This window comes from Rhinolophus sinicus, chromosome 11 (assembly GCF_057876585.1).
Source record: "Rhinolophus sinicus isolate RSI-liver-muscle chromosome 11, RSI-T2T, whole genome shotgun sequence".
NCBI classification, from domain to species: Eukaryota; Metazoa; Chordata; class Mammalia; order Chiroptera; family Rhinolophidae; genus Rhinolophus; species Rhinolophus sinicus.
The window spans coordinates 15,479,013-15,603,467 of record NC_142511.1 but is presented as its reverse complement, the minus strand read 5'-3'; the positions used below and the strand labels follow the sequence as shown (position 1 = coordinate 15,603,467).

Here is a 124,455-nt window from a genome sequence, read left to right as displayed (position 1 = left end):
GCAGGTAACCAACTAAGAAGGCTTTCCTGCCTCAAGCAAAACTTTGACCTGAATTTCTATTATGAACACAAGTAAAAAAAAGAAAACAACCTGACTCATCAAATTAGTCAACCACCAACTTATCGTATAACCTTTCTTGTGATTAATATACCTTATAAACTTACTATGAGGTGTAAAAATTACCTTAGTTTTTCCAGCAGTAATTACAGGTGATTAGATGACACAACCTATCCAGAATAGTACCAATAGCTATCTTTTGAGACTTACCATGTGGCATGGTGCTGAGAGATTTACATACAAGTAGATTATTTCACTTAATCCTCAAAACAACCCTAGGGTGAAGAGGTTAATTTGCCCATCTCACAGCTGGTAAGTGGTGGGGCTAGGATTTTCTTTGGCTTGATACCTACATCTCTTCACCACACGACCTTTTGATTATTAGATGACGTAGGAATGTAGATGACAGGGAACACACTTCTCAGTTGCCGTGGTCAACAGGTCACCTCTATACATCCTGAATATATCTTCTGTCATGTCTGACATTCATGAAATAATACATTTCTGTTGGTTATTATAGAATCAGATGCAACTCTGAAAAGTGTTGATTACCTGTTTTATAAATAGGCCAGGGTTCCTGTCGTCTGGTTCTAGGATCTCAAAAGCCAATTCTCCTGGAAGGGAAAGTGTAAGGGGTAATTTTATACCCTTTATCTCTCAGGTGTCTGGCTCACGGATACCAGTGAAGAGAGAAAAACTAGATTCCTTCAGCTGCTCCTCTTTCTCCAACTTCCAAGGGCAAAGAAGACAGGAAAAAAACACCTTGTTTCCCCGAAAACAAGACCTAGCCGGACAATCAGTTCTAATGCATCTTTTGGAGCAAAAATTAATATAAGACCGGGTCTTATATAAGACTGGGTATTATATTATATTACATCATATTACATTATATTATATTATAGACCAGTCTTATTTTACCATGCTTATATTAATTTTTGCTCCAAAAGACGCATTAGAGCTGATTATCAGCTAGATCTTATTTTCGGGAAACACTGCAGTTTTTCTCAGTTCCTTTGTGGGTCATTTGCGCTTCACCTCATCCACGGAGCTCTTGGGTGGGGCAGAAAGGGAAATCATTATTCTCCAACTTTTCCTCTCCCTTCCTTCCTGATGATTTTCACCAGTTAGCTGGGAAAGTATAATTTGACAAGTTTCCACTATTTGGGGACCCTTTGATCTATCACTCACAAATTCTACCTAGATTTACTGAAAATTTGCTATGCGCTGGGCATTGAACTAGGCATTAGGATGCCACGCTCTCTTTTGTTTTCAGTGGTTACACAGAGAACTGGATTCCTATGAAGTCAAGCAGGCCCCAGAAGCTGTGGAAATCTGCATCTACTCTCAGTATCAGGAGTTTTAGGGTTGTGAGTGTGAAGAGGCTGAAGACAGCACTCCCCTGGGGAGAGAGCGGCAGGAAGCGAACCATCATAAGATATTCATCCAGGGGTTTGCTGGCTTAAGAAGTGAGGATGGGATACAAGGGAGCCACACAATTTGCCATCTATTTATTTTGTGAGGTACTGAAAGTAATGAGTACTATTTCTGAAACCATAACTCAGAGGCTCAGTATTTATGATTTCCCTTCTCCACGTGCCAAACAGGCCTCACTTAAACACACTGGGATCTGAATTCATGTAATAGATGTAGGGAGACCATCAATCTCAGCTTCTGTGAGACTGTCACAGTTTTTGCACTGAAAGTCCCATGTCCTGGCAAGCCCCTTACTCCTAGACAGTGGTCATACTGGTCATCCTAATTGCTCCTTGAAATTCAACGTGTTAAGCCTATGCAACCTTGACATGTAAGGTTATATTTTGTTTAGAATCAGCTGAGACAGTTTTAAAATGTTACATTCTCAGGTCTTTCCTCAATGTCCTATACCCTAAAATAACAACAAAAGAGCCTTTATCCATTTAAAAATATTCCAGAACTATTCTCACCAATTTAGGGCATAAAGGATTTAATTGTTTCTCAAATTTGGGCTTAAAATAGAGTGACTATACAATTTAGCTGCCAAGTTAAAATATTTTTTAGAATAAAATAAAGGGCTAAATTATTAAAACTTTATAGTTTTTAACACATTTATTGACTAAAAATTTTTTTTGAATTTTATTGGGGAATATTGGGGAACAGTGTGTTTCTCCAGGGCCCATCAGCTCCAAGTCGTTGTCCTTCAATCTAGTTGTGGAGGGCGCAGCTCAGCTCCAAGTCCAGTCGTTGTTTTCAATCTTTAGCTGCAGGGAGCACAGCCCACCATCCCATGAGGGAAGTTGTACTGACAACCTTGTTGTTGAGAGGTCCTGCTCTAACCAACTGAGCAATCCAGCCGCCCCTCAGGAAGCTCAGCGGCAGCTCCTTGCCTTCAATCTACTTGTAGAGGGCGCAGCTTTGCTGGCCCATGTGGGAATCGAACCAGCAACCCTGTTGTTCAGAGCTCACGCTCTAACCAACTGAGCCATCCAGCCAGCCGCCCCCTACTAACACATTTTTTATGTTGTTGAAGCTATAACATAGTTCCATTAAAAACTATTTTCAAAAGTAGAATTCTTTAAAATATATATATATTTATGTATATTAAAGCAAAACTTAGAAACATATTTATATAAACTGAATATTAAAAATAATATAAGCAGAATAATTCTTGTTGGTATATAGGTACATACTTTATTCAGTTTTTTAGCTTTATCATTTGCTAATACTGTTACTGAGATATTTCTAAAGACTGTGTTGTTTCAATATGGTTTTATTTTATATATATGTGTGTGTGTGTGTGTGTGTATATATATATATATATTTTTTTTTTTTTTTTTTAATAAATTTGCCACATTTTTTTTCATTTGACTCTTCTCTGTAACCCACAATATTTCCAACTGAGAAAGTACTCTTCAGGTGGTGAGGTTTATAGTAAGCTCAGAACAAATCCAGCTAAATTGAGATTCTCAATTCTGTTCTTTTTATTTTGAAATGTGTAAATACTTCAGCTGAGGTATTTTCACAGATGCCTTATGTTTGCCTCCATTCAGAGTAGATTTTCTTAAACAAATACATTTACAAGACAAAACTTGTCAGGGAGTTGTCTCTATTTATATTTCTTTAAAATATTTTGTATAATTTAGACGCTTCAAAATTGTTAGCTTTCGCAATTTCATTCCATTCGGGGACAGAATATACATTTATGAAATAAAAAGAAGAAGCCCTAGCAAAATATTATTCCACAAGTCTTGATATTCCAAGGCACAATTATATTATTTCAAAATTAAATTAATTAAGCTCTCAGTGTTTAACATATTCAATTTTTTTCTTTTTATAGGACAAATTTCAATATCTCCCTGTTTCTAATTTTTTTCTTTCTTTTTTTCTTTAAGGGGATTCAATGTTTATTGAAATGAAGTGAAATGAATGAACTTGAGGGTAAGCTACACATTTGACCTTTTAATTCCTGATCTTAATTGTGACTACAGTGCTAAAAGTTTCTGTACAATCTTTTTTTATTACTGTTTTTTTGAATAAATTTAAAAAAATTTTCAATTGTAGTTGACATACAATATTATATTAGTTTCAGGGGTACAACACAGTGATTACACATTTATATAACTTACAAAGTGATCACCCTGTTAAATCTGGTACACATCTGACACCATACATAGTTATTATAATATTATTGGCTATATTCCTTATGCTATACTTTACACCCCCGACTATTTTGCAACTACCAATTTATACTTCTTAATCCCTCCCCCTTTTTCACCCACCCTCCCCAAACCCCTCCCATCAGACAACCATCAAAATGTTCTCTGCATCTATGAGTTTATTTCTGTTTTGTTTGTTCATTTTGTTCTTTAAATTCTACATATAAGTGAAATCGTATGACATTTGTCTTTCTCTGCCTGACTTACTCCACTCAGCACAATACTCTAGGTCTATCCATGTTGTTGCAGATGGCAAGATTTCATTCTGTTTTATGGCTGAGTAATATTCCATTGCATATATGTACCACCTCTTCTTTATCCATTCATCCACTGATGGACACCCACGTTGCCTCCATATCCTGGCTATTGTTCATGCTGTAATGAACATATGGATGCACATGTCCCTTTGAAGTAGTGTTTTGGGTTTCTTCAGATAAATACCCAGAAGTGGGACTACTGGGTCCTTCTTTGTCTCTTGTTGTAGCTTTCATTTTAAAGTCTACTTTGTCTGGTATACCCCAGCTTTTTATTTTGTTTCCATTTTCACGAAATATCTTTTTCCATTTCTTTACTTTCTGTGTGTGTGTGTCTTTCGATCTGAAGTGAATCTCTTGTAGGCCCCAATTTTGTTTTAATAACTACAATTCTCTAAAAATTTCATAGAACATTTCTGCTCTGTAGATTTTTTTATTTAGCAAGAAATTTATTGACAGAAAAGGAGTATATGCAGAATTTGTTTTCATATGATTCTCACAAAACAAATAATTTTACCTTCAATGTTAAACATTTTAACTGAATTTATATAGCATTCACAATAAGGTCAGATAAACTTTTTTAATTTTGATTTTATGAAAAAAATTGATTATTGGAATTAATTTTTAATTTGAAGCATCTGTTGATACATAAAAAAGGAGTCATTTAGCTGTCTGTAGAGTTCTGTTAATTAAACCAAATACATTAATAGCTATTGCTTCATATTTCATACTTGTCTAAAATAATGTCTAAGGTTTAAAGTAAATTCTGGGGCCTCTATAGTATATTTATAACTTGCAGTTTCCATTACTACCGGGCCCATGGTGAATGGAAAATGTTGGCAAACATTTTATATACATTCTATACTCATCACAAACTTTACTGAGAAATGAAAATTGTGTAGTTAATTTTTCTGTAAACATGCATTTTTGTTTTATTGTTTTGTTTCTTGAGCTCATTGCTGCTAAGAGGGTTCATTGTACAATCTTTAAAAATATTAAACTAATAAATAATAATAAACAAACAATAAATAGTTGTAGATTTATATTATCTAGAATATGACAAAACCATTTTAGCAAGATTGTTTACACCACACTCTAAAGCTCTATGCAGGCATGCTTAACCCTCACTTCCCACGTATATTTCACATTCACCAAATTTCTAATTTCCCACTTTTCAGTGATCCCATGGGCTGGCCCACTGGCGGACTAATGGCTTCATCATCTTGCAGGCTCCACTCTGGACTAAGACGCAAGTGACTCATACACCAGATGGCCACTTGGGGTAGCAACAACAAACACTTCTCCCTCGCCTGGGACTAGGAGTTAGTTGTCTCAAGCCACCTAAACGCAATCAGTTTATCAGCCAGCATCCTCTATGCTATCCTTAAAGTGGAGGGGTTAGTTTCCTGTGTCAAGAAAGGTTTTGAAAATGTAAGAGGGGTTATCACTGATAGTTCAGATTTAACCACTTGTTACATGTTGACCTCTGCTTACTCTATATGTATCTGACACAGTACTGGGGAAGACCATGGTAGAATGTGGCAGTACAAAGTGATGTACCGAACCCATGTTGGCTTATTTTAATACAACTATTGATAATAATATTCTGTTAAAAGCAACAACAACAACAACAACAACTCTGGAACACATGTTAAAACAGACATGCCAGGACAATATATTCACCTTATCTATTGACCACAGGGTGATTCATAAAGGTATTTCTGTACTCCACCCCAAAGCTTTAAATCAGAACTATGTATAGCCTCAAAATTTGCATTTTAGAAAAGCTTTCCTTAATATTCTTTGGGACACTAAAGTTTTATTCCTAGCTTAGAGAATTCCTTCATCGTTTATTCCAAGGTGTCACAAACACCTGATCATAGAGGTTGGGAGAATCATGCACTTTATTTCATGGCTAACCTAACTAACACCTGCATGCAACTATATTGAACTTAAATTTATTCATGTCATAATAAATACTATCACCTCCTTGAGCAAACTTGTCATGCAAGTTGGGAGATTTATTTGTGGCTATATCATTGGGTTTTGGAAACCTGCCTCTGTACTAGCCACTTTCTTTGAGAACCAGGTTTTCAAACAGGAATAGAAAATATAATGAACGTTGATTGTAATACTTTAGAAGAAATAAGCACTAGATAAGCATTTTTTTTCAGAAAATGGTACTGAAAGTTTAAAACTATACAAACTATTTTACTTCATTCATAAAAATCACTATTGCAAGGGTCATTAGAATGTGTTTTGAATTTCCGTAAGGTAATTGATCCCAGAATGATGAGGTTTTATCTGATTAAACTGCTTTCCTTATTTGCATGTTTTTGGCCCGTAACTTGTGTGAATTTTTAGAACTATCTTAATCTCACTGACCTCAGCTACAAAGCGAGGATTGTAATCTAGTGGATATCTAATGTTCACTCTGTTTTCCCAAATTCATCTTTTATATCTTTTTGGAATGTTTGGGATTTCTTATTATGTACATATGTTATTATTATTTCACTATTTTGTTAATAAGAAAGATTATATAAGCATTAGGATATTGACCATTATACAGAATTGTACATCTGATCTATGTAACTTTACTAACAATTGTCACCCCAATAAACTTTAATTACAAAAAAAAGATAATGACCGTTATTTTTTCTGTTATTTTCCTCTATTATAAACAAACAAATGTTATTTTAAAGAGAGTAAACAAGGACACTGAGGGAAGGGACAGAGGGAGCTAGAAAAGAGAAGTCAGTGAGTCAGGGTAGGTACTGTAGGAGAGTAGTTAATTTTAAAGATTTTCCAAGGCATAGGGAATCACCTAGTGGTGGGAATAGAAAAAGCTTTTTAAAAGTTTAAGATCTTTTTTCTTGTGCTTTAGTGCATACCACTGAGTAGTGTCCACATCGTTTGAATTAATTTATTCAAAACATACCAAGATGTTGAATATTTATTTTCTTGTAATCAATTTTATTTAAATCATACTATAATATGTTATGTAATATTTACAGCTTTCTTTCCTAGAGACATTAAAAAAAAAATCCCTTAATATCAAGCTTTGACATTTTTGTCCCAAAGAATGTGTTAAATTCATGGTTCTGTAGTCAAAAGAAGCCCAGATATGCACAAAACAAGCATGAAAGCATGACCCTGATCTACTAGAAACCTCTCGTCTAAAACCACCAGCACAAGGCATTATGGTTACACTTCTAATTTCACAAATGAGGTAGCTGAGGTTTCACCTACATAACAGAAGTTTTTCAACATTTGGGAAACCAAGATGGATTTTTCACTTGCCCAAAATAATAAATCATATGTGTATGACACCTCCTGTTTAGTTTGGGTTCTCCCCAAAGCAGAGACTGAGATAAAGATTTGGGGAAGTTTATTTGGGTGATGATTCCAGGAAGCAAAGTGGGGAGCAGGGAGAATGAGACAGGGAAGGAGGAAAAGCCAGTAGAAGGGTGCCATTTCACAATTGTTGCAGTAGGTGCCAGTGGTTTGATTCTTCCAGGATATCTCAGAATTGCTCATGTGAAAGATGCAACACTAGGAGGTATTCATTTATCTCCTAGTTCCTGACCCATTCATTGAGGATTGCCCCGGAAGCTATAACTGCCCCCACATTTCCTGGTTGTTCTGCGTACTGGCTTCGCAGCCTCCTTCAGCTTTGCAGAAGCTGACCCACAGCTTGTACTTGAGGTGGAAAGAGTCAGAGCCCACACAGAACAGTCTACCTATGACAGCTGTGGCTGCTATCAAGGTGGACCACGGGAACGTCATAAAAGTACTTGCTATAGACCACACTTTAGCCTGCTTAGATCCACTTGTCCCTGTATTAAGTTCACTCTGTCATTGTACCTTCAACGTGGTGGCCACAATCTCTAAAAAAGACTGTACAGAAATTAGTGGAATAAGAATCCCTATTACAACTGGTCCTGAGGCCAGGACTCATACTCATTAACTCTCTGCTCTACCACCCATTCTGGATTTCCCCATCCTTGGCCAGCATCAACTGGTCTAATTTCTTTGCCTGGTGCTGGAACCAAAGAGCACTGATTCACAGGCAGAAAGTAGAGATGGTGTATGAACAGTACAGAGAAAGCAGACTGGCTTAGTGAGAGAATGGATTTAAAACAAGAAGGGCAGAGAGTTGAAAATGGACTCTCAGAAGACATCTACGTTTGGTTGAATGGGATTCACCCCCTTCAGCCCCTAAAACAAAACAAAACACAAAACTGGGAAAAATAGAGGGAACCATAAAATTGAAATCACAGAAATATCACAGAAGTTGCTAGAACAGTCTCCATCACATGTTTCCCTTGTTCAAGAAGTGAATGTATTTCTTTATTGTTTATTATAGAAGAATGTAGCACAGGCTTGACTATACAATAATCATTCAATAGATATCTGCTGAATGAATGAATGAATGAATGAATGAATGAATGAGTGAATGAACTAGTAAATGTAAACTTCTCATTCAAACCTTGAAAATCCTCTATTACATGTCTTTCTAGTTATGCTCTCCTTAGGCATCTAATAAATAGTGGAATAATTACCTGGGGAAGCAATGGAACTATAATTGGTATTGGAGTCAGAATTTGGTTCAAATCCCAGAATGACCAGACACTAAACTGATCAAGGCAGTGTCCAATAAAAGTTCTTCTCTCTTACCTGCTCCCTCCTCTTTTTCCTTGGGGAGTCAAGTATAGTAGAAAACGAGGCTTTTCTCCAGATGGTAGTTTGACCTCTCAAGATGGTCTTACATTTAAATTACTATGTGCGAAGTATAGGTAGTTACTAGAAATGTGAGGGTGAATTAAAACAGATTTTACTCTGCAGGTATTTTTGAGTCTGATGGGGTAGCCAGACATAGATCCAAATACAATGTATAAGCATTATGTTTCTAGGAAATAATTATTTCTAAGGGGTGGATGAGAATAGGGAGGTTTTAGAAGAAAGTTGAATTAGGTACCGAAGGAGCAGAATTTCAGTGAAAGGTAGGGGCCATCTAATGAAAGGCAGAGAGAGGTTTATGTTAAGTTTGGAATCTAGCCAGGAGGACAACAGCATCAGATATATAGTATTAACTTGCTTTTGCCTTTAGAAGCTTCTTTTTAGTTGAATAGGGAAATAAACGTACGTAAATACACACAAAACAGTGGGCTTCATAAAAGGGAGAGATTACATCCAGTGTGGTTAACAATGTCCTGCCGTGGGACCTCAGCTAACAAGTGTTCCTAAATCACTCTTTAGAAAATGATCAGCAGAGGACAGTAGTTAAGAGATCCTTCATGTTTTAGGTTTAATTTCACCTTCCATAGCTTCTATGTGCCGCAGTTAACTTTTAAATAAATTAGAAGTCTTACCCGAAAAGATTTTTAAGAATGACACTGGATGAAGAATGCATAGCCAGCACAGCACCCAGTATCTACGCCCTAACCCACATGTTTAATAAATAGGTAGAAATGTATGTGCCGTATTAAGAGTTTTCAGCAGAGAGCACTCTCCCGCGGGCTCTGGGTGATAGACCACACCCTCCCAGTCCGCCGCCCTATTTCTAGGCTTTTGCGGAAATAGCGGTTCAAAACTTCCCCCAGCCTTAGCAAAAGCACGTGGTCTCCGCCTCCTCCCAACAACAAAAAAGCTCTGTGACTCCGGCGCCGGCACTGCAGGTAGTGAGGGCTTGATTTTTAAATCCATCCGAAACGGCCAATCAAAGGCGGCAGTCCGAGTGCGCGGAAGCGGATTGGCCCATCGCTGCTTACAGTGACCAATAGGCTTGGAGGCGAGTTCCGTCGGCACCGGAAGCGGGCGAATCAGAAACGGGTGGCGGCCGCGGGCAGTTTGAATTGGAACCTGGGCTCCAAGCCGCGGGGGCTGCACCGGAACCCGACTCTCTAAGGGGTTTTTTTCCCTTCCCGGCTGGCGAGGTGAGCATCCTGCCCGGGTCGGGGATCCGGCAGCGGGTGTGGGGGAACCGCTGGCCCTTCTGCCGAAGGATAGTGGGCGGAGGGGCTTGTGGGATCGCCCTACCCGGTCCTGAAGGTGTCGCGAACCGCCCCCGCCCACCTGACCCGACGGGAGAATCTGGTCCCAGTAAAGTTGTTCTCGCACTCGTGTCCGGAGACCCTGCTAAATCGCGAACTCGCACCTTGGGGGGGATCAGTTTCCAACCCTGTAAGGTAAAATAATTGGAGATCAGGTGTTTCCTAGCAGCTTTCCAGGTCCAGGAACCAGTGGCTCCTGTTTGCAATGTGGACATCGGTCCTTCGTTGCATGGAGGAGATGCAAGCTTGGGATTTTGGTCTGGGCGGCGGGTTGGTGTGCCTCTTAGTGGCGAGAGCATTTCTCTCTTGCCTTTCACTGGGAAGCGTCTGTGCGCCTTGCTTTGCTGTGTTATGAGGACCCAGAAATAAATGATCTGAGCCCTGTCCTAGCCTGGTGTAGAGGAGCAGGGCAGAGTTTTCATTAACTGGCTCAGGGACGACTGTAGGTGGGGACCCGGGTTTCTTGGTGAGATGGGGGATTATAATAAAGAGAAAGAGTGAAAACCGGCCTGCAGTGCTGGGGGTGGTTGACCAACACTAGAGCTTCCTGCGGGATTTTACTGGGTTGGGGGATTTGGGCCTGAAGAGTGTCCTTCCCGTGTTTGAGACAGAAACTTAGGGCATTTTCTGTAAAGGACCATAGTCCTGCAAATCCTACTTGCAGGAACCGTGACTTCCAGGGCTTTTCTTCACCATCTCCCCCACCCTCTTTCCATGCTTTGCCCCTTATACCTGACTTTTGGTTTACATTTTTTTTTTTTTTTTGTCCTTTTGCCCCAGTAGCTCCATACAGATTCTTTATGGTTGATGCCTTAATCAGTTAAAGTCTGCTCTCATCAAAATTAGCTTTGTCTGACAATTGCTTTAACCACTTATTTATAGCTGTGTCTTAGCCTGGAATGGAAACTTGCCAGTCTTCTATTTCTCTCTTTCTCAATTGCTCCCTTTTTTTTTTTTTTTTTTAAATAAATAAATTTGGTTAGCTATGAAGTCAATGTAATGATTTCAGTGACTGGCAGGATTGTTGATGTCAGTTATAGTTGTGTGCCTCTGGGGTACTGTATTCCCTACCCTGAATGAGTAAGCTAGATTGGAATGGATGCAACGGCCTGTTGGGACAATGTAAATTGTCCTTTTGTTGGTGGAAAGGCTTGAGACTCGCTTCAATAGTTTTTGGGCAAATAGGAGGAAGTTTAAGATGCTGTATTCAAAGAATTGACATCTGGAAACAGAAATTAAGCTAGCAGAAAAAACACAGCTTTCCAAAGCTTGACATCTAAGTTATGTTTTCTAAGATCTTTGCTTCTGTCTCTTAATTTTTGAAAATCTTTCTATCACTCTGAGTACTTTCATCAACTATTTATTAGTTTTGATAAAAAGTTTCATTGATAAATTCAATTGAAACAACACTGAAATGGTTGTGGGCTTCATTTAGTAAAAAGTGGTTTCTCACCTTGTTGCCAGAATAACTGGAAAATGAACGCTTTTTCTTTTACTTAAGTGCTGAAAGCTAATGAATAAAGAACAATTGCCATGCTTTTTGTCCCAGCCGATTTAAATTTCCTAAGATGTGGCAGAGACAGAGGTAGGCCACTTTCCTCTTGGTACCATAGGCTGAAATGTAGATATGAAAAAGTGTTTTTAAGGACTAATATGATAGCTAACACATATAGAAAGCTGATCAGGAGATATCCTTCTAAGGCTTTTGGAAGGTGCCACCACTATTACCCCCATTTTGCAAATGAGGAAACCAAGGCACAGAGCAGTTAAACAACATGCCCAAGGTCACACATCTTATAGGTAGCTGAGCTGGGGTTTGAATCACTGAGGCTATCCACCTGTTTCTGGTCAAGGTCTGTCCGGAGCATGACTTTGCCACATTTTGTAGTGATTCTAGTACTAATATGGCATTCACCTTTGGTTCATTCATGCATTAAGGCAGTGGGGTACCTGTGCCATGAGAGACTGTGACCAGGAGATATGACCAGATTATGGATCTCCCCAGGGAAGGCTTCCCAGAGGAAGAGGGACAAAGAGCCTCTGGGAATTAACTATATGAAGAGGGGAAAGGGACATTTGCAAAATAACCTGCCATGCATTTTATTTGTTTATAGGACCTATTTTACCAAAAACTTTATGGCAAAATATCCATGTTTCGTATAATGAAAAACTGAGCAGTAGAAAGCTGGTAGCCATATAAGTAGGAAGTCAAAAATGAGAAATAAGAAAAATACAAAGCGGGACCCCAAACAAGCATAGGATATGGTTCACAATAGAGTTATTGGTAATCACCTTTCAGAGGATGGAGAAGATAGATGATATACTTGGTTATCTTCTGAAATGTGAAGTTTTCAAACTTGATTCTTAGGGGTGGTTCTGGAGACTCGCTTTAAGTTTCCTTTTACTCTACAGTATAGTAAAACCAATGGTCTGTTATTCTTTTCAGTTTATTTACAAATGTTTGACTCATAAAGAAAGGAGAGCAAAATGAGCTGGGCTTTGGAAGAATGGAAAGAAGGCCTGCCTACAAGAGCTCTTCAGAAAATTCAAGAGCTCGAAGGACAGCTCGACAAACTGAAGAAAGAAAGGCAGCAGAGGCAGTTTCAGCTTGAAAGTCTGGAGGCTGCACTGCAGAAGCAAAAACAGAAGGTACCATGGAAATGCTGGTATTTCAATAAAACAGTTCAGTAACACTGTTCACTCATTCTTTGGATTGTTTCATTTTAAATGTAGAGAAAAATGATTTTGCTATCTTTGGGTGGGAATGAGCCCCTCCTTTTTTGAGTCATTTTAATTACCTCATTTTCTCCATCCTCTTTCCTCATTTCTGCTTACCTGCTGATGTTTACAGCTGCTGAGTTCCATTTTAACTTCCGTGAATTGGGAATTGCTTTCACATTCCATACCAACAGGGGCTCTGGGGGACAGTATTACAACACTTTGCGGTCCAATTTGCGGCTCTCATTTTCTGGGAGTGGGCTTTTCACCTTGATATTCCCAGACCATGTCTCCTCAGGACTAGTAAATGAAAACTTAAACAGTACTTCTTTCTTACCTTTGCATTAACTAACAGAGTAGTGATACAGTCACTGCTTCTAAAATGGTTTTGCTAGTGGGAGTATTTTCCAGTTTCTGACAATAAATGGCTTTAGTAGTCAAATTTGATAATGAATTGCTAAGGGAGATTTATAGGGCTTATTTTATTTTTCAAATTCTGAAACGTATATCAAAACCTCTTTTTCTAGGATGGGTACATGTGGCCCTGATCAAAAATAAAATAACACATGACTTTGTAGAACTTTTCTCTCTACAGGGTTTAAAGTGAGGTCATCTTAAATATCTGCATTCCTCAAGCATGGATAGCTGGATTATTACAGCCATGTCAGAAAATTGATTGTCAGTGTTAAACTCAGATTTACAAATAATACTTAGTAAATTAACAAAGTAAGGGACCTCTTTCCTTTCGAACACTCCCCATTAGGTTGAGAATGAAAAAACTGAGGGTACAAACCTGAAAAGGGAGAACCAAAGCTTGATGGAAATATGTGAAAATCTGGAGAAGGCTAAGCAGAAGATTTCTCATGAACTTCAAGTCAAGGAGTCTCAAGTGAATTTCCAGGAAGGACAACTGAATTCAAGCAAAAAACAAATAGAAAAACTGGAACAGGAACTTAAAAGGTAATTTTTTTTAATGGTATTTATACGATGTCTTTGTATGTATTCAGATGCATTTATTTTTTCCTTTAATGCTGTAATTATTATACATTGTGATTATATAAATGGGGTGCCAAAAATGTATACAAGTAGACACTTTGGTCAATGTTGCTCAAGCAGTAGTTCTCTATAATCAGAAGTGTCTGGACGCTGATGGTAACCACTTTGAGCACCTCTTATAATTGCAGAAGTCAAACGTGACTTCATTTTTTGTTAATTGGTATATATTGAATATTACAATTTTAATACAGTTTTCCTTTCTTAAAATATGTATACTTTTTTTGGCACCCTCTGTATGTATATTTTTTCCAGTGGAATAAACAATCTGAGGGAAATTATTTTCTTGTATAATTCAGTCCTGTCACTGCATGGTTCAGTACAATATAAATTGATGAAATGGTTGTTCACTTATTTATTCATCCAGTTTATGTTTATTAAGCTGCTTCATGTGCCAGACATTGTGTTACCAGGTTATACAATAATAGATAATTCCAAAGCTATCCCCAGTGGTTACTGGAAAGATGGAGGGAAGTTAAAGCATGGCTTATACAGGTGGCTTATGGATTCTCTGAGTGGAAACTCTGTTGTAGAGAGAGAGAGAGAACTAGAGAATTACAAAAGGACTGAGGAACCCTGAGGGCCCAGTGGAAGTTGGAGACTAGGAATTTATAATGGGATCAATCTACAGAGTTGGATGTGTTTTTTTGTTTTTTGTTTTTCCCTTTGCTTTTGGGATGTAAATGCTGAGACAGTGAACAGGATTGACTTAGGGTTGTTTTGGGCTGGAGTAATGGATAGAAGACAGTGGAATGCATGAGGATATTGGGAAGAGAGTGGGTAAAGTCCTGCGCCATGGAATCTAAGCTGGAAAGGGAGGGAAGCGAAGTCAGGAAGAGGTTCCTCCTGAGATCCCCATCTGAGAGGGACCTTAATCATTACATAGTCAATCTGCCAGTTTCAGTACCATATTGAAGCAATGAAAAGGTGCTTATTGCTATTTTTCCATTAAAAGAAAAAAATCCCCCAAAATACTAGAGGCATTATCAAATTTAGTGGGACCCAAACACTGCTAGATTATGAATGGTATCTTGTTTTAATAGTGGCATTTTGTCAAAATAACAAGGAGTCATAAAGGCTCAAAGCAAAAAGGACTTGAGCAATCGCTCCATTGTTGAGTCTGCAAATGCACATCCAGAAATTTAAAACAAAATTATTTTGAAGTAACTGTAGACTTACAGAAACCATTGTTAACATCTTATACAACTCAAGTACAATGACCAAACCAGATTCAATACTATTAACTACTGACTTTATTAGAATTTCACTAGTTTTTCCAGTAACAGCTTTTTTCTGTTCCAGGATCTGACCCAGAATTCCACTTGCCTTTAGTTGATGCTTTCTTAGTTTCAACTCTTTTTCTAATTTTGTTTCCTGTTCACGTAAGAAGGTGGCTATCCGGTGCATGTTAGAATGATAAATAAACTTCTATCTCGTTGAGTTTTTTGTTTTCTTGTTCATTGTCTGCCATCCCAAACTCTGTAGAACAGGAATCTTTTCTGTCTTGTTCATCACTGTCCTTACGACCTGGCAGTTGTAGGTCCTTAGATATTTATTGAATGAATGAAAGGTAGGTTGTTCATTTTGGAAAACAGGTGCTAGGGAAATAGGAAGCTCACCTCAGTATGCTGGAGTAATTATTTTTTTGGAAAGCACATTTTGGCTGCTGGTTTTAGAAATACTGGTTTTAGTAATTTAGACAGAAATGTTTGTATTTTTTAACATTTAAGGAAAAGATACTTTGTATATGTTTGTGTATTTCATTGTGAAATGCCCGTTGGTAGCACGACTTGCTGATATACAGTGTTCAGGGTTGTACATGACACATAGCGACTGTTAAATGTTAGCATTATTATTATCCATTGTTACTAGTTATCATCATCATCATCATCATCGTGGAGTTAGGAAACCCCCATAGCACATTAAGTTTAAAAATATTCTTATTATCTATGATGTGGGTACAGATGTTTATCTAAGTTTATAAACTATATATGAATAAATTTTAGACCATAACATCTATTAGGAGTATGATTTTCTATAGTATAGAAACTATTTAGAGTATAAAAACTATGGACTACAAAAACTGGTGAGTATAGTTGGTAAAATTCTCTCTCCATCAGCGGCCACAGATTAGGTTTCAGAAACGTCTCAAACAAGTGAGGTTGAACCGTTTGAAATGTTGGTCAAAAACTGTTGAGTATGGGCAATCTCGTATAGTTAAACCTAATAGAAAACAGCTTAATTTAGTGCTTTTCTTGGTGGTAGAAGTTTGTATTTTTCTCCCTAGGAAAAAGAAGAAAAGAAAGTTACAAAAATAATAGGGTGTACTTTTATTTAATATTGAAAATAGTGAACTTTTATTTATTTTTTTTAAATGAAAGACTAGGGAAGAGAAAGTCAGAGGTGAATTTGAGAAGGAAAAGAAACACCAATTTTGCAAGGTTCAAAATTCATCTCTAGTATCACCATTCTTGTTACACGTTTGGTAGTCTGAACTTGCACTATACATATATGGCAGCCACTGACTACATGTGACTATTGAACACTTGAAATGTGGCTAGTGCGAATTGAGATGTGGTGTAAGTACACAGTGCACACCACATTCTGAAGATTTCGTACTAAAAAGTAAAGTATTTTAATAACACTGTATTGATTCCAAGTTGAAATGGCAGTATTTTGAAAACAGAGTTATTGCTCACCAGTTAAAACGATAGTATTTTAAAAACATTGAGTTAAATAAAACATTAAGATGAAATTCACTTATTTCGTGTTCCTTTTTTTCCTGTTAATGGAACATTTCTCTTGGACAGTGCTGTTACCTCCTTGATTGTGATATTTTGATTTGCCGAGTAGTCATTTTCAGCTCATACATTGCTTCTTTCTTCCCAGAGTGAATTTGCGGCTGCGGGGAGCTAGAGCACTAAGGCGCTTTTTCACTTCTTTCTTTGAGGAAAGAGAATGATGCACTTCATTACCATTCTAAGAGGGTGTTCATTTTATTTCTTGGGTTAAGCTAAAATCGGAGACATTAGAGACTTGTAAGAATTGAATCCTCTGTTAACTTTGGTTGTTTGATTCTGAAAGGTGTTCAGAGCTTAAATGGTAGGGATATTCTGTGCACATACACAATATACAGCTTACTTTCCCCATTTCCTTGTAACTATCTCCAGCTATCTATTTTCTAGATGCATTATGTTAACTTGATGTTCATATCTGTGTTTTAAAAATGTCATAAAATACATGGTATGTATATTCAAGTCTATGCTTTTGTCACGACTTAATATCTTAAGTGATGACGTCCACGTCTGTGATTTGAGCCCACGCTGCAGGGACACCAGCTTCTTCTTATGTTTCTGAAGTTCTGGGTTCTTTTATATCCCTGTGTCTTTCTTTGGCTTAGAATACAACATTTGCTTGGAATATATTATCCCCAACTTCCCCTCCTCATCTCTGTACTATAGTGAGTATGTCAGCTCTTCGTTATAACCTTTATTCTAACTGTAATTATTGGTTTATATGTGTTTCCCTAACTAGACTGAGTTCCTTTGAAGACTGGATTGAGTTTATGTCACATAAGTTAGTTCTTATTAAATGTCTGTTGGGTGAATGAAGTGTTAAGAATTCTTAGAAGGTGGGTTTTCTGTAAGCTTGTTCCTGTCTGGGAACGCGTGGCGTTTGGTGTTCTGTAGCTTTTGTTCTCATTTGGCATCATCCTCTTGGGTCCTTTTCTAACAGGTGTAAATCTGAACTTGAAAGAAGCCAACAAGCTGCCCAGTCTGCAGATGTGTCTCTGAATCCATGCAGTACACCACAAAAAATTTTTACAACTCCGCTAACGCCAAGTCAATATTACAGTGGTAAGGATATTTTCTGTTCGTGTGAATAGCTCTTTTACTGAGATTTTAATTCTCCCAAAGGGATTATCAATTTGAATGCAACTCCTAATTTGGGCATTAAGAAAAAAATGCAACTACTGTTTATATACATTTGTGTATCTATTGAACTGTGTTGTACCATTAGGTTCAGCCTTTAAAACTCTTCTCTATTTTTCTGTGATACGTTTCAGAATATTCAAAACACCTGTGTTTCCATGTGTGTTGAAGCTTGAATAATTTGATCAATATCTGTTACTCTAATAAGTGTTCTCTCCTGTGTACTAAGATAATCATTTCTAGACTGTTGTCATGGTTATTAATCTGTGAATTCCTTCATTAAATTAATGATTGAAATAAAACTATCTCCTTGTCTGTGTTTAGGTTCCAAATATGAAGATCTAAAAGAAAAATATAATAAAGAAGTTGAAGAACGAAAAAGATTAGAGGCAGAGGTGAAAGCCTTGCAAGCAAAAGTAAGTTAATTATAGGCCTTTTCACGGAATATGCAGGTGAAGAAGTATAATGCTTTGATATACGATAAAACAAAGTTAGAGAAAAATCTGCTTTACATAGAGATGGCACATTTTTCTTACACTGATAAAATCAAGTTCCTGGTCATTGGTTATGATATTTCTTAATTTAAAAATAGAGAAAAAGTGAATAAAGTGGAGTGGGGAGATTATTTTATCCCTAAATGTTACATGTTCACCAACTTCCATGGACACTAGCAATATAATTATTTCCCTGTTAAGAGCTAATGATAAGAAACATGTTTGGAGAGGGTTGGACCAGTCAGTCCTGCCTTTGTCACATGGAGGAAATTGTTTAGTTCTTCTGATGGACTGTGGTGATTGCTACCAGGGATCTGGGGTTTGAGAATCCTTATTTATGAAATGTGTATTTCAGAGGAGAATGTCATCAACATAATCTCCCCAATTCTTTTGAATAAGTTGCTGACAAGAGTTTTAAGCTCCATTTTGACATGGGTAAATAAGCAGAGAGAGGCAGGTGAAAAAATTTGCTTTGTCAACAAAATACAGGGTTTTAGAAACCCCTGTTTCTAGTTTAGCAACTGACCCTGGTATCTACAGAATTTTCCTTTACCGTTTCTTCTCACAGGATGTTATTTGCTTATGAAAAAAATCCAGTTTGGCACTTCATATTGTATTTCCAATAAACATAAGAACTTGAAGAGATGGCAAAATTCAGCCAACAGTTTAAGGCTGAATTTGTAAGTAGATACCATAAATATTGAAGATCAAAAGTATCTATTAGAGATTTAACAATTTTGATTCTTTTTGTGCCTTTAACCTTTGTTTCGAGGTCACAGAATTTTGATGTATAGCAAACACATTGCTTATCAAGGTGAATAAAAATTAAACAGTAATTCTCTGGTTTGTCCTAGAAATATGTGTTTCGTTATCCAGTTCAGTCATTCCTGCCCCCGACCTTGATTCCCAGAGTTATTTTGTAGAGGAATGTGAGTCTCTATAAACATTAAGCCTCTCCCTGTGGCAAGAAACGCACTTGCTATAAAAATATAATGCAGCTTCAACAGCCATGTCTTTGTCAGAATGGAGGCAGAAAAAGAACAAAAGAAGAACTCAAAGCAGTAGAACATCCACAAATGTATATTATATAACATGAAATACCTTACATGACATTTTTGGGGGGAGTGGTATGGTGGCAAGTGAGATTTTTGAAATAATTTTTTAGGTTAATACACAATTTTGATTCTCTTTGGGCAAAGCCACAGGGAGAGATGACCCAGGGTAGGTCCAGGAAAATAAAATTTTAGACCTCAAAATGGCAGTGCATACTCAGCGCATGTTTAATGGAGTATTTGAGGGATACAGAATAAATACAAAAACTGAACCCATTTAAGATAAGTTGAGTCTCAGTGGTACTGGCTTAACCCTTTAGTGCCGAAGTCTGACCACTAGAAAATCTCTCTGGGTATGTTGGGACTCACTGGTTCCCCTGACTGGATGAAGGTTCTTTCTAGGTACACAGTGGAAGCATTAACTTCTTGGCATGGCTTTATGTTCTATTTGAAAATAAGTAGTCTTGAATATTGTGACTTCTAGAAGGGTCTAAAGAGTGCCTGTCTTTCCAGAAAGCGAGCCAGGCTTTTCCCCAAAACACCATGAATCACCGGGACATTGCCCGACACCAGGCCTCATCGTCTGTGTTCTCATGGCAACAGGAAAAGACCCCAAGTCGTCTTTCATCCAGTGCTCTACAAACTCCGAGTAGGAGGGAGTTTACTGCGTCTCACTTTTCTGGGGACCAAGAAGCGACACCAAGCAGGTCAACTTTGCAAGCAGGGAAAAGAGATGCTAATGGTAGCTTCTGTGATAATTCTAGCAGTTCTCCTCTTTTGGATCAATTAAAAGCCCAGAATCAAGGTAATTTCTTGAGTTCAAGTTTATGTTTTCCCGAGAGAATTTCAGAGGTGATTGCCGACATTTTTAATCCTAGAAAGTGCTTATATGTTTTGTTAAACACGTCAGTGGTCAACGTTCCATTCTGGTGATGTGAACTTCTGTCTTTTTGATCATGAGAAAAGATACCACAATTTTGGAGTGTACCTTTATTTGTACTAAAAAGCTGGTGCCCTGAAGCCTTCCAAAGTAGGCTTTGACTTGTCCTTCCAGAAGCAGGGCCAGTAAGTTGGTTACAGTTGACAAACCCCCACCTTCTTTGTCTCCTCTTGTGCCCCTTGGAAAAAGCCTGTGTTCTGGCCAGTTTTGGCCAGAGGTGTGGCCTGTGTGTCTGTCTGCACAACAGCTTTGCTCTGCATTGCCAGGTTGTCCATATGGGAGCAAACCTGTAACCTTGGCCGCTGTACTACGCTGCAGCTGACAGCCAAGTGTACCAGGTGGTGTTTTGGAATCTAGTCTGCAGATTGCGATAATTTCCAGTGCTATGATATATTGAAAATCACTGTCAGTGTTCACTGGTGAGAGCTGTCACACTGCCAATGCCATTGGAACCAATATTGTGTGTATGTGGGGGGAAAAATGAAAAAAAATTATTGTTAATTTTGGCAGTATAAGAGGCTCCTACTGTCGTGATCTTTACTGGAGGTAAGGCTACCCGAGAATAGGGGAGGGTGAATTTTTCACTGCTTATCACTTATTTACATTGATATGGGCACAAAACAAACATTAGTCTGCCAGTGTATAAAACCAAGTGGTAATTTAAATAAGGGTGTTATATGTGATGCACTTTTTGCAGCCCTGATCAGATAATAGTCACAATTTTAGGAAAGCATTTTTTTCCACCAAGTTTCTCTGTGATAATAGGATTTGTTTCTCCTGCTTTCTATAGGATATTTGAATACAAACAATAATAGAGACTAAACATTGAAATTAAATTCAATTAAAGTAGCTTCTGTATTTAATGTTAATTGACATATTTGGCTCACCAAAGATTTTGGAGCAGAGTTACATAAATGATATATTCTGAATTTAGTTGTAAAATTTTTTGTGAAAAATATGTATTAATTGAAGTGTGGGTTTTGTTTGTGATTTAAGAGCTAAGGAACAAGATGAATGAGTTGGAACTACGTCTGCAAGGACAAGAAAAAGAAATGAAAGGCCAAGTGAATAAATGTCAAGAATTACAGCTCCAACTGGAGAAAGTGAAAGTGGAATTAAATGAAAAGGAGAAAGTTTTGAATAAAAGTAGGGATGAGCTTGTGAGAATGACAGCACAGCATGACCAGGCATCAACCAAGGTACTTGACTTTCATGAGTTATTGAAAAATCTCCAGTTTTAATCGTGCAATTCTTTGGGAAGAGTACTGTATACTTTAATTTATGAAGTAAATGTTTGTAATGAACCTTATTAACATATGCTAGGCCGTATTGATGCAGTTGAACTGGTAAGTTCTTTTCTAGTTGGGTAGATTGGGTCAATTCTGGACTGCACGTTTTTCCTGCCAAGTGACTTGAGCAAGTCACTGATCTCTTACATTTCAGAGGGTAGTGAAGAATAAAGATTATGTGTATATGGCACCTGGTACAGTCCCTGACACATAGAATAGGCACTTAAAGTAATGGAGCTTTAAAAGAGGGTTAGGAGTTGTGATAGAATGTAATTGATCTACTCGTGGGATCCAGTATGTGTACTTCTGACTTTTAATCCTAAGGCTTCAATTAAGGCCAAGCTTCTCAGCCTGTTGTTTGAGGTTTTTTATTTGGGGATGGGGAGGGTGTTGCTATTTCTTTGGCCTCAACCTACCTCTCTGGTATTTTCTTTTTTCTATTCATTCATGCATTCATTCATTCACTTATTCATTTGACAAATATATATTCACGATCTATTATATGTCGGGATCTAGACGTGGGGATGGAGCAGTGAGGGATGAGGAGTGTAACATAGATACATAAATCACGTAGATAGTATGATACATGGGGATAAGTGTGGGGAAACATGAATTGCCTTCTAGGACCATCTGTGTTTGTTCGATGTTTCCTGAACCTAATCTTTATGTGGGCCCAGCGTTTTGCCCCCATTTGCCTTTCGCTTGTCACACCTCTTCTTGGAATACTGTTAACATGTTCCTCATCCTGTGAGCTACTTCCCTCATCTCTTAATGCAGTGAGATCTTTTCTCCTGGCGTCCCCTTAAGACCCTTTTATTGTCGCTATTTGTGTTCCCTGTGGTTCCCACACTTGGCTAATTGTCAGAATCACTGAGAACCTTGCAAAGTTAATCCTGTTAGACTTAAGGAATTAACTTTTAATAAACTCTTTAGATATTTCTAAGGCAGTAAGATAAAAAACACTGTAGTATGTAGACCTATATCTCCTATTAACTTCCTGGGGGCAGGTTCTTTTCTTTTCTTGTTAAAAAATCTTTTTAAGACAACTGTAAATTCATATATAGTTATACAAAACAATACCTTTAATATGGTGGATTACAGTGATTGTTTTTAATTATTTGAATGAGCTTTGTATCCTTGGAATAAACCCTGCTTGGCCACGTGTATAATTCTTTTTCTATATTTCTGAATTTTATTTGCTAATAATTTGTTAAGGAGTTTTGTGTCTACTCATGAGGGAAATTGGTCAGCTATTTTTCTTTTTCTTGTACCGTCTTTGATATTTGTATCAGAGGTACTTTTTAAAATGAATTGGAAAGCGTTCTTGCCTCTTCAATTTTTGAAGAGATTGTGTAGAATTGGTGTTACCCCTTTATACATTTGGTAGAATGTATAAATCCATGAAACCATCTGGACCTGGAGATTTTTTTGAGGGCATGTTTTAAAATTGCAAGTTTATTAAAATTATTTCCTATGAGATGAGTTAGGTGTAGTTTTAGAGGAAATGGTCCATTTCATCTAAAGTGTCAAATTTGTGTGTATAGTTTTTTTTGTAGTATTTCATTATTCTTTTGAACTGTGTAGGTCAGGTGATATTCCCTGTTTGTTTCTGATGTTTGTGTCTAATCTTTTTTTCTTTTTTCCAGTTTTGCTAGAGATTTGTCAGTTTTGTTGATCTTTTATTGATCTTTTCAATGAATCAGCTCTTTCATTCATTGGTTTTATTTATTATTTTTCTGTGTTCAATTTCATTGAATTTTGCTTTTCATTTCCTGCTTGCTTTGGCTTTATTGTGCTCTTCTTTTTCTAAGTTGTTGAGATGGGGAGCTTAGATTATTGATTTGAGACTTTTCTTCTTTTCTGATGTAGGCATTAAAGGCTATAGGTTTCCCTCTCAGTACTGTTCTACAAATTTTGATATATTGTATTTTAATTTTTATTCAGTTCAATATATTTTTTAAAATTTTCCTTGAGAGTTCCTCTTTGACCCATGGATTATTTAGAAATACCTTGTGTAGTTTACAAGTGTTTGGAGATTTTCCTCTTTCTGTTACTGACTTTTAGTTTGACTCCATTGTGTTTGGAGAACATACTCTATGGTTTCAATTCTTTTAAATTTGTTTGGGTCTGTTTCATAGCCTAGGACATGGTCTATCTTGATGTATGTTTCATGGGCTTGAAAAATAAGTGTATTCTGTTGTTGAGTGGAGAGTTCTAAAAGTGTCATTAGCTCCTGTTGGTTGATGGTGTTGTTGAATTCTTCATAAATACAAATTTATGTTTATAGAGTTTGTAGTATTTCATTATTCTTTTGAAGTCTGTAGGTCAGGTGATATTCCCTGTTTGTTTCTGATATTTGTGTCTTCCTGATTTCCTGTCCAGTTGTTCTATCGTTAAGAGACGGAAGTTGAAAGTCGCATAATTGTTACTTGTCTGCTTCTCACTTCAGGTTTATCAGTTTTTGCTTTAGATATTTTGTAGTTGTTGTTCAGTTCATAGACATTTAGGATTGCAATGTCTTCTTGGTGGATTGACCCTTATCATATGATATCTCTCAGTGTCCCTGCTAATATTCATTATTCTGAAGTCTACTTTACCTGATTAATGTTTGCATGATGTATTTTTTTCTGTCTTTTTACTTTCAGGTTATCTATATTATTATATTTAAAATGAGTTTCACGTGGATAACAGATAGTTGGATATATTTTTTAATTCACTCTTTCAGTTTTCCAGATCTGTCCTTTAACTTGCATATTTAAACCATTTACTTTTAGTGTAATCATTGATAGGTCCTGGCTTCAGTTTGCCATCTTAATTTTTGTTTTCTATTTCTTTTTTTTTCATTTCTCTGTTTTCTTTTTCTCCTGCCTTCCTGTGTGTTGCATGAACATTTTTTAGAATTCCATTTTGATTTATCTATAGCTTTTTTGAGTGTATTTCTTTGTAGAATTTTTATAATTATTCTACATATTACATTATATGTACACACAATTTATCACAGTTTGTTGGTGTTGTCATTTTACCAGCTGTAATGAATTACAGAAAATTTATGTCCTTGCATCTTTTTATCCTCCCCCATTTATAATATAATTTTAAGTGGTTTCTCTACATACGTTTAGAACCACATCAGACAGTGTTCTAATTTTTGCTTCAAACATCAAAACATAATTAAGAAAACTGAAGAGGAGAAGGAAATACTAATATTTTTGCTTACCTTCCCCTTTCTTCCTGATTCTTTCCAGGTTTCCTTCTTTCATCATTTCCTTTTGGTTTAGAGAAAGGAAGTTTCCTTTAACCATTCTTTTAGTGTTGGTCTACTAGCCACAAATTCTTAGTATTTTTTTTCTCTGAGAATATCTTGATTTCTTCTTCATTCCTGGAAGATACTTCCTCAGGGTATAAGGATTCTGGGTTGACAGTTCTTTTCTTTCAGCAGCGTTATGTTTTTCCCTTGGTTCCTGAAGTCCCAGCCAATCAGTCTTTTCTCCTTTCAGAGCTTTCTTATGTCTGTTTAACATTCAGGGTTTTTAATTATTCTTGATTGGAGGAATAGGGAAATGTACATCTCTTCTGTCTTCCTGGAAGTGGTAGTCAAGGTTTATTTTAGATATTCTCATAGTGCAGTGGTTTGCACAGAGAGATTCTTGTTACATATTGACTAGCTGTATGAAGGTGCAGTGGAGGGAGGGTCAATGGGACCGTATAGTTACTCTCTTCATGCCGTCTGAGTTAGTAAACTGGTTTTCTAAGTTAAAAAGACTTGGATTTGAGCCTTGGCTCTACCACATCCCATTTATGTTGCTTTTGAAGCTATTTAACTTCTGAGCCTCAGTTGCCCAATCAATAAAATTGTGTTAATGCCCGTGTCATTGGACCATTGTAAAGACTGAGATAATTTCTGTAACAGATTTAGCATAGTGCCTTGGCATATGGTGAACTTATAATAATATTAGTTATTATTACATCAAGTTCCATGTCAGTTCAGCTTTGTTGCATTTCTATCAGGCCTTCCTATCCTTTCACATTTTGCTTTGTTGGTTTTGGTGTGACAAGATCACTGAATCCCTGTTCTATCTGACATATGTGATGAGGTCTCTTCTTAGTAGATCATGAATTAAAATATTTGACTAGAGCCGTTCTGAGAACACAGCTCTGGCTTTCTTTGTATTGGCTCCAGGTTCCTAAGACTCATTTGTTCATTGTTTTCTGGTTTCCGTGTTTCCAGTGAGCTACCAATCCACCTCACTGGAAATTCAGCCTACCTTTCTCTGTCATGCCTCTAAGGGCAGTATGACTTTGTCAATATGTTGCTGGAATCAGATTATGTGTTGTTTATGCTGTTCCCTGAGCTCCCATTAGAATTACCTATTAAATAAAATGGACTAATTTTACCAAAATCAATACCGTATTCTTTAGTGAACACATGCTGTGCCTGGTATGATTCTTTTCCAAGTATTTGGAAACTATATCGGATACAAAGCAGCTGAGCTCATGTAGAAACAGAGCATTAGGGCTGGCAGCAAACCTGGAGTTCAACACCCACATTTTACAGATGAAAAACTCAGGCCCAGAGTGCTGAGTGCCGTGGTCATGTGCTGCCTATTTTCAAGGACTTGAGCACTGGACACTATTTTAGAATCTTATGGAACATTCATGACACCTAGTGGTCAGCTACTCGTACATGGGTTGTGCATCATCAATATCAGAATGTCATTAAAAATTTTAAATAAAATCTAAATACCCCCCAAAGCTCTTTTTTACCTTACCGTTTCTAGTAAGAAAAAATTTGTTGATGCGGAGACCCTTTAATGGAATGTGTTGCAGTTTGAAGGAGGGCCAGCAGAGGGCGCCAAGTGTACATTCATCTACCCTACCATACGTGGGTTTTTCCCCTGAGAATTGTCAACCATCAAAATTTTGGGTGATCATTTTGGCAGTGGTTTTTATCTGAGTTGTTTACTGCTGTATCCTAATTGCCTAGCACAGTGCTTGACATATAGTAGGCCCTCGATAAATATTTATTGAATTCATATGTATTATTATTATAAATAATGTGTAATACTTTTCCTTGGGGATTTAAAAATTCAAGAACAATACAGATAATGACAAAGGTGTCTTGTTCAAGGCAGTGGATAATTTGAACCACTGGCTCAATATTTTACTTTTTGAGGTTGGTATTTTTAAAGGCGTGATATTTACAAAATCATTTAGTCATTAATGACCAGTTTTGCTTTCTTCATTTTTGGTTCGTTAATTGGTATCTGATTGGTCTTCTGGCAAAGTATTACATAGTGTTTTCTTTTTCTCCCAATTCTCTGTTAGATTTCTAATAGTTTTAAATAAAACTATAATGGGTCTCAGAAACATACATTAGTAGAGAGATTTGCTAAATTGGGGCACATTTCTTTTGAACCAGGGAGTTCTCCACCCATGTGATGTGTCTTATTCTTCCTTAGAACTTCAAAGTTGTTTTGTAGGACAGATTAGTTAGGGATGGGAACACAGTGGGGAAGTTAGAACGATGGGTTTTAACGCTTGAAGACTTAAGACCACTTTGTTCCAATTTAATTTTAGAAGAGTATCCTAAATGTTGATGTAGCTCATAGTTAAAAAAATATTTTAAGGATAATTGACTATATGAAAAAGCGAAAGAATGTACTTTGTGTCGCCTATGGCAGCTTGGTTAAAAACCAGTTATGATTTTCTCTGGAGTGCTGTGAACCTCCAGAAATTTAAAATGGCAGAGTGAGTGCATTGTGGAAAGAAGCATTTTAATATTCACAATTTTCCACAAAATCTATTATGCTTGAAACAGACTACCATACAAGAGTAATGGGAACCTTCTGGTGGTTTGCAGCCTTTAACTCAGTACATAGGTGAGCATTGCTGCGTTTTAATCTCATATCCGTGCAACAAACTGCTACATGAATCTTTATTCAGATGTACTGATTGCTTTTTTCATAGTGCAAATTATGACGTATTTATTTAAATAGTCTAATGCTTTACATCCTTGCTAATATTTCCCTAACGTAAATTTTATGTATGCTAAAATAATTATGGTAGTTTTGGTATATGGCTTATGGTTTTACACCCCATTTTTCTAATGAAAAAATAAAACTGTCAAAACACAATGGTGAACTTGAACCAGAACTTGGGACTAATTTTTCTAAAATTCAAAATATTGCTTCTTTCTGTGAATAATTTTGTTTTGTATCGCACATTTTTATTTGTTGTTAGTGTACTGCATTGGAACAAAAACTGAAAAAATTAACTGAAGATTTGAGTTGCCAGCGACAAAATGCAGAAAGTGCCAGATGTTCTCTGGAACAAAAAATCAAGGAAAAAGAAAAGGAGTTTCAAGAGGTAAGATGAATAGATTCATGGGGAGTTTGTCCGGAAGGCTCTTGGGGGCATTTCATAGTTTCATCATTCTAAAAGAAGAGCTGTTGATCATTATTTGGGATATTCTACCAGAGGGGAAACACATTGTTAAGAAGAGGTCACTGTATTTTTCCATCACACTTTCCATCTTCTCCGTTTTTGATCGGAGAAGGAATTTAGTAGTCAGAATGTTCTTTTTTATCCATGTTTTCTGATTTGTTTGAGATTCGATACTGAGTAGGAGAGGATCACATTTCTTTTTTTCTTTCTGTTGTGAAGGCAACTGTATTGACTCTCTGGCTGTTTTTTAAGCCCGTGGGTTGGCAAATCCATGAGAACAGTAGTTGGTGTGATGGTGAAGATGTTGGCAGACAAGTTAGGGCTGAGGATGCCCTCCCGTAGGTATAGCTGCCAGTGTCTGGTGAGTTAGCCTGAAAGTGTGTCACACGGGCTGAGGATCTCTAGTCTTCCAGTAAGAGCGACTACAAATGTTAATCAGGTTCCCTAATGCAGTTATCAGAGTTCATTGGTGGCATGTGCTTTCTATCGTTCTCAATGTAAGTGGTATATGGTGTTTGGAATGGTAAGCCCCATTTTTGAGTGTTTGATTTCTCAGCCGAAGTGTGATAGTGGCAGCTCAGCTCTACTCTCTTTTGTCCCTGGAGAAGTCAAAACAGAAATGATTGATGTTAGAGTGGGGGTGAGGCGGAGACAGGCCCACCTCCGTGTGGTCAACGGGCGGACTCCTTCCCCTAGCCCTCTGAGACGTGGGTTTGGTTACCGGGACCACTGCTAAGGCGGATTCGTTAAGAGCATGGTCCACTTGGCTCCGTGTTGTTTCCTGCACTGTCGCTATAGCATTTCCTTTAGGATCATTGCAGCTCACGCTGGAATCGGCCTGTTCACCACCGACAGTCTGATGTGTGTGTCTTGCTTTTTTAGGAGGTGTCTCGTCAGCAGCGCTCCTTCCAAACACTGGACCAAGAGTGCACTCAGATGAAAGCCAAACTCACGCAGGAGTTACAGCAAGCCAAGAACACGCACAATATCCTCCAGGCGGACCTGGATAAAGTAGGGTGCTAACTTCTCTCCCTTAGTAACCCCTTCTTTCCTTAGACATGTTATTTCCCCACCACAGATGACATGGGATACTTTTAAGGAAAACATGCTCTATCCTCCCTTCCCTTACTTATCAAAGAAGAGAGCAAGCTGAACTTGCCTGGGTCTGGGTTCTCTGATTTAGAGAAAGAGCAGAGTGAATGAGGTCCCAGAGCTGAATGACTGGAGGTCTCTGATTTTCAGGTGGTTCTTGGTCATGTCAGCGAATGGGATCCCAAGTAATTTATGCCCCCAATTGTCAAAGCACTGGAAATTATCATCTGTTTACTTAGTTAACATCTCTTCAAAAATGATCTCATTCTGTTTCATGGCTTCACACACTGTCCATATACTGATGACCTCTGCGTTTACATCTGCAGCCTGGACGTCCGTTCTGAACTTGAGACTCATGGGTGTGTACCTGATACTTGCCCTCACATGTGTGACAGGCCTCTCACACATAATGTGTTAACAACGGAGCTCTGGCTTCTTTCAAACTTGCTCCTCCTTCAGTCTTTCTCATCCCAGTAAATAACAGTTCTGTTCTTCCCATGTCTCAGGCCAAAACCTCTGTGTCCTCGTCATCTCTTCTTGTTCTCTCACACCTCAAGGTTATCCATTAAAACTCCACCAACTCTATCTTTATTTCACACACATGCGCCTGTGTGTGTATCTGTGTATGTGTGCATATGTATATTGGTGCACGTGTGTGTTTGTGTGTGTGCCTTATACATATAGTATATTTAAACCTGTTTGTGTTAAAACACATCTCTATAGAATAAATGTTTAACGATAAATTATTATCAGGTATGCTCACTTACAAGCATAATCTATGTCGGGGAGAATGTCAGCCATCCCAGAAATGCTTCTTGTGCCACATGCCTCCCTAAGGACACACCTGACTTTTACGTCTATCTGTATTTTACATTGAATGCCTGCTTTCACCATCCCTGCTGCTGTATCTGACCTAAGATGACCTCATCTCCCACTGGGGTTACTATTTTAGCCTCCTCACCCGCCTCCCTGTTCTGCACGTCTTCTTCCTCAGTCTGTTTTCAACCAGCGGCCGGTGTGAGTCTTTTAATGTCTAAGTCAGATCTCCTCACTCCTCTGCCTGAAACTCTCTCCATCTCTCAGTGAGAGGGTCACAACCAAAGTCGATGGCTTTGACTCTTTTACTCCATGATTATTTTTTTTATTACAGAAGAGTACCTGATTATTTAAAAAGCAAAGCACAGAAAACTGAAACTTGGCCTTGTTTTCTCTTTGTAGGTCACATCAGTAAAGCACCAGCTAGAAAAAAATTTGGAAGAGTTGAAGCAAGCGTTCTGCAGAACCGAACGCGCATTACAGGCGAGTCAGACCAAGGAAAGTGAGCTGAGGAGAAGCAGTGAGGTACGTGAGGAGCAGAGCTGAGAAATTATCAACTTCTGCTCAGGATGAAGTTGGAGGGTCAGAGAGAATTCCTACACCGTTTTTCAGCAGCTTATCACGACCATATACACCCTGTTTCCCCGAAAATAAGACCTAGCTGGACATTCAGCTCTAATGCGTCTTTTGGAGCAAAAATTAACATAAGACCTGGTCTTAAATTACAGTGAAATAAGACCCAGTCTTAAATTATAGTAAAATAAGACCCAGTCTCATATTATATTACATTGTATTATATTATATTATATCCAATCTTATATCATAGTAAAAGAAGACCGGGTCTTATATTAATTTTTGCTCCAAAAGATGCATTAGACCTGATTGTCTGGCTAGGTCTTATTTTCAGGGAAACACGGTAGTTTTTTATTTGCCAGAAGTATTACAGAATATTTTGTATGTAACCTATGACATAGGACACAGTGCTTTTTTTTTTTTAACTTTCTATTCCAATATAATTAGTACTGTGCAAGAAGGGAAGGAAACAAGGGATTTTCTAGAAACAAAATTGGTGACGAGGTATATAATGTAAATCCCTTTCCCGAAGGTTGGTTTTTGAGTCATCAAATACTAAAATCCTTGTGGAAAGTCATAGATTTAAATAAACAAAAGTCATGACAGATGAAGGGTTTCTAGATTTCCACTTGTTATAAAAACATCAAGTAATTGTAAATCACGTCACTCTGGCTTCAACACTAGCCTTAGCGTTGAGTGTCTACAAGGATGGTTGACGGTGTCTTTGTAGATTTATGTTTTTGATGCAAAAGCGTGGACAAGGTGCCCCCAGTGGGGTGGATACAAGGGTAAACCTCATGTTGCTTCTTGCTAGGATTTTATCCATATTTCCTTTAATTTGGCTTCTCTCTGGAGTTTTGTTGTGTCCTGGAGTTTATTTTTAGAGGGACTAATTAAGAACCATGTAGGGATGCGTAGTAATAGACTGAAATAATTTGAAAAGAGCCATAAATCAGCACTGTAATTTTACGCAGAAGCACAGCAGACTGGTAGATGTTTCTGCTCCATCAAATGTCACAGGAAAGACCATTTCCTACTTATTCTTTGATTATTTTGCAGTCACTTTTGTAGACTGTAAAGATGTTGAATTCTCTCTAAAGAACAGTTATGTACGTAGGGAAAGTCTAAATGTATTTATCCCCCCAGCTTTGAAGAATGTTGCATGATTGTAAAATCAGAACATCTGTCAGTAGCAAAGAAGTAACTGTTAACACAGCTCCCCCCAGAGGGCTAATGCTGCTGGAAATAGGAGGCCACAGCTCCCGCAACCCAAGTGGAAGAGAACTTCTCATCAGATGATGGTTTCATCAGCGAACGTTTTCAAATGAAAGTGTTTTGTTTCAGCAAAACAAATGTTTGCCTTTTGGCCAGTGGGGACCAACCAACAGATGCTTCTGCTGACATTTCCACAGGCAGACTGGCACCGAGCTCTTCCCTCTGTGAGCTTCCCTTTCAGCCAGGAACTCTCCCGCGACTCCACTCGCTGCCTGGTGGAAGCATTTTGTAAAAGCAATCGCCTGGTTAAGAGGGTTCAAACACTTTGAAAACTGTCTGCTTGGCCAAGGCACAGTAGTGGGCTGGACGTTGTCTTGCAGGTGTTTCTGAAGACGTGTCCACTCCCCACAGGGTCTGGCATGTCAGCTGTGGAGCTGTCCACGGAGCAGTCTCACCTGTACGGTGTTAAATGCCTACCCTGTTGCCCTTATATTTCATTGATTTCTGTGTCCAATGAGGGCAGTAGTGTAGACGTGCCCAGCACAGGGCCAGGGAGTTTGTTTAGTATTTGTCTTAATGTGTGTGTACGTGTTTCTTCTTTTGAGGACGATAGCTGGCTCTTGCATTTTGAATTGGGGTTAGGATCAGAAAAGTGATATACCCAGTTAGGGTGGTGGTGTAATTTAATGGTACAGTGTTGGTGGCTTTAGAATGAGCGAGATCTGAAATTGTGTCGCTCTTCTCCCACCTACCTGCTGTGTGACCTTGGGACCGTGACTTGCCCTTTCTGAGTCTGACGTTCCTCATCTGCATATGGGGACTAATAATACATTTTCCTTTCCAAAGCTCCATTAATGATTAAATCAAATATTGTATGTGAAGTGCTTAGACCACGGCCCAGCACAGAAGGGCTCAGTAAATTATTACAGCCCACCTGCTCGTTGCCTCGGTTTTCACATCTGTTATGACCTGTCTGCTGTCACCCATAGGCACAGAGAGTGATGAGAAGGGGACAGTGCATTTGAGATTTTTCACATTTAAAATTGTGCCGGTTCTATTCTATTACTCTGGGTATCTTTCTGTATCTAATTATAAGTAAGTACAAACAAGCTTAGCACGCTGATAGGTTTTGGATGCCGAAATAATGTGACAGTTGTACTGAAATTTTCCCTGATCGTGTTTAGGAAACTAACATGCGGCTCACAATGAGAAATGATCAGTTGTGGAAACGTGATTTAATGGGCCAGTCAAGGGTAAAGTTAACGTTTAGTATCAAAGTGAATGGAGGTTTTAGATAAAGTGCTTGTCCAACCTCCAGTGCCAGCCCCGTAGCTTTGGGGTTAGGCCATAATATTCCATCATTTGACAGCCAAGATGAGGGAACACTCGCCTGGGGACCTTCCCGAGCATGGGGTCCTCTGAGGAGTGTGGTCTGGCAGGCAAGAATAATGAGGTGGGAGATGGATCCTTTGTAGCCATCCCTTCCTTGTTCACGATATAGACTGCCTCAGCAGGGGACATGTTAAGCTTCGTTCGTGGCTGGGATCACGAAATACCACACAGTAACTGAAAGTTGTTTTGTCTGGCCCCAGGAAATGATGCCCCCTTGCTGCTCCTAAACCAAAGTTGATCTGGGTGGAAGAGCTTGCTAAGCTCCAATTCTGGCTTGTGGCTATGGGGATTTTGGTTGTGTTTTTCCAGACTCGTGCCCAATTTTGCAAATCACGTGCGGATGTAAGAGATGCATAGGAGAATATATCCTTGCGTGCTTAACTCGTTGTTGATAATGAGCTACCCAATCAAGTCTTAAGTGGCTGCAGCCTCGCAGCGAACTAAGTGCTGATGCGGGGCAGCCTACAGCCTCGTTTTCAGATGTTCATTTTCTAAATTCTGGCCTTTTAAAATTCTTGGGTTGGTCATAGATGTAGCATTAGAAGCCTGCTGGGTCCAAGGATTGGCTGAGCTTTTCTTCGTTAGAAACAAACATTTATGGAGCTAATGCCAGAGTAGAGAAAGACGTGTTAATCTTTCCATTTCACTTACTATTCATTTAAACGTCTCCATTTATGGACAGAGGCGGATGGAGATCAACAGACACATAAACATAAGTTGCCCCCCCTCCCTCTCAGGGGTGCACCCAGCTTTGCCCATGGTGTCTTCTCAGCTTTCTTGTCATGCCTCCAGATGTAGATGCCATTTGGTTTGATAGATTTTTTTTTTTTTAGGGTAAGAAAATCTTTTATAAGTTGCAAAGTAAGAATGCTAAGTCAACCCCGGAGGTGAAATTCCAGTTCCTCTCTTACGGTGACCTCATCAGCTGACAGCAGTGATCAGGTCTGGCTGCTGTTATATTTTTGGAAGACATACTAAAAACGTCCATTCCTCTTACGAAAGTGCTTTGAGGTATTTTTCCTTGCACATCTGTGACCTGGTGATTATCGTGAACTAAAGAGCAAACAAGCGATTACAGTGCGAAGCTTCCTGATGGTGGTGTTAGGTCTGTAACGTTGTTGCATCTTCATGATCCTTCTCTGCAGAACTGAACACTGACTGGTGTGCACGTCGGCCTCTCAGCCCTGAGATCAGGTGGAGCGGCCCCTTCACTGAGCTTGTGGCAGGGAGGCAGGCTTAGGACAAAGGAGACAGGAGTAGAGCTACTACTTGTTCAGATGATGAAAGGAACATATATACATGAACACAGCAGCTGCCAGCAAGTTTTCAAGTATTTTCCACTCGCCAGATTCTCCCTCTTCTTGAATTTGGCTTTGCTACCTCGGTACCCATCTGCTGGTAGTAACCAGACTGATAATTGAAGGCAGCCTTCCAGCACAGCCCTGCCAGGGCCATCTGTTTAATAACGGTGCAGTAGGGTTTTGGAGGATGGCTCTTAATTGTTTCTTTAAGATTCAAAAATGTCCCGGACTTCTCAGGGTGGTTTTAAAAAAGTCAGCCTTATGAATTCACCCCCTGCACCGCCCCCCCCCAAGGATGTGAGGTACTTTTTTGTCTCAGTTTGTAATGATTTGTGTCAATTCCTTGTGGTCCAGAAGGTGGCATATAATACAGGCTGAGGTACTTATAAACATCATTGAAGGTTGAAAAACAGGTTGAGGAAATAGAGGATTTATGATATTTATTGTGTGGTTAATCAGCACGGGGGTGTTTATTTGGCATGCAAATATTAATTGGTTTTAAGATTCAGAAAAACATACGTGTCTCCCTACATGATACAATGGGACTGCATATGTGTCTCTGTTACGTGATTTGCACTTCGATGCATGGATACTTCATTTAATCAGGTGCCCAAAGAACCTGTTTTTCCCTGCGAAAGCTCAGATTCCCCCATCTAGAATGAATTCTTCCTTCTGTGCTCCAGCCTTCCCACAGCGCACTCACCCTCTCTTTAGTACTTAGTACGTCCTGCTACGTATCACATCTGCCCCCACCAGGTGAGGGGAGAGGGGGTCCCTGCCCCAAGGGCAAAGACTCTGTCTTACTTATATCCACATCTTTTATAATGCCCATTCCAGCATCTTGCCCATTGTAGATTTTCTTGATAACCATTTATTGAAGGTAAGTTTACCCATAAAGATATCCCCATAACAGTGAACCTTAAGATAGTTTTAGGGTGAAAAGTAAAAATTTGTCACGTGAATTTCTTTGGTTCCTTAGCATATCTTTGCAAAGATCTATTAGATCCTTCAGGAACTTGGAGCTTGTGTAAATCGGATTTTCCTTATGAGCTAACTCTTTAACAAGCTTAGGGACAACCAGAAAGTTCAAAGAAACATATTTCTTGAAGGGAAAAGATTATCATCAGATTTGGGTTTTGTGCTTTTGTTGTAACTTCTATTCATAAAATCATTTGGCTTAAGTAAGAATGTGTAATTTCCTTAAGGACTCAAAGGGAAAGCGTGATTCCTCCCCGCTGTAACATACACAGAACAGTTCCTCTAGGGACCCTTACCAAGGCAGAAGCCATCATTTGCTAGAGCCTTTGTTTTGATTATAACCAAGTAAATGTGTGCTTTAGGAAATGAAGAATGAAAACAGCTGCCTGAAAACTCAGACAGAGCAAAGTGCCAGAGAAGTCTGCCACCTGCAGGAGGAACTGAAGAAGACCAAGCAGTGTCTGAGTCAGAGCCAGAATCTGGCAGAAGAAATGAGGGGTACGTGAACTTAGCGTTTTAGAGCTACTTCTCGAACTCATGTTCCCAGGAGGGAGGATGGATGGCATTAGAAACTTGTTTGAAGTTTTCCATGTATTCTCCCAGAAAGATGTCCGCAGTCGATGTGGAGAAAGTTTTCCCTCCTTTGTAGTTTCCAGAGTGAGAGTTGGACATTTGTTTTTTATTGGAACACATTGAGTCCCCAGATGCCTGGTTTTCAGCACTTTGAAACCAGAAGGGTAAATATTTTCCACAATTTAGTAAATTGTCAGTGCTGTCTCTCGCCCCAGAGCGCTATTCTGTATGTCTCCAGTGTGTTAGTTACATCCCGACAGCTCAGCTCCTCACTCGTTACAATCCCCCTATAATGGAAAACCCCTATATTAAATGCATGTTGTCCCAGCCCTTAATGATAATGACCATTGTTTTTTGATGACTTACTTGACTGAATGATTTTATTTCTTTATGTTAAAGCCAAAGAATTATGCTATACACACCAAATGAATCCATTGTTTCACGTTTATTTGTGTACACGATATGTCTTTTACTTAAAGTTAGTTTCTCACCTGGGGTATTTGCACATCTAGGCTTGCTCTTAACCTGACCTGTGGATTGTGCGTCACACTTCTCTGTGACTGTTTTCTTTTTTAAATTCCAATCTCCCCCAGATAGCTTTCAGTTTGTCCACAGCAGCAGGTAGAGATGTCAATCTTTATTGAAAGAAAACCACAGGACAAGGAAGGATTCAGGCGTTTTTCAGTGTTGGTCCACAATGCCATTGTTGGAAGTCCTCATAAGCAGAGGTGATTGATTGTCCTTGTGGGCTACTGAGAGCCATCACTCAGTAAGTAGACTAAGCTTAGTGGGTTAAAAATAGGAGTGGTTTTCTACTTGCTGTAATATTTGCATTTAGAATACATGCTGCCTTCATCATCTACTAGTAGGTTCTCGACTTTTATTCTTCCTCAATACATGTGAGGAAGCCTTCCCATCACTGGTGAATGAAACCATTGAGGTTATTCTCAACTAGATGGGACCAGTGGGTAGAGGTGAGTTATTGGGCAGAACACAAGGTGGTAATAGAGTTTGAAAAAGCTTCCAGATGATTCTCACATTCGTAGGTACCACCCTTACTGTGAGGGGCTGGGATGAGGGTGATATTGTTCCTCAATTATACTCATATATAAACCTCAGGAGTTCCTGATATAGGATCTCTTATTGTTTTGTCCTTAAGCTCAGTCTTATGGGTTTTTGGCTAAAATGGTTCTGGGAAATCAGAATTCCTTTTCTGGGAAATCAGAATTATTTCCATTTCAGTACTGCTTTTGTCACAGTTTTCTCTCTTTGAATAAGTATTTCAAAAGAGATGAAAAATATAGGCAGACCTCAGCATATTGTGAGTTCACTTCCAGACCACCGCAGTAGAGTAAGTTATCGCAATAAAGTGAGTTGTAATCTTTTTGCTGGTGGAAGCGTTTTGCCTTCAGTTTGTAAAACCCACAACATATACATATACATAAACACATACAAAGAAAAAGAAGAAAAGAAAGTTTCAAGTGTTTAGGAAAATACTCCTTTGGTATTTTATACAACAACATTTTATTAAGCTGCGTTGAAAGAAGATGAACAAATATGTTACCATCCCTAAAAGGACCCTATTCCTTATTGTCTTTATATAAGCTTAGATAATTGTCAGGAATTGTAGGAATATTGGGCAATAATGTCAGTTTTTACAGGGCTTGAGAAGCTGTTTATTTGGATTTTTTTTTCCCTGAGTTGAGAATTCTCATAGAATAAATCTTTAAAACATTGACAGTGTTTTTTTAGTTCTGTTTTGTTTTTTTACTTTTAATAGCTAAGAATACCTTCCAGGAAACCATGTTAAGAGATCTTCAAGAAAAAATAAATCAGCAAGAGAATTCCTTGACTTTACAGAAACTGAAGCTTGCCATAGCAGATCTGGAAAAGCAACGAGATTGTTCTCAAGACCTTTTGAAGAAAAGGGAACATCACATTGAACAACTGAGCGAAAAGTTAAGCAAAACACAGAGAGAGTCTGAAGCTTTATTGAGTGCTTTGGAGTTACAAAAGAAAGAATATGAAGATTTGAAAGAAGAGAAAACTCTGTTTGCTCATTGGAAAAGTGAAAACGAACCACTTTTAAAGCAGATGGAATCAGAAAAGGAAAGCTTGCAGAGTAAGATCAGTCACCTGGAAACTTGTCTTAAGACAGAACAAATAAAAAGCAGCGAGTACACCGAGCGAATAAGAACACTAGAGATGGAAAGGGAAAACCTAAATGTTGAGATGAGAAACCTTCACAACGTGATTGACAGCAGGACCGTGGAGGTAGAGACACAGAAACAAGCTTATGTAGAACTACAGCAGAAAGCTGAGTTCTCAGATCAGAAACATAAGAAGGAAATAGAAAATACGGGTTTAAGAATTTCTGAGCTTACTGAACAAGTTGAAGATCTAGGACAGAAGCTTCAATTACTGTCAAGTGAAATAACGGACAAAGACCAACGTTACCAAGTCTTGCACGCTGAATATAAGAGCTTCAAGGATCTGCTAAAATCCAGTGATTCTTTGGTGACAAATGAGGCTCTGCACAGAAGTCTTTTGGCTTTTGAGCAGCAGTCCGCAATGAATAATTCCTTTGCAAATACAATTGTAGGGCAAGGAAGCCTGCCTTCAGAAAGGAGCAAGTGCCATGGAGAAGTGGACCAAAGTCCAAAAAAATCAGCCATCTTGCAAAACAGAGTCGTTTCTCTTGAATTTTCATTAGCGTCTCAAAAGCAGATGAACTCAGATCTGCAAAAGCAGTGTGAAGAGTTGGTGCAAATCAGAGGAGAAATAGAAGAAAATCTTGTCAAAGCAGAACAGGTGCATCAAAGTTTTGTGGCTGAAACAAGCCAACGCCTTAGTAAGTTACAGGAAGACACTTCCGTTCATCGGAATGTCGTTGCTGAAACTTTGGTTGCCCTGGAGAACAAGGAAAGAGAGCTGCAACTTTTGAATGAAAAATTAGAAACTGAGCAAGCAGAGATTCAAGAATTTAAAAAGAGCAACCATTTACTTCAGGAATCTCTAAAGGAGCTACAGCTTTTGTCTGAAACTCTGAGCTTAGAGAAAAAAGAAATGAGTTCTATCCTTTCTCTAAATAAAAAGGAAATTGAAGAGCTGACCCGAGAGAATGGGACTCTCAAGGAAATTAACGCAACCTTAAATCAAGAAAAGATGGACTTAATCCAAAAAACTGAGAGTTTTTCAGAGTGTATAGTTGAAAAGGAGGAAAGTATTTCAGATTTATCTAATCAGTACAAGCAAGAAAAACGTATTTTACTACAAAGATGTGAAGAAACAGGAAAGGCATTTGAAGATCTTAGTGAAAAATATAAAACAGTGCAAGCAAAGAGCTCTAAATTAGAATGCTTGCTAAATGAATGCACGAGTGTTTGTGAAAATAGAACAAATGAATTGGAACAGCTAAAGGAAACATTTGCAAAGGAACGCCAAGAATTTGTAACAAAATTAGCTTTAGCTGAAGAAAGAAACCAGAATCTAACACAAGAATTGGGGGCACTGCAGCAAGATTTGAGATCTGAGATTACAGATATTCAGACCAATTGCAAGAGTGAGGCTGATGGCTTAAAGCAAGAAATTGTGAATTTAAAGGAAGAACACAGCAAGATGCTAAAGGAAGTTAATGCCTTATTACAAGAAAATGAGCACCTGATGCAGTTAACGAAGACAAAACATGAGCATCAAAATGTAGAATTGGAACTGGTCAGTGACGCTGTGAAAGAAAGAGAGAATGAGATAAATAAATGTCATGGTCAACTTCCGATGGCGCTTGAAGATAATGATACTTCTCTAGACGGTTATAATGCACAGTTGAAACAATTAGAAGCTAAAATAAGAAAAATGGAATTAAAGCTTCAGGAAAGTGAGGAGGAGAAGGCGTGCCTGCAGCAGGAGTTACAGACAATTAGAAGAGAATTAGAAACTAGACACGTTCAGGGACATACCCAGTCACAAGAAATTAGTGCCCTTAAAGACTGTGAAGTAGATGCAGAAGAAAAATATATTTCAGTGCTTCATGAGCTGTCAACAAGTCAAAATGACAATGCGCAGCTACAATGCTCCCTGCAAACGGCGATGAGCAAGCTGAACGAGCTAGAGAAAATGTGTGAAATGCTGCAGGTCGAGAAGATTGAACTAGTGTCTGAGCTGAATGATTCAAGATCAGAACGTATCACCGAAACTAGTAAAATGGCAGAAGATGTAGAGAGACTAGTCAATGAAGTTAAAATATTAAATGATGAAAATGGTCTTTGTCAAGCCGAGTTAGTGGAAGAAATGCCGGAAGGTGAGCTGGGTGAGCAACAAAAGGAAAAGAAGTCTGAGCCCTTAAATCCTGTGGACGACAGTCATTTCTATGAGCACTTGACGTTGTCAAACAAAGAAGTCCAAATGCACTTTGCTGAATTACAGGAGAAATTCTCATGTTTACAAAGCGAACACAAGATTTTATACGATCAGCACAGTCAGATGAGCTCTAAGATGTCAGAGCTCCAGTCCTATGTCGACATGTTAAAGGCCGAAAATTCAGTCCTGTCGATGAATCTGAGAAACTCTCCAGGTGACTTGGTAAAGGAAGCGATGCTGGAACCCAGGGAAGGACATTCACTGTCACTGTCATTCTCATATGTGGCTGACAGCCCTAGCCTTACAAGTTCGGGAGAATCGTCTTTTTACAAAGATCTCTTAGAACAGATAGGAGAGACATCCCTTTTGAATAATTTAGAAGGGAATGTTTCCGCACACCAGTCCAACGTAGAGGAGGTATCTTGCAGCGGTCTGGAGGAGGGGACTCTGACCTTGAAAGCGTTCCCATCGGCCCCGGAGAACAGCACTGAAAAACCTGAGGCCCTCTGTCAGATGTACCTACAGTCCCTCAAGAAGCTGGAAGAGAAAATGGAAAGTCAAGAGATGATGAAAAATAAGGAAATTGAAGACCTCAGACAGTTACTAAGTTCTCAAAGGAAAGAGCTCGACTGCCTTCAGAAGCAGCACTTAGCAGAAAATGAACAGTGGCAAGAGAAGCTGACAAGCGTGACTGTGGAGATGGAGTCCAAGCTGGCTGCAGAAAAGAAACAGAGAGAACACCTGTCACTGGAGCTCGAAGTCGCACGACTCCAGCTGCAAGGTCTGGACTTAAGCACTCGGTCTTTGCTTGGCACCGACGTCGAAGATGTAAGTACATGGATTTACATGCTCTTTCTCTAATTACATGCCTACTAGCCACTCATGTAAATGTTGATTGAACTGAAATCAACATTGAATCGAACTTAAAATACTTTTAGGGTTCAAGGACGTAAAAACAAAATATACCAATGTTTTTTTTAAAAAACAAACCAGAACTTTAGGACGTGAGTAAACCGTTTTTTTGGAGTGTGGGGGGTAAATTTCTACAGTGATTTCATTTTAACACTATTATATGGGAAATTACCAAAGATGTTTTTAAAAGTCACTTGGAGAAAATTATATGATGGAGTCAGAACGTCATCTTCAGGGTACGTATGTTGTATGCTTTCAATTTTTGTGAGTTAATAAAGCACACTTAAATATTAAATTAGAGCTTATGAATGATAATGTGATGGGAATTTTAACGTCTCTTGCCCATTTCAGACTATTTTTAATGTTACAGTGTTATAGTCATGAAAGTAAACATGGGAGTTTATTACATATTTAGTCATTTTTAACAATTTGCTCTTATTCAAACCTGTGATTTGGTATGAGTTGTTTGAAGACATTTCTTTTTGTTCTTGAATATGACATTGGTTGGTTACTTATAACTTAGTCCTTCTAGTCTACCAGATAAACTAACTCTGTACCATAGACGCGTGTCACTTCATTCCCTCTGTCTGCTTGTGTGAGGTCAGAGGGCAGGTGGTGAAGTGGCAGCATTTGTAGTCACTGCAGCTGATCCCCATTTTACAGAGGAGAGGCAAGTGACATCCAGACATGCAAATTATCTAAGAATACAGATAGTAAGTGCTGGCCCTGTGCTTAAGTCCTTGGGCTGGCAATCTGGTCAACACATTCCTGCCTTTCCATCTTAAAGAATTTCAGAAATGCTGAAGGTGGCAGCTGAACATTTTCTGTGGAATCTGTTAGTCTCTTATTTGATAGTTACAAGGAGAAATTTTACATTTAGGCTACCTCGACTATTCCTAGCAAGAAAAAAACGACATTTAAATGTATCCCCTGGTAGATGGTCAAATAACTGAAGAGTTTGGCTTCACGATAAATACCTTACCCAGTGCCTTGCTCATAGAGAACCCTTACTGAATGTTTGTTTGTGTTGAATATATGGATGGAGAGAAGAGACTGGTGGGAAATATGTCATTTGAAATGATGTGTTTAGCAGATGCAAGAGGCCAATTTCGATAAAGTAGTATTTAAGCCTATTTCTTATATTTTGATTCTTCTTGAAAAATAAAATGCATTCTCGTTATATATTATAGCTACAGGATATTCAGCATGGAAACGATGGCTGTGACATCAAAGAATCAGAAGAATGTGCTTCAGAAACTAAAAAGAGAAACCTAAAGGAGCTCATTGATCGTATTTTTGAAAAAGATATTCAGGACCTCAGTCTAGAGATGGAGAAAATAACCAAGACTGGTGCAGGTGAACTTGCAGGAGAATGTTCGAGGGAGCAGTCCCCAGAAACCAGTTTTGAGACCCCAGTGGAAAACAAAGCCCAGGACTTTTCAGAATGCATTTCTGAATCGTCACTTCCTGGTCCTAATGCTTTGGTACCTATAGATCTTCTGGAGAATCAGATAACCATTCAGAATCTCCAACTGCACGTAAAAGAGACATCAAATGAGAATCAGAGACTACTTCATATTCTAGAGGAACGTGGCAAAAATGTTGAAATTTTGCTAAGTGAAATAAAACAGTTAGACTCAAAACTCAATTTACAGGAAGTGCAACTAGCTACCAAGAACGAAACATGCATGGAACTGGAGAAAATTGTTGAAGAGCTTAAGAAAGAAAAATCAGATTTAATTGAAAAATTGGAATCCTTTTCTTGTGATAGTAAGGGGTTCTGCCAGAGAGTAGGAAGTTCGGAAGGGCTCGACTCTAGTTCAGAAATGGGCACAAACGAATTGTCCCATGAAGTTATTGAAGATAGTGTAGTCAAAGTGATGGATAATTGGAGAGAGAGATTTCTCGATGTGGAAAATGAGCTGAAGAGGGTCAAGTCTGAGAAAGGCAACGTCGAGCGTCATGCCCACTCTGTGGAAGCTGATTTAGAGGTAGTTCACACAGAGAAGCTATGTTTAGAAAAAGACAATGAAAAGAAGCAGCAAGTTATAACCTGTCTTGAGGAAGAACTCTCCATGGTCACAAGTGAGAGAGATCACCTTCGTGGAGAATTAGATACTTTGTCAAAAGAAAATAAAGAACTGGATCTGATGTCTGAAAAGATGAAGGAGCAAATACGAGATCTCGAATCCAATCTAGAAAAGTGTCAACATCACATCAACGTGCTGAAAGCTGAGATGGAGGAGAAAACACAGCTCCTTCAGACTCTGTGCTGTGGAACAAACAAGCTGTTGGAAGAGAAAGCTCATCTCCAGGGGCAGCTGCAGAGTTTAGAAAAGGAGTCACAGGCACTGTCATTGGCAAAAAGCGAGCTGGAAAACCAAATTGGACCATTGAAGACAGAGAAAGAGTCACTTGTCAGAGAATCCGAAAGCCTGCAGACCAAATTCTGTGAACTGGAACAGGAGAAGCTGAATGTCGCTACGGCCTTGGAAACAGCCCTGATGGAAAAAGGCGAGGTTGCAGTGAGGCTGAGCTCAACTCAGGAGGAGGTGCATCATCTGAAAAGTGGTATCGAGAAGCTGAGGGTCCGCATCGAGGCCGATGAAAAGAAACATCTTCATGTCTCAGAGAAACTGAAGGAACGTGAGCGTAAGATTGACTCGCTTCAGGATAAAGTTGAGAATCTTGAAAGGGAGCTGCAGATGTCAGAAGAAAACCAAGAGACGATGATTCTTGATGCTGAGAATGCCAAAGCAGAGGTAGAGACCCTAAAAACACAAATGGAATTGATGACCGAACACCTGAAAGCTTTAGAATTAGACCTTGTCGAGGTAAGGTCTGAAAAAGAAAATCTGACAAAACAGCTACAAGAAAAACAAGGTCAACTGTCTGAGTTAGACACGTTACTCTCTTCATTTAAAAATCTGTTAGAAGAAAAGGAACAAGAAAAAATACAGATGACACAAGAATCTAAAGCTGCAGTGGAGATGCTCCAAACAGAATTGAAAGAGCTAAACGAGGAAGTGATAGCCTTGTGTGATGACCAAGAGACCGGCAAGGTCGAAGAACCACAGAGCCTGGGTTCCCCAGAGCAGGAAGTGCATCAGCTGAGAAACAGCATTGAAAAGCTGAAAGTCCACCTAGAAACTGATGAAAAAAAGCAGCTCCATGTCTTAGAGAAACTGAAGGAAAGTGAGCATCATGCAGATTTGCTTAAGGACAGAGTTGAGAACCTTGAAAGAGAACTAGAGATATCAAGAAAAAACCATGAGCACGTGATTCTGGAGTCTGAGAATGCCAAAGCAGAGGTGGAGACCCTAAAGGCTAAAGTAGAGGAGCTATCCCCGAGTCTGAGAGATCTGGAATTGGATCTTGTCAGTATGAGGTCAGAAAAAGAACATCTGACGAAAGAATTACAAAAAGAGCAAAGACGAGTATCCGAATTAGAAATATTAAATTCCTCAATTGAAAATCTCTTGCAAGAAAAAGAGCAAGAAAAAGTACAGATGACAGAAGAATCTAAGATTGCAGTGGAGAGCCTTCAGACACAATTAGAAGAGCTAAATGAGAAGGTGGCAGCCTTGTGTGATGACCAAGAGACCTGGAAGGTCAAAGAACAGAATCTGAGTGGTCAAGTAGATCATCTTGAACTTGAGAAGGCTCAGTTGCTGCAAGGCCTTGAGGAGGCCAAAAGTAATTACGTTATTTTGCAGTCTTCTGTGGATAGATTCATTCAAGAAGTGGAAGATGGCAAACGGAAACTAGAGAAGAAGGATGAAGAAATCAGTGTATTAAAAACTCAAATTCAAGACCGAGAGCAGCTTGTCTCTAAACTGTCCCAGGTGGAAGGAGAGCAGCAAGTTTGGAAGAAGCAAAAAACAGAACTGGAGAATCTGACATTGGAATTGGAGCAGAAGATCCAAGTGTTACAGTCCACAAGGGACACTTTGCAGGACACCTTGGAATCACTGCAGAGTTCTTACAAAGATCTGGAGAAAGAGCTTGAATTGACAAAAATGGAAAAAATATCCTTTGTTGAAAAAGTAAGTAGCTTCATCTACATCTGTATATGTTGTCAGGAGGGAGGGAAACCACCGTGTGAATTGTATTTCCTTCTGGGTGATGTTTGCAGTCCTGGACCATTCTTTGTAAAGGCTTGAAGTTTATGGGGTCTTGAAACTTTGGGGACATTGGGTTGGCTCCAGCAGTTGTGATGCTTTCTTTGCTTTGGCACACATTTACACGGGGCACTCGTGTGGGTTGGCCCCGCTTTTCATTGTGGCACCTGGACGAAGGAGAAACTCTGGGTTATGCATTATCTATAGTTCTACTTATACTTGCCTTTCTTGCATTACAGCAGGATAGTAGCCTCCTGGTACCCAGGTGAGAACCACTTCTATAGAGAGTTTAACAGGTACTAGTAAGAGTCAGACGGGATCCCCTTTGCCCCTGCCCTACCTTTTTTTGCCTTTAGGTGAAAGAACTATTAAACATAGAACCCTCATGGCTCCAAAGGGTATGTCCTGGGGATTTTGTGCTTTCAGCTCCCTCTTTGGTGTGTTTTCTTTGTGCCGTCTCCTGTTTTGTCAGCTGATGATTAAAGGGAAGATCTGCCATCAAGAGGCTCAATTATTAATGAAAAATTATGTTTTTGTCCTATATGCTTACTTACTGATCGAGGAAAGTGATTCCTTCAAATTAAAATTTTACTGGGCAAGTGTTAAAAGGAAAAAGGAGTGTCGAGAAAATGCAATCTCTCATAACTACATTCCAAGAATTTTAAGCATTTGGATAGCTTGCAAGAGATGGCAGTTATGGTGGAGATGATTAGAAAAATGAGACCATTCTGTTTCAACTTCAGGGAGCACATGCAAACAATAGACCTTTAACTGATTGGAGGGATGTTTCTCACCGATTACTGTGGCATTGGAGGATTAGTAGAGATCCAAGAAATGATAAAAATCTAAGACGATGCCTCAAATACCATTCTCTGATCTTTTAAGTTTAATTCAAATTAATACCTTTATGAAGGATTTTAAGACTTAGTAATATTATCTTTCCTTGTCATTCCTTATTGCCGTCTTTTGTTCTTTGCTGAGACGAAAAGGTAAGCTCACCAGTAGGTTTTGAGAATATTAGTTGAGTGGACAGTAGAGTGAGGATTAGCCAGGTTCCATTATTATTGAAGGCTGAAGTGATGTCATGACTATGTTGTATCAGAGTGATTAATTTGATCGAAACACAACCAAAAGCAGATCCTAATGGAAGATTACTTTTCAGGTAACTGCAATGACCTCGAAGGAAACTGAGCTGCAGAGGGAAATGCAGGAGATGGTACAGAAAATGACCGAGTTGAAAGAAGAATTTAGTAGGGAGAAAAATAGGCTAACGGAAGAATTAAATTTGATGTTGGAAGAAACGAAGAGCAGCAAAGTAAGTTAATCTGTGACAGATTCATTACACTGGTAATTCAGTGTGCACACTCTCCGTGTTTGTTTTCATAAGACCTGTAATGTACCAAACTTTTTTTAGCTTTTGAAAAAATTAAGCCCACGCTTATGTCATGATCAGGCTTGGAGTAACCTTGACCAACCAGCGCTGTCACGAGCCCAGGAGTTATGAGAGGTCTCTGAACACAGGAACGTACCTGTCACAGAGCCCAGATAGTTTCTCATGGAAGAGGGCCCTTGCATTAGAGCCACTCCCATCAGAAATAGATTTTAGTAGGCTGCTTTCCTAGCCTGCCACAGATTACAAGCCAGAATGTTGCTAGAGACGGATGCACTGATCTTGCTAATCACTAACCAAATAGCAGAAAGGAAGCCTCAGGAAAATGCAAGGTTAGAACAGTCTTGGGGTGCTGTTTTTAGGGCAGTGTTAATGTGGCGGATTGATAGCATGTGGGCTGCTGCTCCCCACTGCTGTCCCCAGAGCACACCGCTCATTTGTGCCGCCTCCCTTTCTCCTGAATCTCTTAACACTGAGTCCAGGTAGCACCTGCTTTGTGTGCAGGGCTGGCAGATACAGCAAAACCTGTTTGCCAAACCCATTCAAATGGTAAACATTCCTGTATTTATGTGTTGTCCTTGTGCAGTTTCACCCCTAAGTAATACTCCGAAAAGGATAGCAAAGTATAGTTGTGATTATGATGCTGAGTAATCACAAAAAGTTGAAATGGTACTTGTAGTAGCCTGTAGAAGACATTGGGGGAAATTGGTGCTTTTTGTTAAGACTGCATTTAAGCTAATGAAAACTTAAGGTTTGGCATTTAATCTCAGCAATTGCCTTAAGGAATTTTCTGGCAATGCTGTGTGGAAGGAATTCTTACGGATGGTATTCAAGTATTGCGTCTGCTGAAATCTCTTGGTACTGAGCAGCTTGGGACGATCCCAAGTAGATTGTTATTTGTATTTCACTTTTAGGGGCTACTTAAAAGAAAAGCGAGGCGTTCAGCCTCAAGTTTATACATACAAGTGTGTTAGTTTACAATGGCTTCATTCGTTCATTCATTCATTCATTCATTCATTCATTCATTCATTCTGCAAATAATAAGCCTTACTGAGGGCAGAGGATAGAATGTTGAACCATAGCTATTCTGTGGTTCTTGTACTCAGAGCTTACAGCCTAGACACGTGAGAAATCATTCAACAGGAAACATATGAAATAATAAACTATTAACTGTTAGAAAGGAAACAAGATTTTTCACTGGGGAGTAGTTGGCGAGTGGGGTGTGGGGAAAGGCAACAACCGAATTTGGATAGGTGGTCAGAGATTCACCTGCAGGATGAGGAGTCAGCCCTGCACAGGACCGGGCAGAGGACGGAGCCTTCTGGGTCTAGAGAGCGGTGTGGTCAAGTCTTTGAGATCGGTAAGATCTTTGTATGTTTTAGACATCGGCAAGAAGTCATGTGGCTGGAATCAGATGGAATATGGTAGGGAAAAAATTGGAGAGGAAGGAAGGCCGTAGTAAGGAAACACAATAAAATCTGAAGTGACGCCAAATACTTGAGGCTGGAGTTTAAAGGAAAGATTTGGGGTGGATACGTTCGCTTGGCTAGTTCAGAACATAGGTAGTATTTAAAAATTACAGGAGTGATCGAAGATACAGACGGAGAAGAGAAGGTGGCTGAGGGCCGAGCCCAGAGGACCTCCAGCCTGCAGGGTGAGATGGAGGGGAAGAGCCAGAAAGGAAAATGTGGAGATATGAGGAGCCATACCAGTGCGGTGTCCTAGACGCCAAGAGCGAAGGCTGCCTGAGGACGGAAGGAGTGGTCAGCAGCCTCAGATCTACTCAGAGGTCAGAGGAGATGAGGACTGAAGAGTGCTCCTCAGATTTGCAATGTGGAGGTGATGGCGCCATGAAAAGCTATTTCAGGAGGAGTTGGGACGAAATCAGGTTGGAGTGGCTGAACGAATGTCAGATGAGGAAGTGGACAGAGCACGTGTTCAGACACATATAGAAACACTTATTAGGGATTGAGCATGGAGAAGGCAGATGCCTCCAGGGCTGGGTTCTGCCAGTCCTGCACAGTGAAGGGTTGAGGGAGTTTGGAAGGAAATTCTTAGGATGTGGAAACTAAGTTGGTCTAGGAAGAAAACAAAGTCTGGAAGGGCTTGAGCGTGAAGGTCCTGGTGGCAGGGTTGTTGATGAGGTCAAGGAATTATTGCAGTGGGAGTACTTAAGCAAACCTAGTAGCCTAGGAGGGTACGGTGCCAGAAGTTGAGGTTTCAGAGATTCTGTGCTCCCAGTGGATGTGACTTTGGGGGTGGCTAGGCTGGAGCAGAGGAAATTGTCACCAGAGATGGGGCCTCAATTTAATGTGAATACATTGCTGAGGATTATAGCACTGTTCTGTATAGGTTTTTGTCTTGCCCGTAAACTATTTTTCCCCCCATCTCAGTACTCAATATTTCCTAAGATACAGATCCAGGTTCTGAATTATTTTTCTGTGATTTTATTGTTTTCCTCATTAGGGTCAATTGAAGGAGTTCATGCTAGAAAATAGTGAACTGAAAAAGAGCTTGGATTGTGTACACAAAAACCAGATGGAAAAGCAAGAGAAGATGAGAGAAGAAATAGCTGAATATCAGCGACAGCTTCAGGAAGCTGAAAAGAAACACCAGGCTTTGCTGCTAGATACAAACAAACAGGTAAAACGTCGGGTTTGGTTATGGGACTGGCTGGAGAGTGTGTGTTGATGATAATGTGGCATTTTTTGCAAGAAGGTCAAAGTTCTGCATTATGACTGTGCTATGTGACCTCAGGAAGGGTCCCATCGTGTTAACTTCACTATCTTCCCCCCGGTTACCTGCATGTCTCATTTTACGACTTAATTTTTAAGAATACGTTCCCACCTGGGTAGTATTTTTAAATAGAATAGTATCATGTTTCCCCCAAAATAAGACCTAGCCGGACCATGAGTTCTAATGCGTCTTTTGGAGCAAAAATTAATATAAGACCCAGTCTTATTTTACTATAAGACCTGGTCTTATTTTAATACAATATAATATACGACCCGGTCTTATTTTACTATAATATAAGACCGGGTCTTATTTTAATATAAGACCCGGTATAATGTAATATGATATGATATGATATGATATGATATAATATGTAATATAATAGAATAGACTATAATACCGGGTCTTATATTAATTTTTGCTCCAAAAGATGCATTAGCGTTGATGGTCTGGATAGGTCTAATTTTCTGGGAAACACGGTAGGAGAGTCTCAAAGACCATTTGAAATGGTCCTTGGAACAGCAGTTTTATTTTTTGTTTGTTTTCCTTACAATGTTTGTAGCCGAGCCTCCTGGCTAAAGTACCATTTTTCTGCCCTAGCATGAAACGGAAATCCAGATATATCGAGAGAAACTGACTTCTAAAGAAGAATGCCTCCGCTCGCAGAAGGTGGAGATAGACCTCTTGAAGTCCAGTAAAGAAGAACTCAATAATTCTTTGAAAGCAACCACTGAGGTTTTAGAAGGATTGAAGAAAACCAAGGTGTGTTTACTTCTCATTACTTCATGACTTAGAATGGTATCTCCAGAATAATAGTGGTTTTAGTGATACTGAATTCCGAGCTTTCATTTTAATTTTCATGAAAGAGGTTTTTTGTAGTCGTAAATAATAGTCATCAGTTCTCTACTGAGTTGTTTTTAAAAATCAGCGGATGGCCTGCAATCTTGAATAAACTTTATCCACTACTTAGTGAATCCTCAAATTAAAGGATGTTACAGCCTTCTCGAGATGGACATGAAGATGAAGCCAAGAACAGACCAGGGTAGACGCCTCAGCTGTCAGTAATAGTTTGGTGGGCAATTCCAAAGTCTTGCTTGATTGGTCTCCAAGTTCACTGCTATCACGAAACCCACTTTCCTATGGCTTCTTAGGAGATCAAGGTGTGAAAAAGCACTTGGTCAGGCACACATATGTGTACATTCTCCTCTTTCTTTAAGGAAAAAAGAAGGCAAACCCTAATCTCGGGATTGTTAGACTGTAGATGGTACTGCAGTAATTCTACATGGAAAGGGAGACTGTTTTGATTCTTACAGCTATTTTTCATAAAATGGATGTCATCCAGAATGTATAATAATGAACCTGGAAAATAAATACCTTCCAGTAAAGGTTTTTACTTACAGGGTGATTTAAATGTTTAAAATTGTGATTTTAATTGTATGTTGAATATATTCAAACTGAAAACTAGGCATAAACTTCTTATGTTTTTAGCTCTTACACAATTATCAAGGTGAAGAAAATATACCAATAAAATACAAAACTAATAAAATTCAAAGTAACATTAATGATCAGTAATCTTTTGCTGCTACAAAATGAGAGATGTTAGAAAGAAGTAGCTCCAGGTATAAAAATATTTTTTTATATACTCACTTTCTATCTTGTTAATCTTTGACAGTTTTACTGTGGGGAATCTGTGTGTGTGAGTGTGTGAGTGTGTGTGTGTGTGTGTGTATGTGTGTGTACACACACTGGGTACAAAATGGTGCATTGTTAGTTGAGTATCCTGATCACTTGTAATTTTATGAGCTGCCACTTGATAAGCATTGTTGAAATTGAATTAAATAAATCTCTAATCCAATTATGGTTGAAATCCGAAATAGAAAATTTCAAAAGTGCAGATTTACTGCAACATTGCTAATAAAATATTTTAAGATGAAATATACAAAAAATGAAATCACTAGCAACATGAATATGATGCTCATGTTTTGTTTTGTTTTTTGAAATAGTTTGGTTTGCCTTTACCTGTTCATGATTTCTTTCCAGAAACTCTTAGAACTAGGTTGTTTTAGAATTCTGCAATTTTTAGATATTACACAATATAATGCATATGCCACGTATTATATAATATCCCAGTAGGATCTGGGATAATACTTCATACAAATTCATATTTCTGTAGCAAAATGTATGAATATTCTCACAAGGTGGGATAAAGACTGTAAATACCTGCATGTCTGTTCAGGTCAAGGTTTCCCTCTAAATTATTTTCAAGGTTTTTTTTTTTTTGTTTAGTTGTTTTTTTGGTTAAGGAACTGTGGACTTCTACTACTAAGAAGTGTATAATGCCACAGTTCTCCCAACATTCTATTTACTTTCTGTTTGAGCTACTTATGAAATTTAAATTTGTATTGTGAGCCATAATACTGTTTAGCCTTCACTTGGTGCGACTAAAATGAATCCAGTCTTAGACACTGAAATTTTGCCACAGCACAAGATTATAAATGGGAACATAGTTCTGTCATTGAGAAATTTTGACCCACCAAGAATATGACCATGGACATATACAGTGGGGTAAAGACAGTCTCTTCAATAAATTGTGTTGGAAAAACTGGACAGATACATATAAAAAAAATGAAGCTAGACCACTTTCTTACCCCATATACAAAAATAAACTCAAAATAGATTAAAGACTTAAATATAAGATCAGAAATCATAAAACTCCTAGAAGAAAGCATAGGCAGCATACTCTGACAGTGCTCTTAGTAATATTTTTTGGTGGGTATATCTCCTTGGGCAAGAGAAACCAAAGAAAAAATAAACAAATGGGACTACATTAAACTAAAGAGTTTTGCACAGCAAAGGAAACTATCAACAAAGCGAAAAGACAACCTACCGAATAGGAGAAGATATTCACCAATGATACATATGATAAGTGGTTAATATCCAAAATTTATAAAGAACTCATATTTAACAACAACCCCCACCCCCAAGCAATCCAATTAAAAAATGAACAGAGGACCTGAATAGACATTTTTCCAAAGAGGACATACAGATGGCCAGCAAACACATGAAAAGATGCTCAGTGTCACTAATCATCAGGGAAATGCAAATAAAAACCACAATGAGATATCACCTCGCACCTGTCAGAATGGCTATTATCAATAAATCAACAAACAAGTGTTGGCGAGGATGTGGTGTAAAGGGAAGCCTCGTGTACTGTTGGTGGGATTGCAGATTGGTGCAGCCACTATGGAAAACAGTATGGAGGTTTCCAAAAAATTAAAAATAGAACTACCTTATGACCAGCAATTCCACTTCTGGGTATGTATCCAAAGAAATAAAAAACACTAATTCGAAAAGATATATGCATCCCTATGTTCATTGCAGCATTATTTACAATAGCCAAAATATTGAAGCAACCTAAATGTCCATCAATAGACAACTGGACAAAGAGAAGGTGGTACATGTATTCAATGGAACATTACTTGGACATGAAAAAGAATGAAATCTTACCATTTGTGATAACATGGATGCACCTACAGGGTATTATGCTAAGTGAAATAAGTAAGAGAGAGAAAGACAAATAAATACTATATGATTTCCCTTGTATGTAGATCTAAAAACCAAAATAACCAACAAAACAAACTCATAGATACAGAGAACAAACTAATGGTTGCCTGATGGAAGGGGGGGTATGGCTGAAAAAGATGAAGGGATTAAGAAGTACAAATTTGCCGTTACACAGTAGTCATGGGGATGTAGGATGTAGCATAAGGAATATAGTCAATAATATTGTCATAAGTATGTATGGTGCCAGGTGGGTACTAGATTATCAGGGGAATCACTCAGTAAGGTATGTCAATGTCTAACCACCATGTTGTACACCTGAAACTGATAATATTGAATGCCAACCATAATTGAAAATAAAAATAAAAAAGACTGTGTCTACGGCCCCCTAACCCCACCCCCTATGTGTGATTCTCATTGCATAAACACAGGCAGTGGGCAACTTAATAGAACATTATCTTAGGAACCATGCTTTGTGCTTGCTGATACTAAAAGGGGGAGTGAGGACACCATCATCTATCTGGGAAACTTAGGAAACTGAGTGGAGAAGGTGAATTGTTTTATGCATCTTTTGATATTTTATTTTGAATACAGTAATCCTTAAATTTACAATATGTGATTCTTAATTGTATCTTGTCAGTTATTTTTTTGCTCATAAAGAGAAATTCAAGGTTTTAAATTCAAGGTTTTGTTTTATAGTCGGACAATCTGAAATACGCAAATCAACTGAAGAAGGACAATGAACGTTTACAGGAGAAAATCAAGTTGTTGATCAAATCGAGTAAACAGCTGGAGGAGGCAAAGGAAATTCTACAGAAAGAGCTGTCTCACCTTGAAGAAGCTGCACAAGAGAAACAGAAAACAGGTGGGCGTCCCCTGGGCACATCGGTGAGCCAAAACCATGTTCCTCTGGTGACATCCTGGTGGTGTACACAGGAAGTATTTGGAGTCTCTGTTCTATTATGGCGTGCTGATTTTCAGCAGTTTATCCGTTTTCCAGTGTCCGAATTCTGTGCTCAGCATGGGGTCATTAATACGATTAGGAAGGAAGCCTGCAATTTGAAATAGAATAATCACATCTTCTGTTCTGCAACACACACACAAAAACTGACAGCTCATTTTACTCGTGAGCCCTTCTAAGAAGAGGTTTTCATGTGGATGTCCCCATCTACCCGGTTCTACGTCAAGTACCGATTGGCATCTGAGCTGGCAGTAGGAATTTATGAGCAGCTGATTCCGGTTTCCTTGGCGCATCCTTGTGGGTCAACTAAATGAAAAGGTTAAGGGGGGGGGGCTATATTTTGGGGTGTGGAGGTAAAATAAAGAAAAGCAGTGACAAATGTCCTTGTCACTTTTCTGTACTTGTGCCCCCAGAATGGAATGCTGTTACCGAATGGCAAGGTGATGGCAAGTATATGTGTGGGTCTTCTGGACCATCGCTTGGCAGGGTCTTACTTATCTCACTTAGCATAATGCCCTGTAGGTCCATCCATGTCAGTGATGTTGCCTGCTGAGAAGAGTACTCAGGGTGTAGTGGGGCCCCTGGGAGCTTTTCTAATGGACTGAACACCAGTCATGGCAGCTACGAGTAGACCAAGACTCCCACCTTTATAGTGTCCTCCGAGCTTTTGTCCACCAGGTCCTCCATTGTTTCCAAATGGTTTTCAGAGCTTCTTCGGACTTAACTTATCACAGGTCCCCTCTGTCTCCCAAAGCCATTACCACTGGGACTTCATATTCTTTACCTGCTTTTATTGTTCATTCACTTACGATGCAAAGAATGGACAGGGGGCAATAAAGGATGTACTACATTCATTTGACCTCATGAATAACTACAAGAAAGTGTGATGGGTTGGCTGAAATACGAGTTTGAGATTGTGGTATATTTTACTTAAGTTGTCCAAATAAGAGGTATGGAAGGAAACAACTAGAATATATACCTTGATATGATACCACCCAAATGACAGTTGTTTGAACTAGCAGAATGTGTGTAGCTATATTTTCCCGACTTCTCCAAAAGCAGACAAACAAACCAAAAATCAAAGAACACATCTAAAGTTTCCTGCTTGATCATGCCCAGTGTCAACTAGGGAAGCATCAGGGGACATGATGTGTCACTTTATTTTTGACAGGTACTGTTGTGGATGCCAATGTAGAGGAATTGATGACCGAGGTAAAAGAACTGAAGGAAAGCCTTGAAGAAAAAAGCAAGGAGGCAGACGAATACTTGGATAAGTACTGTTCCCTGCTGATAAGCCATGAGAAGTTGGAGCGAGCCAAAGAGACGTTAGAAACACAAGTTGCTCGTCTGAGTTCACAGCAATCTCAACTTCATCTCCAGAGTTCTCCTTTGCTGAATTCAGTTGTTCCAGGGTCATCTCTAGCTCCTTTTGTTACTGAGAAGAAGTTACCATCCAGCCAAAGTAAAGCTTCAGGCAAACGACAGAGGTCCAGTGGGATTCGGGAGAGTGGAGGAGGAACAGCGTCTCCTACACCAGAGTCATTTTCTAAAAAAAGCAAGAAAACCGTCAAAAGTGAAGTTCACCCTGCGGAGGCTGCGGAAGATACCGAGTTTGAGCCTGAGGGACTTCCGGAAGTTGTAAAGAAAGGTGTGCGTAATTTAAAAACAGAATTATTTGGGTTCTTTTAAAGTCCACATAAAAATTCACATGCAAAAAGATTAGTTTTTAGGTTATTGCCTAACAGCACTAGCTCAGCTTCAGAAGCAACGGCCACTAACTCAGCTTCGGAAGCAATGGCCTACTTTTAAATTCGTAAGGTGCATATTTTCCTTTCTACCATGAGAGAATGACTAGGATCTAATTACTCATGTCACACTACAGAAAGTGCTGGGACATTTGAAACATGACTGTCAAAAACCTGTTCAGATTTTGACACTTTTGTGCTGTAAAATCCCCAAATCAAGACATCCTTCAAGCTTCCCTGTCTTTGGTCGCGTCCGACCCAGATAGTCGGTAAGCTGGAGGATGGGCTGGATGATGCTGGCTGGAGCCACTTACCACTTTTTTTTTTAAAAACCCCAGTGGTCTCCTAAGGGTCGCTCAAGGACTGGGGCCAGTCTAGGAACTGTTGGTTCTTGTCCAAAAAAAAAAAAAGATCCAGAAATCAAGAGTAAGAGTTTAAAGTTTTCATAGCAATTTGACATTGTAGCAACCTCCAAGGACATAATCATTTTTCTGTGGACTCATTCTTATTGTATTGTACAAAATTATCATTCCACAGCAGATTAGAAGTTACGCCCTGTTGCTCCCACCGACCCCAAATGATCAAAACGGATTCTTTGCCGTAGATGGTTTGAGAAGCACTGTTCTGAGTCACTCCCTTAGAAAGTGTAGCCACCAAAAAATTAGCTCTTTTGCCTTACTGATTTTTGTTTGTAGTTAAAGGGTTAAAAACAAAATGAAAAACAAACGCTGCTTTAGTTAGCCATTAATGCCGCTCTGAAGTGTACGTTATATGCTGACTTTGAGTGTCCTGGGGCTTGACTTGGTCCTCCTGGTCATCACGAGTCAGGCCAGTTCCCTCGACAGAAGGAGAGGATGTGTGTAGAGTGAACTCCCTCTTAGCAACGTCAGATCTCTCCCCACTCCTAGTCTCTACACGAGAGGCGTCACCTGAGGTAGCCGTTACCATTTCACATTGCCTGCCCCCTTTAAACAAGAGCTGGCCTTTTTTATTTTTCCTTTCCTCTTTATCCTCTCATTTTTATTTTTTTACACTCTAATCCAAATTTTACAGGAGGGCCTGCTGGTATTTTCTTCAGATCTTAGAAAAATGCGAGTTAATATATCCACATAGAAGAAGCAGGAACAAATTTTTCTATTTAATATTGTTTTCCCCTTCCTTTCCCATTGTGGTTTTTTATGTTTCTAATAAGAGAAAATCTGTTATTTATTCAATTTGACAACTCCCAGGGGTATCGTGAAGTAAATCCCTGCCCACTGTGGTTAGCAGACAGTTTTGGGAGTTATACTTTTCTTGGTTAAAACTTTACCTAATGAACACCATTTCCGTGGTAGATAAAATGGGACCTAGCAGTGTTGACAGGCAGCTTTTTTGCCCTTAGGGTTTGCTGATATCCCAACGGGAAAGACAAGCCCATACGTCTTGCGAAGAACAACCATGGCAACTCGGACCAGCCCTCGCCTTGCTGCACAGAAGTTAGTGCCATCCCCGCTGAGCCTCCACAAAGAAAATCACGCCGAGCCCTCCAAGTCAACAGCTGGTGGCAGCAGATCACAAAAGGTAAACGCCTGTGAACAAGTATCTGTGGTCTGAAATCCAGGAAATGACAGCCTTCTCTGGGCCAGGGTTTGAACCTGCGCCCTCTGACTCAGGAGCTCTCTCAAGTCTGTCCTCCAGGCAGGGTAAATAAGTCAGTAGTGAGCAGACCCGAGGGTAAACATGATATTATCCTGCTGCCCAATCACGTCCTGGACCCAGCAGGCCACTGAGACCGAGTCTGGTGGGAAATGGCATTGTTAGGTCAGAACTCAGAGGACGTAGAAGGAAGTTTCAAGCATTACCTTTGAAGGATTTGAGGAGGTAGTTTTTCTCTTGGCACAGGCATTGGTCATTACTCTTCCATGCTTTTTCCTCTTACCTATCTGCTCCCACCTCCAGCCCGGCTCTGTCTTGCATCATTTGTCCTTTACTTTCTGCAGAAAGCACGTGTTTCAGTAGATGTCTTAAGTGAGAAACTCTGTCTTGCTCTTTTTCTAGCGTTTTTTGCAAACTTGGGGTTACAGGAGTATTGTTGGAAGTTGCTAGAATCGCTTTAAGAATTTTTAAACTTTTGTAATTTTTGCATACTTGTCAGAGTTTAGTTAAGTATGCAATCTGATTACTTTGAAGCGGCAAACAAAGCCTTGAAAGTGTAGTAACCCCTATTTGTGTAATGCAATAATTCTTAAATGACCAGGTGTTCTCCTCATTAGGATTTTGGGCACCAAAATACACTGACACTGGTGATTAGTTGGATCAAAACAAGAACATATTTGCAAAGTTATATTGATATATAGGAGCTTCAAGCATTAAAGAATTTATACCTAGTATTAAGTTTGTTCATAACTTACATTATAATAAATTGTTTCAAATACGGGTGAGGAAGAAAGGTCTGACATTTTTTCACTCATTAAAGTGGGCCCATCCATTACTTGTATTAGAAATATTCTATGATTTTGTGCAAATTTTCTCCCATCAATTACCCCCATATCTCTCTCTCACTCCCATGTCTCTCTCTCTCTCTCTCTCTCTCTCTCACATGCACACACACACGCCACATTTGGTTTTAACTTTTGCAAGCTGGTAACAAGACACTGAAGAGAGTATTCTGATAGAGTAGGTCCTAACTTTCCAGTAACCATAAAACAGTTTCTTTTCCATAAAGCAGTAGTGCCCCTAAAGAGTGAAGCTTCCAAGCTTGACCAGAACAGTTAACCACAAGCTAACCCCTGGCCTGCAATCCAGGAGGAGTCACGTTTAGGTTCTGGTGTGGGAGGGGCCACCGCCTTAGGCCGGCGGCTGGGAGCCACTTCTTACTCCTCAGTTCTTACTAACATCCATTCCTGCTGGTCTTATACTTGTGGGGATCAGGCATTTATCTAGCTCTATTAAAACAGAAAATCATGAAACACAGGTAGTAAGTACCCTGGTCTTGCACTCTTTTACGCCAGTTCACTTCGCTGTAATTACTTGCTTCAAAGTCTGCCTTCTGCGTTGCAGTATGAGTTCTGTGAGGTTCATGGTTTACTTGTGTCCTCATGTCCAACACATGCAATAGATACTTGTTGAATGAATGGAGCTGTTGATGTCCTGAAGTGATTGCAACCGTAGATGGTTTAAAGGTGTGTTAGGAAATCATCTCATGAAATCACCACACGGGTCATTTTTCCCTTCTCTGAGAAACTGATGGTAAGGCAGTTTGCATGTAGAGTTCAGACTTATTCTCTAGGAAAAAGGGCTTTGCACACTAGGGGGCCTGCTCTCCACACTGTTGAATCTGTTGAGTACAGAGTCGTAGCCATGGTTTCCTGTGAGTTTGTGCTCATTGTATGAGCTGCAGGCAGCAGTAGGCACCAGCGGTTATAAAATACTAAGCAATTCTGCATACTTGTGCAAATGGATGGGGGGGGTTCCTCTTGAGAGGAGGTTGTAGGAGACCGTGTGATTAGATGCAAACTATTCAAAACCCAGCCTATTGATTTTTAATTCAATTCAGCATTTTCTGAGCCGCCTTATAAAATGCTTGCCTCATCTGTGAAGCATATTTCACATTCAGTTTTAAAAAATATAGAGCCAGGCATCATTTGCTAACGCACGTGCTTAGAAACTCAGGATTATGAGCCTTCACCTGAAGTGACTGGCTGGGTTTGGAGTGAGATGATTCCCTCGGTCGTTGAGCAGGACCATGAGTGACATCTGACGAGTTCCAAGGGGGAAATGGGTAAAATGCAGGCTAGGTGAGGATCATTCCGTTCTGTCTCTGTGATGAATGAACCCAGGAGCTCCTAGTTTGCTGGGCACAAGGGATCATGATTGTGTGTACCCTGGATCTGACCGTGGGGTTGGTGGTCAGTGCCAGAGGACCGGCCACTCCATCATAGAGGACGACAGTGATGCCATCACCACGGTTCAGCCAGTCATCAGTGTAGTGTGGTCTTGCGGTTTTCTCCCCCCTACTAACGAGGTTTATGTTCTCTGAGCCACCTGCATACTCGCCTTGTCGCCACTGTGGCTGCTGACATGGTTTGTAAGACAGTTAGGGGGGAGGTGCCCTTGGTCGTTTAAGTACTGGGTGGCATCTCGTTATAGAGAAGTCTGATGCTAACTCCCCAACATGAGGGTCACGTCCACAATGTAAACTCTGATCCCAGACGACAGTTGCCTCAGTTTAGTCTCAGAGAAATTGAATCTAGAGGTGGTGGACATCAAGGGGTGGAATTGGGCTATTTCACTGGGATAAGCAGTTTCAGTAGCTCAAATTCTTTTTCCCAGTGTGATCTTTCTCTCTTTTTTAATGGTGAACCTAAAGATTTGACTCTCCTGCATCTGATGGGTTCAAGGGAAACACCTGTCTTTCATATCACTTTCTACTTTAAAAAAAAAAAAGTACCAGTAAAACTGTGTTGTTTTTTTTTTCCCTTCAATTTTCCATGGACAGTAATTTTCCATTAAGTCCTGATCCTTCAAGGCTGTTCCTTTTAAGTGTCCTGCACATAATCTGAGATAGAGGCAAGCTGTCCTGGGACTTGATCTGTTGGCCAGATTTGCTATGCTTTCTGTAATGAACAGTATTTAGCTGCCTTTTAAAACCACATACTTCCTATGGAAAGAATATAAATAGGGAAATAATTTCCATTCTTTTTTTTTTTTTTTTTTTAACTGTTTCAGGAGGTCAGTTGCTCAGGAAGCAATCTGTCACATAGCTACTCTCAGCACTGGTACTGAACACGTACTGCCCTTGTGAAGGAAGCTCTCTCTCTCTCTCTTTCTCTTTCTCTCAAGATCTTCCTTCTTGAATCATCAACTCTTACCTTTAACTTGGGTTAAGTGTAGCTTTTGTGTATTTCATCTGTCTTGCTCCTCTTTCTCTTTTGAACCCTGTATCTTTCACTCCTATGTAAACCTCAAAAAACCTTGACTCTATCAGCTACCACATGCTCTCATCTGCATCTTAAAATCTCACATTTTCAAAGCACCTTCTTTCTTTTAAAAGATAGGACATCAGCAAGGGGATTTCCTCTCACTGGATTTTATTATTAGACAGCTGCCCTTTTGCTGTAATCCAAATTCAATATGGAAACGAAACAGCAATGGAAGGAGAATTAGTAAAATGCTGTTATATGAGGAACAGGTTAGGTCTTTCAAATGCTTCCACCCTACGATGGTGGTGTTACTCATTTGGATTATATTCAATTGAATGAAAGCAGGGGCTCAATTTAGGGTAAACAGAAGCTTGTTTGGGTTCTCTCTTAGGCGGATATTGAACATTTGCCAGGTAGTCAAGCATATTCTGAGCACTAGGGACGCACAGGTAAAGAGGACATAGTCTTTGCCTTCAAAGAGCTTCCCCTCTGGTATGAGAATGTCACACTGCCTTGGGAGCACGTCTCTGGCCATCAGAAGTGTCAAGGAAGGTTTGCAAGGTGACTCGTCAGAGGTTGGTCAGACATTCCCCTAGCTTCTCCGTTAGGTGGGGCCTGCTCTTTGCGAAGAAGAAATAGTAAAACTATAGTTTTTAAAGAAGAAGATTTGATGAAAAAATAAAGTATTTTTCATGTTGGAGAGAAGTGCATGTGATTGAAACCTCTAACAAAGATGCTTCTGTTGCAGGTCAAGGTCACCCCACAAAGCCCAGCAGATTCGGGCGCCACCTTCCGAGAATCTACCACGAGATCGCTCTCGGTCAGTAACCTTCCTGAGAGAAGATCGGCTGACAGCCCCAGGGAGAGCCTGAGGGCCAAGCGAGGCCGGCTCGCGCCCAGCCCAGAAGCTGACCCCAGGTCCACCGAGAACTGTAGGGTCCAGTAGAGGAGACCTCGTGTGTCAGGACCCCTGGCCTGTGGCAGTAGTTGACTAGAAAGCAGGGTGCCTCCAGGGTCTTGTCAGTCAGGGAGCACATGATCAGTGGGAAGAAAACAGTTCCTCACAGACCTAAATGCGTAGTGCTCTTTAGATCTCCCGTTAGAAGTGTTAGAACTAAGTTCGGAAGCCCTAATCACCTGGTCGTCTTTGACAGCCCTTTCCGTATGTAAACAGTAGTGTAGAAAGCTCTTGGGTAATGTTACACTTAAGTGGCAAGCATTATATAACAACTTCCGTTTGCGTGTGTATTTTACACTAAAAAAAGGCAAAACACATTTTATACTTCCAGTTAACAGCTCCCAGGAAAATGTAAACTTCTGCTTTATGTTCTCTATGTGTAGTGTTAGCACGAAACAGTTTTAGATGGAGAATTTCTTTGAGCTGAGTAAAATGAAGAAAAACCATGTTGTTTTTAAGGAAAGCACACACACGTGTACACACATGGGTGTGTTCGCCCTTTTCTTCCAGTGTGTTCTCTAAACCTTTGCTTATCCAACTTGTGCATATTTGTGTGTGTAGTGGTGGCAGTTGTGTGTTTATTTCCATTTAGCGGGGTTGCAGGCTCCTCCAAGGTGTAATGTATCAAGTTTTCTGTCATTGTGATGGTTTTTTTTTAAAGACCAGTTTGGTGTGCTTTCTCACAAATGGCAATCTTGTATTTAAATATGGCATTTTGTCCTAATAAAAAAAAATCACTTGTGTATTCTGTGAAAATGATTCCTCAGTATAAGTGCATCGTGAGCGTGGGTACCATGTCTTGTCAACTTCAACAACCTCTTGCAAAAGTAAAACTATTTTAACAAGTGATACTAGGATATGTAGTGAACATAGTTAGTTATATTAAAAGACATAGCTTGGAAGGTGAGTCATGAAGATTGTACGGGAATATCTATCTACCACGTGCAGCCAGTACCTACCACAGGACGTGTCCCCATTAATTCATATCAGCAAGGATACCAGTATGTGGCATTTTCCAGCTTGTTATGATGACAGCGTTTTGAAAATATGCAGGCATTATGAGCCGTACCAAATCTGAAAACTTTGGAACAAGTCCCTGTGTCCTTGAATCAGGGTAAAAAAGCTTTCCAGGACACGAGCTAGTAAAAGATCATTCAGCTCTTGGCTTTTGGTTCGGGTTAATGTGTAAACTTTGACCAATACTCTCATTTAATATTTAAAAATTGTCCTTTGCAAGGTGGTTCGATTGTTGGATACTGCTTTCAATACTGTTAAGCTACTTAAGATTCGTCTTCCGAAAGTTGATATCCTGACTTTCCTCCTGTTTCAGCTGCTTGGGGTTGTGGTCTGGTGCTCTATTCTTACCATAAATCATCCCAAGGCTAGCTGCCATGTGCTCAAGGGCATGGCCCCGAGTAGACATCGCTGGGACCAGGCCATCAGCTTTATTGGCTGTCCCCAGTTACTGGAAGATTCCACTCGGAAGGTCTGCCTGGATAATTCCCTGGGTCCTTGAAAGCATCTTCATCTTTTCCTGGGTGGACCACAGCTGCTGCTCCTCGTTACAGGGACGACTCACCATGCCTTGTATTTTCATAAGCATAGGGACTCATTCACAGTCTTATACGTGGACAGCCAGGACATTAAATATCCTTTTCCTCGAGCTAACGCTACTCATGTACTATGAACTAAGCTGCCTATGGGATGAAAAATACGCATGCTATAGTCCCAATTCTGAAGTACCTGATAAACCAGTTGAGTCACAAATAAGATCCCGGCTGACAAATCATGGGGAAATAAACCAAGCCCAGAGGTCTAGGAATCGGATTCTCACCTGTACAATGAGGGGCTTGACTGAGACAAGTCTTTCTTGAATATTCTACAGGAACTGAGATGGCTTTGTGTTTTGGGGAATTATCAGCAGTACAAAGGGACTGCGTCTTCACTGAGAAGGGACTACAACCCATCATTTTAATGTGGCCTGATTTCCTGAGTCACCCCTTAACCCCCCTGGCCCCCCCCACACACTAGCCTCTGAGATTTATTTGTGACATGACTCATTTGACCACAATTAAATTTATTTTGTTGGAACTATTAGATTTTTCCAGATTTATTTGAATCTGGAAAGAAGTCAGGGCCCGTCTTTCCAAGGGCCCCTCACTCTAGGAGGGGAGACCTGATCCACTTCCCAAGGGTTTGAGTCCACAGAGACGTCTAACTGCTGAACACTGATCTTAGAATTTCCCAGTTCTTCCAAAGTCACTCAGGCTATGGCAGTGTGTCTTGAAAGTAATTTAGTGGGAGATAAACTATGATCAATTATTACACCGCGGTCATAAGTTGTATGATCATTGGCATATATTTCATATTTCTCTCCTGTGGTTGAGAAAGGGGATACAATTATTTCTTTAGGAGGTCACTAAGTACTTTAGATGGCAGTGGAGGATAGTTCAGCTCTGCTCTCCCTCCCACTTCTATTCGTACAGTAGGCTGGAAGGGGCTTTATGCTAGCTTCACTGACTAGGGGACACGGAGAACGGAACTTGGAGTGTTCCCCGAGAACCAGGCCATTCTAATTAGAAAAGTCTGAGGACCTAAAGCTAGCACCTTACTACCAGGAAATACTACGTATCTAATGCCACCAACTCACCCGAGCTATGGCTCAACTACTTAAAACACCGTGGAAAGTTATATACATTTTACAAAGTGTTTTCACACGTTTCCTCAAACCTTAAATAATGTCTGTGAGGTAGATATTAGGATTTCCATATTATAGGCTCAGATTAAGTCAGAGACACAGGTAGAACTTCTGACTCATACGTCTGGGAAGACCTTGTTAATAATATGTCTCACAACAACTTTGCAAAAAGAGGGTTCTCATCATTGGATAAAAGTTGAAGTGGGGTCAGAGAAGTGAAGTATTTCAACTTTAGTTCTGTGAATGCAGAGTCCACTCTTGTTTATCTTGTGCTTCTTTAGAGGCAGGCTGTTCCAGAATAATTCTGAGAGTACAAATATTCAGGTGATAAAAGTACTTTTTCTACTTTGTGCAATGCAGACGTCCTTAAGTCTAGGACGATGGCATCTGACTTGTTACCTTATTTTGTATTTTCAAAAATATAGGATGAGATTAGCTATAAATTTCAATTTCTAGAAATTATAACTACTAACTTAATGCATAAGCATTATTTACTTTAAGTAGATCCTTTTTAAAAAGTCTGTTTTGGAAAACCTTGAAAAATCTAAAGATTTGTAAGGCTTTGAATACAAAAGTGTAGTATTAGGTTGGTGCAAAAGTAATTGCGGTTTTTGCAATTTTTAACCTTTTAAGCCGCAATTACTCTTGCACCAACCTAATATAAATGTAGACGTCAAAAGTGGAAGTCGAATGTTAGAATGCCTGGGCTCCCCATGTGACCTTGGGCACATTACTTAATTCGCTATGTCTCAGTTTTCTCTGGTAAAATTGGGACTGATAGCACTAATCTCTTAAAATTGTGATTATTAAATTAGTTGATATGTATGATTTTGCACGCAAAATGTTGGTTAGTCTGTCTGCAGTTAATTACACATAATTTTAAAATATTGCAGCCTAACTTTGTTAGATAAATCTTCTAACACATTAATTTCAGATTAAGTTCCATCCTACAAAATTCTCACCAGTCTCAATACCATTAATTCTTTTTTTTATAAGTGAGTTTAATCATAGAGTTGTACATATCATTCAATTAGTTGCAAATGAATTATCCACTGATTTTTGGTTGTTTGGCTTTTTAAAAATACTCAAAGCAATTATTAAAATAATTACAAATGAGTTGTGTTGCTGAAGTTCACATATAAATTTGGAACTCAGAATACATTTTCTTATAGAAATAACATTGTTAATTGTACCTAAATTAAAACCCAGAAAGTCAGTTTTGCTCATAACATGTTAAAATGGTAATTAAGTTTGTTTCAACTATATAAGACCTCCAACTCATAGCATTGTTTCTCTGGAAAAATATACTGGGGGTGCCAAAAAACGAATACACGTGACTTGAATTCATCTTTCGTTATCGGTATATATTGAGTATTACAATTTTAATACAGTTTTTTCCTTTCTTAAAATATGTAGGCATTTTTTGGGCACCCTCTGTACTTCCTTGGTTTACCTTGGGTTACCAGAAACTCATTTTTCTATTCCTTTCCATTTTCCCAGTGGGTCCCATCCTCCCTTCCCATTTGGTGGTTGGACAACAATTGTCTAGCGGTCTCAGGAGAGAGGCACACTAAGTGTTAGATGTCTAACTGCCACATTTCTAACAGCAGCTGCTCCCAGTATGAACGGGAAAGTATTGCTTCTAGTCCGTCCTGCATAATGTTGACGTATTTGTGTGTGTAAATGTAAGTGGTTCTACTGATGTTTTAGAAAATCGTAAGGCAATGCACGCACCATTTTTGTTGACTTGCAGCTTGAGTAGCAGCGCTCAGAATTCCCACCAGCCTCCATCCTCTCAATGCAAAGAATGTGGCCAATGAATACGATTACTGGACTTGGCTATTCCTCTCTCCTCTAAGGACACCTTGAGGATGACCAGAGGGTAATGTTTATCTGTAAAAAAACACCCTATTTGCCAAACCAAATCCTTGGCAGTTTCAAATGCTTTACCTCATTTGATATGTAATGATCTTGTGAAGTGGGTTCTATTGTACCGCTCAAGAAGAGACGCAAACAGGTTATTAAGTTTGTGGCCAAATAAAACTGAGGCTATAGTCTTGATCCCCAGTCAAAGCTCCTTGTATGTTACCATAGACCCCCCAGTTGAAAATAAAGGGATCCAGGAGGTCAAGAAGCCATATACCATTCTGAACGGTTCTTTTAGGATCCCATTCTGAACCCAGTGGGGGAAGTTCCCTTCTTTTAGGGCTTAGGCCAACTCCACACCAAAGGAAAGTGTTTTCTATTGAACTTCATTTAGCTCTGAGGTAGTCAGGGATTTGGCATTTGGGTTTCCAGCAAATGTTACGCTGTTGTAATAATACTCACTTTTGTTTTTCTCCAATGCTACTTTTGCAAAGCGGTAGGACAATGGCAGCTTTCCACAGTTACGGACGTTTTAGCGAAACATTGGGATATTCCTGAGTTTTAAATGCGAACAGATCCTCTCAGTGTTGAAATCGCAGCTGTGTTATCTAACAGCATTTGCTGGCTGTGTGCCCGTCCCTTCCTGCTAGACCTTGGGTAGTCTGCATAAGGATGTTATTTGTCCTGGATGCCATCTGCTTGTTGTTCTAACAGTCATCTTCTTGGACTTAGGCCAGCAGAGGGGCATGGGGTGCCCTGTGTTAGCCCACAACGCTTTGTCTCCGCTATTTGTGGGCAGCCTGTATCGTATGCTTACATAGCGGGCTGTGGGCACTTCTTAGAATCAGACACATGAGGAAGAAAAAGATGTGTGACTGCTGTAATTTGTAAACAGGTGCAGTGAGTGTGGAGACTTTTCCTTCTGAAACAGCTGGGCTCAGAGCTGATAGGTGAACTACATCTTGGCTCTGCCCAGGTAGTGTTTGCAGAGGTTGGGCATTCAACCTATGAGACAACTGAGCTCTCTCCATGTGGAAATACCACATGTTTATGGACTTGCATATAACATATTTTAATGGCAGGACGAATAAATGGTGGATATCCATCATTCCTAGAATTTAAAACAACTCATTGAGAAGATTTACTGCAGATTCCACTTACGAATCTGTTGTTATGAAAACCAGAAGCCCAAATTAGCATCCTAAATTTTTGTTCCAACATGGATAACAAAATTAGATCTCCCCCCCCTCCCCCATTTAGGAAGAGAATATGTTGGGTTGGAAGAGTCGCACACTGATTTTCCAAATGTGGCATAGATTGTAGTCAAGGCAGAGGTATTTTTTTAAACCAAATTCAGCCAATTTTTATTTTTATTGTCCCAGACAAAGTTTTTGTTGTTTTGGCAAGTGGTTGATTGCCTACCCAACTGTCATTTCTAATTTCTTGCAAATAGAGCCCCACTTTTGTTCAGATATTGAGCAGCATTTGCTCAGGAAACACAGCCCATCACCAGGAAAGGAATGTAGTGAGATGTAGTGAGCCTAAGACGATTATGGTCACACCATTTACTATGGTCACGCCAGACCTGGTTATGATGACCACCCTGCCGTAACCAACTCTGAGACCAGAGATAAAGCACATCTAAAACACCAGATGCCCAATCAGAAAGATGGGTCTCATTACTTTGTTGAGCCTCTGAACCAACCTTGGACTTCTTGTCATGTCGGAAATAAACCATGATTTTTAAAAATAATTGACAGTAGGAAATTCTGTTACTTTACCCACAACCCTCCTTATACAATGGCAAAGCCTGTTTCTGTTTGTTTGTTTTTTGTTCCTCAATACCTACACTCTACACTTCCTTTGAGTTTGGCCTGCTACCTGAGCCCTATACCCCCATTTGCGTAATGATCCTTTTTCCAGGCTGTCATGGAAAGCAATTTTGCTTAGATTGGTACAGGGCACCTGTCTGAAACCTGTGACATGGGAAAACATGAAGAAAGCACGTCATTTTCTAATGCCTCTCGATGCAAATCTTTAAAGTCATTCCTTATTGTCTATTGTGATTTCCCTTAAACAACAGGTAATTTAAATTACAATAGCTACAAGTCCAAAATCTCATGGTTTTGGGAGCATCTGTAACTTCTATTATAACAATATGGTTTAATTATCTTGGTTTTCTTCATCACTTTGAAGGGGAAGAAATTGAGATCCTGAATAAGAAATAGTTTTCTCCGCATCCCTCGCGATGTCCTAAAACCCAGATCCCAGCCTCTCAGAATGGTGCTTTTTAAAATTAGAGCGTGTAGCCTGTCAGTATAAATAATTATTTACACTTTTTTTCCTACAAATGATCATTCATGGCATTGGAAGCAGTAGCAAGTTTGGACCACATCAAGAAAATTGGGTCTTGAGTTCTATGCAGAAGGCATATCCCTCCATTCTGTCCTTGCCTGAAAGACCAGGGGACATTACTGGGAAAACCCTGTAGGGGAGCCATGGTTTGGTTGCCAGCCTCACAGAGACGTGTACGTGTGCTTGTTAGTGGGACAGTCCTGGGGACAGGGGGACAGACACGTAGAGCATGAGCACCCATCTGGTGGCAGGATCGCAGAACCTCTCCCCGTCCCTCAGCAGGAGTTTTCTCCAAGCAGAAGCCCACACTAACTTTGGCTCCAAGCACTTGAGGACTTCTCTTTTAGTAGCTCTCAAACATGGCAACGAGTGCCTTTTACACACTTGGCTTTACTTGAAAAAATAAACAAAATCCCTCAGATAGAACCTGTCAGATTTTAAGATCTTTCTTCTCCCAGACTCTTTCCCTTCACATGGACAACCGACTTGAATTTGATTCAATGAAAACCAGAACAAAATCAGAGATAACAACCTTCCCAAATCATTCCCAAATATATGTTCTTTAAATAAGATCGGATGGGGAGCCCTACCATGTTACTTTACAAGCAACAAGCCACTCGACAGAAAGACTGAGTTTTGGAGAGAAATGTAATAGTAAGGTGAGTTGGAGGTCACAGCCAGTAAAGATCAAGTAGAAACACGGATGAAGAATCTCCGTGGTCACTGGAAAAACGAAATACCTTTTACGTCAATATAATAGCAGAGAATCTAGAAAAAAGAAATGCTGATAAACTCACCCTAACTCAAAAATTATTTTTTTGTATATGATAGAAATATTGAGAAAAGCTGTTTTCTTCCTCGTGTAAATTTTCACAACATAGTCATAGAGAAGAGTTATTAACCACACAGTCGGCCTATTAAGGATTCTAATTTTTGGTTTGGCACATTATTGCTATTAATAAAAATATTTTACTTACATTTCAGTCTATAAAACACAGCAGGATCACTGCTTGAACCACTCATGTTCTATTCATCATATATTGCTTTAAATTTTTATTGTGTATCTTTTTTCATGCCCACTCTCTCCAAAGAGCGCTTCTCCTGAAATTCTTTGTAAACTTGGTAATCCGTAACGCAGTGCCCTACATGGAGAAAGCTCCAGTGAGCAGTTACTGATCAACCTATAGCTGAATGATTAATTAAAAAAGAACCAGACCCGTAATTGCTCACCGTCTGAATATAGATTTTTTTTTTCCAATTGGAAAAATCAGGAATGTAATTGTGGTCTTTCAGATTTTTATGAAAAGAAGAAAACTGCAGAGATGAGTTTTATTTTTAAGGCTGCAGTAGCCATGATCACCTCTCAAAACATATTTTTTCACCATACCTTAGAGAAAACATGCAGTCCAACCAAATTAGGTGTTTTTTTTGTGCCTTAATCCACCTATTCCTGCTTCCAAAACTATTTTTCACCATTCTTGGGAGTCATTCCTGATCTCCAGTTCTACCTAATTCTCCAAGGCCCAGGGTAAGCCCCATCTTTTCTGTGCCGTCTTCTCGGACCACCCTACTTGCTCATTACCTCCTGGGAGTGACTTAGTGACCTCTCATTTGGTTAACACTTCAATCACGACAATGTAACATATGCTATATTTTTATGTATATTCTTATTTCCTCATATGAACTCGGGACAGGAATGTGTCCTACCCTTTTTTAAACGCCCACTTCAAGCACAGGGCCCAGCCTAGAAATACATGTTGCTAATTATCACCTGGATGAGAGTGGTCTTCTCTCTTTTGTCAGAATGAGGAAGGGTGAGAAGTTGACAGAGATGTCCTAACTTCTCAGCCTGAGCCCTAGCTAGTTCTAAGAGCCACCCTCTTGGGTTTCTTTTTGACAGAGCAAGACCAGACGCTTCTTAATAAGCAATCAGATCTTTGCTGACAGCTCTTTCCACCGAGGGATTGGGTGAACATCTTACGGATAATTCCCACGTGACTAATCTGTTTCAGAATCCACAGCGCTATTCCTGTTATCCAAGAGAATGGCACACAGGCAGGCACTTTCCTCCCACGAGTTTGCTAACTGTTTCCTCCCAGTGCAGCTACTTTTCAATCTTTCTTTGAGATGAATCAAGATGGCATATAGTTCAAGGGTCTAATCACAGAAAGGGAAAGAAAGTGAAGGCCAGGAAGGTTTGTAGGTCCTGCATCTTTTCTCTTTTAATAAGATCTCCTTATATGGCTCTGCGAGTACAGTAGAACCTAGTGTAGCCATTCCTTTATACATTTGGAATTGGTGAAAATGCCTTGTGTACTTTAGATTGCCCTCTGTCTGCATTACCAGGAAAGAACAGATCTACCAAAGCAATTGTAAAAGATGTGTAGATCTCAGGAGGAATGTTTAACCTATTTAACTTAGAGCTTATTTTTTAACGTTCTTCTTCTTCTTTTTTTTTTTTTTTGCTTACAAAAAAATTCCTCCCTTTCATCACTGGGTACTTTGTAAAAGTACCATTTATAAAGTGATTTTTATCTTGACTTCAAACCTACCTTCTATACTTGCTTTGTGATGCTCCTGCTGGCAGACAGGTACACACCCTATTTGTGCTTCGCCATCTGACTCCCTGACAGACTTTCCTAGTAACGGGTGCTAGAGGGACACTGGAGAATTGGAGAACGAAGATGGACTAGTTCCTTCTAGATTGCTTCCTCTCAGCATCACTTGTTCACTTCCTCTTAGCCTCACTTCTTCACTTTGGCAGTGGCCGTTTATTTCAGTAGCAGCATCTGGATTTAGTTTACAATTTTTCTTACACTCATCAGCCTGCTCTGCTCCATTAGAGAACCAGCACCAGGGAGGCTCGTCCTCCAGTTGCTTTCATTTGAATAATTTTCACCTCTTCCCTTGTTCCTTTGGCCTTAAGAATAGTGATGGCAAGCGTTGCAGCCTCTGTGAATGCTTCGTATCCTTTTGTGTGTGTGTCTCTGTCAGTTTTTCAATGCCTAATGAACAATTCTTGATTAAATTCGCTCTGTGTAAGTAACTGGTGTCATTTCTGTCTCTTGATTGAACCCTGACTGACACAGATCATGGCGGTTGTCTTATGCTTTTGGAGGTAATAAAACTATAGAATAAAACTATAGAGAGTGCCAAAAAAATGTACACACATTTTAAGAAAGGAAAAAAATGATATTAAAATTACACGGATGGTAACAACTCTGAGCACCTCTTGTAATTGCAGAAGTCAAACGTGACTTGTGTTCATCTTTTGTTATCAGCATATATTATTACAATTTTAATACCATTTTTTTCCTTTCTTAAAATGTGTCTACATTTTTTTGGTACCTTCTGTATTTTAAGTAAATTCTTTCATCCATATTTTTCACCTCTTTAGATTTCCAGCGAATCAGTAAGTGTCCAAAGTCCAGTGTCTGAATTAATGACATGTTCTAGAAACCATGTGTTTTTCCTCCACAATAACCCACTGGCCAGGCTTGATACTCATACTTCAAGACTTAAAAAAATATGTATCCACAAATCTCCATTTCCTGCAAATGAGGGTTGACATTGCTCTGTGTCGTTCCATATCCCTGATGAGAGGGGATGACTTGGCACGGCGAGCGAGTATCCCAGTTGGCCCCACTCTTGTGACACTTTGCAAATCCCAGGAGGGGGCAACACAGGACACTATAAAAAGCATCACCCACAGGAGGCTGAAGGTTCTGGGGCTTTTTTGCTCCTGGCAGGGGGAGGAGAAGCCCCAGTGAGAGCCACAGAATTGATTTAAATGTTCCTTTCAACATCGCTCTCAGCATGACTGCAAATGGCTTTTGGGGACTGATGCTTTGGCTTGCAGTTCGCTCCTCTGAGGTCAGAGGAAAATTTCTCCCTTGAGAACTTCTGTGCTCAGAGGTGGTGTTCTTTGTCATTCCTCCTTTGATAGCCGCTTCTGTTTCTCTATGAGATTTTTTTTTTTTTTTTGGTCATTATGGAATGATATTTTTGGCAGAGTAGAAGTTTTTAATTTTAATGAAGTTGAACTTAACACATTTTTCTTCCATGGATCATGCTTTTGGTGCTGTATCTAAAAATTCATCCCGAAAACCAAAGGCACATAGATCTTCTCCCGTGCTTTCTTCTAGAAATTCTGTAGTACTGTGTTTTATCTTCACACCTATGATCCATGTTGCATTAATTTTTGAGAAATGCATAAGGTGCCTAGATTTTTTTTTTTACATGCGAATGTCCAATTGTTCCATCAGCCTTTGTTGAAAAGACTATTCTTTCTTGACTGAATTAATTACCTTTGCTCCTTTTTCAAAGATCAGGTGACTATATTTGTGTGGGTCTATTTCTGAGCTCTCTATTCTGTTCCAGCTTCATTCATTTTTCAGATAGTGTTTATTAAACACAGGGGGGCATTCGGCTGAGACACAAAAAGGAAAGAGAAAGTCACTGCTCTTGGGTGGCTCTCCGTCCTGATAATCAGAGCAGTAGTTCACGGTACAGCTTGGTCATTGATACCCTGGAAGTACGCACAGGGTACCAAGAGTTCCCAGGACCCAAACATATCAGGCATCCAACCATTTCTTCCCACCTCTACCATGACTGTTTCCATCAGGGTCCAAAGCATTATCATCTTTTACCAGGATGTTTATAGTCACCTTCTAACTAGGTTCTGTGTTTGCCTTTCCTCTGCTCAGAATGTCCAGTGGACTCCCCTCTACCTTAGAGTAAGAGTCCAAACTCCTTACAACAGCCTTCGGGAGCTGATTCCATCATGTTCCTGACCTCATCTTCTGTCCTCACCCCCTTCATTCTATTCTGGCCTGTTGCCTCCTTGCTGTCCCTCAAAGATGCCAGGCAACCTTGTTTCAGGGCTTTGCGTGTACTTAGCTCTCTGCCAGGGATAATCTTACCAGGTAATTGCATGTCGTCATCTCCACAGTTCCTTCAGCTCTTGATACAATCCGTACTGTCAGCATTCATTGCCTGCTCTATGTTTCAGTTCCTCTTTTTCCTTTAAACTGTCGCTCCCCAGTAAATCCCGTGAGGTTATAGAATGTTGTCTCTTCTCCCCCTTCCTCCTCCTCCTCCTCTTTTTTTCCCCTGTGGTGCCTAGAATAATGCTTGGAATATAGTATGAACTCATCAAATATTTATGGAATGAAAGCATGGGAAAGAAATAGGGACACTTCGAGAGTAATCCCAGTACACTATCAGTTTCTCAAGGAAAGAGGAGCTTATAAAAGCCATCACTGATTCCCAGTGCCTGGGCATGAAATAATAAATGCTCAGTAAATGAATGAATAAAAAACCAATATACTCAAATACCCACTTTGCAGTTGAGAACATTGAGGCCCCAAACCTTAAATGATTTCTTATGATCATGTACCCCAGTAGTGGCAGACATGGCATTTGATACTGTAGAGATAGTGTGTGTGTGTGTGTGTGTGTGTGTGTGTGTGTGTGTTTCATTTCTCCATTATGAAACTATAATCTCTAAAGCAAGATGAGCTAGTTGGGTCAAGGGGGTTAATTAGAAGCCAGGGGAAACTTCATAAGTTAAAATATTTCTCAGTAAGTTTTTGAGGGAAGGGAAACTCAATGGCCAGACAAGGAAAAAGAGTTCTTCTCCCTCCCAAATTCCCTGTCTTGGCTGAGATATCTGCTTGTGCGGAGCGCGCACCAGAGGGTCGTGATAGCAGCCTTCACAAGCCATTGTGGTCACTTTTGCTGGCCAGCTAACAGAAGCCACGGAAGGTAGGAGCTGAACTGATTTAACATCCTGGCAAGGCCTTCTTTCATTTGCATCAAAAGACAAAATGCTGGAGGATTAGGAACACCTGAGAGACCAAAGACGTGGAAGCAATTTTCTCACACCTGGGCTCTTCCCAGGGTGCACCAGGGGTTACCTAGAGAAAGCTGCCATTCTCAGCGTCCTTCTCAGAGCATCTCTCCTGGACCCCAGCTGGAGGTCCCCATCCCAGCACAGGACTTCCAGAAAAACATGTAAAAGGGGTGAGATGTAGCTGACTCTGCTCTCAGCGTTCCCCAGCACAGAGGTAGGTACCTGGGGTGTGTGTGAAAACTGGCTGCATCCTTCACTCTGAATACTTCACTCTGAGTTCAATTCAAAAGCAGTGGCTGTTGAACTGCTATAATATCCCCGATGTTCTCGTTGATATTTGCACAGGTAATTGGGCAGGGTCATGTCCTGACTGTCTACCAAATGGCATTTATAGCTTTTCTTGGTTTTCTATTACCTGTTTTGCTGAAAACTTATGCCATTAAGAGAACTAATGATACTGACTTGTATTTCAAGATTTATATAACTTGTTCCATATGGCTTTGACAACTCTATCATATTTTTAGACAGTTATGAAAGATATTTTTCTCATGGAATAGTACCTGGGAAAGTTGAGGGCTGACTTGTGAGGAATGTAAAAGATTAGAAAGTCAAGCAACTAACTTCAAATGTTTTTACCAAAATTGGCCTAGGAAGGAATGAGGAGAGAGAGGTTCCTTATGTGATACCACAGAGTAAAAAATGTTGCTTTTTTGGTTCAAATCTGCTGCAGTTTTTTTTTTTTTTCAGTTTATTGTCTATTAGTAAACTGTTAATATACTCCGAGTTCTCTCTTTAAATTTGCTATGCTTATTGTTATTCAGTATTGTTGATTAAAAGTTTGTTTTCCAGAGTACAGCATTAGGAATAGAGACAGTGGAAATGTAATGGCTGTGTGCGAGGTCAGAGGGGTAGTGGATGGGGGAGAGGGGGGTTCACACAGTGTGAGGGATATAAATGATAAACGTCTAAGTTTTGCTTTGTCTTGTGCACCTGAAACTAATAAAATTAAAAAAAAAAAAAGTTTGTTTTCGCAAATTCAGAAGTTTGATGAACTGGATTCCTCATTCAATAAAGTACAACCAAGAAAGAAGGGAACATTTTTAAAATTGATGTGTTGCCTTGTAATTTTATCCTTTTATACATGTTACAAGCGAAAAAAAAGAGTTTTTAGGAAAAGCATCACAACACCAAATCTGCTCATCCAATGTTTCCACACAGGATTACCTCAGTAAGTCATCTGCTCTTATTCCAGGGAGGGGAAGAGTGACTTGATTTTCACCGTGGAGTGTGTGACTGATAGCACTGAATTTTCTTTGCGTATGGACACATTTTTTTTGTGTTCACAAAGAGAAAACAATAAGCTTGGAACTCTTTTTATTCCCTCTGAGGGTTCTTCTCTTTCTCGTCCTCCTCCATTTGGCTGAAGGAGCAAAGATAAATGTGAGTGGTTATTAAATAATCACTTGTTACAAATATCTGATTAGGACCTTGCTCACATCAACAGCTGTTGCTTGCCAGCCTCTTGGCACAGCTCTGATCACGTTAGATTTGGGGTAATCAATTTATTCTAATACAAACCATATTGGATGATTGAGATTTTATGCCTTTTTATTTCCTTTAAACAGCCTTCTGAACCAAATGCTTATTATTTTGAAATGCAGCCACATTCAGCCACCACAGGAGTCCAGTGTTAAGACAGAGATCCCAGTACTTTAGAAATATTTTCTTCCCTTACGCAGAAACACTCAGAAAATGGGACAGAAAAATTATGTTTTCTGATTTTCTTTCATATCTGCTGATTATTTGAGTTTCCTTAGGAAAGTGAGAGTAACCTTTTAACCTATGGAATTTTTGCTGTATGAAGCCTTCCTCTTCTTGCTTTGTTTTGCCTACATTTTTGGTAAAGAAAGACTACCTCAAAATTTAGTATTCAAGTCCAGTAATAAACAGCAACCGTGCCGTAGGTGGAGGCCCAGAGAATGGAACAGAGGGGAGTTTTACAGGGGTCAGGGGTGAGAGGTAGGTGGCGGGGGGGGGGGTCCATCATACAAATGGACACCCAGCGAGACATCAGATTAGAAGGGTGAATAAACTGAGGCTGAGCATAGAAGTTGTTTGTTCTCCCATGGGAATGGAGCTATAACAAAGCTGTGTTCTAAAGGTTACATGAGGATAACGTCAGCAAGCCAAGTGTTTTGAGAGGTATGGGCCAGGAACTTCTAGACAGGAACTTCACATGAGCACCTACGGGTGAAGTGCAGAAGGTGGCAAACTCAAATGCCTGCAGGGAGTAAGCAGGTGATTTGCATGCAGGGATGCTATTAATAGAATTTGACAACAGTATGGTGCCAACATTTACCAATCAGAGCAGATGCTGGCCATAGAGGTAGATCAGGGTCCAATAGGTTCCTTGTGACACCTGCCATTTCTCCTTTATTGCCTGGATCTTGGGGACATCTGGAGCATCCTGAGGGGTGGGCCGGGACCACAGGAGAGGCATGGATACATTGGAAAGACACAGGATAAAGCTGATCTATCAACCAACATAAAGTATATTTCAATAATCTAACAACTTGTTTGGCTAAATTGTGTTCCTGGATTATCAGACCTTTATTTACCCACTTGGGTAAAGTGGACTCTATGAAGAGACCACAGAGAGTGGTGCAGACTGTCGTAGGCCTCTTCTCTTAGCTGGAGATCTCCTTTAAAGAAAACTATTCTTCAACCTTGTGTAGGTGAAACAAAACACATCTGCAGGGTGATTGTGGGCATTTGTCGTCATATGAGACTTCATACTCAGGTTCTATCTTAATAGCTGATGCGTTATTAACAGCAATGTCTCAGGTAAGACACCTCAGTTGCTTTTGACCTCTTTATTCATTCATTTCTCCATTTCTTCATTTCTTTAAGCCACACTCCTGAAGATTGTTTTTGTTCTTCGCATTTTGTCACTTATTTCCTAATATCTTTCTTAGGCTATCCATCTCCATCTCCATCTCACTTCTTGCAATAGTACCTGAGCCTGTCTTTCCTGCACGTTGACATCATACAGTAAGTCCCAAGTTCCTTCGCTTTTTAGTTTATCTATTTGACATTTATTGGAGAATGTCCTTCCATGCACTAGGCACTGTACTAGGTGCTCATGTAGAATAACTTGTAAGACAGTCTTTTCTTATTGCTGTCAAGGAGCTTAATCTATGGAATCAACCCAACTATCCACTGACAAAGTATTATTGAGATTCTGGTTGACATCATCGCCATCAGTCCTTAGAGATGTTGACTGAATGGCCTTCTCTCTTTTTTGTTTTCCACCTCCCTCTCCTCATGTTACCATAGTGGTTTTCTCAGCACCTCACCTCACCTCAACGCCTCATTCTTGTTCTGTGTTTCAAAGTTTTTATCGAGCTACCTTGGTAGACCTCATCTCTCCGTTCCCTTCACACCCTTCTCCCTTTCCTTCATGGCTTTCAGACTCGCTTGCTTGATGCCAATCCTTTTCCCCTTTCTCAGCCCTCCTATCAGTCTCAGGTCTCCAAGTTCATCAGAAAACACATCACCAGCCCAGTGCATCAAGACCTAAGCTTTCTCTGAGTGGCTACTGAGATCACACTTAATGGGGGTCAGTGGGAGACTTGTACCCTTCTCTGTTGGCTGGTACATATGTTCACAAGTTTGGGTGAATGTGAAATCCCACATCCAGTAGTGGAAGGATGCTGCTTGACAAAAAGGAGCAGTAGGCACTTCAGACTCACTAAGAGAGGGAGTTGGGGCAAAGACAAAAAGAGTGAAGGATAAGTGCACTTTTTTTTATTATTTATTATTTTTTTTATTTTAAGGAATGGCTTCCTTTATCTCAACTTTCGAGAGGCTATAAAGTTCTGAAAGCAGCACTGTGCACGCCAGACCGTAGAGGCTGGTCAGGTTGCAAAGCTGCCTTTTAAGGATTGTCAGCCTTCATGGATCTGCCTATTTCCACACAAGGAAATTATTGCTATAATGAATGTTATGTGTTGAATTGTGCCCCTCCAAAGAAGATGTGTTGAAGTCCTAACCCCTGGTACCTGAAGAATATGACTTTGCTTAGAAATTGGGTCTTTACAGAGATAATCAAGTTAAAATGAAGTCATTAGGGAAGGCCTAATCCAATATGACCAGTGTCCTTATAAAAGGGGAAATTGGGACACAGAGGGAGAAGACAGCCATACAACTTGAGTGATGCGTCTGTACGCCAAAGCACATCATGATTGCTGGCGACCACCAGAAGCTAGAAGAGACCAGAAAGGGTTCTCCTAGAGCTGTCAGAGAGAGCGTGGCTCCACAGGTATCTTGATTTTGGATGTCTAGCCTCCAAAACTGTGAGGCAACACCTACACTGTTTTTTGGTATAGCAGCCCTAGGAAACGAATATTCCTTTTTACTTCGTCAACAGTCCCCCAGCAGGGCTGCCTATGGCCTACCACAAGCCATATTAAAAAAAAAAAAAGATATGTTTCTTCCGCTTGCAGTGTGGAAACAGCCACTGTGTTTTGCAGACACATTTGCACACAAAGGCAGTGTTTGTTTATAGGCTAATAATCGACAATAACTTTTCTGTTATTCTATAGCAGTACTGTCCAATAACCCAGTAGCCACTTGTCACATCTGGCTCTTTAAAATCAAATTTAGAGTAATTGAACTTATTAAATAAAAACCCGGTTCCTTAGACACACTGGCCATATATCAAGTGTGCTATAGTTGTGTGTGGCTACTGTATTGGACAATACAGATACAAACCATGCTCATCCAATGCAGAAAGTTCTAGTAGATAGCCGTATTCTAGAGAAGGAGGTATTCTAGTCAGGAGAATGTTCTGGTCAACAGAGAGATGCTATATATTCTTAAAAAACAAAAAAAACTAAGTAAATAAAAAAAGAAAGAAAGAAATGGAAAAAGAAGCCAATGCAGTTTACCTTGAAACTGTACTTTGGTAATTCTAAAAGGATGTTATAATCTTGAAATATTTTAGAGATGGAAGTATGAATTTCAACACTCACTGTACTGATTGGGGGGAGGTGGGCATCACGCTGGCAAGTTGAGAGTTGGGTTGATTGAATGTTAAATAAATCAGCATTTGCTGTCTAAACTACGGCCCAAATATAAAACCTAACCAAGTCTGGGGAATAATTTAGGAACATTTAAAGTCATTAGACTCATTAGCTCTGACTCGAGCAAGATGAAATAAACAACCCTCCCAGCCTGACTTGGAACCAGTTCTTCTAAAGCCTTCTAAGTCAAAGTTAAACCCTCTGAGTTTAAATATATTACAAGTGTTTTTCTTTGTTTGACTATGCTTTTTCTCATTTCCATGTTTTTGTTTAGTTTTAGTGTTTGTTCCATTGTTCTCTGTACCCTAATTACCCACCACCTCAGAGCTACAAGGACTGAAATAGGCTAGCTTGGCTCTTTGCTTCCAGTCTGCAATTCAACTGAACAGATCCTCTCTACTTCCTATGTTTGAGATCCCATCATTCATGGAAACGTAATCAGCCCAGGAGTGTACCTAGCAGTTTGCCATTACTACCATGGTTTTTCTTGCCCCCTTGTTTTAATCATTATGGAATTTTTACATTCTTTCCAAACCTTTGGGTCAGAGTGACATTTAGTTTGCCCCTCTGACTTCTAGCTGCAATTTTCTTTGTCTCGGCTACAAGGAGGGAGACTAGATTTCCCTTTTTATTGCGGTTAGAGGGTTCACCAAGGAACAATGGCAGGAATGCAACTCTGAGTTCTTAAATCATGGATAACTAAATAACACTTTACAGGCAGAGGGGACTCCACAAATATTAACTGACTGGTTGGCTTAAGACATTAACACTCTTTTATAAAAAATAATTTAGTCTGTGTTTAAGAGATATGTGGTGCTCAAATTTGAAATAAATTGCCAGAGAAGGACTTCACCCCAACTCCCAAGGGAGAAAAGCCATGATACTCGGCTTCACTGATAACAGTGATTTGGACATTTAATTCTTTTCCTCCACCAGAAAAATGTTGTGTCAGTTATGTTGCCAAGAGCTACAGAACTCACAGGGCTCTAATGAAAGCTTATTAGGATGGTATGACAAAGGGACGCTCCTGGAAAAACAGGCTGATTTTCTGCTGGTGCCCTGTGTGTTCCTTGGGAAGATAGTTGGGCCAACCACGTGATTATGTGATTGACACATTATTATGTCAACCCAGAGGAAAGGTGAATAGATGAAGCGAGAGAGAGAAGTTTACTGGGTGACCAGTTTCTATGCTGAGAATAGAGAGGTCCTACCACATTTCTAAACCACCCTTCACCCTAAGCTTTCTGTTCTTCTGAGTATGGAAGATACATAGCACTTCTCATTTTAAGAAATTCAGCAAATAAAAATCCAGACAAAAACACCCAGACAACTTTCAAAACACAGCTATTATTGAAAAAAAAAATTGTTTTTTTCCAAATTACGAAAGAATATATATGTGGGAGTTCTTTGAATAATGAGCTTTGGCAGAAATCTCTGTTCTGGTTTTACGCAAGTTCATTAACGTTTTTCTTTTCCACCTAGCTTCTGGACACGTCATGATTCATGTTTTTTCTCTTATATCAGGGTCCTTATTACAAGGTGTAGATAGTTCTTGGTCTCTACTCCCAGATTTGTAGTTCCAGCCCAGACCTTTTTCTTGGACTCCAGGTCTATACAGACAGTCATCTCAGCAGCAGCTTTCCCACTTGATGGTCCCATGGACATCTCAGACTTAACAGTGTCCAAAGCTGTCCTTCAGCCCCAAATCTGTGCTACCAAAAGTCTTCCCATGTCAGTTTTCAGTAATTCCAAAAATTCATCTGCTTAGGCCCGAAACCTTGGAACCAACCTTCACGTCTCCCCCCATAGCCCCGTCCCATCCCACACCTGTCAGTTAGGAAATTCTATTTCAGAACATCTCCAGTAGAGTTTCCAGGCGGGAATTCCCACGTGTTTTGAGGAATTTTTTCACTTTCCTGTTCCCGAAACCTGAGATATAAACTGATTTCGGTTCTCCACGATCGATCGTTTCCACAAAATGACGGCCGATACTACCAACCACCTGGGTTCAAGGAGCCGATTTTCCCGATTTCCCGACCAACTTTTCTCAGGATTTGGGAACGGAAAAGCGAAGAAAATTCCCAAGAATGGGTGGGAATTCCTGCCCAGAAGCCCTAGTGATAAATAGGAAAAAATGTCTAAGAGACACATTGTGAGTAGTATGTTTATTTCCCATTGTGGGTATTACTGGGTTCAAGGACCAAATTTTCCTGATTTCCCAACCAACTTTTCTCAGGATTCGGGAACGGGAAAGCAAAACACATTTCTGAGAACAGGCGGGAATTCCCATCTAGAAACCCTAATCTCCAGAATCTGACCACTTCTCACCTCCCCCACTGCTACCATTAGCCACGACCGTTTCTCATCCTGGGATAGTGTCCCAGGGACAGTCTTATTCCAGGGCTTTAAATGACCCAGTTCCACATACTACTAAAATTCCGACTGTTAGTCAGGTTTAAAGAGCTGCCCCACCCCCACTTTCTGACTCCTGCACTGAGGAGAGAGAATAGATGCTTCTGTTCTATATCCCCACCTTGTTCTACTTTTCCAACCCCTGCTCACTCTCCCAGGCTTCTGACTCCTTCTGAATTGGGAAGAAGAAATAAGGAAATGCACAGTATTCAGAGTTTGGTATTTTTATGATCTGCCTTTGATGTTCATGAAGCTTGGCAGATGTAGACGTAGGTTTTTCCCTTGAGATACATTTTGTGGGTTTCTGGGAAATTCCCCCACTGGGAACCCCCAATGACCAGTCCTGTGATGTGGGATGTGGCTGGCCACTCAGCAGCACAGACTCGCAGCCTCTGGCGTCGGGCCTTCCACCTCACGAGACTCTCTCTGGTAAACCTCTTGAGCAAGGTCTCTTTGAAGATGTGTGCAGCTTGGTTCCCATGAGACCCATATATGGTTGATGGGAACCTCTCCTACATTCTTGCCTGTGTGAAAGTGCCCCTCACGTCCACTGCTGCCCACTTCCTCTGAATGCTGCTCCTCAGCATGGCTGAGCCCTGGCGCCTCGCCTTTAGGTGTACCAGCTGAGTCAGACGCCAGTCTATTGAGTAGCCCCCTGGAGACCCCACACTAGATCTCAAAGTCTGGGGTTAAGACACCTCTCTTCTTCCCCTTTGTGGAAGACACAGGGCAAAGGAGTGGATGCAGAACATAATAACAGTTTCTCCAGAGCAATTCTGCTCTCTCAGTGTTTTTCAACTCCAACCCTGTTGTACCCTCAAGATTGGTGATAGATTAGCGATGGACAAATGGGTGTCTGGGCACCCTCTTTGCAAGTTCTATGGGGGCCTGTGGGATCTATTGTTTTGTTGTCAGCCTATGGGGAGAACAAACAGATAGGACGAGTCATAGTTTAGCATGTTCTTACAACTTTAAAGTAACAAAGAAATGAGTTGGGTTGTCAGGATGTCCCCTAATTCTCCCTGGCTCCCACCGGTTGCCTCCTTTTGGGCTTGGAGCTTTCATGTTCCCAGATCCTCCTCCATTTCAGGTCTCAGCTTAGACATAGCTTCCCACAGAGGCCTGCGTCACCTGCCCAGTCTAAAACAGGTCCCTGTTGCACTTTCTCAGCCCCCTCTTTCTTTCCTTCATATACTTATGACAGTTTGTCATCATATGTGTATGGATGTGATCAGTTTGTCTCCCACACCCGACCGTTAGCTCCAGGACAGAGGTTCGGTCACTTTGCTTCACAGCAGCCGCTTTGGAGTCCAGGACAGAGTCCAGCATGTAGCTCCTGCTCAGAAATGTTAGGGACCGGACAGTGCAGCTTAGTCCATAACTCGTGGTATGAATATTGGCTCTGCTGCTGACTATCCATGGTTCTCAGGAAGGTTCTTTTCCTCAACTGTAAAGCTGGGACAACAACGGTATCAATTCCTAGGCGATTATATGAACTAATACAAAGAAAGTGGTTAGAAGAGTGCCCGGCTCATAGCAACTGCATTAAAAGTGTTTGTGGTGATTATTAACTGCACACGCGTGGAGCCTTGTCTAAGTAGGAAGTGAAGTGTCTTAGAGAACATCCAATTGAGAAATAGTTAACTTTCCACTACAGTCCAGGGAAAAGTCACCAGGGTGGTGTGTTTCAGGGAATGTGAAGTCGTCTTTAATGCCCTGGACGTAAGAGGGGCTCCCTAGGTCCTGCATTACACAAACATGGGGGGAGACCATTCGGAATAGCAGTCTAGCTTAGCGTTCGGGCACAGGCTTTGGAGGCAGACAGATCAGGGGGCAGCTCTTGTCTCTTTCCCATTAAATGCTGTGGTGTTGGGAGTTACTCAGTTTCTCCATGGCGCATTGCTTTACATTTAAAATGGTGCAATAACAGTACGCACCTCCTAGGGCTGTGGTGAGGACTCCATGGTTTTGTATGTGTGATAGCGTTTGGCATGTCATACGTGCTCAAGAAAGGTAACGCTTATTAATGTTGTTACTAGCAACAGAACCAAAGCCGTAGAACAGAGGACTAGGACGCCACTTTAGAGGCAAACTATTAGAAATGGCACAGAGAGAGTGTGGTGTTTGCAATTTATATTGTGACTATTGGATGTAATCCCCCCCTGAGGAAACCAAACCTTCCTCTCACGAAAACAAAAAACAAACAAAAAACCCCCAACTGAGTATAAAATTAATAAAAAATAGCTCCATTCCCTGCTTCAAACAACATTCGCTGCCAGTAGTTTCTGGTATAGAACAGAAATAAGATTGCAGGCAGGAGGAATGGTTTGAATCCCAGTAATCTGTGGATTTACAGGCATGTAAAGCACCTCCCGGGGAGGTGCTCTGACCCCTCGGTCCTGAAGACCGAGATGCAGGCTGCATTTCAACCAAACTCGACTTCTGGAATACTCTCTCCTTCCACAAATAACACGCTTAGTTTTAAAACTGTAAAACATTAACATGAGATTCTCAGTGTCTGGTTTCCTGGAAGAAAAAATGTTTGGATCGCTTTAGAAATGCATATTTCTCATTAGTTCTTTGATAACCTGAATGGAAAAGGCTAAATTCTTACTTAGAACGTTTTTCATCTATATTTCTTTAAATTACGATCCCACTGATTTTTAGCAGGGGCCAAAGGAAGTTGATAAAAGACCTTCTACCTACAGGATTTCTTCTCAGAACAGGCTGGGAATGCTGTGTCTTGGGGTAGCTCTCAGCTGTTCCCCATCATAATCAATGTTCACAATTAAACATTTTAAGGCCCTTCTCTTGGTCCATTTTTTAGAAGACAATTTCCTCCCTTTGACTACGTATACTTGATGTGATGTCATTTTGTTGTTTCCTTGAGAAAACTAAATAATGACGCTCGAGTTAAGATTTTCTTCTGGTCAGTGCTTATGGAAATTTAAGTAATATATTTAGCAGGACTCTAAACCTGCGGTCACTGGTTTGCTCATGACAATCACACGTTTCTTTGCTGACCAGAAGCCTGGGGTTCTTAGACTTGTGTGGATCGCCCCAGGCTGTACTTCTGAACTGTCAGCTGTAGAATGTCAGAGAAATGGTGTTCCAAATGTCAGAGAGCCCTGTGGCCCAGGCAGGGCCACCCTGGGTTGCCTTTCTGGCCTGGGTCTGTTTCCTGTACTACCCTTTTTCTTCTTCTGCATTCAGTCACTGGGGGGTTCTATTCTCAATTCAGTGGAAGAACTCCAGAGATGGGGGAATGTGGTAAAGAAAGGGGCCTTTCCTTCCATCTCTTAGTACAGTGAAATGCCTGGTCAGGGTGTTTGGGAAAGAGGCTCACTGAGTCACTCTCCTCTCTGCACATGCTTTTCTTGTTGTCTTTCCTGGTAAATCTTCCTCCTTTCACCACAAAGCATTTCTTCTGTTGCAGAGGCCTTGTTTTGAAGGCAGAGAGGAAATGGACCCAAGGGCGACCGGGCTGAATTAAAAGTGCTGCCACCTCCATTTGTGCAGGTTGTAGTCTACGTTTGTGGTGCTCTCAGGAGTTGGGTGTACCTGCACCACTGCATGGGGTGACCCTGAGCAGAATGAAGGTAGAACAGAAATTTAACCTGAAGACTTACTGGTCTACTTCTAGTATTGGCAACTAACTTTCTAATTAAGTGTTTAGCTTTTGCTTATGAAAACACTTTTAGTATATTGGAAAAACGAAGTGTTTTTATAGCAATTTCCTTTGAGAACTTATAAAATCCATCATAGTTCTTAAAAGCATGGTTTATGGTATTTAAGAGAGAATAGAGATATGCCAATATTGCCCCTTGTTTCTTACAGAATATAGGTAAGGTGCAATGTGTTGCAAAAAGAGCTTATGTGCACCTAATATTTTATCGAGAAACCTGTAGTATGATTCAGAATGAAGAAAGCCATGGTTTACCAGCTTTTAGAATATCTGAACAAAAAAGTTCTGTATTTTAAAAATAAGCTATGGAAGTATTGGATATAAGAGGACATTTTTCTAATCTCGAAGAAGGGAGAGGGGAGAAGCCTTTCCAAGTAGACATAACACCAGAGTTATAAAGAAAAATCTGGCAGAACTGACTGTAAAAATTAATTTCTCTTTGATTTTTTTTTCCTTTTTAATTAAACTTTTTATTTTGAGACAATTGTAGACTCATTGGCAGTTGTAACAGACAATACAGAGAAATCTGGTAAACCTTTACCCACTTCCCCCAATAGCAACATTTTGCAAAAACATGGTATAAGAATAGAGCACAGGATAATAATATTGATGCAGTCAGGAAACATAATATTCCCATCACCACAAGGAACCCCCAGTTTACCTTTTAAAACTGCATCCACTTTCCAGGTCTCCTTCACCCCACCCTCTTAACCACTGTTCTCCATTTCTATAATTTTGCTATTTCAAGGATGTTGTAGATATGGAATCAGACGGCATGTAATATTTTGGGATTAAAAAAAAAACACCTCAGCATATTCTCCGGATATTCATCGAGGTTGCTGGGTGTATTAATAGTTTTTTTCTTTCAATTGCTGAGTAGTATTTCGTGGTATGGATGTGCCACAGTTTGTTTAACCATTCACTCCTTGAAGGATCTCTGGGTTGTTATTAAAAAAAAAAAAAAAAAAGGATGAGACAATTAAAATAGAAAGAAATATGACTGGCTAAAACTAGTATATTAAATTTTGTATTGAGTTCAATTTGAAGCCAAATGGTGACTTAGAAGTGATACAAAGTTTAAGTTTCAAAATATAAATGCCTTGATGAAAATGTTTAGCAAGATATCAGTCAGTTCATGGTTTCTTGTAGTTATAAACTTTAAAAAAATATGCATAAAACTTTGGAAGTTTTTTCATTCTACTGTGATGTCACTAGTGGTGAAAAAAAAAAAGAAAATATTTATAAACCAAATGAAGATGATCAATTTACATGACTATCATAGGGATAGTGGAGATTCTTTTAAAACTAGAGATGTAGAGAATGTTTTATTTTATTTTTTTGTTATTTTTGTGAAATCCACAAAAGAGACATAAAATGAAAGGACTGGAAGTACTTGGACAAGAATTTCTTTCAAAGGTGTAGAATTCTTGGTAATCTAGGTAAGATAAATTGTCTCTGTGAGAGTTAAGTAATCTTTTCAGTGTGTAATAGAACTATACTGTAATTTACTAAATGCATCAAATTACTGGGCCCCACATAAAGAAAGGAATATTGCCGAAATATAAGTTTCCTTTTAGGGTAGTGGCTTACTTTTCCTGTTTCCCAAGATGTCTTCAGCCTCTTCTGTGCTTTTTTTTATGTAGTATTGATTTTGCAACACAATGCTCTTGAGAATTCACAGCATATCTAGTTTCCTCAGAAAACTATTTTTGAGGATGACATTGCTTGGTTTTGAGTTACTGGCCCCACATAATCATATATATTGAATTTGACTGGATGCAAATTACCTTGGAAGGTTTGGGAAATTTTACGGATGGTAATGTAGATATCTATTTCACCATTATATCTTCAACTGGTATTCAGTTTTCTCCAAGGAAGGGGATATAGGCACTGGATTAATCTCTAAAACTCAGCCTTGTTCATAACAAAAAGTTATCCAACCATAACCTTTTAGGAAAACTAGTTTGATTTATACTTGCCTCTACCTGTCTATGTCCTGAGACAGTTGCTAATGCAATACTGGATAGGAATAATAACAAAATAACTAGGTTAGCCACGGTTAGCTGGAAAATTCTCTTCTCAGATTATAGAATCTGAAATGCCAATCAAATGTCTTCATGACAAGATGTAGATTTAAATAAAAGTGATTATTGAACTGTGGGAAAGTGTTGGTAATGAAATATTGGACAAACCTGAAAAGAAACAGTTCTTAAACTAACAGTATATTTCACTGTATTGGAAAGCGGTACTTGAATAGAGCTTTTAGGTTGGAACCATATGGAATTGCCGTTTTTGTAGGTCATATTTTGACAATTTTATATGGTTCGCTGTATGCAAACTGCCTAAGCAGGTCATACATATTGGATAAGACATTTTTAAAAGGCAAAATCCTAGTTTGCTCTCACAGTGGTGTGTGAGTAGGGATGAGGTTAAGGAAAGAAGGTGTAGCATGTTGGATCCCGTGACACAGGAAACAAAGTCAACTCTTTTGTATAGCAGGAGAGAAATTTAAAAAATGATGAGCCACCTATCGAACCTTCACCCTCACCCCACCCTCACCAGCACCTCTGTGAAGATGTGTTCATGGGTGCACTGAGGTGTGAGTCTGGAATAGTCGAGAGGAAGAGGACCTAGCCATTGCCAGCATGACACAGACCAGCAATTGGTGCTGAAACCGCATGAAAAAATAACGTGGAAAACAGAAAAAGTAATCACGGGAAGATACAGAACTATAATTAAAGGAGCAGTGCCTTGTATCTATTCCTACCCTGGTGTGTGACATGTTATATTTATTTGCTGCTTTACAGAATCATTCCTGGGAGCCTCTGTTGTTGTTGTTGTTGTTGTTTTTTCCCCCCCACACAGACAGATCTGTGTGCTGTGCTAGTTATATCACTTGACTTTGGATTTATGAACTAGCATGCTCCAGTGAGGAATAAAGCTACAATTCTTTATTTGAAATAGAGTTGGGTTTCTAGAATGAGCTGTTCTAGCTGTTGGCACAAGCAGTGCCTGTAAGTGTTAAAAATCCTACAGCCTCCTGGATCTAAATTTCTGTTAGCTCTTCTTGGCCTGATATGATGTCTTTGGGGTATTATTAAGAAGAAGGACATCACCGTCTACAAAATTCCCCTGAGTATGGAGCGCTGGCTACACACAATTGGGAGTTAAAGCAAAAGCAGTCATTTTGTTTCTTTTACAGTGTAAAGTAATTGTCTCTGTATATGTTCCCTCTAGTTGAAGAGGGAAAACAAATAGGACATAAAGCCACACAGTTTTTGCGTTATTCTCCAGGAGATTTCCTTGTTCATGAGGGAACATATATGGAGAAAAACTACTGCACATAGTAAATAAAATAACATTTTAACTTACAGTTCTAAATCCCAAAGAAATATGTCACACTGTCCTGCAGAAAGGGGTTGAGTTTATGTCCATGTCTGACTCTGGGTGACTGTGAGGTAACGCCTGGAGCTGACTTACAAGAGAAGTCTCAGATAGCAGCAACCAATTGAAAATCAACACTCATCTGGAAGAGAAGCTATTAAAAAAAGGAGAACAATTCTGAAGTGAGAGTAGGAGTGGGGAGAGCACAGATCATTACAGGCACTCATTTCTTCCTGCAAAGTTTCTTTCTGTCAAAAAGATGAACTTAGTTTAAAAGATTTCAACTGGTTTTTCCTTAAGGGACTATTTACTGCCTACTGTATGTCATTCAAATTAAAATTTAAACAGCCACTGACAACATCAATTCTGTACAAATCGAGATCTCATGAAGAATCCAAGATTATCTTTTGCATTTAGCGCACTTTCCAAGAATGTAGCTTGTGGTTCAATGTTCATGCCTTGTGCATATTTCACTCCCACATATCTCTCATGTATAAGAATGTAAAGTCAAGCATAAGGATGCTGACATTTTCTGTATATAGAAAGATAATACAAGAGAAGTTTTGGCAAATCTTAAAAAAAAGTCATCAACTTGATTCTCCCACAATTTGAACCACTTAAAAACCATATCCCATTCATTTCAGAGGTGTCTTCTGCTTCTGGTTTGGTTATCAGAGATTAGTTAAACTCACATGAATATTATTAGGACATTCTGAGGTAGCTATCACTACAAGATTTGAATATATTATTATAATTTTAGATAAAACGAAATTGGTTGCAACACATTTCCTTGAGGACAGATTTCTGGTTTACTTCTTAGGGGTCACATCCTTGTGGTCAAAACAAGTGCAAATATTTATGATCCTACAGTATTTTGCTAACCATGCTTTTCCCAGGCAGGGCAAACTCAGTAAAGTAAATGAAACCAGCTTCTTCCCTCTGCCTGACTTGGGCTGGCCAGACAGCAGGTATGCAAATTGCAGCACATCTGCTGCACATTGAATGAATGCAGTGGTTGTTTGCAAGATCAGTTTAGCAAATTGCAGCATATTAACCACATGGTGGGATTTCAGCCTCCCAGTTAATGTTTTTCTATATATAGTATTTATTTATTTATTATTATTTTTTTTACGTTCTTTCTTTTTTTTTTTTTTTATTTTATTAAATTTATTGGGGTGACAATTGTTAGTAAAATTACATAGATTTCAGGTGTACAATTCTGTATTACATCATCTATAAATCCCATTGTGTGTTCATCACCCAGAGTCAGTTCTCCTTCCATGACCATATATTCGATCCCCCTTATTTAAAAATATCTTAGAATGGAGGAAACAGTGTAGACAGTAAGATTTCAAAACGTTTCCGCTTTCTTAATGTTTTCACCTAAACTCTCTCTCCACAAATAATCTTGGCTTTGATTTTAGAGACAAGACATGCCTGTCTTAATTTTCCTTCTTGCCACCTCTAAAATCCCTGTGTGTATTCACCAGACCTTCGCTCACTTTTTCTCTAGGTAAAAATGGCCCTTGTCCCTGCTCTGTCCAAAACCGACAGTTGAGATTGTAATTCCGTTTTGCCTGTCCTCCCACTGGATCGCCCATCAGTGTAACCCCATCCCTTTCATATCTTCATGGTTGCCTTCTCTGCTTGCTCCACCTCCTCTGCCTCCAAACATACCACGTTTTCTGGTTCAACATATTTTTCTTTGACCTTACCACCGTCTCAAGTTCTAAGTATGTCAGTACAGTCGTGTCCCATATAATAATGTTTTGGTCAATGACGGACTGTGGATACGCTGGTGATCCATAAGAATATAATGAAGCTGAAAAATTCCAGTACTGTCACAGCTAGTGCTGTCATAGCTGCCCTCTTGTCATGGTCGATGGCATTACTGTTGGGTACCAGCTAGTCTCAGTTTATCGATTGTAAAGCTATCAGCTAGCATGCCTGGGAGCACTCCACTGGCCCCAGTGAGCTTCCCACTGCCCTTTCTAACCCTATGTTACAACTGGAGAGACCCTTGTGGTTCTTATTAGGATTGCAAGATGTCCTTTAGTGATGACCATTAGGAGACTAGAATTTATTACTGACGGACTCTGGAGCATCCAAGGCATGCTGGGGGCCCACAGCGACGTCCTGAGTAGAGACAGTACCTGTTGGGGCCTGGGGTGCTGCTTTTATTGGGGTTGAGGGTGTGGGTCTAGGGTTTGGCGGGCTCACTCTTTATTGGCAAATTTAAAACACAAGAGAGGGGATTTAAAAGCATGGGAAGAGAAAAAAACAAGGAAGGAATTCAGGCGGTCTGTGATTGAAATCAACCAAGATCTCTAAACAAAGGAGACTCGGTGGAGGAAGGCGGCCTGGCTCTTTAGCTGTGTAGCTGGCAATGTGTTTATTCTAGGTGGCCTTCCTTGCAGTGGATACCTGGCAATCACAGCTGACGTTAGGCACTTGCATTACATAAAGATAAGTCCACTGTCAGGGCTTACACGACAGTCACTGCTCTGTTTGTGGTGATGCTGGTGGAAACAAACCTACCTGCTGCGGGTCCCATGAAAGTATCACTACAGTTACAGGTTTGTGTCAGTATATGCTCTGATGTGCACACAAGGAGGAAATCGCCTAATGACGCATTTCTCAGAATGAATCCCCCTTGTCGTTAAGCAGACATGACTGGATAGTGCAAGGATGAAGAACCTAGAAACTACAGCCAGACTGCCTGGGTTCAATGTCAGAGCTGCCTCTTAGCAGCTGGGCGATGCTGTGGACGAGTTCCCCTCTGTGACGTGGGCATGACAACAGCGCTGGTTCTGGGGGGCAGCTGAGAGAGGAAGTCTTAGTCTGGGAGTGTGCCAATTTCCGGGGTAAGAACTTCCACCTGGGCTGATTCAAAGCTACCACCATGCCAATCTGAGTTGGGGTGAGATGCTCACGTTGAGCTCTGGGGAGCAGGTACCAGCTGGCTCCAGCAAACCCCTTTCACAGGGCTGTTGTGATGACCGAGATAATATAAACAAAGCACTCCGAACAGGGCTATCACATAGCAAGCACTAGCCCTTATCAGTAAATGTTAGCTGTTATTTCCTTATAGGGAGAATTACAAAGATATATCCTTAGCTATTCATTTCTTTCTTAAACCTGGGGAACTTTGGGGGGATAGAGCACAGATTTTGTAGTTAAAGAAACCTGATTTGAATTCTTCTGTATGGTGTGATTTTGTGACAGTTTTATTTATTTATTTTTTAAATCTGTGAAATAGTGACAATAATATTTACATTTTAGGGTGGGAGAATTAAATGAGATAAGTTATGTGAAATGGACATAGAAAAAAATGTTCATTAAATGTTTATCTCCTTACTTTTCCACAGTCTACTGAAATTGCCTTCAGGTAATTAATACAATGCACAACAAAAGTGTGTAAGTCTGACGCCGGTCTCTCAGTCCGTCATCCCCTTGAGCTTTTGCACTGTTTCATAAATTTCATTACCCTCCTCCTGGACTTGCACAATATTGAATCCTTTTAATTTTCCTACCTTTTTCATTTTTGCTTTTATTGTCTCTTTCGTTTATATCTCTTCCTCTTTACGCCCTCTAAAGGTAGACGTTCTCCATGGTTTTTTTTTCACTTCCTCCTCAATCTTATCCACGGCTCCTGCTTTGGTGTTTGCCCCTTTGCCACACTTGGTCTGTAGTGTTGACCTTCATCTGAGCTCCATCACACATTTTTACAAAGCACTCAAATTCCACTTGTCAAATTCAATAATCCTCACCACTATTTTCAAATGACTGTTTTTCATTAACCCATTTTTATTTCCCATAATAATTTCTTATTTTCATCTTCCAATGTTCACATGTCACTTTCTTCAGTAGGCCTTTTATGACCAGTGACCACTCTATCAAAAATAGCTCCCATAACCCCCCTCACTATTAACCTCTCATTCTGCTTTCTCTTTTTTTGTAGCGCTTCTACTTGGTATTATATTGTATGGTTACTTGGTTACTTAATTATGGTCTGTCACTGATGCTAGAAGGCAAACTTAATGAGGGCAAGGATTTTTGTCTTGGAGCCTCAGTGCCTAGAATAGTGTTGGGTACTTAAGAGGTGTATAATAAATGTGTTAGTGGAAAAAATTGTATATATTTGGCTTTGGAATTTTTTTTGGAATTATATTTGGCTGTGGTTCTTTTTTTCTCAATTTCAAGCTCAGAGTTAATCCTATAGAGTTACTGTTACACCATCACCATTGGTTCATGATAGGTCTATCTCTTGCTTTTTCTTCTCTCTCTTTTTTTTTAACCTTTTTTCCCTATTCACTCTATTTTTCCTCCACTTCTTTCCTCTCAGGCATTCACTCTAATGGGTTTGAAATAGTTCTTTGGGTATATATATCATTGCAAAATAGTGTTGTTAAGTGTATTAATTTAAAATTCTGTGTTATATATCATAGTATTACAGATCCCATTCTGTTTATCATTTTCTTCACGGCTGTGTTTTTAAGAGAGCTCTGTGTTGCTTATTGCATGGTATTAACTTTTTTTCTTTTTTCTATAACATTTCCATTCCTTCAGTGATGACACCTAGACTGACCTCAATTCTCTGCTGCCAGAACTATTTCTAGGATGAACCTCCGCATATATACTTCCTTATATGCGTAGATCTGTATGAGAGTTTTCTGGGATATATACCCAGAGTAGGACTGCTGGACTGTAAGTCAGAGGCATAATACATTTCTTCAGAGACTACCAGATTATTTTTAAGAATGACTGCACCTATTTGTACTTCCACCAGCACTTCATGAGAATCCTATTTCCCTACAGCATCTGTATTATCTCACATCAAATTTATGCAATCTGATGAGTGTAAATGCTCATTTTACTTTGCATTTATTTCATAACCAAGAAAGTAACTTGAGATTTTTCTTCTGTGAATTGTCTATTTATATTCTTTACTTGTGTTTTTTTTTTTCTATCAGGTTATCTTTTTCATATTGAATAGTTCTTTGTATATTTTTTATATTAATTCCTTGACAGTTTTGAACATTGCTAGTTTTTTTTTCTCCTCATTCTCTTGCCTATGAAATGTTCATGGTTATTTTTTGTTGAACAGAAATGATTCAAATCCATCAATATCTCAACTTATGGCTTATGTATTTAAAGTTTTGTTTATTGCACAATTCTCCAGTCCCGGGTCATGAGGATATTTTTACAATGCTTAGTTCTATTGGTCCTTTCACATTTAGGAATTCATCCTTGTTTATGGTGTGAGGTAGGGATCCAAATTTTTAATTCATATTCTTAGTAAATTTTTCATTACCACCTATTAAACTATCCATTATTTCTCCATAATTTTATATTTGTAGGAAAGTTGTAAAGATAGTACAAAGAGTTGTTGTATACTCATCACCCAATTTAAGTTTCTTTTAATGTCATCATCTTATATCACTGTAGTGCATTTGTCAAAACTAAGAAACCAACAGTGGTACATTACTATTAACTAACCTCTAGTCTTTATTCAGATTTTACCATTTTCCCACTAATGTCCTTTTTTGGGTCTAGGATTCAGTTCCGGTTACCATATTGCATTTGGTTGTCATGTCTCCTTCGTCTCTTCTGGTTTTATGACAGTTTCTCAGTCTTCTTTGTTTTTCATGACGTTGATCCTTCTTAAGAATGTAGTGAGGTATTTTGTAGAATGTTATTCATTTGGCTTTGTCTGATGTTTTTCTCATGATCAGATTGTGTTTATGAATGTTTGGGAAGCACACCACAGAGAAAAATTGCCCTTTTTATCACATCATATCAGAGCATACATGATATTACTGGTGATGTCAACCTTAATTATTTGTATTAGGTTGAATTGTGTCTCCCAAAATTCATGTCAACTTAAAATCTCAGAATGTGACTTTATTTGGAAGTAGGGTCTTTGATGATGTAATTAAGATCTCAAGCTGAAATCATCCTGGACTTAGGGTCAACCCTAAATCCAGTGACTGATATCTTTATAAGAGAAAAGTGAGGGAAATTTGAACATAGAAATACAGCAGAGAAGGCCATGTGAGGACAGAGGCAGAGACTGGAGTTAGGCTGTCATAAGTGAAGAAAATCTAGAACTACCCGCAGCTGAACAAAGGAAGGAAGGATTCTCCCCTAGAGCTTTCAGAGGAAGCGTGGCCCTGCCAGCATCTTGACTTTGGACTTCTGTTAGAGAATAAATTTCTCTTGCATTACGCCACTAAGTTTGTGATAATTTGTTATGGCAGCCCTAAGAAACTAATGCAGTTTGGTTAAGGTAGTGTTTGTCAGGTGTCTTGACTGTAAAGTTACCAGTTTTCACTTTCCATTCTCTGTCTTATGGAAACAAGTTACTAGGTCCAGCACCCACTGAAAGGATGAGCAGATTAAGCTCTACATTTTGAAGTGGGAGTATCTGCATATATTATTTGGCATTTCTCTGTAAGAAAAATTTGTCTCTTTTCTCCCATTTATTTATTCAATTATTCATTTATATCATTATGAACTCACGTACATTTATCTTATATTTTGGTCAATGGGAGTTTTTTCAGGTTAGCTCCTGTGTCCTTTGACTTGTCCCCATCTTCTTCCCTTTTCTTTCTTTCTTTCTTTCTTTCTTTCTTTCTTTCTTTCTTTCTTTCTTTCTTTCTTTCTTTCTTTCTTTCTTTCTTTCTTTCTTTCTTTCTTTCTTTTCCCTCCCTCCCTCCCTCCCTCCCTCCCTCCCTCCCTCCCTCCCTCCCTAATTTCCTTCCTTCCTTCCTTCCTTCCTTCCTTCCTTCCTTCCTTCCTTCCTTCCTTCCTTCCTTCCTTCCTTCCTTCCTTCCATTGATTACTCCTTTACTTACTGGTATCTCCTTAGATTTTTGATGCCATTAATTATATACTAACCTTCCAAACACAATTTTTATGTACTCCATTCTGATGCATTGGTGTGTGTGTGTGTGTGTGTGTGTGTGTGTGTCTGTGTGTGTGTGAGTGTGTGTGTGTGTGTACATGTACACCTGTACACCTGTACTGTGCTGTTATTGCTATGACTTTGTGGTTTGTCTTAACATATGGTAAGGAGAGTTCCATCAGCTCCCCTTCATGTGTTCTTCTTTTTCAGAATAATCTTAGTTATTTGTGATCTTTATTTATTACTATATATTTTAGATTAAATTTGTCAAGTTTTCCCTCAAAATCGAGCTGAGGTTTTAATTCAAACTGCTTTGATTTTTCTTGTTAGTTTTGGGAGAATTGATGGCATTATAATGTTAAATCATTCTATCTGTATACATATTTTAACTTTCCTTTATGTAATATTTAAAATTTTCCTTTAACAGCATTTTAAAAACCTTCTCCTTGAAGTTCCTGAGAACTGTGAACCTTATCTGGGTCAGACGTTATTACTTGGAGGACCCAAACATTATTTCCAACCTCTTTTCTAGCTACCAAGGATGCCCTAATGAAATACTCTTATTTCCTAGTTAAGGGTGGTCTTGTGATACAGTTCTGCCAATAAACTGTTAACTGATGTCTGTTGTGGGGAGGGTTCCTGTGAAAAAAATGTTGCTTTCCTGAAAACAAGACAGCAGCTCCTGGCACAGCCTTTTTATTCTCCCTTAAATGTGGATATAATGTCTGAAGCCACGACAATCATCTTGCACCCAAAAGGGAAAGACATGAGTGTTGCAGAAACAATCTCCATGATATTACCCTGTTTCCCCAAAAATAAGACCTAGCTGGACAATCAGCTTTAATGCGTCTTTTGGAGCAACAATTAATATAAGACCCGGTATTATATTATATTATTATATTATATTATATTATTATATTATATCATTATATTATATTATATTATATTATATTATATTATATTATATTATATTATATTATATTATATTAATTATATTATATTATATACCTGGTCTTAAATTATAGTAAAATAAGGTCAGGTCTTATATTAATTTTTGCTCCAAAAGACGCATTAGCGTTGATTGTCCAGCTAGGTCTTATTTTCAGGGAAACACAGTATTGCATCCTTAAATGAATGCAAGCACCCAGTTACCTTCAGATATGTGAGAAAAATAAACTCTTATTTTTTGTTTAAGTTGCTGTAAGTGGAGTTTTCCTGGTACGTGTAGCTGAACAAAAGCTTTAATTGATATGCAGCTTATTTTCCAATCTATTTCCCAATTGGATGTTGCTGGCATGGGCAACACCATTAATTTATGTAGATTGGTGTTGTATCTTATTTATAGATGACAGCCTAAAGAGAGAGACCCAGGAGGAATGACTCTTCTGCTGCATCTGTTGGTCACAGTGCAGAAGTCATTCTGGAAATTATGATCTCTTCTCCCCTCCACTTTCCCATCCTCTTCCCATTTACTGTTCAAAAGCTTCTGGATGCATTCATGCACACTGCATGGGCAATGACAATTGTGGAAAAAATGACTTTAATTTTGAATGCAGATCAAAGTTCCTTAGAGGAAAGAAGAATGTCTTTGTTTGATGTAGGGAGATTGATTAGGAATGAGACACATCCTTGGACATACATTTGAAAGAGCATCACCTAGTCCAAATCAGTTAGAGAACCCTCCCCCTGCAAAAGAAACACATATATGTGGCTTTGTATTTATTTGTTTGTAAATCACATATGTTTGGGCTTTATTTTCATTTGTTTGTATATGAAATATGTTTCTAGTTTTTAATATTGTACCTACAGGGAATGATAGCTCAGCTTACAGCATCTTGACTTGTAGCGGTTGTCCAAGGAACCAGTAAGGTTGTTGGTTGGGGACCATAGGCATCTGAATTTTTCTGTATTTGTTTTTCTTTTTATAGGGTCATGCCTTATCACAACTTCCTTTTATCCCGTGAGCATTTTCAGTTCATTCATTCATTCAACAGGATGTCCATGTTTTCCCTCGTATTTCTACCAGAGACGAGTGCTACCCCTTTCCCACTGAGTGGGAGACTAGTGGAGTGAACCCTTCAGTTTCTTTCTTTTTTCACTTAATTAGATGGACTGACCAGTTTTATTGGTTGGTGTCATTACCTGACAATGGGAAATTTCTCTCTTGGGAAATGCCTGTGACCTGTGTTCGTGCAAAATGGGACTACGTGATTGTTCTCCACACCATTGGCCCCTGGGAGTGGCTTTTTAAGGGACGAGGGAGAGAGAAGGAAAAGTCTGACATTTCCTATTTTTTCTGATGGCAAATGCTTTGGAGGCTCAATTGTTTTCAATGGTCCCAGTTTGACCTCAGGTTCTAACTGTATTCTCCAGTCTAGTTTTATCAGTCTTGGTTATTTCTTTCTTTTTCCCTTTCTTTCTCTCTTCCTCCCTCCCTCCCTCCCTCCCTCCCTCCCTCCCTCCCTCCCTCCCTCCCTTCCTTCCTTCCTTTTGCTATTAGGTCATCATTAATAAAAATGATTTTTAGATTTCCCTATAGTTTCTGGAGTCTGTTGTCTCCTGGGAAATGCTTGGATGGTAGGAAAGGTGAATGTTTGACACCACAATCTCTAATATTATGAGATATAAAACATGTAAGGCTGCAGCCGTCAAGTAGCTTATGATGTAGTCGAGGAGGCCGAGAATGAGCATATAAAATTCAATTTTAAATTTCAAGTGTTATGAGTAAGTATCAACTTACCGATGGAGACAGGGATTCATACAAGACATCACTCATTGAGGGATGGAATGTTCAGAGTAAACTTTGTAAAGGAGGAGGTAGAACTGTAGAGGCAAGGTGGTTTCAAATAAGTGGAGAAGTGACCCAGAAGACAGAATCAGAGCCAACAGAGAAATTACAAAAGGGCAGATTTTTGTTCTGACATAAGGAAGCTCTTCCTAACATGGAAGAGCCATATTAGTTTACGATTATTGATTCTAGGAAAAGACCACAACGTAATACCCTTTGAACAGAAAATATAGTGGTAAAAAAAAAAAAAGTTTTGAGGCTTAAAATTAAAATGATGAATTTCATAATTTTTTTATATTGGAGTTAACAAAATTTCAGTTTTACATGTACATATGTACAAATTCTTAGACTAAAAATAAATCTAATTTTTAATACAATATTTCTGATTACATTATATGATGATATGATGTGATAGTCTTCACAAGTATGATTTTTGCAACCTAGTCAAAAAGATTTGATGCTTTTCCAATTATTCTTTCCTTTTGTTTTTCTTTTCTGATTTTGGACGTCTCATATGCAGTAATGAGTTAGTCGTCATCCTTGCTTGTGATATAGTCTAGTCATTGACCTTTGGATTTATTTATTTCAGAATATAATCGATGCCCTTGAATCCGTGATGCAATTCAAGAGCTATGGTACAACTAACTGCTTCTTCGTTTGTGCTCTTCTCTCTTCCCTCCATCTGCTTCTATCCTTCCTCTTTTCACTATTTTGCGTTTTGTGCTTATCATGACCTTGCCTTATTTTTTAGTTAGAACTCACATTTACTTTGATATTTTGCTTAGTTTAGTTTGTTTGTGAACTTTAATACAGAGGTTTTATATTATATATTGTCCTTTAGGACTTGCGTATTTCTCTCAGTATAGTACTATAAAACTTTAGTCCTAATGTTGAATGTAGCTTTAATTCATCCATTTTTCATTGCTGTATATTATTCCATAGTATGAATATACCGTAGTCCCCCCTTATCTGCGGTTTCACCTTCTGTGGTGTCAGTTACCCATGGTCAACCCATCATTACAAGAAGAAAGATGAGTGCAGTACCATAAAATATTTTGAAAGATAGAGTCTACATTTACATAATGTTTATTATAGCATATTGTTATAGTTCTCATATTTTATTATTTGTTATCATTGTTAATGTCTTATAGTGCCTAATTTAGAAACTAAAATTTATTATATGTATAGGAAAAAACATAGTACATATAGGGCTCAGTACTATCTGCAGTTTCAGGCATCCACTGGGGGTCTTGGAACATGTGCCCCAGAGATAAGGAGGGACTGCCGAACCACAATGTATCTCTCTGCTCTTCAGTCAATGTATATTTTCGTTGTTTCCAATTTTTTCTATTATTATTTCATGCTGCTATGTAAATTCCTTTTGATGCCTTCTTGTTCATATATGCAAGATTGTCTTTAGTTAAAGGTATATGTCTAAGAATGAAATTGGTAGGTTAAAGGTATGCACATCTTCAATTTTAAAAGATAATGCTAACATTTTTTCCAAAGTGAAATTCATAACTTATCAATCATATAATTACGAAGTAGGATTGCCTCTCGTCTTGATTTGCATTTCTCTGATTTTTTGTGAAGCTGATCTCTTTTTTGTTGTCAGAGCCTCAGTTTTGTTTTTCAGCTGAAAATTCAGATAATAATGCCTATCTTATGACATTGTATACAAAGCATCTGGCTCCTAGTAGATCACATAGTAGATCTTTAATAGAATTGGTTTGTGTGTTTGTTTGCTTATCTATCATCCATCCATCTATCTATCTATCTATCTATCTATCTATCTATCTATCTATCTATCTATCTATCTATCTATCTATCTCATCTATCTATCTATCTATCTATCTATCTATCTATCTATCTATCTATCTATCTATCTATCATCTTTTCCTCTGTTCCTGAAGTTATCTTCTGGTCTTCTCACACATTTCTGGATCCTTTCCTCCTCCCTCCCACCATCCATCCTATCTTTTGCTGTCCCAATCTCAGAACCTTTCTCTTATTTTCCAGCTCAGAGCCTGAGGCTCTGTAACCCACGTGAACCATCCAAGGAACTAACAGGTGCTTACTACTTTGTTGGACTTCTAAGAAACCTATCTGAATGAACCATGGCTGTTTCCCCCCTTCCCCCCTCACCCCCCTCACCCATTGGAAAGAACTTCTACTTGGTCTTCAACATGTTTTGTTAACAATTTGCTCAGGCTGTGATCAGAAACTTCTGTTTTCTTTTGGATCCTGTGCTTACTCTTCAGATGGACCCTTTTTTATTGTATCCACTGTGGGATCACTTTCCCCAAGGCCGCCGTTTTTGTCCAGTCCTGCAGTAGGTTATCACACTTGTCTCTGGGACTGGAGAAATGACTAGTGTGGGCCACAGAATCATTGAAGTTTAGGTTCGCAAACTTTACTGTGCATGTGGATCTCCGAGGTATGTGTATGTGTGTGTGTGGAGGGGTCTGGTTAAATGCAGACTCTAATTCAGTACTTCTGGGTGGGTTCTGAGCATCAGCACATCTCACAAACTCTCAGGTGATACCTTTGCTGCCGGTCTGAGGACCACACTCTGAGGACCAAAGGTCTAGGTCATTGCTGAAGGTTTCTTCCAGCTCTAGATGTTAATGATCTATGAGTAGTAAACTGTCCTGTTTGATTCCTAAAAATACTTTGCTGTCTTTTCTCTGTATCCTCTCTGGGTGGTTGAGGTATTCAGTCATTTATATGGCAAATGTTTTTGGAGCACCTACCATGTGTCTGGCCTTAATCCAGTGAAAGAGACATATTAGTGAACAAAAGAGACAAACACACCTGCCCTTAATATTAATATTTTGGCTGCGATGTTCATCTATCGTCGAATGATATTTCCATGCCGCTGATTGTGGCCTTTGACTTTACCCCATGAGCTCAGTGTTCCAGAAAGGAAGTTTAGGAAAGCAGATGTACATTTCTGTGTTTTTCAAGAATGAATAACAATAGGACATTTTTACACTTTAAATTAATCATTTATTTTAATAAAATGTAGCAACTTAACTGTATTTATTTAAAAATATAAATACTGTAATTATTTTCTGTGGATTTTTGACACATTTTGGAGAACAAACTTGAAATAAATTAACTCAGTGAAGTTAAGGAACTACCATAGTGTAAATATACCTTCTAAATAAAAAACAAATGGCATATATCTTTTAGATTACCTTTCTTCTTTTCCTCATTTCACAAAGTAGCACAAATTATTTTTACATGACAAACACAAGTGGCCCTACTCTTTCTTACCTTTGTCTCTATGTGGTGGCCTCTAACATTATTTCACATTTTATTAGGATTTTAAAAAATACTCAAACTATTTACAATATTACTTTATTTAGGTTGAACAACTTGTATCTTTTGGTTAAAAGTTATTCATAGGACACACCATAAAGAAAAAGTGCTAAAACTTTTGCAAAATAAACTTTTTTTTCTTGGTAAAGGAAAATTTGATTGTTACATCGCTACAAGTTTTCTTTCAGACTGACTTTCCCTCATTTATTATATTGCTTTTATTTTTCACCACAGGAAGTAATTCTTAATAAACCTTAAAATTCAGGATGTCTTGGTGTGCATTTCTCTCCATAACACACTTCAAGGCAAAGCTTTTGAAGTGGAGGGAACTTCAAAGTTGAACCCCAAGCTTTTGAAGTGGATCTACCCAGAGATTGATTTTTAAAACAAAAGTATGATATGCTTATTCTCCCTTGTGCTTCACATATGACAGAAAAGAAATTTGTAGTGATAAGCAGCAATTCTACCAAGGCCTAAAGAATTTAAACCAATAAGCACAGTGTCTAAATGGTTTAACTTAAGATTTTGGAGGCAGAAGTGAAAAATGTGTTTAAAAACGTAAAAGGAAGGTTGGAGGCTCTCTTTACTATCCGCAAACGCTGGATTAAAACAACTGTTGAAATTTCAGGCTTGGTTTGGAAGGCGTATAAAATGGCTGTGAGGTGACTACAAAAATGCAAATTGAAGATATTTAAACTAACATATCTCATCAATCCCAGGCTTATCTATTCTTGATATGTATTTGTATTGCAGTCAATTGTCCTTTGAAATAGAATAAACAATAAAGAGATTATTAGAAAAGTAAAATAACACAATATCTAGTTTCCTTAAAAAAAGCAAAAAATATTGATAGGATAATTGATTGTGATACAATAGTGTTAATAGGTAAAAATCGTTACTATGTAGCAGGTTGGTTTGTTTTCTAAATGAAGTTATAATTTTTTTAGAGCTTTCTAAACTAAATATTTACAATCATCAATGACATGTCATGCTGGGATAGTTTCCAACAAGGGCTAAAAGAATTCAATACAAAGGAAATACAAAAGCATAAATATTACAGTGCTAAACTATGATAAAAAGATACCTTTATGAGTGATAAGTATCTTATTTTCATTTGAGCATTACCTTAGAAGATAGGCCTCTGCCATGCATGTTACACATATTATCACATTTAAAAACACACAATTTCCTAAACTCATATTATCCCCATTTTGCTGGTGAGGAAACAGTCTTCTTGAATTTGAGTAACTTGCTCAAGGTGATGTGGCTGAAAAAATGAGGAGCTGAAAGGTGGTCTGAGTTTATTGGTCTCCAAAGTCCATTCATTCTGTTGTTTATAACCTATATGAACAATCACTGTTATCGCAACTAATCATCCCTGTGAAGACAAAGTGTTACAATGTAATTTTTATAGATGAGAAAACTAGGGCTTAGAGAGATTTTGTTTCATGCAGAAATAAAAGATCAGTGTGAGTTGCATAAAAACAAAACTAGTGAACAGAGGTGGTAGTACTCAAATGCCTTTCTCTTGCTATCTCTTTCTGCTAAATGGAAGCTCTCCAGGGTCGACTCTTTTAGAGCTTTCTCTGGTTTCTGATCTCTACATTCTTAAATGTTAAAAATTATTTATTTATCCGCTCATTTGTCAACAAATATTTATTTAGTGCCTAGTATTTTATTAGGAGGTTAAAATATTTAAGGATGCTGAATTATTTAAGGTGCTTCTCCCTAATTCTTGTCTCTAGAGATTTAAAAAAGAAAATGTGCATGTCACGTTTTCTTGTTGGAAACAAACAAAATACCAAAAGCTCAGGGTAGCACCTGACTTGGCTTTCATTTTTATTTTTAATTTTTGTGTCAGGTCTGGCGTAGGTTGGATCAAATTTCAGGGCACACCATTGACTTGCAGTCAACTGAGACATGACCTAGTTAATTTTGTTGGCAAATTGCCTCCTTGACGAAGGAAAAGTCAAGGCCTGAGCATATTTGGGGCCAGAATGGTCTCTTTGTATCCTGGAGGACATGTCCTTGCCTGCTCTAAAGCAAGTAAACTCAAGTTGAAGAGCTTTCTTTATGCTTGTGGTGGTTTGAAATTGATGTCAACATGACAGGTGTAATATGAAAAGTAAAAAATACTTGGGAAAGGGGCAGTATTATTTGTCAATCTTTTCCAATTTCTTTGATTTTTCAGATATACCTTTAATTTTTATTTTTAAAACTAAGACATGTATAAGAACACTTAAAGCTCAAGGCCCACGTTAAGTTTTGCATCACTGCGTCTTTTATCGCTGTGGTATGATTCTGAGGGGAAATGTTTGGGGTGGGGGTGCAGGTTGCGGTAGAAGTTTTATCATTACTGTGTTTATATATTAATTCTATCTACACAATTGAAGTGGTATCTTAGGAAAACAATGACATGGAAAATGCTCAGGATATAGTGAAACCTAAAAAAATCAGAAGACAATGTCGTATGCCAGACTGAGACCCCAAGATTAGAAAAAAGACTAGGAAGAAAAAAATAAAATACTAACTGTGTTCTCTCTGGGTGGGAATGTTTACTGTGATTTTAATTTTTTCCTAGTATTTTTTTGTGTTTCTAAACTCTCTGTGGTGCTCATGTATTATTACATTAGTTGTCAGAGAAAAAAATTACTAGGAAAAATAGTTATTTCCTGATCTTTGGGCTTGAACAACTAGATTTCCATTATGTTCAGATCTAGTTAAAAACTGGTTCACAAATCTTGTTTACCTCACTGGTTTTCTGTTCCTTTAGTCCATTAATGAATTCTGTGTATTCATATAGTACTACTCAAGAGAGGATGGAAACAGATGAGACACTTTAAATAACATCCCCAAAGAGACATAACAGCAAAGAAACAGAAGAACATCATAGTAAAATCAGTGGGATAATAGGCAAAGATTCAGAATTCTTGAATTCTGTTTCAGGATATACAACCAATAAGATTCTCTTGAAATCCTTTTCTACTCTTTCCTCACCCCTTTCTCTTTTCTATTTTCCCTTTCTCCTTCATGTCTCTTCCCTTCACTTTCAAACCTCTGTTTTTTTTTGAATAATGATACTAATTAGAGCTACCCACTATGTACACTCCAATATAAATTTAGAAGGGGCAGAACTAGAATTCAAATTTGGGTCCTGACTCCTAAACCCTGCTTGCTTCTCCCTACGTCATATTGCCTTCCTTATTGAAATCCAAGGGAAGAAACGAGTGTTTGATTTTTTTTCTGGTTAAAAATAAAGGAAAATGCAGATTGAAAAAATGCTTGTGATGTTTCCAATGTCATTTTGATTTGCATTCAAACAAAAAGAAAACCAAACCTAAAGGAATCATATCTTCCAGCTTTTCCAATGTCAAAGGGCATTGCAATGTGTGAAACAATGATTCAGATGTCATCTTTAAAATCAGAATTCAAATACAAGCTAGAGAAGCCACGTGCATAAGCTGTTGAAAACAAAGGATGGACCATAAACCACACATTTATATTCATGCTTCTAAATAGCTCTCATTCATTATTCACTAAGATATATAATTCTCATTCATCTTCAGCTGAGTTTAAAGTAGGAGAAAATTCCCACTTTTCATCGTAGCAGAGTTGAATCAAAAAGCAATTTGTTTTTTTGTTAAAAGATAAAGGTGCTTCAAAGCTTCCCTGCACAAATGTGGCAGAGATTCAGCATCAACAAACCTCCCCACTCTCTCTTGACAATGTTCGTTTCTTTAGTAAATTGCAAACAAATTTGCAACTTTGCTTGTTAATGTTAATGAAATGATGTTTTAGCAATGATAATTTCATTTACTGTGGATCTAATCTGGTAGAAGTCTTTCTGTCAAAATTTCTGGAGAAAACAAATTGTGTTAGTTATTATGAAGCTTATTAGAGCTCAACTAATTGTCAATTCATGTCCAGGGCCTGATTACACATGGCATCTATTGTTTTTGTTTAATAAGTGTGTTTTTTTTAAGTATTAAAGTGAAATTGACATAACAAAAGAAATGAACCATTTTAAAGTGAACAATTCAGTGACATTTAGTGCATTCACAGTGTTGTGCAACCACCATCTCTATCTAGTGTCTAAACATTTCCATCACTCCACAGTAAGACCTTATCCATTAAGGGGTTTCTACACATTTCTTCCTCTCCCCCATGCCTGGCAACCATCTCTCTGTGTAGTCTCTCTGGATTTATGTCTTTTGGATAGTTCATATAAATGGGATCATACAGTATGTGACCTTTTGTGTCTGGCTTATTTCACTCAGCATAATGTATTCGAGATTCTTCCACATTGTAGCATGTATCAGCACTCCATTTCTTCCCCTCCCCCAGCTTTACCTAGGTGTAATTGAGAAATAAAATTATAATATAGTTAAAGTGTACTACGTGATGGTTTTAGCTCCGTATACATTGTGAAAGAATTTCCACGTTTGAGTAAACATATCCATCACCTCATATATTTACCTTTTTTTTCTTTTTGGTGAGAACACTAACAAGCTTTTGTCTTAGTGAATTTCAAGTATTCAATACAGTTCATCAACTATAGTTACCATGCTAACCCTTAGACCCACAGAACTTATTTGTCTTATAACTGAAAGTTTGTACCCTTTTACCAACCTCTTCTCTTTCCCTTATCCCAAGTCCCTGGCAACCACCATTCTACTCTGTTTACTCTGTTTCTGTGAGTATGATTTAAACATTTTATTTTTTTTAGATTTTGCATATAAGTGATACAATGCAGTATTTGTCTTTTTGGCCTATTTTACTTAGCATAATTTCTTCCTGGTTCATATATGTTGTTGCCAGTGGGCAACAGGATTTCTTTATTTTTTAAAGGCTGAATGTTAGTTCATTTATTATATATATATATATGCCACATTTTCTTTATTCGTTCATCTGTCAATGGACAGATGGGTTGTTTCCATATCTTGGCAATTGTTAATATTGCTGCAATGAATATGGTCGTACTGATATCTCTTTGAGATAATAGTTTTGTTTCCTTTGGATATATATCCAGAAGTAGGATTGCTAGATCATATGGTGATTCTGTTGTTATTTCTTGAGGAAAATTCATACAGTTTTCCATAGTGGCTTTAACAGTTTACATTCCCACCAGCAGTGCACAATGTCCCCTTTTCTCCACATCCTCACCGGCATTTCTTATTTCTTGTCTTTCTGATAAAAGCTGTTCTAACAGGTGACATCTCACAGTGGTTTTGGTTTGCATTTCTCTGATGATTAGTAACGATGCACATCTTTTCATGTACTTGTTGGTCATTTGTTTTCTTTGGAAAAAACTGTCTACTTGGGTCCCTTTTCGATTTTTAATTGGGTTATTTGATTTTTGCTACTAAGTTGTATGAGTTCCTTGTATATTTTAGATACGAATCCTTTATCAGATTTTCGGCTTGCATTTACCCATATTCTAGGTTGCCATTTCATTTTTTGATTGTTTCCTTATTGTGTAGAAGCTTTTTGGTTTGATGCAGTCCCGCTCACTTATTTTTGCTTCTGTTGCCTTTACTTTTGGTGTCAAATCCAAAAAAATCATCGCCAAGATTGATGTCAAGGAACTTACCCTCTATGTTTTCTTCTAGGGGCTTTACTTTATGGTTTCAGGTCTTACATTCAAGTTTTTAATCCATTTTGAGTTGATTTTGTGTATGGTGTTTCATTCTTTTGCATATGGATATCTAGTTTTCCCAGTCATTTATTGAAGAGACTATCCTTTCCCCATTGTATATTTTTGGTGCCTTTTAAAAAAATTAATTGAGCACATACCCATGGGTTTATTTCTGGCGTCTCTGTTCTGTTTCACCAATCTATCTATGTATCTGTTTTTATGTCAATACCATATTGTTTTGATTACTATAGCTTTGTAACATGGTTTGAAATCAGGAAGTATGATACCTTCACTTTTTCTTCTTTCTCAAGATTTCTTTGGTTAGTCAGGGTCTTTTGTGGTTCCATACAAGTTTTAGGATTATTATTTCTATTTCTGTGAAAAATGCCATATGAATTTTGGCAAAGATTTAATCAAGTCTGTAGATTACTTTGAGTAGCATGGACATATTAACAACATTAATTCTTCTGATCCACGAGCATGGAATATGTTCCCATTTATTTGTGTCTTCTTCAATTTCTTCCATCAATATTTTACAGTTTTCAGGGTACAGATCTTTTACCTCTTTGGTTAAATTTATTCCTAAGTATTTTATTCTTTTTGATGCTATTGTTTTCTTAATTTCTCTTTCCCATAGTTTGTTGTTAGTGTATAGAAATGCAGCTGGATTTTGCATCTTAATTTTATATGCTGCAACTTTACTGAATTTGTTTACTAGTTCTAACAGTTGTTTTTTTTTTTGTGTGTGTGTGTGGAATATTTAAGATTTTCTATATATAATCTCATGTCTGCAAACAGAGATAATTTTACTTCTTTTCTGATTTGGATGCCCTGTATTTTTCGTTTGTTTCCTTGCCTAATTTCTTAGGCCCTTTTGGACTCCCGTGAGGATCCCAGTCATATTGGCTGATTAGAAGCCAGACCTTCAGACAGCAGCTAGTAGAGTATCTAGTCAAATCCCTCCCAGGGAAAAACTAGGAAAAGGATGTTTTGTCTGCTCCCTCTGTGCAGAGCCCAGGGGGATAGCTGTGAGAAGTACTCACTTGCTCATTTAAAAAGTGCGTCTTTGTTTGCTATAGTCCTGTGGGGCTTGTGAACGCAATGTCCATTGGCTCTTAAAGCTAGATGATTTGGGGGCCCTTGGGTGGCAGCCTTAAAAGTTGGGGTGCTATATGTATAGTCCAAACCCTTTGCTTCTCAGGGATGTAGGGGGTTCCCTCCCAGTTGTAAGGCACTGTGCCAGGGGTGGGGTTTATGGTGAGAGTGTAGCTCAGCTGTTTTCATATAGATATTTCCTTGGTTGCCTGATGCATAGGGGTCACTCAACTGGTTTCTTGATTTCTCTCAGAGAAAATTGCTCCATGTGTGGCTATATATTTGGTGGGTCCACAGGAGGAGGGAAATTCAGGATTCTCCTATGTCACCATATTGGTGATATCACTCCAAAATTAAAATGGCTCCTTCATGCCTTTTTATGGCTGAATGATATTCCATTGCAGGTCTATAGCATGGTGTGTTTATTCATTTGTCGATGGCCATTTGGGTTGCTTCTGCCCTTTGGCTATTGTGCATAATGCTGCTCTAGGTGTTTTCAAATATTGTTTCTATCAAAGCTGTGTAGGCACGCAGTTTGAAGAGTCAAATCGTTCTACAAGGCCTCTTTTGAAAAGCAGAAGTCCCTTGAACAACCCTCACACCACTTTGCTGTTGAGTTTCACTGCTCCCTAAAAGATGGGGGGAAGAGTAACTATTTCCAGCCCTGTGTGATCTTTGGAAATGGTTCTGCTCCTTTCTGGTAGTTCTTTCTTTGGCTTTTCACACATGTGCCCATCAATCCTCAGCCTGCAGGTCTCCAGAGCTCAGGTTCTCTCTCTGCATGGAGCTCCGCCTCTCTTGCAAATTCTAACCATCGAGGCCCCTCCCAACCCTGGGTTGTGTTTAGCCCCCAATCCTTACCGCCCCTGCCTTGCAGCCTGGAAATCCTCAATCTGGGCCATAGTAGGGTTCACCTCGTTTTTTTACCTTCTCTCATTGACCAACGTTTTGTACTGCTTGTTGTCCACTGTCTGAAAACAAGTTTTTTCATACCTGATTTTCTAGGTGTTTAATGCAAGAAGATAAATACCTTATTTAACCTTAATTACTTCCTTAGAGTCCCTGTTTTCAAATACGGGCACATTTGGGGTTAAGGATTGAACATATGAATTTGGGGGAGACTCAATTCAGGTCATAGCAATGATCAATAATTTTTCTTGTCTAGAATGTAAGCTCTTTTGAAGAGAGGGATCTTGTTTTTTTCCTTTTGCTTTGTTGCGTTCTCTCTCTCCTTCAACGCCTCTTCTGCTGCCCAACCACTAGTCATGCCCTGAGAATCACCTGATCAGTAATTAGGTGCTATGACCAGGTGAATTCCAGGAGTAGCCTTTTTGGTTCATAATTCATGTTATAAGTCCTTCGGAGTGCACTCTGTAGGCAGGGGCCTGAGAACACTGAGTGATCTAATGATCATTACTCGATACTGTGGGAGGTGATGAAGAGATATGCTCTTATATATCACAACCTTTCTGTATCTCCTGACATGTCAAATTATCATCTGGGAATAAAACTGAGAACTTATGGCCCCCTAAGAATATATTAAATGTCATTCTTAAATGGAAGAGTTTCAAGAAAGCACCTGTTAGCATTATAAAAACCCCCTTTTAAATCATCTTACTCAATACATGTGTATGTGTAAGAATTATTACAAGATAAAATAGAAAGGTACTGCACAAATCATTTTGCAAAAATGGCAATAATTAACACTTTTCCTAATGAAATATTTTAAGTTCTAACTATCCAGCTATCAAATTAATCCCCTGCTAACCGAGTAACCTTGAGACTATTTCACTCGAAGGAGTATTATGAACTGTTAGAGGGACACAATTTTGCATACCAATGTGTAGCAACTCAGCTCTTAGCCGACCTTTGACTACTTCTGGGTCCTGAATTAAACATAAAGATAAACTCGTGACTCATCTGGATTTTAAATTTTGGATGCTACTAGGAAAAAACGTTAAAATAAACACTGCATTTTAATATGCTTATTTTTCTGAAGCGGGTGAATTGAGCATTTCAGATTTTAGAACCCATAATTAATTTCTCTGTTTTTCAAGCAGAAAAAGGAGCAGAGGAAAAAACCCATCTCTATTATTTCAGCACTCTGTATTATCTGACTTTGGGTTCGGTAAGATCATTTTGAAAAGGTTAAGTGACTTGGAAATTTACAAGATGTTCTTAGTTTCATGTCCTCTGCAGTTCTTCTCCCAGGAGAGGATGTGGAAGACATTGCCCATCAGTATTTCTGCCCTGTGGAATCATTTGTGCACAGCCGTACTGAAGAAAATGGAAATGACTAATAAAGGTAGTATGTCCCTAGGGCTATGGCAGACACAGAAAAAAGATATGATATGATTCCTGTACATATGGAGTTTTTAATAAGATACTGTAAATCAGAGCGACATCAAAATGAGAGAACCAAAAAGATAGTATATAATTAAGAGTTCACTCTTGTGGTATGAATTGTAAATGCTAAAAAGATTAAAAGAAAGGAGACATTAATGTGGGTTTAGAAAACTGGAGATAGGCAGCGGAACATTCTGGGAGTTTATTATTGAAGGGAAGGTAGAATTTGCTCAGAAGCCAGGAGGAAGGTGTGCATGCTCTGTAGACGGAGCAGCAGCCAGCAAAGATGAAGAGGTGACAAAGAAGTATTTTTCCCCAATGGAAATCTGCTGGAGGAAGATCTGATTGGAGAAGATCCATCATACGGGAATAAAGTTGAAGAAGATACTTTCTTATGATGATAGAACTATTAACCCATCCAAACAACTGTTTGTTCTGGAAATATTTTTTTCTACCACGCCAATTTTGGAATGGTGGGGGTTCTAAACAAATAATGCAATGGTTTCGGTGGGCTGTTTCTTGGCTCGGGCCCTCACTAGCTCTGTGATCTTGGGAAGGTTTCTTAATTTGTTGAGCTTCTACAGCTCCCATCACCTATCTTCTTTCTGCTTATCTTGCTTTACTTCCTCCTATTTTCCAACATACACCTGTCACACGTATCAAGCTGATTTCTGCCTTGGTCCATAAACTTCTACCTTCATACCTTTTACCTAGGTGAAGCTTAATTAAAAAAATATGTTCTCCCTGTTTATAATATCTTGATGATGGCTTGAGACTTTTGCAGATTATTTGGTCCTGTTTGACGTCCCTCTTCTCCAGACTCTTATTACATTTTGAATCCGTAGCATACCCCATTCAGTCCTTACTCTCTTATGTGTATTTTGAGTGTGTGTTTGTGTGTCTCATAGTTGGTTACAATTTTTTTTTATAGCAGTGCTGTGATATAATATTGAACCCACAGGAGTCGCTCATTGTACACATGTCAGTTAAGTCACTGGGTTGATATTTCTCAACTTTTGGTGGAGTTTTGTTTATTTGCATTGACAGTCTTAAAGATTGTTTACTAAAGGATGCTTTTAGAAGTTGGGGTGGGGGAAATAAGTTGCCATACCCACCAGAGTTTTCATTTCCACTTTTTTTTTGGGGGGGATATCTTTCACAGCAAAAACTGAAGTAAGAAATAAGAGAATGAAACCCTGGAAATAAGCCTAATGAAACATAAAATAAAATCTATTTATAGCATGTTTCTTATAAAGTTTTCCCATATCATATTTAGGTCAATAGTCGCACGGATGTATTTCTCGCCCTAAGAAATTTTATATTTTCATTAGTAGATCCCCTGAACATTATCTTAACAGAGTTTATTATATTTTAATGTTTGTTCTTTGTATAGTGAGCTTTGAGGATTACTATTTATTAAAAGTAATTGCCATCACATTTCCTAAGATTGTGTTATCCCTATAAATACCTATTCATTTATATTAAAAAATCAAAATTTTCCATAAAAATTATCATTATTATGTAGACGATCATGATGAGCTCAGAAAATTGTTCACACCTGAATTGCTAAGAGACATGAATTTTCATTAATGAATATAGATGTATTACACCTCAGTAAATATGGAATATCTTCATGGAAGTTGGGTGAGATAATACATATTTTTCTTTTAATGTGTATTTCCTAAAGACCTATAAGATTTTTTTTTAAAAGCAAGTAAATTAAAATAATTCTGTTCTTTTATGTGACTTGCTAAATTCTTCTTAAGCGTATTAGGACAACTGTTACAAAATTATACTCAAATTACCAATGTGGCTTTAACGACAGAGCAGATGGATTTATTTTCCTTCATGTAGTATTTTAATCTTCAAATTCTGTTTTTATTCATATATTACATCTGAAAAACTCCAGTTGACAAAGATAAACCTCTTCTCTTGTTCAAAAAGGGTATAATACTTGTATTTGAGGAAAGAAAACACACAAACACCCAACCCTTTCAGGGGTTGTTCAAATTGTACAAGTTACCAGGTTGACACAGCACAGTAAACTGTTTTTTTTAAGAAGGTGCCTATTGTATATATTACTTTAAAAATGAATTAAGTTTTGAATAATTAATGCATAATAATATGTAGTACATAATTCAGGTGGTTCAAAAAGAGAGACAAGGTAAAACAAATTTTCTACTTACGCTTAACTACCAGCAATCCATATTTTTGTCTGAGTCAGCTGCAATCAGTTTATTATATGTCCTTCCAAAGAAAGTCTACAAGTATGCTTACAGACATTTAAATACATACAAATTTGTTTGTCACTCAAATAATGTACAGTACAGTTTTCCATCTTTTCCCTAAACAATATATATTGGGGATTATTCAGTTTCAGAACCTGTAAAATTGTACTTTTCAGTGGCTGTTTATCCATTATATGTATGTACCCAGCTGTATTTAACCAGGGGACCTACCAATGGGTTATCTTTAATCTCTTTCTTAAACAATCTTTTGCTCATGCTCAGTGACTGGCTTTGCACCTACAATGTTCAGTTCATTTTGGAGCATTTCTAAAGGACAAATTTGTAGACATAGAGTTGTTAGGACAAAGGGACCGTGGCTTTTAAAATTTGGTAGACATTGACAAACTACCAACATAAAAGTAGCACTAGTTTTGCACCAGTGAAGAGAATAAAGGCATTTGTATCTCTACCCTCACCCAAAAAGTACAATGTTTTGATTTTGGGAATTCTGATTTAGTAAGCTAATAAATAAGATGTAAATGTTTTATAAACCTTAAATGTTTTAAAACCTTTATAAGGTTTTATAAAACCTTATAGTTTTATTTAGATTTACTTTTATTATGAGTGGAGTTCGATATATTTGAAATGTTTAAGTCACTTCTATTATAATATGACTTATCTGTGCATATCCTCTGCCCATTTTTTTTCTATTGGTCTGTTGGCCTTAGTAAGAATTACATTATATATTAATGGCTAATGACATAATGCTCTATATTCCTGTTTTTTCAAATGAAGAAATTCATTTTTTCTACATGTTTGAATATGTTAATCTTTTCTCTTTTGTCTCCTGGATTTTGTGTCATACTTATAAAGGACTTTTTTACACTGAAATTAAAGAAAAAAAATTTCCCTTTGTGTTTGCTAATGGTTTATCATTTCTGTTTCTTTTCTACTTTTAAGAAAAATGTTTTAAGTTTTTGCTCCATCTGATATTTACTGGGATGTGAAGAATAAATAGGAATGAAGTAAGTTTTCCTCATATGGCTACCCAGTTGATACAGCATTATTTATTAAATGATAAATTTATCCAGCAATCCATCTTTATCTTCTGAAAAGGAATGGCACTATAATCTTTTTCTGAAGACCTCAATGCATTTGCCCCTATTTCTGGATGTTTTTCTTCTGATCCATTAATTAGTATGTCTTGACTACTTCTGTATCATCACACTGTTTTAATTAATGTAACCTTAAAATAGATTTCAATACCTGTTTGGTCTAGTCGTCATTTCACCGTTTTCAGAATTTTCCTATGTATTTTTTCATGGGAATTTAGAACCAACTTGCCTATTAAAAAAAAACAAAACTCCTATTTTATTTTAATTGCAATGACAACTAATATATGTTTATTTAGGGAAAAGGGCATCTTTGCAACATTGAATTTTCCCTCTAACAATAGTATATGTTGGCTCTGTGGCATGTGGGCAGCAGGCTGGAAGGTCTGTGTTCCTGTGCTACTGTGGTGTTTTGTTTTGTTTTTCCTGAATAAACCCTCTTTTTGGCAGGCTATCCAAAAAAAAATAGTATATGTTTTCCCATTTATTAAGCTCTAAAACTGTTATCTCTTAGTAGTGTTTAAAATATGTTTTCCTATCGAGTTTTTATACTTGGATTAAGTTTATTTGTAGTTTATCTTTTGGATACTATTTTGAATGTGTCTTCCCCTCCAGTTTGTCTTCTAACTGGTTTTGGCTATTTTTGGAATTAATTTTGAACTCAGTCTTCTTTATGAATTCACATATTTTATTCAGTATAGTCGTTTTGTAGTGGATCCTCTGGATTTTCCAGGCTTATAAGCATCTAATTAAAAAACAAATGTAAATGTTACCTCCTCCTTTTTACTGTTCGCATCTCTTATTGTTTTCTTTTGTTTAATCGCCTTGGTTTGTAGCTTGAGAGCAACGACGAATAGTTGTGTTAGTTAACAGCCCAGTCTTGTCCTTGACTTAATGGAAATTATCTTACTTCTTTTTGACCCTTCCAGAAAGCAATTCATTTCATCTATGTTTTCATATTTATTTGCACATAATTGATAAGTCTGTTTTGATGTGTGGCTTCATTCCTGCATTTGTGATTACTTTCTGTTATCTTTATTAATTTACTCTTTATATGCAAAGAGCCCCCTACTAAAACTGAAAGTTCAAGTTTACCAGAGACAGGCAACTGCTGGGTTTGGCTTTCATATTCATGGTTTTATTTTTGGCATCTAGAGATTTGTCTAATTCTCTTACAACCTCAGCAATGCATTTAAAAGTGTTTCAACTATTTTATGTAGCATTTTCATGTGTTTTATGCCTAGTGGCTTTCTGTCTTCTCTATGCTGTGAATGAAAATCCTATATATCTTTTTAAAGGTTACCAATATTTGTGTTTTAGGTTGTGCTTTTCTTTAGCTACTCCCACCCTAGCCCCTGTTACTATATTTCTCTCTTCCATCCTTCTTCCTCTTTATTATTTTCATTTTGTAAGTGTTGGCATTTGTTTTGTAAATACAATTTGCTTGTTGAATTTCTTGGATTTGCAACATAATTAGAGAAGCACAGAAAGCACAATGCTTCGTTGGTTGCATATTGTGAATGAACTGAAGCTGTATTTTGAAAGAATTCAGAAGAAATTGTCAGTGACCACAACAGGTTCTAAGATGCCCTCATTCAATGAAGGTGGGTGCAGAATTTCAGCTCATTGGAATAAACTCTGTCTAACAATCAGAACTTCCACAAACTCTGAAAAACCTGTGGTCTCCCCCACTGGTGTTTTTCAGCAGGGTTGCATCCTTAGACACGTAGAGAGCACAGGAGCACTGGGTAGGGAGTGGCCATGGATGATCTCTTTAGTCCCTCTTAGTTTGGACATAGACAAATGCTAGAAAACCACTAGCCATGCTCTGGCTGTCACCCTCAATGGTCCTTGGATGGCATTGTAATAAACAACTCTACTTTACTGAGTGTATTCTTACAAGGTCAGCAAGCTTTTAGGTCTGAATCTAATCAGGACTCATTATTCATAAAACCAGCCTGCACACTCTGTTGCTCATTTTGTGGGGCTCCTGGGAAATATTTCTGGAGTTAAGTGGGGATGCAGAGTAAAGCTAAAGCATTTCTTTTGTAGGCTGTTAAATGCTGAGATCAGTTTTTATTTTCTCTGCTGTCTTATCTATTAAATAGGAAAGTACACACAAAAAAACTGGTGCACAGAAAGGCCTATGTGATTTCAAAGTGATGCTTTTTATGTTTCCGTAGGTCACAGATGAATCTTGAGTCATTGTGAACCAAGTGGTGGGTTGGGGCGGTGTTGTGCAAGGGTGGGGTGTGCTGAGAAACCACTGTTGTAGCTAGCATGATTGATGAGAGTATGTGTCTCATGTAAATGGGATGAAAGAGAAAAGAGGCTAAGCTCCTTCAGTGAAGCCTATCCAAGGCATATTGCTTGGCATAACATGCTACCATGTTTCCCTGAAAATAAGACCTAGCCGGACAATCAGGTCTAATGCACCTTTTGGAGCTAAAATTAATATAAGACCCGATATTATAATGTATTGTATTATATTATATTATATTATATTATATTATATTATATTATATTATATTATATTATATTATATTAATTATATTATATGTCTTACATTATAGTAGAATAAGACCGGGTCTTTATTGTTTTGTTCCAAAAGACGCATAACAGCTGATGGTCAGGCTAGGTCTTATTTTCAGGGAAACACGGTAGAAAGACACTGTGATGCTTTGTAGCCAAAATTCTTGTAGAATATGTGTTTTTAATAATATACTAACAGTCATTTAGTGTATGTCTGCTATTTGAGGGTATTTTACAAAAACATTTCTAAGCCACATAATAGCTTCTAGAGTAGGAAAAAGTATACCCCACTCCCATCCCCCGCTGTTCTAGATAAGAAAAATGAGACTTAGAGGGGTTAATAATTGCCCATTTTGCTCCTCTTGGAGATGATGTTCAAAATATTTAATAAGTTGGCATTCACTCAACAACAGTACCTGACCTTATCATGGACTGAGTCCAGTCCCTTATACTGGTCTTAATTTTACCCTGATGCATTTCGAATCTCTAGTTTGAAGATCATGACCCCTGACCTTACTCTATTTTCACCTCGCACACAGACTGTCCTATTTGGTAAGGTCGAACACATAGCTTCGTCTTTCTTCACTCCAACGCATCCTGACTTTACTCCTGATGAATCTTCTCAAGTCACTCATGGATCATGTCCCATGTGTGCTCAGGAAACTCCCATGACTCTTCACTTCTGTGGATGGCTAATCACTGCTGTTTACTGAGCACGTACGATGCTCTAATCACCACGTTAAGCTGTTCCCATCCATTGTTGTGGTTTAAATATCACAAAAACCCCAATGAGATAGATATTCCCACTGTTTCTATTTCACAGATGACAAAAACAAAGCCTAGAGAGTCCTTTGCCCACCCTCAGGCAACTTCTACATGGTGGAGCCAGGAATGAGAACTTGCCTCGCTGGTCAAACATTTTGGCTGGGTTTTAGAAAGTCCTCTATAGTCTGTTCCAAATGCAACATAGTGCCTGACATGTAGTAGTTACTCAATAAATATTTGTTGAGGAATTAGTAAGTGTCTTTATTAATATCTTTAGCTCTCTGTTCTAGGAACATAGATGAGTATATTGTTCTTTAACTGTGCATTGCATTCTCTCAGCTGAGGAACCTTGTCTTTGAGGTTGAGTTAAATAGGCCGCAGCCCCGTCTTACCTTCTTTGGGAAGTTCAATGTTCTCCTAAAGTTTTTATAAATATCTGGAGGCTCTCGTCTATGTAGTCAGTGTTGATTCTGACAGTTGTATACGCCTCTTGATGCTACCTGTGTTATTATTTAATTTCTCATTTTAAAAAATAACGCCACTGGATGGTAAAATCTCTGATGGAGTGCATAGTCTCTATAATTCCTTGAATCGCTAACACAGTGCTTTGCTCATAGTCATGATTATTTGACTACTGTTGATCTCACCCTTTGGCCTCCATGTTCCATGGTGGCAAGAGTCTTTTCCATTTTTTGCTGAATATTGAATCCCTAGGGCTGAACACAGGTTCATAACAAGTTCTCAAAATATTAATATTCATTCTTCGTTCTAAGGTATTAGAAAATGTGCTGACTTTTGAAACAGACAGATTTTGGTTCTGCCCCTTGATAGCAACAGGACCTTATACCAGTGAATTAACCTCTCTGAACCCGGTTTGCTCATTTGTAAATGAAATAATAATAGTGCTACCCACACATGGTTGTTATAACAATTTAACACTTAGGATGAGCTTAATACATGATTTGCTTGAAATCGATACCGAACACAAATTAACTGTTACTGAGATTTATTTCGTGATCCAGAAAGTTCACTACAGAATAACATAAACGTGTGCTCCTTCTTAAGAAGTCATGAGACACCCTAAAACAAACGATCCTAGGTCACATCCTAGGAGCACTTTGCAATATCATCCACACAAGCTTCTGCCTTACTGCTCTTTACTCCAGCGTTGCCCAGTGGGTGGGCCAAAAAAGATCACTCTTTAGGATTTTTATAGATGTTCTGTGTGAAAAGGGTTTTTTAGTAAAGAAAAAATTTACAAGAGCTAAATTAAAAACAGTTAAGTGCTCTTTGCGCAGTACTTCTCATACCTTTGATATGCCACGGATATGTATAACTGAATATGAATAAGTATAATTTGCAGCATTTCCCACTCTTATTTGACCACCAAACCCTTCCTGCTTTGCTTATAGCCTGTAGGATAGACTAGTAAGTGTTCTCAGACTAGCCTTGAAAAACATCTACGTGCTTAGTTTCTAGTCTTGTGCCGAAGTGCTATAAAAGCAACCCATTCCAGTGAACAAAATGCTCATTTTTAGAATATGGAAGAATGGTTAGAATGGATTTATGATTAAGTGTGACAGATATTCCCACAGTTTGTGATTTGTGAGAACAATAGTTACTAAAATAAAAAGCGACTAACCAGTAAGTGAGGCTTAGATAATAAGGCAAACAAAAACCAAAATTTAAAAATTTGCTTTAATCTCCCTACAACCCTCAAGGCTCAAACCACCGCCTCCCACGAAGTGTGGAAGTTTTAATTGGTATGCTGGAGAGAAACTGAAAGCTTTTTTCATTCTAAATGCATGCCTCTTAGAAGAGAAATTTAACCAAAACAGGGTAGAACCCTTCAGGTGAAAGTAGATATAAATAAATCAGATTATAACATCCTTTATTGCATAGCCAAGAGATTTTGTTTTTGACTCTTTACAGGGTCAGAAAATGACAAAACTCCTATTCATTAGAGATTATATGCTGCAAGTTGAGAGCTGGTTGCCATTTTCAGTTTTGAGATTCTTTTATGAATCTGAGACATTGCTTCTATTTTCACATTGTGTCATGGCTGTGAATATCTGTTGGAAGCATTAAACAGACTTTGTAGATACTGTCCTAAATAAACATCTTTTCCTACTGCAGTTTACTTTTTAATGATTTACAAGAGCTGATGTTGAAAAGTTGAGCTATTCCCAAAATGTTTTCCTTGGAGTCTCCATGTGATAATCTGAGATATTGGTAACAGTAATCCCAATAATAATATCCCCTTTTCCTTTGTATTTTTTCTTTCATTTTCTTTACTTAAGCAAAAAACTTCTCGACTTGGCAATGGACTTTTCTCTCCTAAGGCAGAAACCATTAAATTTTCTCTTTAATGACACAGGCTTTGGGAGGCAAGAGCTGAGGCTCTTCTGTGACATTGTCCACACACATTTTTGAATTATGTATGTACCTTGGAAAGGCATTATTCTATCTCATAAGAAGGTCTAGAGATATTTTTTTTTCAGTTTTCACACTTTCTTAGAAAGTAGGCAAAATGAAGGAAAAATTCATTCTCAAACCTAATTTTTCTATTATAAAAATATTTATGGAGGGCTAACTATATGTCAGACTTTAAAATAATAACCTGATCATCACAATAATCCTTTTTAACAGGTGAAAAAACAGAAGAGCCAGCATGTGACCCAGGCCCGCTCTCAGAGCCTGGTTCCCATTTGTCGTCTCCTTCTAATGCCTGTGTCAGGCGCTCCAGCAATGTCTAAATTGGGGAACATAAGCTATACCTTCGACGCCAGCCCTCTGCTCTCTCCTCAACCCTTTCCTTGACCCTGACTGTAAAGTAAAAAAGTACGCTTGTTACTGTTGCAGATAAATACTGAGTAGGGGTAAGAGGTGGACTCAGAAGGAGCAGAGAAGTAATGCCTGTCTGTATTCATCACGTTTGGGCCCAGCTCAGCCAGCCATAAACACCCCGTTAATGGTGTCACACAGATTAGCATCTGGCCCTGCCTCCCAAGGGACCTTTGCCAATGTCCTAGGGGGAGGGACTGAATAAGAAGTTAGCAGGAAATAAAATCAATGAAATAAAGTAAAATATACAGGGTTATGTGTTTAAGAAATTGAATGAATATCTAGAGTCGGTAATAGGATGTAACACGAGGGGCTTTCCTCCAGTTTAGCTCAGTGATAGTGAGAATGGAAGAGGATTATGACTGCGGCCACCAGTTTGGCACCAGAACCTCTTGCGAATGGCAGTAGCAGGGAAGAATGGTGTCAATCATGCCATTTGGGCGCCTGTGAGAGAAGCTTCAAGGCCCATTGATCTCGAGGAGCTGGGTCTGGTGCTACGATTACAGTGAACCTGGACGTATGTCTGGTACTGTAATGGTGACCTCTTTGTCCCATTTGTTTTGATGAGACTTGGGTCACTTGACCTGATGCTTATAAATCTGTTTGTGAGAAATTGAAGATAAGAAGTTCTATGCTTTCAGTCTGGAGCTGTTGATCTCACAAGGATTCTTCCTTTCTTTAGGAATGAGAGAGTCTAACAGGATGCTATTGTTCACTTTCATACTCTTTTTTCTATTTTCAACATATATTTTCATTTTCTTACATACTGTACTCCATTCTGGTGGTCTGTGAAAATCCTATGAAAGATTCGCAATATTTGACGTGAACAAATAGTTAAGTGGGTCAAAGTCTGCATCTACATGTATGAGCCAGAATGAGGACTGAGAATATTTAATACATTCTGGTTTCTGAACCATAAATTCCTTCTTTGCTGAAATTCTCTAATATTGTATTATTTCCTGAAACTCTTGACTGGGAGAGCAAATGTGCTTTTTCTCTACCAGGAAATGAATTACCTGCCATAATTTTTGGAAATATTTAATACAGTCTCCGATGGGCATGTGAAAAATAATTCCCTTTCACTATTGAGGAAAACTTGGCTACAGTGTATCAGGGCCTATTAAATAGATTATTACAAACTTGATTTCTTAATCTATCCATATCTACAGAGACAAAGAAATGGTTCTGGTTCAATTGTTGACATTTGCTAATAAATAAAGGAAATAAATATGTTAAATATATGCCCATGTTTTTAGGTTTGAATAAGAGAGAGTTAGTTATACAAATAACTCTTGGTTAACTAAACTAGACTTGGGTAAATTGTTATAAATAATTTGTATTTTTTTGTTTTTCTAATTAAGTACGTCTCCCCAATTAGAACATGCTTATGTCACTGACTTTCTCCATTTTAAATTCTATGGCAGAGATGAGTTTTTTCAAACATCGCTATGTAGTCATTATAAAAAAAAAGGCAATATGAATCTTCACTCCTCCACAAATACTAGTTTCTTCTGTTGGGTTGGTCTCCTGCCTACTTCTTAACCCTACTATGCTCAGCCGACCTTGAGGCTTTAAAAAATATATTTATATAATATGGAAGGCTTTTGCCAGTCCTATTTAGTCCCCATCCTATGAGGACTTGTTCAGGATATCTACACACTTTGATAATTCTCTTCTTCAAATCCTTCCACATTTGTCAGCACGACCCAATCAAAATCTTAATAAATCCTGTCTTATTCTCGAAATGTCTCTACTATGTGCTTTTACACAAGTAGTGATGGATATTAGTTTTATTCGTGACTTATTTCATTGTACATATTCTTTCTTCAATTACATCCTAAACTCTACAGAGCAAGCTTTGTATCTCAGTTTAATTATTTTGTTTGCTTTCACACCTAGCGGAGGGCTAGTAACTGTGAGAGGCAGTTCATCTTGCTTGGGTATTGGTTTTGTTGCCATTTGATATTATCTGAGAATATCTTTTAATTAATTTGTGGGCAGGTTAATTCATAGGCTAATTTTAGGTGACTTAATAAGCTTACAAAGTTAAAAATGTCATTAACAAGACATTTCTCTCAGTTAAATATGAAAGACTGTATTTTTAGGAAGTTTTATTTCCAATATTATTTACTCAGTCACTGAACATTTAATGTATGTAAGGCATTTTTATTATGTGTCCAGACTGAGAGAGTGTATGCAGCAGTGATTAGTTTTTAAGTTATGTCTTGAATTCAGCCCAGGGGGTTGGTTAAGATATAATATGTATGGTTGTTAGTACATAAAAAACATTGCAATTTACTAAACATTTTTTATTAAAAGTTTTTTTCTAAATTATGAAGCAATACATACTTACTGTAGGAAACTTAGAAAAACATTGAAAATCAGAACAAAACAAGACACAACAGTAATTCACCAAAATCTCACAGGTTTCCTTATCACCAATATCATGGTGTATTTTGGTCCTTATAGGACTTTTTCTACATCAGGAATAAATATAGTACTTTTGTGAGACCCAAGCTTTTACATTTTGAAGGACCTCCTTTAAAAGAAAAAAAAAATCCCACAAAATTATAAACACAAAATTGAGTTCAAAAAAGAATATTTATATATATGAATGGTAAAGGAAATCACAAAAATTACAAATTTTATAAAGTTGAAAACTACCATAAATGTCACATACAATCCAGAAAAATAACAAATTATTGTTTTTAGTATTTTACTGTTTGATCCCCTACATTTTGGGTTGAATACTCATTGATTGTTTCTTTGTAAGACAATGATTTTGTTATACCATTTCTATAGAGAAGCTAGACAGATAATTCAGGCTTCCGTCTCACATAGTTGATCAAAATTCATTTGTTATTTTTGATACTTTAGAAGTCTTTTATTTTAGCCTTAACACTCCTTATGGATGTTGCCTTATCTGTAACTTCCTCTGCTGCAGATTGGGGGAAGGATGGGTAGTCTGACTAGGGAACAAGCCCTGCTCCCAGTAAATTTGATGGTATGATTTTTTCTATCCTACTGTATTTACTATAAAATACGAAGAGGTAAGAGCATATAGCATAATAAAAAGTACAGAATACCATTCGTGAAAGATAAAGATTAGGAAAAATAAAGATTAGGCAAGATAAAGAACAAAAGAGCTTTCACATATTGCTAAGCAATTCAATCAATTCGTTTGGGGAATCTGAAGGACCCATGAGCCTGGGGTCGAAGTGGTTCCCTGAGCTGGAAACTGGGCAGTGACTCTTTCACATCCTTCCCCTCGGGACAAAGATAGGCTCTGAATGTTGTAGAAGATTCTCCAAGGTATGTCTTGTTAGGCTTGGTGAACGTGGAGGTAGGTCTGGCAGTCTACCGGCTTTTGACCCTCCAGATAACCACTGGGGTAGAGAGGGTGACCTCCAGTCTTGTCTTGGCCATGGCTGAAGCTTCTTCTTGAAACAGGACATGCCTGACCTTGGAAGGGCTGGTGCAAAGGGAGGAGTTGAAGTGTGGTGGCTTTGTAGTGAATCCACCTCTCTTCTTGATACATATTTAAACAAAATAATACTTGAGTGACCTGATTTTTTTTTCACTTAGCAATAGAATGTGACTTTTTACCATGGTAACAAATATTTTTTTGTAGAATATGATATTGAATAGGTGCTCAGTATCCATCACATAACAAAATATACCATAGTTTTCTTAGCCAATCTTTTCTTACTAGATATTGAGATTCATCCTAATTTTTTAAGATTGTAAACAATGTTGCATGAAAATGATGCACATGCCCAGTGCCATCTTGCATGGTAATTTTTTCTCAGGATAAATTTTTAGAAGTGGCAATTTTGGGTAAAAGGGGGAACAGAATTTTTTTAAGGCTTTCACATATACATGAAGGCTTGGTACATTGTCAAGTGTTCAATAGCAATATTTTAACAATGTTAGTTTATGAAAGGAAATGATAGTTTACGAAAGGACAGGGCTTTGCATTTCTTGAATA

General features: G+C 38.7%; 1 protein-coding gene across 2 annotated transcripts; it reads left to right on the top strand.

The window, feature by feature from the left end:
- Positions 1-9,786: 9,786 nt before the first annotated feature.
- Positions 9,787-62,296, top strand: CENPF (centromere protein F). 2 transcript variants are annotated; one of them, XM_019738114.3, is made up of 20 exons: positions 9,787-9,939; positions 12,503-12,705; positions 13,538-13,734; positions 17,563-17,684; positions 18,084-18,175; positions 19,819-20,110; positions 21,242-21,444; positions 27,772-27,897; positions 28,858-28,986; positions 30,286-30,408; positions 35,705-35,840; positions 37,696-41,099; positions 42,374-45,229; positions 46,467-46,619; positions 49,161-49,337; positions 50,028-50,189; positions 53,688-53,853; positions 55,121-55,597; positions 57,076-57,254; positions 61,344-62,296. In XM_019738114.3, the coding sequence occupies exons 2-20, from the start codon at positions 12,544-12,546 to the stop codon at positions 61,539-61,541; spliced, it is 9,354 nt and encodes a 3,117-aa protein (XP_019593673.3). In that variant the 5' UTR covers positions 9,787-9,939; positions 12,503-12,543; the 3' UTR covers positions 61,542-62,296. The 2 variants fall into 2 exon arrangements, with proteins under 2 accessions (XP_019593673.3, XP_074178189.2); XM_074322088.2 differs by lacking the exon at positions 9,787-9,939 and adding an exon at positions 10,025-10,191.
- Positions 62,297-124,455: the final 62,159 nt, after the last annotated feature.

What these genes read in the sequence shown, in the direction of transcription:
- CENPF (XM_019738114.3), top strand. Translation starts at nt 12,544, where the DNA reads ATGAGCTGGGCTTTGGAAGAATGGAAAGAAGGCCTGCCTACAAGAGCT. An exon ending in CTGGAACAGGAACTTAAAAG is followed by an intron (nt 13,735 to 17,562) that starts GTAATTTTTTTT and finishes CTTTTCTAACAG; the next exon opens with GTGTAAATCTGAACTTGAAA. An exon ending in GTGGCAGCAGATCACAAAAG is followed by an intron (nt 57,255 to 61,343) that starts GTAAACGCCTGT and finishes CTTCTGTTGCAG; the next exon opens with GTCAAGGTCACCCCACAAAG.